Source organism: Mixophyes fleayi, chromosome 8 (assembly GCF_038048845.1).
Source record: "Mixophyes fleayi isolate aMixFle1 chromosome 8, aMixFle1.hap1, whole genome shotgun sequence".
In the NCBI taxonomy this organism is placed as follows: Eukaryota; Metazoa; Chordata; class Amphibia; order Anura; family Limnodynastidae; genus Mixophyes; species Mixophyes fleayi.
This window is the reverse complement of record NC_134409.1, coordinates 95,108,031-95,242,151: the sequence shown is the minus strand read 5'-3', so window position 1 is coordinate 95,242,151 and position 134,121 is coordinate 95,108,031. Positions and strand designations below refer to the sequence as shown.

Sequence of the window (134,121 nt, the reverse complement as noted above, 5' to 3'; positions counted from 1 at the left end):
CCTCCTCACTTGACCTCTCCCAGTGGATTGAATCATCTACTCATCAGGGTGGCCACACCCTTGATCTTGTTTTCTATAGACTATGCTCAGTTTCTTATTTTCTTAACACACCCTTCCCCCTCTCGGATCATCACATTATCAGCTACACAATCACCCCCACTGCTCTAACCTCTCTACTGTCTAACTCTACCAAGCCTCCTCATACCCGCAGAAATCTTAATTCTATTAATCTTCAACAATTTTCCACCTCTCTCCAACACCTTCTCTCCCCTATCTATAGATTCTTATCCCCTGAGATGGCAGCACCTCATTTTCACCAAACCTTAGCAACGGCCCTTGATCAAGTGGCTCCAGCGACACTACATACTACACGTCGAATTCAATGTCAACCATGGCACACTAAAGCGACACAAAATCTTCAAAAATTTTCCCGTAACCAGAACACCACTGGCGTAAATCTCGCATCTCTAATGACTTCTTCACATATACTTCTGTCTACCGCTCTTATCGAAATGCTCTGGACACTGCAAAACAAACGTACTTCCAATCTCTTATCTATGCTCAGACTTCTAACCCCAAAAGCCTTTTCAATACATTTAAATCTATTCTCAATCCTCCCACCCCAAACCCTCCATCTACTATCAGTGCCCAGGATCTTGCTTCCTACTTCAAGGACAAGATTGATAAGATCAGAGTAGAAATGGTATCCTCTTCCTCGACAAGCAATCAGCTCTATTCCTTCCCACTACCCTCTGACACCCTCTCTTCATTTGACCCCACAAATGAAGAGAAAATTTCTACTCGCTTCTTATCTTCCTACTCTACCTCCTGTCCTCTTGATCCTATTCCCTCACAAATTGGTAGATCCCTGTCTCCTGTGCTCATTTCACCTCTAACTAACATCTGTAAGCTTTCACTCTCTACTGGCATCATTCAATCACTATACAAGCACGCAGTGATTACTCCTATTCTAAAATAACAAGATTCCGACCCAAACTCTCTCTCAAATTACTGTCCCATCTCTCAGCTCCCGTGCCCCTCCAAGCTTCTAGAGAGACTTGCCTACACTCGCCTCACACACGTTCTTTCCGCAAACAACCTGTTGGATCCTCTTCAGTCTGGCTTTCATTATCAATACTCCACAGAGACTGCGTTGACTAAGGTTGTCAATGATCTGGTCACTGCTAAAACTAAACGCCATTACTCTCTCCTAATTTTCCTGGATCTCTCGGCTGCATTTGACACCGTTCACCACTCTCTTGTCATACAAACGCTGCAATCCCTAGGTCTTCAAGACACTGTTCTATCCTGGTTCTCATCCTACCTTTCTAATCGCTCTTTCACTGTTAATTTCTCTGGGGCCACCTCTGCTCCGCTTCCTTTATCAGTTGGAGTACCGCAAGGCTCAGTGCTAGGTTCTCTGCTGTTCTCTATCAATTCCGCTTCCCTTGGAAATCTAATAAGTTGCTTTGGATTTCAGTATCATCTCTATGCGGATGATACCCAAATTTATCTATCCTCTCCTGATATCTCGACATCTGTGTTGTCCCGTGTAACTGACTGTCTTCCTGCCATATCATCCTGGATGTCCTCTCGCCAACTCAAACTTAATCTTCTAAAAGAGTTAATAATATTCCCACCAACAAGAGCATACCTGATATTTCTATCTCTGTTGATAACATGACCATATATCCCACCCCACAAGCTTGCTGCCTAGGTGTAATCCTTGACTCACACCTATCCTTTGTTCCCCACATTGACTCTATATCTAAATCATGTTATATACATTTAAAAAACATTTCCAGAATTCGCACACACGCAAGACACTGCAAAAACCTTAACTCATGCACTTATCATCTCCCGCATTGACTATTGCAATTCCCTCCTTACTGGTCTTCCCCAAAACAGACTCAAACCCCTACAATCTATTTTGCACGCTGCGGCAAGACTGATTTTCCTTGCAAATCGTTATTCTTCTGTTGAATCACTCTGTATGTCTCTACACTGGCTGCCTGTTTTCTACCGAATCCAATATAAAATACTTTTACTAACCTATAAGGCCATCAACAAAGCTGCACCAACATACATCTCCTCTCTTGTCTCAAAATATCTCCCAACTAGGCAACTCCGTTCTGCACAAGATCTGTGTCTCTCATCCACTCTCATTACATCCTCCCATTCCTGGTTACAGGACTTTTTTCGGGCTGCACCGACTCTATGGAATTCTCTCCCTCGCACAATAAGACTCTCCTCTGGTCTACAAACTTTCAAGCATTCTCTGAAAACCTACCTCTTCAGACAAGCTTATAATATTCCTCAACCACCCTCTTAACCTCACTACCTTACCCTATTACCACCCGTTACACAATTTCAAACAAGACAACTACCCCCTGACCAACATTGTTGTGTGACAGGATCATTGAGCCTATGAGTCACTCTTACCTTTGCAGCCTGGCTGGGCCGAAATGCAAAATGTAGACTTAGCCTTAGCCTCATGTGTCAAACTCCCATTGTCCCATAGATAGTAGGCCTTCTCACCTCTTTGTCTGTTTTACCCAGTTTTTTTATTAGTTAACTATGTTTGTCCCAAACTGTAAAGTGCTACGGAATATGTTGGCGCTATATAAATAAATGATGATGATGATGATGATGGATGGATTCTTCTCCTGAGCACTTCTCCAGTGAAGCTACAGAGGCAAATCAGAGAGGACCCAATACAAGCTGCAAGAGGTGACTTTCAGTCAATGACACTTTACTTTTATCAGTGCATCTAGCAGAGGCATGTTGAGGGTTTTTTAACATTTTGTTTTGTGGAACTACAGGTCGCAGCAAGCCATGGGTGCCAAGCCATGTTGACACTTGTGGTTCAAGTGCCAGCATGACCTGGCTACCATGGGTATATTGGTGCTTGTAGTTATACAAGCCCAGACTGTTTAGGGCAGCCACCTTTACCCTGGCTTCTTACAAGTTCCCGCCCAAAAGGGTGGAATCGAGCATTTCAGCCACAGTTTCAAAGGCGGGCTATCCCCATGACCGATGACTGCAGTACCCTTTTCTGCCAACCCTACCTGGAACCGCAACCATCCCCCATTATCACCTCGCTATAACCTTGCCAATGCACCAAATATCGCCTCAATAACCATATCTAACCCCTGATCCAATTATTGCACTAAGCTTTTTTGCACAAATGTGACTTGTTAAATCGAATCCTTACATGCCTGATCACACAGCCAATTACCTCTTTTACAATTTTTTATTGCACCTTCCAATGCATTTATTAAACTGTCTCACTTAATTCCTCCTCTACCCAAACATCTAGTACATTTTCCCTCCAGGGTGGTTGTGTCTTCTGCACTTGGGCTGCTAGCTTTCCAATTAACGAAGGAATCCCACTAACAAAACTTTAGAGGAGACTTCCTGTACATACTATAAAGCTCCAAATGTAAAACTCATAACCTTTGCACACACATTTCCATAATTGTCAATTAAAAAAAGCTTGTCTATCATTGTTAAGTGGCAAGTTTAGAGGTGATCCAGATGAAGGTAAAAACCATAGTTGGTTTAAATTGCCAATCTAGACCTTTCTAGGAGGATCAACGGTGGCAGGCAGTTTGCACCCTGGATCAACTCTTGGGGGAAGTGCAAAAATGATTTAGCCAACCTTACCCAATATAATGCAACCCATAAAACTACAGCAAATATTCCTCCACCAATCCATCTATGCCAGCCTGATAATCTGCCAGACATGAGAAGGACATTTTAACCAACTACGCACATTTCAGGTGCTGCTTTCTTAAATTATTTCTGATTAAATCTTGACAATGCATCAGCACTTCTGTTCTCTGTGCCCAGTACATGTTTAGCTTTAAACTGCATGTTAAGGTTTGGGCTTTTCAGAAACAAATGCCTAATTAGCCAGCTGAAGCACATTGCTTGTTTATCGGCTGCCCCACTCCCAAAACACAATTTCCTGTTCCTTAACTTTTCACTAAATTCTTTGTAAACCCTTCCTTTACCCACCTAGCAAATAAGCACCAAAATTCTTTGGCCATGTTGCATCAGTAAGCGACTATAATTCCCAACGAAATGCTGGTGGAATTTGCCAAATCCTTGTAGCAATAAACTGTTTCACAAAATTACTCCATCTCTTTATGTGCTCTTTATCTCTTTACACAATCTTATATAATTATGTAGCCTCTTCGCTCCAGCCATAGCACTTTCTAATTTTGCTACAAAAAAATCTGCTCACTGGGATCAATGGTTGCAACTGTTTCAAAGTTACATTGTATACCTCCCCCCACTTATTGAGCTCCTCCTCAAGCCTCTTCGCTCTTTCCTCTGGTAACCTACATAACATCTCCTTTGTATCCACTTTAATCTATAGATATGACAATTTTGTAGTTGGCCCTTTTGTTTATTTCCTTGGCCACAGAGCCGTAACTAGACATTTTAGAGCCCTGGGCGAAACAGAACACTGGTGTCCCCCCTTTCCCACAATGTACCTTTATGGGAGTAGATGCTGCCTCTCAGCGGTTAAGTATCACCGGTGTCTTCTGTCTGCTGGTGTCTTATGCTCCGTTGCTGCTTAGAGGGATCCTGGAATATTGGGGTCCTGTTTGGAAAAGGAATTGTTATTACTCACCTCCTGGAAAGTTGAGCAGTGAGTGAAGAATCTAGGTCTCCCTCCCCACAACCAGACAGACTTTAAACCAGTAGCTTTTTTTTGTTTAAAAACAAGCCTCCTTCCGCCCAATCAGCGCCAGAATTTAATTAATGGCATTTACAGTTAATGTCTATTTCCCTCCATAGAGCCACAACATCAAATTAACAACACCCACGTTTCATAAATAAGCCTCTCCAGTCCCGACATTAAATTAATAACATTCCCATTTAATAAACAGACATACCCCACGCATCAGCCCATACATTAAATTAGTAGCATTCCCATCTAATTAATAGACATACTTCACCCCTCACCAGCTCCCACCATTAAATTAATAACATCCCCATTTAATAAACCAAATTATTCCTCACCATACCCAACATTAAATCAAAATCCTCCATACTTAACAAACAGACTGTCACCAGCCCCGAAATAAAATTATTAACATTTCCCCCACCAGCCCCGAAATTAAATTATGGCTTACAAATTTCCCCATATTCAATAGTAATTATTATTATATAATTAATATTTTACTGATATTTTTACATTACTTATGTTATCATACTATGCATCATATATTTATGTTTATATTTATGTACACCGCAGGACTAGTGTAACGAGCCGCGGCGGTACTCACAGCTGCCGCAGCTCGCTTCTGGCTCCCCCTGGCGTCCCGGCCGTCACCTTGACGACCGGGACATCACGCTTCTTCAGTAGCGCTGCGTCCCGGCAGTGTTAGAAGCCGGGCGCAGGCGTGTAGTAGACAGCCGGTGGGCTGATTGTATGAGGGGGATTTATCTACTAAACATTACCCTGCAACTGTGAGTAGTTCAGGGACAAGCCCTGATTGGTTCTACTCTGTAACAGCAATTACTCTGCAGCTGTGTATGCTAGTGCTGATTGGTCTATGCCTGTATTTAAGGCAATGAGGTCTGCCTCATTGCCGGTTATAGCTTCTGCTACCCAGTCTGCTGACCTGCTTTGTTCCTGTTCCTGTCTATTGAACTTCTACTGATTCTCCGTGTATGACCCTTGGTTTGGATTTGGACTTTGCTTGTGAATCTCGTGACCCTGACCTCTGGCTTGAATACCGACCTCCCTGTCTGCTCGTGACCCTTGACCCCAGCTTGTATACTGGTACTGTTGTCTGCTGCCGGCCCCTGACCTCTGCTTGGATTCCACTCCGCTTGCCTGGGTTCTCCCCAGTCGGTACACACTTCACGACCCTCTGTCAGTCCGCAGCCCAGTCTGTCCCCACCATCAGGGGCTCCAGTGAACACCTGACGGGCAGAGTAGACTCCGGGTTGTGTTGTGCCGGCTGGAGGGGTTCCTAACATTATAACCGGCTATAAACAGACGTTCCGGCGCAAGCCCTAGCGGGCCATGTGGAATCCCTGTACCAAATGATCCAGGGATTGTCTGAGCGATTGTCCACTCAAGAAGAAGCTGCAAAGTCCTCACAACCCACTCAGAGTTCCACCTGCGAACCTAAGATGAATTTGCTGGATCGCTTCACCAGGAATAGATCCCTGTTCCGGAATTTCAGGGAGAGCTGCAAGCTTTATTTCCGGTTGAGACCCCGCTCCTCCGGTTCAGAGCAACAAAGAGTCGGGATTATTATTTCCCTCCTACATGGTGAACCCGAGTCCTGGGCTTTTTCTTTGCCACAGACCAGTCCTGCCATGCAGTCCGTAGACGCTTTCTTTGAGGCATTAGGTCTACTATATGATGACCCGGATCGAATGGCCTCTGCAGAAGCTCATCTACGGGCCTTGAAACAAGGCCGGCGGTCGGCAGAGGAATATTGCGCTGAATTCCGTAGATGGTCACCTGATAGTGAATGGAATGACCCTGCCTTACGTAGCCAGTTCCGTCTCGGCCTGTCGGAACAGATTAAAGATTCTCTGGTGCAATACCCCTCTCCTACCTCTCTGGAGGATTTGATGCACCTCTCCATTAAAGTCGACAGGAGATTTAAAGAGCGGAAAACCGAAAAGGAGGCATCTTCACCTCCATCCGCCTTCATTCCTGTTTCCACGGATGGTGAGGAACCCATGCAATTAGGAGCGTATCTTCTCTCCCCTGAGGAAAGAGACAGGAGACGATCACAGGGCTTATGTCTCTATTGCGGCACAAAAGGCCACTTCTCCCGTTCCTGCCCAAATAAGCCGGAAAAAGAGCATGCCTAGGGAACGAGGGGAAAGTTCACCTAGGTCTGCAGATTGTCTCCCCGAAAAATGCTGTATTGATCCCTGCACAGCTCACGTTCAGTGCTCGTTCTGTGGACCTGTCGGCCTTCATTGACAGTGGAGCTGCAGGTAACTTCATTGACTTCGAGTTTGCCCGCTCTGCTGGAATTCCACGGGTTAAACTCAAATCTGCCATCACGGTATGTGGTTTAGATGGCACTCCATTGCCAGGCGGTAAGATTACCTAGGAGACCCCGCCACTACAATTGAACATCGGAGCTCTCCACTCGGAATCCATAGTCTTCCGCCTTATCGAATGCCCATCAGTTCCTTTGATTATGGGCCACCCTTGGCTATTCCGCCATAACCCTGTCATAGATTGGGTAAAAGGAGAGATTGTCCAGTGGAGCCCTTATTGTACTCAGTCTTGCTTGACACTACCCCTGCGTGTGATTCAGCCTGTTCCGGAGCAGCTTCCTTCACACTATCATGACTTCTGGGATGTTTTCTCCAAAAAGGCTGCTGACACTCTACCACCGCACCGGGATTTTGACTGTGCCATTGACCTCATTCCGGGTTCAAAATTACCTAAGGGACGCTTGTACTCTCTCTCCGGTCCAGAGACCCAATCCATGCAAGAATATATTGACGAAAACTTGGAGAAAGGCTTCATCAGGCCATCCAAGTCCCCAGTAGGAGCAGGGTGCTTCTTTGTATTCAAGAAGGACGGGGGACTCAGACCCTGTATCGATTACCGAGGGCTGAATCTTATTACGGTTAAAAATACCTATCCCCTTCCTCTTATATCCGTACTTTTTGACCAATTAAGAGGGGCAACTATCTTCACAAAAATCGATCTTCGTGGTGTCTATAACCTCATACGTATTAGAGCTGGTGATGAGTGGAAGACGGCATTCAACACGCTCTCGGGCCACTACGAATATCTGATCATTCCATTTGGCCTTAGTAATGCCCCTGCAGTATTCCAAGATTTGATTAATGAGGTGTTACGTGAGTTTCTGGGACACTTCGTTGTTGTTTACTTGGACGACATCCTCATATATTCTGAATCGTTATCTGTACATCAGGGTCACGTCAGACAAGTCCAACAGAAATTGCGAGAACACCATCTCTACGCTAAACTCGAGAAATGCGAGTTCGAGGTCCAGAAGGTATCCTTCCTAGGTTATATCATCTCCTCAGAAGGTTTCTCCATGGACCCAACCAAGGTCCAAGCAATCCTGGACTGGGTACAGCCGAATAACCTCAAGGCGGTTTCTGAGATTCCTGGGATTTGCCAATTATTACAGGAGATTTATTGGCGGCTTTGCTGATATCGTGGCTCCTATCGTTACCTTGAACCGCAAGGGAAGCGACCCAGCTAATTGGTCTCCACAAACAATAATGGCATTTGAAACCCTGAAGAAAGCCTTCGTGTCTGCTCAGGTCCTTAGACATCCGAATCCTAAAGTACCATTTATCCTTGAAGTTGATGCCTCTGACGTCGGTGCCGGGGCCATCTTGTCACAAAAAGATCCCCATACTCACCGTCTACATCCATGTGCCTATTTTTCCCGTCAGTTCTCTTCAGCGGAAACCATCTATGATGTTGGAAATCGAGAACTGTTAGCAATTAAATGGGCCTTTGAGGAATGGCGACTTTGGTTGGAAGGCGCTGCACATCAGGTCTCCGTTATAACGGATCATAAAAATCTACAGTATATACAGTCGGCCAAACGACTGAACCCTCGACAGGCCCGTTGGTCACTGTTCTACACCCGTTTTAACTTTATAATCACCTATCGTCCAGGTTCTAAAAATGTTCGAGCAGACGCCCTGTCCAGAAGTTTCCTGGCACATCATACTCCGGTCTCTAGCCCAGAGCCTATTGTTCCCATGTCCGTGATTGATGCTGGGTTAACCCAAGACCTAAGTTGCATTCTACAAAGATTTCAGAAATTGGCTCCTGATAATACTCCAGTAGGATGCTTGTTTGTCCCAGTACATCTTAGGAAGGCAGTCCTTGCGGAAGCACACAATAATCAGACCGCTGGACATCCTGGAGTCTTCAAAACGTTGGAAATTCTTTCACGTACGGTATGGTGGCCATCTTTATCTGCTGACGTCAAGGATCACGTCCGGTCTTGTGAAGTTTGTGCCAGAAACAAAATTCCTAGGACTCGTCCGGTAGGCCAGTTGGTTCCTTTGGCCATTCCTGCAAAACCATGGACGCATTTGTCCATGGACTTTATAGTGGATCTGCCTATCTCTACAGGACACAATACCATCTGGGTCGTGGTAGACCGGTTTAGTAAGATGTCTCATTTCATTCCATTAACCAGACTCCCTTCTGCTCGAGATTTGGCCATCTTATTTATTCAGCACATTTTCCGGCTCCATGGACTTCCTACTGACATCGTTTCTAATCGGGGGTCTCAGTTCATAGCCCTGTTTTGGAGATCCTTCTGTACCCTTCTTGGAATCAAGGTCAGTTTGTCATCCGCATATCACCCTCAATCAAATGGGCAAACTGAGAGGGTTAACCAGTCCTTGGAGAAGTTTTTACGTTGCTACACATCAGAGTTCCATGACAACTGGTCCTCCTTGTTACCCTGGGCGGAATTTGGCTACAATAATTCCTGTCACTCATCCACCAAAACCTCTTCGTTTTTTTGCAATTATGGTTTCCACCCCAGGTCCAACTCTTTATATTCACTCAAGTCCGTTGGTACCCAGAAGATCCGCTCCACTGCCAGGGATCTCAGAATTGTCTGGAAGAAGGTCCAATCATCATTAAGACTAGCCTAATTTGTGGCAAAAAAAAATTCGGACCGACATCGTACCATCTGCTCCCTCAAGGTGGGCCAGAGAGTTTGGTTGTCTGCAAAAAATATCAGGCTTAGACAGCCTTGTAAGAAGTTGGGCCCTAAGTTCATCGGGCCATTTTCTATCGTTAAGCAGGTTAATTTTGTTGCCTTTAGGCTAAAAATTCCGAGCTCCTTAAGAATCCCCAACACATTTCATTGTTCGTTGTTGAAACCAGTACTGTATCCTAGCCAAACCCAGTCGTCAAGTGTGCTTAGGGCGGATTTAAGCAAACCACGAAGATACGTGGTTCAGAAAATCCTGGATTCTAAAAAGGTGCAAGGGCAAGTGCACTTCCTAGTGCAGTGGAGGAATCGTGGGTTAGAAGAACGGTCTTGGATTCCTCGGAGACAACTTCATGCTCCTAAACAGCTGAAGGAGTTCTTCAAGAAATTTCCAAGAAAACCTGGATGTCGGGGTGCCTTGACCCCTCCTCAAGGAAGGGGTACTGTCACGAGCCACGGGGGTACTCACAGCCGCCGCTCGCTTCTGGCTCCCCCTGGCGTCCCGGCCGTCACCTTGACGACCGGGACGTCATTTCCTCCTCCTGCCCGGCCGTCGCCAAGGCAACGGCCAGACTCTTCTTCAGTAGCACTGCGTCCCGGCAGTGTTAGAAGCTGGGCGCAGGCGTGTAGTAGACAGCCGGTGGGCTGATTGTATGAGGGGGATTTATCTACTAAACATTACCCTGCAACTGTGAGTAGTTCAGGGACAAGCCCTGATTGGTTCTACTCTGTAACAGCAATTACTCTGCAGCTGTGTATGCTAGTGCTGATTGGTCTATGCCTGTATTTAAGGCAATGAGGTCTGCTGCCTCATTGCCAGTTATAGCTTCTGCTACCCAGTCTGCTGACCTGCTTTGTTCCTGTTCCTGTCTATTGAACTTCTACTGATTCTCCGTGTATGACCCTTGGCTTGGATTTGGACTTTGCTTGTGAATCTCGTGACCCTGACCTCTGGCTTGAATACCGACATCCCTGTCTGCTCGTGACCCTTGACCCCAGCTTGTATACTGGTACTATTGTCTGCTGCTGGCCCCTGACCTCTGCTTGGATTCCACTCCGCTTGCCTGGGTTCTCCCCAGCCGGTACACACTTCACAACCCTCTGTCAGTCTGCAGCCCAGTCTGTCCCCACCATCAGGGGCTCCAGTGAACACCTGACTGGCAGAGTAGACTCCGGGTTGTGTTGTCCCTGCTGGAGGGGTTCCTAACAACTAGATTGCCACTTCATTGGGGATTAAGGTCCCCACTAGGCCTTGCTCCCTGGGCGGTCACCCTGCCCGCACTGCCCTCATTACGGCTTTGCTTGGCCACTGGTACTATAATATTTTGAAATGCCGACACTGAAAACAATAACTCCTGACACTTCAAAGTCCCTCAGGTCCCACCACAAAGAAATCGTCCCAAAAGTGTGGCACTGTACCAACCTGACCCTGTCTCAATACACAGATGTAAAAATACAATGAATATCTCAAAGAAAGTACCTGAAAAATAACAACCCATAGGCAAACATATATCCACAAAATAACTATTGTCCAATGCAAAACCTATTAACCTAAATCTCTTTGGATACTTTGTCAGAAATCTGAATGCTGATTCAATATCTATCTTAGCCATCAATGTTAACATATATCTTCTAACCGTCACATTCTCATCTAACCCAAATTGTATCCCTTTTCCAGAGCAGCTTGCTTCTACTGCCATTGCTTAATACCTTGAAGCCCAGATCTTGGTATGAGTGTGTCAGGTGCTTCAGAAATTAGGTTTTAGCTGTATGACACACATATTGCCTGTAGAACTGTAGAACAGTTAACAGAGAGCTATAATAACAAAGTGAAAATAAATTAATTAGAGCATTAGAGAATTAGAGAATTTTGGGTGGCTAGAAGAATGGGATATGTACCTCAGGCTCGGTTTAAGCTAAGGAGTTTAATAATCTCCCAAGGGCTGATTATTGTAGGGGTAAATCTCCTTAATCTTATCATGTTACCTATGTCAAAATAGGTGCAGTTTATAAGTGATGAAGTATTGCTGCTAGTGGTATGTGTATAAAACTGATGATAATAATAATAATAATAATAATAATAATAATAATAATAATAATAATAAAACTAGAGAGATGAGCTGTTCACATTTGGATAAATCCGTCAATTCCGAATTTTCGGGTTCCGAGTTGGTTTTTTGCACCAAATTTAGATCCGAAATTGAGACGAAATGTAATTTCCGATAAAATTCCAGATCTCATGAGTTTGGATCAATATCTTTTATATATAGCCCTCCCCCTGTTCTCATTTGCCATTTTAGAAGTGATAGCATGTGGGTAGGAGGTTTGCTGCAATTCTGTCCTCAGAAAATCGCTTGTAAGTGGTTGGACAGGGTGAAAGAGGCAATAGCTGTGATTTTATTGCAGAAATCTTAAGAGTTTATTTAGAGATAAGTCTGCTGGAATAGTGTGATTGTCAGTTGAGTGTGAGAGAGTGAAGAGTAGACAAGCAGTGGACAAAACAACATGGTGTTTGTTGATTCAGGGCAGGGCCGCCGAGAGGGCGGAGGTGGGTACTAATTACCCGGGTCCAGGCATGCCGGGGGGCCCTCACTGCTGACGGGTTTTTTTTGGTTTTTTTAACTACATTTTTTTTCTTTTGTGTTTTTCTTTTTTTGCGGAGAGTGGGGGGCCTTAGTTGGTGGGGGGAGCAGGGTAGTTTAAAACAAACAAAAACAAGACATATGCTCACGTGATGGCGGTGCTGGCATCCCTCCTCCTTCCACTCTGCTCTGTTCACACTAAATGTCAGGCGTGACGTCATCAAGTCACGCCCGACATTCAGTGAGGAGCGGCCAAAGAGGACTCAGCAAGAAGAGAGAAGATAGAAGACAGAAGAAAAGAAAAGATGAAAAAAGAAAATAAAAAAGTAAGTAAAGAAACGGAGGCAAGAGGAGGAAAAAGGGGGGAGAAAGGAGCAGTGTGATTGAAAAAGGGAGGTGAGAAAGGCACAGTGTGATTGAAAAGGGGCGGGGGGATGCACAGTGTGATTGATAAAGGATGTGGGGAGAAAGGCACAGTGTGATTGAAAAAGGGGGGGGAGGCACAGTGTGATTGAAAAAGGGGGGAGGCACAGTGTGATTACAAGAGGGGGGAGAAAGGCACAGTGTGGTTGAAAAAGGGGGGAGGAAGAAAGACACGGTGTGATTGAAAAAGGGGGGGAGAAAGGTACAGTGTGATTGAAAAAGGGGGGGATAAAGGTACAGTGTGATTGAAAAAGGGGGGGAGAAAGGCACAGTGTGATTCAAAAAGGGGGGGCAGCAGCATGGCACAGTGTGATTAAAAAAGGGGGGGAGCAGCATGGCACAGTGTGATGAAGGGGGCCAGGTGAGGGGGGTAAAAGCAACATGGAGGGCACAGTGTGATCACAAGGGGACACAATGTGGTTGTGATGAAGGGGCACAGTGTGATCATCATCACCATGCAGTGCCTCCTTATGAAGGGGCACAGTAATGTGTGTGTGATGGCACAGGGACTTTGTAGCAATGTAGTGTGTGTGAGGTAGGTGGTGGCTAATTAATGGTTGCTATTTTGTTTGTGGGGGGGTGGTGGGGCAATATAATAGTGGGGACAATTAAATTAAGATGGGGTGGCTTGGGCGCTATTGAATGTGGGGGTGAGTTTAAGGAGAATGAGGTCTCTTTATTAAATGTGACTATGAATTATTTAATGGCAGTAATGGTTGCGGGAAATAGGTATATTTATGAAATGTAAATACTATTAATTGATTGCTGGGCCTGTTTGCAGGGAGGCAAATAGGTTAATTTATTAAATGGGAAAACTATTATTTTAATGTTTGGGCTGGAGGAAGGCCTAATTATTACTCGTGGGTGCTATTGATTTAACGCTTGTAATTTTCTAAATGTACCCCTTTTTTTTACAAAATAGAGCCCCCAACATTCCAGGATCCAGACAAGCCACAACTAAAGAAAGCAGCAGCCACATGTGGTGACAAGAAAGTCAGGAGTGCACAACAATGCAGGTTTTTTTCTGTAGGAGGGTGCCCTAGCGTTTTTTACCTGCTAGCCAAGCCCCAAAGATGCATAGCCACGCCCCCAATCGTATGAACACACACATAGATAGTTTTGCGCCGCCGCTACCATGCTCAATTATAAGTGGGGACCCATGACGTTGTTGTACCGCTACCCTGAATTCCTCTTGGCAGCCGTGTTTCTGGGCAGCACCCTAAAAAAACAATTAAATATTTTGGTTTTAAAATCCAAAGTGTTTCAAGCTGAAACCATTGTGTGAGGGGCAGTATCAGTGACATATTTAGTACCAAGTGGACAAAAAACAATGTGTTCTTTGACTCTGAGCAGCACACCCCCAAAAAAATATTTCTTGCTTTTAAAATCCCAAGTGTCTCAGGCTGAACGTAATTGTGTAAGGAGCTGTATCAGTGACATATTTAGTAAGTGGCAAAAACACCGTGTTTTTTGACTGAGCAGCACACCCACAAAAAAATATATATTTTTTTTTCTTTTAAAGAATCAATTGTCTAAATTGTAATTGTATTACGGTAGTGTCAGAAGAATTGTAAGGTAAAATGTCCTCATTTCCCTATCTCATTGGGCATTCACATGGTGTGCTGGCAGCTACCAGTAGCTTCATCTTTAGGTAACTTTACTCCTCTTGTCAGCCATAGGTCAGTCTACAGTTCAGGAGCATTCCAGTACCAGTACTAGCAGTAGTAGTACTTTTTCGACCTCTACTAGTTAAATAGGTCATGCAAGAATAAAGTGTAAGAAAGCCCAAAATTCAAACACTGTTTGTCAATCTCAAAGAAAACAGCAGCTCTTAATATAAGGATTAGGGGAAACGTTTGTGATGAAAGTGGTGATTTGCAAAGAAAAAATTAAAATTGCTAACACTACATATACCACCAGTGGTGGCAAGACAAGGCTTGGACCATAAAGAAAATATATAGGGTTGTGCTCAACTCTTTATAAGCAAGCGCAGCTGCACTAAAAAGGAATTCTTTCTTATATGTCATACATTAATGTTAAAGTGGGCTCTCGATTGCCTACAGAGAAATGAGGTTAGCATAAGGAGATATCGAATTGGTGGAAACCAGCAATTAAAACCATTTAATAAGATTAACAATTACTAAAACAGCACATAATGTGTGTATCAAACTACATAACATTCAAACAAGAAAATTATTGACCAATTGGTAAGATAAATAAGGTGCTGGTGCTAAGAGCTGCAGCGGCTGCGGGAACCGCCGCAATTCACTTCTGCCTCCTCCTGGTGTCCTAGCCATCTCCACGACAACCGGGACGTCAAATCCTGAATTTGGCCTGGGCAACAGCCAGATGCCGAGTTAACAGCTATCGCGTCCCGGCAATATAGAACAGCCGGGTGCGTGCACTACAGCCTGTGGTCTGATTAAGCAGCCAGAGATTAATTAGGTGCAGCCTGAGGATCTTTATAGGGAAAAGCCCTGATTAGCCAGTACATGTACTTAAGGCAGGGAGGGTTTAGCCTCCCTGCCGGTTATAGCATTCCAGTCTTGCACTGTTGCTGACCTGCTGTTTGAATTTCTGTATACCTGATCTACCGTTGTGACCCTCTGCCTGTACCTTGGACCTTGCCTGTTTGCCTGTGACCCTGATCTTTTGGCTTGTACTCTGGACCTCGCTATCTACCTGTGACCCCAACCTTTTGGCTTGTAATCTGGACCTCGCTATCTGCCTGTGACCCTGACCTTTTGGCTTGTATTCTGCTTCAAACCTCTGCCCTCGGCCTGCCTCTGACCTCTGACCTGATTTTCACCTGTGCTGCGGCCATCTTTGATGAGCTTTTACTACTCTGAGCCTAAGACGTGGGGGCATCTGAGTACCTGTGAGCATATAAATCTCTACAGAAAAGAAGGCTGCTAAAGGTGAAGATCTCTACCCTACCTGTTCTAAAAGCTCATCTAGGTGGTCGTAGGCCATAACATTATATCCGGCCAGTGAAAACTCCGGAAGAAATCACTTCCATGGATTAAACCGGGACAAACCTATCTCCAGCTCAGGTGCTGGCTGGCCAAATCCAAACCTTGTCCTAAATGGTCCAAAGTCTTTCTCACTGCTTATCTGCACAAGATGAAGCCGCCAGAAACTCACAGGTCCCTCCGGCAGCTACCGTGGAGCCCAAATTGAATTTACTAGACCGATTCTCTGGGGACAGAAACTTGTTCCATAATTTTAAAACAGAGCTGTAAACTTTTCGTCTACGACCCCGCTCCTCCGGCTCTGAGCAGCAAAAAGTGGGTATTGTGATATCGCTCCTTCAGGGTGACCCTCAGTCCTGGGCCTTCAGCTTACCTTCTGACAGTCCTTCATTTAGATCAGTGGATTCTTTGTTCAATGCCTTAGGTCTCCTTTATGATGACCCGGATCGGGTGGCTTCTGCTGAGGCTCACCTCACGCTCTGCTGAAGAATACTCTGCTGAATTCCGGTGGTGGTCCACTGACAGCGAGTGGAACGATCCAGCATTATGCAGCCAGTTCCGTTTAGGGTTGTCGGAACAAATTAAGGATTCCCTGGTACAATATCCTTCATCTACCTCCCTGGAGGGACTTATGCAGCTCGCTATTAAGAATGATAGATGCTTCAAAGAAAGAAGTGCTGACAAGGAAGCACCTACTATTACAAGTACATTCCTTTCTGTGTCTCCTCCTACTATGGAAGCTGCAGAGCCTATGCAGCTAGGGGCTTATCGTCTCTCCGAGAAAAGAGCTCGGAGACGCACCTTAGGTCTTTGTTTATATTGTGGAACCAAATGTCACCTTCTTCGTTCCTGTCCCAACAAGTCGGGCGAAGAACAGGCCTAGAGAATGTGGCAGAGATTCATCTAGATATAAAACAGAGATGGAAATTCTGCGCTCCCAAGGGAATCAATCAATAAACACTATTCCAAATAGTGTGCAACTGCAGGTAATAGGTAAAAACCGCAAATTCTTTGAGAAGACAAAGTCTAAAATCAACAGTGATCTCCTGTTGTAAAAGTCAGCCGACTATTCAAATGTGATTGTGTACATGAGAGAGTGGAATCCACCTCGTTGGTGGTGATGCAAAGTGTAGCTGTTGTGGAATATAGTGCAGGAAATAAATCCTCTGTTCCACAGAACGTCTTTATTGAGGTGAATAAGTAAAGACAAAGGAAAATATCCAAACACAAATAATAGACACGGAGACCTTGCAAGGTCCCGTGCAATGAGAACAGAATATGGTGACAGAGGCTAATGCTCATACATGTCAGTGGAATAAACAGCAGGTCCGTAAACCGGTCTAGTAGACCACAAAGATAACTGTGAGCTGATCCCCAAATAAACGGAGGTTACAGTTCAACAAAAAATGATGTATGTAGTAGGTCCGTGGACCGGACTAAACAGACAGATGGTCTGCTTTAACTGGTGATCCAGATATAAAAGCTAAGCGATAGTAGATGAGGGCAGTGCACTTACCCTTCGCGCTCAGCGCGGTTGAGGATGCATCCTCCGGTGTCCGGGTCCTTAGCTATTCCTCCTGGTACAAGCCGCCCACGAAGGAGAACCCCGGAAGTGTGAGAATGAAATGCTGGGTGGGTGGCGCATGCGCGCTCGGTGGTGGTTACGGAGCCCCGCAAAATTGGAGTGAAGAGTGAGATGCTTTGTAGCAATGTAACAGATATCGATATCCGCGAGTGCAAACCTACTCCTTCCACCCCGGTAGGGGCTTCTTCAGGGAAGGTTGTCAGCACTTGAATGAGTGCTAGGGTAAAAGAGAACCCAGATATAGTCCTCCAATTAGCAAAGCTGCTCCGTGATAGGTTGTGGAATTGATTGACAGGTTATAGTCACACCCAGGGGTTTATGCTGCATCCTGAGTGGACAGACAAGTAAAGGAGACACAGTCATAGTGGTTAATGAAAAATATGCAGGATACACGTAGAGAGGAAAATTAAATGGATTATAGAAATGTGTTAAGATCAAAATCAATATTAAGACCACTCGGTGCTAGTGTCTTAAGATTGTAGATAAATTTGGCTTCTTCCTTTGAGATCTTCTTTATATAATCCCCTCCTCTCCAAGGTTTCTCTACTTTGTGTATGCCTACAAATTTGAGAAGGGTATGGTCATGGTGGTGATACTTCGAAAAATGTTCAGGGACACTGTGTGTTTGGAGTTCGTTTTTGATATTTCTTAGGTGCTCTGCGATCCTTGTGGAAAGCTTCCTGATCGTTCTTCCAACGTATTGCTTTCCACAAGGACATTCTAAAAGGTATACTACTCCTATTGTGTCACATGTCATTTTTTCTCTTATGGTGAACTCTTCTTCAGTACTGCTGGAGATGTAGGAAGTGATAGGTTTCGTACTTATGAATTTACTGTTTTTGCAAGCTGTACATCTGTTGCAATAATAAAAGCCTTTACTCGTCTCATTGAGCCAAGTGCCTCCTTCCTTCTTTTCTGGAGCTAAAGTGCTAGTTACAAGTTTGTTTTTCAAATTGTCCGATCTTCTGTACACAAACTGTGGTTTGGGAGGTAGAATATGTTTAAGGTCTTTGTCTCCCAAAAGGATATTCCAATGCCTCTTATAAATTTGTTCAACCTTCTTTGCATCTTTGCTAAACTTGGTGATGAAGGGAAGAGTAGGTCTGTTCCTCGAGTTCTGGTTATCTGGTAATGTATTTTTACCCAGAAGATCATCTCTGTCTGTATTCCTAATCTGAGTATAAGCAGACTCAATGACTTCAGGTGTGTAGTCTTTTTCTAAAAATCTTTCTCTAAGAGTAAGGGCCTGTTCATCATATTGTGCCAAGTTAGTACAATTACGTCTGAGCCTGGTGTATTGACCTTTGGGGATATTCCTTAGCCAGTTGGGATGGTGGCTACTCGATGTCTGAATGTAGGAGTTGCAATCTACTTTTTCAAAAAAATTCTTCGTAGCGATCTGGCCATTTTCTATATAGATTTCTAGGTCAAGAAACTCCACCTTAGTCTCGCTGGTATGGTGAGTGAAAGATATATTCAATTGGTTGTTGTTGATATATTGAAGGAATGCTTCCAATGAAGAATGGTCGCCTTTCCAGATGCAGAAAACATCATCTATATACCTAAGCCAAAGGTGGATGTTGTCACGGAAGGGATTGTTGTTGAAGATGTTAGATTCCTCCCAGTGGGCTACAAACAGGTTTGCGTAACTTGGTGCAAATTTTGCGCCCATAGGAGTCCCACGAACCTGTCTGTAGTATTGCCCACTGGTCCAGAAATAGTTGTGATGGAGTACAAACGAAATGCTATCTAACAGGAAATCTACCTGATCTTGAGGGAGGCCTGAAAGTTTCTCTAAGAAAAACCTTGTATGTTCACAGCCCGCCTGATGGTCAATAATAGTGTAGAGAGAAACTATATCACATGTAAGGAGGAGAAAATATTTATTCCATTGAGTATGTTTAAGGACCTCTAGTAAGTGTCCTGTATCTCTCAAGTAGCTCTGTTGCTGAGTGACTAGTGGTTGCAGATAAAAGTCTATGTAACTCAACAAGTTGGTAGTGAGGGATCCGATCCCGGACACAATGGGTCGACCAGGCGGGTTGTTGAGAGTTTTGTGGATTTTGGGCATCTGGTATATGACTGGAATTCTGGGATGTCTTGTAGAGAGAAATTGGTATTCGTTTCTGTTTATGATGCCTTTAAGGGCAGCTCCATTGAGGAGTGTCTCCAATTCTTTTAGGTATAGGGAGGTGGGGTCCCTTGGTAGAAGTACATATGTAGACTGATCTTTGAGTTGTCTATCAAGCTCTGAAAGGTAGTTTTATCGAGAATAGTTATCCCTCCTCCCTTATCAGCAGGTTTGATGACGATATTTGGGTTTTCTCTTAGTTGTTTGATGGCTAGTGCTTCTGATTTTGTGAGGTTAGAGCTAGCTTTATCCTTATGGATTTGTAAATCTTCTAGATCTTTCTCCACTAGTTTTTCGAAGGCATTGATAAGTGGTCCTTTCATATACCTTGGGTAGAAGGTGGATGGATTTTTTTTAAACTGAGTATGTTTAAATCCATTGGTGTCAGAGTCAGAAACATGGGTGGTATAGATTGCGATGGATCTGCAAAAAACTTTTTAATGGTGAGCTGCCTTATGTATTTATGAACATCTATAAAGGTGTCAAACTTATCTAGTCCCTTCTTGGGGGCAAATTTGAGACCTTTTTCAAGAATTTTATTTTGTGGGGTAGAGAGTTTGACTTTGCTCAGATTGAAGATGCCCTTATGTGTTGGATCTATATTTATTTCTTTATTATTTTCGGCCTTGCTCCTTCTCTTAATGCCACCTCGCTTTCTTCTGGGTCTAGAGATTCTCTTCTTCTCTTTAGACATCCTGAGGGCGGATTGCTGAAGAGTGGGTTCGAGGTGGGGGGTGTTAGATGTTTGACCAGGTCTAAAAAAATGTCTATGTTTTGTTCTGTTTCTAAAGAAATGGGAGATGGGGGAGTCTGAGCCCTATTATTTGTAAGATGGATGTCGTCTAGTTTTCTCACGTTTGGTATTATTGAGGTCTGAGTTGGCTCTTGAAGAGCCTTCTTTGAAGCCTTTTTTAACTGCTTCTGTGTATCTGGATCTATTCTGTTTAAGATTGGATTTGTTGTGCCCAAAGTTACGGGGGTCTGGGGGTTTATAGACCCTATTTCTGCCCTCTGTTTGGGGTATATGCTTAATCAATGGAGATTTTCCTGGGTGTTTGGGGGTCCTGCGGTGGTATGCTGATTGGTGATAATTCCTAGATGAGCTAGAATATCTTCTGGGTTTAGGAGTAGTGGATATGTAAAAACTATTGTCTTGGTGGGAGGGTATGTATTTAGATGGGGGCCGTCGATGGATGGTAGACTCTTGGGGCATATGGGAATTGGAATCGTAGTCTCTTACATCTCTAAGAAATTTCTTTTCTTTAGTTTTGATAATGGTTTCTTCTATTTGATGTAGTTTGTCCTTAGTGAGTGTTTCTAGATTCAGATAGTCTTCTAAGTGTCTAATAGGTTTGAATAGTTCCTCTATAAGGACAATCTCTTCCTCAATATTTTTCAGAGATTGTGCTCTATCTTCAACAATTAATTTCATTAATGAAAGAGAGCAATCCTCAAGTATATTGTTCCATTTGGACATAAATACTTTGTTCTCTATATTGATGGTTGGTAGCTTAGATATGCGTAGGCCTCTGGGGACGATATTATTCTCTATGTATTTTATGAGAGCGGTGGATTCCCACCATTGTTTAGTTTCTAGTATGAGTAATTTTTCATAACGCAAAAAGTTATCACAAAACGTGTTTGTGCTAACACACGGTTCTAGAATTCTCTCTTTTCTAGAAAAAATATCCCCTAACCTTTGTGTTCTATTTTCTCTTTGTGCCTGTAGCATATTAATAGTGTAAGAGGGAAATGCAGCAAGAAAATCCTGGGACTTAAATAGACAGATAAAAAAAAAGAGATTTTCGGGCCTGACACCAGATGGATAAAAAGTCCTTCCGCAGGTCATTAAGTGCTGGAACTTGGTGGGAGGGCTGAAAACTACGGAATGAGAGAAGCTGAAGTGAATTCGTGAAAGGAGTTGTTGTGAACAAATTCCGCCCAAGGTAGGAGGTCAACCCAAATTGTCCTGGATGGTAGGCGGAGGAGAATTTCAGACGAATACCCAGAAGATGGCAACATTTAGAGATGAACCGAACACCAGGATCCGAAACAATTTCAGCGTTACAACCATGTAGACCAAACACCTCCATCATAAAGTGTTGAGCCAAGCGTGCCGAGGAAGGTAAACCCATGAAGGGAACGAAATGTGCCATTTTGGAGAAACAATCCACTATCACCCAGATTGTATTAAATTTCTTGGCCATGGGTAAGTCTGTGACAAAGTCCATGCTAATATGGGTCCATATTTTGACAGGCAGAGGGAGAGGTTGAAGCAAACCCGACGGAGCTTGGCGAGGAGATTTGTGTTGAGCACAAATTGCACAGGCTGCCACGAAATCCTTAATCTCAGACCAGTAATTTGGCCATCAATAGTGTAGGGAAACCAGTTCGGAGGTCTTACGAGAACCAAGATGTCCAGCAAAGCGTGAAGCATGGAACCAATGCAAGAGTTTCTTTCGTAGATGAGGAGAAACAAACGTCTTCCCCTGAGGAGTGGAGGTAGAGGAAAGGGTGACTAAGTTGAGGCATTTAGGATCCAGGATAGGATGTTCCAGGAAATTCTCCTAATCCAGAGGTTCCAGTTTAGGCCCGAGACAACACGTCCGCCTTCTTATTTTTGAGACCAGGCTTGAACGTAACCCAAGGTCAAATCGAGTGAAGAAGAGTAACCAGCGGGCTTGAAGGGGATTGAAGCACTGGGTAGTCTGAAGGTAGAGTAGGTTCTTATGAACATTGAAGATTGTAATGGGATAGCAGGCCCCTTCCATGAGGTAGCGCCACTCACTTAAAGCCAACTTCATAGCAAGCAATTCCTTGTCTCCTATAGCGTAATTTCCCGTAATCTGCTGGAAGAAACTTGTGGGAAAAGAACACACATGGATGGAACTTGCCTTGATTTGTTTTCTGGGAAATAACTGCTCCCACTCCAGCGGAGGAGGCATCCACCTCTAGAAAGAAAGGAAGGGACACATCAGGTTGCCTAAGAATGGGAGCAGAAGAGAATGCTCTTTTCAGAAATTAAAAAGCCTCCAAAGCCCTTGACGACGAAGATTTAGGGTCTGTCCCTTTTCGGATGAGGGCTACTAATGGTGCCATGATAGAAGAGTATCCAGAAATGAATTGTCTGTAATAATTGGCGAAGTCCAAAAACCGCTGGAAGGACTTAAGAGTTTTTGGCTGGGGCCAGTCCAGAATAGTTCGAACCTTCTCAGGGTCGATTTATAGACCAGATCCTGACACAATATAACCGAGGAAGGATAATTCGGAGACTTCAAAGGAGCATTTTTCCAGCTTGCAGAATAGATGGTTAGCGCTCAGTCTGGAGAGAACCTCGGCTACATGTAGGCGATGAGACTGAAGATCCATGGAAAAGATTAGAATGTTGCCCTAATATACTACTACATAGGAATACAAAAGATTGTGGAAGATTCATTGAGGAAACCCTGGAAAACAGCAGGGGCGTTACACAAGCCGAACGGCATGACTAGGTATTCATAGTGACCGTCTCAAGTATTAAAAGCCCTTTTCAACTCGTCCCCGGGCTAAATTCTAGTAAGATTCTATGCCCCACGAAAGGTCTAGGTTAGTGAAGATCTTGGCACCTCTGATACGATCTAAGAGCTCGGTGATCAATGGAATAGGATAACGTTTTTTTATGGTGATGGCGTTTAACCCACGGTAGCCAATGCAAGGGCGAAGCGTTCCGTTCTTCTTCTTTACGAAGAAAAATGGAGGAGAGGAGGAGGGCCTAATGAAGCCACGTTGCAAATTCTCTTTAATGTAGACTGTGGTGGCCTCCGTCTCGGGTAGAGAAAGCGGGTAAACCCGACCTCGTGGAGGAATTTTCCCGGGTAGTAGGTCGATGGGAGAATCCCAGGGGTGATGAGGAGGTAGATGCTCGGAGGAGGGTTTAAAGAACAGTCAGAAAATGAACAGTACTGGGACAGCAAGACGAGTGAAGAGGATGCCAAGGAGGTTTGGGCAGTCCCGAGCAGCTTGACCGGTGTCAGGCACCTACCGGAGCAGGCAGGACCTCAGGTGAGAATTCGGGATGAAGGCCAATCCAGGTGCGGAGAGTGTAAATGGAGCCATGGTAATCCAAGGATAAGGGGACTAGTGGGTAAAGGAAGGATGAGGAACGAGATTTTTTCCCAATGCAGAGCCTCTGTCTGCAGAGAGAATAGTTTTGCATACCTTTGAATAAGATCATTAGAGAGACGGGATCCATCAATGTCGGTAATGACCACCGGTTTCTGCAAAAGGCAAAGCAAATTAAGCTACCATAGTTTGTGAAGTTCTCGGCTGCTCCTGATAAAGCATAGGAATGAGTAGATCCAGAAGACCAATGTAGGGTGACAGGGAACAAACAGGTTGGACCCAATGAGGGGGTTGGAGAGGAAGTAGAAGCCCCTAGTCTGACCTCTCCTGAGCAGGCTAAGGTCTGTTGTTTCCCGAACGCATGGAACAGGAACTCAGGAGATGCCACGATCCCCACAGTAAAGGCACAATTTGTTTTTCATTCTTCTCTCCCTCTCTTCAGGAGTCAAGCGGGAACAACCCAGCTGCATGGGCTCATCAGTGGATCCAGGCTGTTGAAAGCGAGGGGTTAGATTGAATGAGGAGCGCCTAGGGGGTTCCTTCTCAGACGATCTCTCCCGAAAGCAAAGGTCCACCCTGTTACAGAGGGAGATCAGAGCGTCCAAAGTAAAGTTCTTGAGAGTAGAGGGCGTCTTTGATTTTATCAGAAAGTCCCTGCCAAAAGGCAGCAACGAGGGCCTCGTCGTTCCATTGGAGTTCGGAGGAAAGGGTCCATAACTCGATGAAGTACTGCGCACCGAGCGTGAACCCTGACAAGATACTAGAAGCTGCAGAGGTCACTCGCCCAGGTTTGCCAAAAATCCTCCGGAACGCTGAAGTAAAAGCTGAAACATTATTAAGGTGATCGTTGTTGCGCTCCGAGAGAGGGGAGGCCCAAGCTAATGCTTGCCCAGATAGAAAGGAGACCATGTAGGCCACCTTAGATCTGGAGGTGGGAAAATTCTGTGGCAGCAGCTCAAGTTGGATGGAGCATTGGTTTAGGAAACCCCGGCAAGACTTTGGGTCTCTATCAAATTTAGAGGGGATAGGCAGACGCAAAGTGGAGGAGACAGCAGGAGGAACCTCTGGAGCTTGAGCTTGAGGCTGGACTGCCGGGGGTGGGGGAGTCACCTGTAGTGCATCTAAATGATTAGCCAGCGTCTGCAAACATTGGAGCAGTTGAATTTGGACAGCATCTTGACGCTCTAGTCTGCCAACGAGATGCTGAAGTAAATCCTTGGCTGATGGTTCTCTGTCAGGATTCGACATGTCACAATACCAACGAGAAGTTGGGATCCTTACAGTTCAGGTGGGATTGGTGTGACCTCACCTAGGGGCGCGGAGTCTAACAGAATGGAAGCTATTCACCAGGGATCCCCGCAAGGGAATTTGGACTTAGCGGCTTCCACTCTGGAGGTCGTGGCCCCCTTGAGAAGTTCCCAGAGAACTTGAGAGAGAGAGAGACCGAAGGAATTCCCGGTAGTCACCCACGGAGGGATATGTGTGGCTGGGCACCGTGGAGGTCTGCGGAGTACCACTGAGGAGTGGAGAGATGGAAGATCTGCGGAATACCACTGCTGGAGTGGGGTGCTGCGATGGTCTGCAGAGTACCACTCAGGAGTGGAGAGCTGGAAGATCTATGGAATTACCACTGCTGGAGTAGAGTGCTGCGATGGTCTGCGGAGTACCACTGAGGAATGGAGGGCTGGAAGATCTATGGAATTACCACTGCTAGAGTGGAGTGCTGCGATGGTCTGCGGAGCACCACTGAGGAATGGAGGGCTGGAAGATCTGCGGAACTGCCGCTGCTGGAGTACAGTCAGCGGTAGTGAGCTAAAACAGAGCATATGGAGCGGAGGCCCAGCGGAACCCGGAAAGGTAGGAATACCCAAGGATACGACAGGAGTAACCCAGGAACTGCTTCCAGTTCAAAGACTTGAATCTGACTGAAAGAATCAGCCCTGAGTCAAAAGGCTAGATATAGGGCTGTCAATTATTCAATGACAGGGGAGGCAAGGAGAGAAAAAGGCTGGCGATTCTGCACATCCAAAGAACCGCCGACAGGGAGAGAATCAGCCGGTGGGATCAAGACAGGTGACTGCGCCTGGGCAGCCGCCGCGGGAGGCCAGATCAAGTGCCGGCGGGACCGGAGGAGATAGGCAGTAGGTGAGTGCGCCGGCTCCCAGGCAGACACTGCGGGAGACCGGCGGTTGACAGGCTGTCAGTGTTTTTAAAATTCTCCAGTCACATTCTACTGTGTCATACCTCACCCAGAAATAGGAGATGTTGCAGTGTCCTTGTCACTCTCCAGTCACATTGTTCTTGTCACTCTCCAGTCTTCAGTAACATTGTTCTTGTCACTCTCCAGTCACATTGTTCTTGTCACTCTACAGTAACATTGTTCTTGTCACTCTCCAGTCTCAGTGCCATTGGTAACACAGAAACAGGGGTAGCAGTGTTCTTGTCATTCTCCAGTCTTCAGTCACATTTTTCTTGTCACTCTCCAATCTCAGTCATGATGATACTAAACCCTCTACGTCATGTGCTAAAGCTAATGTTCAAGTGCATAGTAGTTTTAAGTTTGGGAAACAAAAATGTAAAAAAAAAAAAGCTTGTACCTATTTAAAGAAAAAACATCTCTCTAATAAAGGTAAAAGTTTACTGTAGAAAAACATAAAATTGCCAACATGCCATTCTACCCAAAACATTAACAAGCATACCATCATCAGATAGCTCCCTTTTCTCAGACAGATCCCAGCACCTGCAATCTACACTGGCATCATCCTCACCCTCATCAGTGTGCACATCATCCTTACACAATACTAATTTATCCCCGCTGGAATCCACCATTACAGAAGTCTCTGTACTTTGATGTAATTGCAGGTAATGACCTTCCCTGTGGAATTTGGTGCTCATTTTACGACAGAGCTGTCACGATTTTTGGGCAATTCTTTTACACCAGACCAAATGTCAAAATGTTGTGCTGACTCATCTGCATCACCACTGGGAGTCTTGGGAAAGCTAACTTTTTTCCTAGCAGCAGTTGCCAAAGAAACTGAGGGAGGATGAGTCGTCGTGTCATGTACCACTTGAGCTGTCAGCTTGCTGACCCCGGAGCTCATTGCATCTTTTGAGATCTGGGTCAGCTGGGACGAAAGAGAAGACACAGCTCTTAAACCTAGGATCATGCAGTTGCCAAAATTTGATCTGATTTCAAGATGTTCATAACTCTCGGATCCTGACAAAGTGAATAAAGTACTTGATCTACAAGTCCTACATAGTTAGCGGAATTGCTTAGCTTTATCTCCACCTTCAATTTATCTAGCTGCTTTTCCAAAAGTCTAATTAGAGGAATCACTTGACTCAAGCTAACAGAGTCTGAACTCACTTCACGGATGACCACTTAGAGTGGTTTCAGCACCTTGCACAACATGGAAAGTTTTCTCCACTGCGCTGGACTAAAGTACATTCCCCCTCAAATTTAATTCTTCCTGCAGCAGCTGCAATCTCATACATGCTGTTGCAGAATACCAAACATAACCCAATTTTTTTCTGGACACAGACAGCATCTCCTGCATGTCACTGTCATTTTTTAAAAAGCTCGGTACCACCAAGTTGATTGTGTGAGCAAAACAGGGAATGTGATGGAATTTTCCCCTCTGTAATGCTCTCACAATATTGGTGGTGTTATCACAAATGACATATCCTCAGGAGATTCCAAATGTTGCAATGACATCCCTTAGTTTTTCAAACAGGTTGTCAGCGGGATGCCTCTTAGTACAACAGGAAGAGGGGGATATTTGTGTAGCTGGCGACGGTGCTAATGAGGATGTTGATGAGGATGATGTTGCTTGTGTATGTCCTGCACCAGTGGAAGCAGTTCTTGCCAGTAATAAGAAAAAGGCCATTGACATGCCTAGACATAAGACCAAAAAATCCACCACTTGGGTGTGCAATTATTTTTACCCAATCCTGACAACAGTTGTCTAGCCATTTGTAACTTTTGTAAAGCCACACCGACAACACCTTCCTCATCAATATTCTCACTAGTGATCAGAGTTAGTCCTGCATCCAAGTTGCTAAGGCTAGATGACTTCTCCCCTATCCAGGATTACTCTGAAGAATTCTTGAGCATTAGTCCTGCTGCTGCTGAGGGTGGATGTTCAACCCTCATAAGCAGTAGACCAAGAAGAAGACTACTAGTAATTTACAATAATTGACTGCTAAACAATCCTTGCAAGAGGAAGCAAGTAGGAAAGCTGTCACCCAGTTGCAAATCGGATCACAGACGTCATGACGACTATGCTAGTATTAGATTTGCGTCCAATATCCACAATTAATGAAGCTGGTTTTAGACAGTTAATTAAAGTATGCATGTCCTTTTTAGGATTCATTATAATGGTGGGTGGGTGGGAGGTTCCCAAGGACAATTCCATCTTGCATCACTTTTCCTTTCAGCTACCGCTGTGTGTCAATGTTACCTACATGTGCTATAAGTGCTGAAGTTTGTTTTGAATAATCCTTTCAAATGCTTCTCTCGTACGTGTGACCACATATTTTGTTTTTCATTGGGTTCTCCATCTCCAACTGTGTTATAGGAGTGCTCTGAGTGACTGCGATCTCCTCGTCTTCATCTTCCAAATCTTTGTCTGCAGGGGCCGGTGACACACCCATTTGTTTTCTCAGGTCTCTTAGCTGTTCTTTAAACTGGACATATTTGTCACCCTGCCTCAGGGCCCCCCTCTGTATTATTCTTCTGAATCGCAGTGTATTTCTCGTGTACAAGCTCCCTTAAATCTGGGATCTCATCCGGTGGGTCACGTTTTAATTTAAGTATGGTCTCCTCAACTGCATCTATATATTGGTTTAAATCTGTTCAATGCAGCGTATTCCAAGATGGCGGATTTCATTCTGCCCACATGTTCTGTGTCACAGACTGTCTGAAGCAGATGTAATGCCACTCCAGTTATAATATCCATTCCTGTGTCTATATAAGTTTGGCAGTTCTTCAGGGATGAGAGGGAGGTATCCAGAGAGGAGATTAAAGATGCAACATGAGCCGACATGGTTAAATAATGTAGAGTTCATTGACAGCACTGTTGTCTTAAGGCAGCTAAGCTATTGGTAGCTTGTTTTGTGGGGGCCCAAAAAAGTGGCACTCCTTGTTGCTGGAGTGCTTGCTTTGGTAAAATGTACATGTCCTTTTCAACATCTTACATAAGGGTGAGTGGAAGGGCCCAAGGACAATTCCATATTGCACCACTTTTCTTTTGTGCCACTACTGTGTGGCAATGTTTCCTAGATGTGCAATGAACTGCCGTATGTTTGATTTGTTACTCTGTCGCTTAACATTCAGCCAGGTCGCTGCAATCTTTGTCCGAAAGTAGATGAAAATAATATTGTGACCTGTGAGGTGATCAAAATCGACTGGAAATTATTAATGAGGTTAATAATAATGTAAGAACAAAAAAGAACAAAATTATGTGATTTTAGCATATTTTAGCTATTTATCTAAAAAATACAGATCCAAAACCAAAACACGAACTTAATTCAGATCCAAAATCGAAACACGGGGGTCAGTGAACATCTCTATTCCAAATATGTCTCACACAAGACACCGCAAAAACCTTAATTCATGCACTTATCATCTCCCGCATCGACTATTGCAATTCGCTCCTTACTGGTCTTCCAAAAGTCAGACTTGAACCCCTACAATCTATTATGCACGCAGCGGCTAGATTGATTTTCCTTGCAAAACGTTCTTCCTCTACTGAGCCACTCTGTCAGTCTCTACATTGGTTGCCTGTATTTCAACGAATCCAATATAAAATTCTTCTACTAACATACAAGGCCGTCAACAAAATTACCGACATACATTTTCTCACTTGTCTCAAAATATCTCGCTACTCGACACCTCCGTTCTGCACAAGATCTGCGTCTCTCTTCCACTCTCATCACATCCTCCCACTCTCGGTTACAGGACTTTTTCGGGCTGCACCCACTTTGTGGAATTCCCTCCCTCGCACAGTAAGACTTTCCTCTAGTCTCCAAACCTTAAAGCGTTCTCTGAAAACCCACCTCTTCAGACAAGCTTATGATATTCCTCAACCACCATCTTAACATCCCCTATTACCACCCTTTACACAGCTAACACAAGACAACAACCCTCTGGCCAACATTGGTACACACACAGCCCACTCAGTACTTTTACCTTTGCGTTCTAGCTGGTCCAGTGTGCAATATGATGTAGCACATATCCTTGTGTTTCAAACTCCCATTGTCCCATAGATTGTAAGCTTGTGAGCAGGGTTCTCTTACCTCTCTGTCTGTATTACCCAGTATTGTTTTATTAATGTTTGTTCCCAATTGTAAAGCGCTACGGAATTTGCTGGCGCTATATAAATGATGAGGATGACGTTACTAGAAGATACCCCATCACCAGAAATTGTTATGTGTCTTATCCTTATTCAAAATTCCAGTTTTAATCGCTTGTCACAACCTCAAAGGTACCATATGTATGTTCCCTTTCCTGTTCTGAGAAATTCAATTACTGGCAGATTATAGATGGCATAACTCGATGTACTTCGATATGATTATCATCATCACCATTTATTTATATAGCGCCACTGATTCCGCAGCGCTGTACAGAGAACTCATTCACATCAGTCCCTGCCGAGAGAGAGAGAGAGAGAGAGAGAGAGAGAGAGAGAGAGAGAGATCAATTTTGATAGCGGCCAATTAACCTACCAGTATGTTTTTTGGAGTGTGGGAGGAAACCGGAGCACCTGGAGGAAACCCACGCAAACACAGGGAGAACATACAAACTCCACACAGATAAGGCTATGGTAGGGAATTGAACTCATGACCCCAGCACTGTGAGGCAGAAGTGATAACCACTTAGCCACCATAAGAAGAAAAAGGAAGAATATCGTGATTGTGTATTATCTCACACAACCACATTTATTAAACATTCATAAAAATGCAATAAAAAAATCGAATCTTCACAAAATCTTTATCGCTGTCTGTTTTCATTTCCTAACCCATGTTGGACCAGGCTAAACACAATTGCAATTTGTATAAAGGAAACCCTTTAGTGTTAATGTAATGTTAAATCAGTGATCCTTTAAGAAATAACGTTTTCTGAATAAGAGGATAGACCATGAAAAAGAAGTAAGAAGCTGGCCGAATAAGAAGCTAACTGATCGTTAGCTACGTTTAGTACTCTCGAATCATGAACACCAATAATTATTTTCCAGTTATGTAATGTTACTCCCTTTTTAATTAAACCCACTTCCGAAAACATATTCGACTTTTCATGCATTCTCCAATGCCAATAGCATCATCACTGTAAAAACCTGCGTAGTAATTTACAGAAACAAATTCCCACTAATCACACCATATATGACGTAACTTCCGTACTACGTGAGACTACAGTTCCCAGAATCCTTTGTTGTACTATGTCACATCTAATATGGCGCCGTCCAAAGAAGAATCCACGTTTGCAGCCCCTGTTGGATATACGGGTATTTATTTATTTTTTAGATAAATTATGATAGTTTCATGTTTCATATCTGTTTGTTATGCCCTTTCATTTGTGCAGATTTGTGAGTTAGATCGCAATTTACCTTACACACGCTTTCTTACATCTTTATTTCTGCAACCACATCAGTGCAAGAGAGGTACATTCGCCTCATCTCTCCTAACAGACATCGTGTTTTGATTATTGTACGTTAATCTTGTTAGCAAAATTGAATTTATGGAACAGTGGTACAGAGTAGGCATATTGAACTATGTGCAAGTATGGTTTTCATACCGGGTTATGTTGATTGTATTCAGGCCATCTGGTACATGTAAATTGAATAATACCTCATTAGAATGGAAAAAATAGTTTCATAATGCATTAGTTTAAAACTTTGTGTCAGATACCAGTTTTAATAGTTTGTGCCAAAATGTGGAGTCTACCCACTTGCCATTAAGTTATCTTGAGTACTGGTAGTACTCTTTGACATGGAGAATGAGTTCCTCTAGTGTAGTCTCCACTATTCCCCCAGCCTCTTCCACCCAATGGGCTGTGCTGGTGTAGGTCTTGGGGAAGGGGAATGATTTGGTCAGCAAGGGGATAATGGGGGCTAATCCTAAATGGCATAGTAAGCCAAATTTGGATATGGGGCAGGAGATATTCAGTTAGCATAGTTCGCTTGTCTTTGATAACCGACTGACGTCTATTTAAGAAATATCGAGATCTCAAAGGATGGCATTGCTGTTGGCTCATAAGCTTGCCTCTCCAAACCTTTCCAAAATTACCTTGCATTGTTAAGATTGTAGCGTATTGGTACTATGAACCACATATTTAATTTTTTTCCAAGGAAAAACTTGAAGGCTCCAACTGCAGAACAATACTTTGAGTAGTGTCATTAACTACACAAATTCTTCTCTTCCGTTTAGCCATCCCAGTAAAATTCTCAGAAGAGCAGAAGGTACATCACTGCTTGTATGCAAAAGAGTACAAAGGTAGAGGGGAACTGGATAAAACACATCCACAGAATCGTACATTATTTGTAATAAACATTCCAGAGTACTTGACAGAGGTGAGAATTCGGAGCTGAGTAGAATCTGATTTGTGAAAGATTGCCTTTATATGATATACTGAAACTTGAATTTTAATTTAAACTGTTGTGAATAACACCTATACTGGTGATACACCATACAATGAAATCTGGGTAAATATAAACAGATATTTGATTGCTTGATTTGGTGCAGTAAAATCCGTTTTCCATCCTGCTCCTATGAAAAAGCATTGCGAAACGTGCGTCAAAGGACGTGTGGTTGAATCCGTGCTATGATCCTCTATGTTCTCAAACAATAATATGTTTAACCTGAGGGACAAATTTTTGTATGCATATAATATATAGAATGACAGGTGGTCGCTCATAAACACAGGTGCAATGAATAAGCCTATAAACTTGCTATTGTGCAGGCTGATCCTAGATCATAATGCAAAACAGTTAAATTTTTTTAAATACAATGGTCCCTTAGGAGTACAATATCACCAGCAGATTAGCAGAGCACTCAATATTAGGAAAACTGCAAATTTACATAATTATTTTATCAATGGAGATTACAAAACCCAAAAAGTTACAAAGTGGCACTTAATAAATAAATGTTATCCAATATGATTGCAACAATGGAAACAATAAGACTCGCTGTTAACTATATAATTAAAAGCTATTAAACTGTGGGAGATGAGGAATAAACAGTTATATTGGTTTAAGATATTCCATATAGAAATTAATGAAACGGACTAAGGAATGTTAAAATATTTTATTATTGTGTTGTAGACAATTATCAATATTGAGAAAAGACATCTATGTAAAACAATGTAATCTAAAATAAAGCTACAAGACTTTCAAACATTTGACAATTCCTGCAAACAATTATTAACATTGAGAAAACAAATCTATATTAAATAATACAATCTCAATTAAAGCTATCAGCCACTTATACTACTGTGCTGCTAAAAAATGTTTATACATAAAATACCAGATATTTATATCAAATAAATACATTAAAAACATATCCAGCTGCCTGATATATTTAAAAATCATAGATGTTGATAAACTCTAGAACTCCATTTTGTCTTGTGAATTAATTTGATATTTAAACAGCGAGGGGGATAAGTTATACACCCCAATATGTATCAGCATTTAGCCACATTACTGTAGGCGACCAGTTGCCAATGAACACAGGAACAATATAAAGATCAGATTATTATTATTATTTAAATCAATTTAAACAATTGATAGGGCTCTGTCAATAGTGGAACATAGAGGACCATAATATTGGGGGATAACAAAATCAGGGGGAGAAAAGAGATTAATTCTATTGCCCCAATTTCCTAATTCACATATTTTATCCTATATTTCGCAACACCAGTATTACCATACAAAATATATTTTCATTTTAAAAATATTTGTAATAAAATAAAATTTTTAATATATCTAAATCAATGACACAAGATTGAGAGTGAGCCTTCATGCTGGTAATAGTGCCTCCAATATTAGAACTCTCTTTTCTCTTTATTCATTTAGAATATATGGATATTATTCTAGGAAAGTAACCTTCACAATAATATAAGAAGGGGGTTATATACAGTGATTAGAAATCCATAGACTTTACTAGTGTGGATATCCTTGTTAACATATATAAGAAAAAAATCTGTCTTCCACCTTCTCTATTTTAGAAAGGTTTATCTAGAATCTTCAGTCACAGTGGCCATGTGGAATTGCTTGACAATCCAGGATCATCGGAAAAAGATAATAGAGTGGGGTCAAAATACTTTCACCTGAAAGCGCCAAAGGTGAGGCTAATAAAATATTTGTTTTGAAACGACAAAATATGTAAGAGATGAATTGGAATATGTAATAGAATAAGAAAACTTGGATTTAGTGAGCCATTTTCTTGCATTCTGCAGGTCTGTCTGAATTTGCGAGCAGTTTGATTGGAGTACATTAATTTAGATTTGCACTGTAATACTGAAAAACGGTCAGTAATAGCACTAATGAGATCTTGGATGCTGGGCTCTGGTAAGCCTGTATTAGTAAAAAAGCTGTAACACAGATGTATTGGATCAAACTTCTACTTCAGTTTTTTTCTTCTTCCTTATAAAATAAAATCTTATAACTAGTGCTTAATATTGTAACATTAACCATTGTTGCCCGTAAATGTTTCTACAAAGAAACAAACAATTGCACCAAAGACACTTTCTGTAGTACCTAGTATAATGTGTTTCCACCCACCTTCACATATTAAAAATAAAATAAATTCTATATACCTTCTGATGATATTCTACATAATTTTAATATTATAAATATATGTAAAGGGATTGTGTATCCAATATCATAATGGTATAAGGTTTTAAAAATGTAATTCTATTAAGAATTAGTTTCGAATAACTCTAGAGAACCCAGTGAATATAGTTTGTATTACAATTAATTCTAAGTGACACTACATTGTTAGATTTAATTTGAAGAAATAAGATAATTTAATAAATTGATAAGGCAACAACAAGTGGTATTTTAAAGGTTTTGTCTCTGCTCACACAGAGCACTAATCACTTCTCTCAACACTCACACAATTCTCTTATATTTTGCTTGCAAACTTTATGAATGCTTCAGAATATAGGATATGGAATGTTTTAAATGAAGAATAATAAATTTTAATAAATTTAGTCTGTAAAAGAGTGCACAATCAAATCTGTCTCTCTTCTCTCTCCTTGTTTTATCGGGTGTGTAAAAGTGCAAGTTAGAATAGCTGCTAAATTTCTGTGGAGGTCCTTTACAAAATGACCACTCTTTAGTGCAAAACAGCAAAGAAAATAGCCATATTTGCAGAGGAGTTGAGTCAAGGTGTTGTCCTAGGCAACCATTTTGCTCTTCCATGTTGCAGTTTAAAAGAAAAGTGCTTTTCCGGGTGCACTTCCAACAATGTAGTAAAATGTTTAGGAGGAAAAACAGAAGTGTTTATTGAGTTGTTACTTAAAGGTGCTATAGGATAACTGCTTGAAATGCACTTAAATTGCTGTTTATTAGAAAAAGATCTGTGGTATTGGCCATTAAAGAGGTCGTACCTTGATCTGAAGTTTAGTTTTGCACAGTGCGTCTGCTAGGTCAGGGGTAGGCAACCTGCGGCTCCCCAGGTGTTGTGAAACTACAAATCCCAGCATGCCTTGCCACCTATCTGCTGGTTATCTACTGGCAAAGCATGCTGGGACTTGTAGTTTCACAACACCTGGAGAGCCGCAGGTTGCCTACCCCTGTGCTAGGTATATCCTGAAAGTGGAGAGTAAGCATCTTGAGGTGTACTGCGCAGACCATCGAGGCGCAGAGTTGCAAAACAAAGGTATATGCGGTTTGCTTTATAAATGACTTCCTGTGCTCTGGGGTTTCTTTTTTTTTTCATGCACTATGCACGTGCTTGTTTTATTGTCATTGTAATAGTGTCGCAAATTTAGCTCCCAAACAACATTTTTGACATTTTGTACATTTATTAATCACTGCAGTGTACTGTGAATGCATAGTAGCCTTTTAATGTGCTGAAACTAATTGCAGCATTCAAATTTCAGAACTCTATAATGTGACCACATTATTGAAATTAATGTGTGCTATTTTAATGCTCTTTTCGGAAGTTAATAAATATCTGAAAAGCACATTAAAAACTCTTGGATCTGAAACAGATTTGCTGATGAGGAATGTTGACCAGATATCCAGACAGAACAAGATAATGTTAGTATTGAACTAGAAACAGAAGTGCCCCATAAAATACATGTTTGTTTGAAATTATTAATATAATAATATTTGACACCAGTTTTTAGTTAAATTTTTTTGTCATTTTAAACGCTCTAAAAATTATACATCAAGCAATATTTTATTTACTGTACCTTTATTTTATTTTTATTTTTTTACAGGGCTTTAAAGCGGCTTACATAGTGTTTAAAAATGCATCTGGGTTTAGAGCATTTCAGTCCATGAAAATCCAGACACCGTTGGTCATTTCGGGAAAAGATCATTTCGTAAAAACTGGAATACATAGTGAGTTCAATTGGTCATTACCATTCACTTCCTTGGTGTCAAAATTACAATGTTGTTTTTCTTTCTGTTGAAGTAGTTTGATGTTAACTGGCTGTCGCTGAAGCATAAAAATGCAAAAACAAACAGAAAAATGATTCTACTGACCCATTATTAGGACATCCTGGCAGCTCTAAACAGAATGAATCCGAACAAATGTAACACATCTTACATGTATAGTAGAATAAGGAGGCTCACTAGAATAACTGAGAACCTACTCCTCCATCCCTAACAAGCTGCAGTAAATTGTCATTTAAGACATATAAACCACAAAACTGCTGAAGATACCATCAGATGGCATGCAGCTCAAGCCTGTTCTCTGAGTGGTATCCACACCTCAGGACAGGGTATCTGAACATTTGTCTTATGGCATACCCCCTACTTTCTTCAAGAAAGAAAAAGAAAATACTTTTAGGTGTGTAGAGCGATAGATATAGAAATAGATATAGCTATATAATGTACTAATAGAGCAATCTTATTTTATTTAAATGTAACAGTCTTTATTATCACTTGAATCTGTCTGAAGTGCCCCATGATGCACATGTACCATATAAGTTGATGAGCCCTGGCTTATGGAAGCATTAATAATAAAGTATTTAAGTATCATCTGATGAATTACTCTCTAGGTACATGGAATTAGTGTATATATTTTAGGAGATGGTTGCTTTAGTGGTAATACAGAAAAAATGACAAACTTATTTGATTCAATATGTCATGAAGATATATTTTACCCTGTAATTGTTTTTTCTCAGAGTGGATAGAGGCCTATAAGGGGTCTCTCATTGATGTTGCTGATCTACAAGCTGAAATTGATCAATATATGCAGGACTATGATAAGAGAGTGACAGAGGTAGGTCACTGGTTTTGGTAAATATTTTTCTGCAGAGTAGCAAAAACTGTTTTGTATTATATAATAAACTCCTAAAATGAGATTAAACTTTAGTAACCATTAATATTTAAGTCTTCAGTACACATTTCCCATGTAGAACTACTGAAGTTGTGGAAAATGCATATAAATGTTTTATATATGTAGTCAGAAAAAGAGAAACTTTCGATCATAGATAGGTAAGGGAATATAACATATCACATATCAATGGCAATGTACCCATATTATTGCAATATATATTGGATAGCAATTATGGTTATCCTTATACACATTGTTATATTGGGAATTTGCTTAAGTAGATGTTATATATGGGTAATAACAATTCTATGGTATTGATTACTATCCTAATAATATTGTGTTTATGGCTACAGTTATCTTATAATATTACATTGTATAATACCTTTTGTAAGAAGAGTGTGTTTTGTCACAAGTGGGAATTAGTAGTCGATTATTCCAGAACATTATACACCTGAGGACTATAGAATAACTAAATTTCTTGAGTTTAATAATTGACATAATATCTGTATATTTATTATGAATGGCAATTCTGTCTGATACCTTAAGTAGTTGTAACAATTACTGAAAAAACAATCTAAACTGAATAATATGTAAATTAAACAATGATCAGCTCAATATTTAATTCCAAGGGGGTCTAACATATTAAGGTAATTTTGTAGCAATCTGTATAGTGATAACCAAATAATAGAAGGGCGGTATTACATGTAAACTTTTTCTTTACCCAATGAGAATGGGGTCTTCTGATTACTATTGGTAGGAACGGATGTCAATCACACCTCTTAGCCAAACTATGCTTTAACTAGCTTGTGAACTCTACAATTTGGGTTTAATCCTTGGAAAAGCACCATCATCAAAATGCATAATTCGCCTCTATGTTCTGATGGTTCTAACATCTGTTTAACATTTATCAGAGATGCCAGGTGCCTATATTTAAAACCTGTGCAGCAGGATCCTGTGGTTTTGGGAACACCAGATTCAGATAAGAGGGTCATGTGAGATGTTTGCATACCAAGTGTGTGGTTTAATCATCAAACAAGATAATTAGAGATGAGGATATATTTTGCCACAGTAAATAAGAATGCAATGATCCTTATTTTCAGATACAGGGATAACCAGAAATTTATTTAAACTATACTGGAGATTAAACTGGTTATAAAACCATGATATGAATGGGATTAGTATGTTCAACTGATGTCTGATGATGATCACTGTAAGTATACAGACAATACAAAGTAAGGACTGAAGCATATTGACTGTGGTTATGAGTAGTGAATAACTTGTTATATAAACTGCATTAGTGGAATAAATATCTGAAATATAGGCAGGTTACACCACAAATGTGATGCCAGTATTGTGTCCAGAAGTATATCGTTATAGAAGTTTATTGGAGGGTGTAAATAATTAAGATCACATTTCTCATAAAGATATAATGATGCATTGATATAAGCAATTTTGAGAACACATGTGAATATATTAATATGATAAATTATCCAAAATATTGTTAGCAGAAGTAGTAATCTAGTTTTAGGTCAGTAAATTGAAATAAATATAATTAGAAGCAAAAGAAGTTTTGTTTTTTTTTCAGAATTTTCACTTGCACAATCACTTATTATTTTTAAAAATTTGTCATATATGAAGAGGGTGACCTGATTAATACATATCAATAAAATTAATGTTTCATCAATCACAGCCCAAAAGTGCCCCCTATAGTAACAGGTTGTTTTCTTTTGAGGACTACATAGCTATGTTGTATTCCTAGGTGCACCACCTACATTAATCCCTGTGTAACATGCATCTATTTGATCATAAAAGCCAAATCCAAACGGTTAGAGAAATGGTTATCATTTTCAAATAAAAAATAAAATAATTACCAATATATTTGTAACATATTCAACTGTCATCACAGATGCACAGTATCAAAATGGAAAGTATAAACCTAAGATAAGTGAAGGGCATATTGCTTTAACACACATGTCCCTTTACACGAATAGGATTGGCTTCAATAATGTGAAGCTTCTTAGGCGTTAGACAGCAAGGAAGTGGTACAATCTTGACATACATTTTGTAAAGCAGGAAAGACACGTTTGTATTGTAGCACACCTTGGCAATGCCATAGTGCTTTTGGGGTGTTCGGTACACCATGTTATTACAATTTACTTTTCCTCATAAAAATAATTATGTTCAATATTATTAAAAGGTACAATGTTAAGTATAGGGTACAAAGAGTCAGCAAGCACTGTTCACTTTTCTCTCCCGCATAGAAATCAGAAAAAGCCAAGGAAGAAGAAGGGGTGCCAGATAAGGATGGCTGGGTAACGGTGACTAGGAAAGGACGACGTCCAGGCTTAGCACGAACAGAAATGGTGAATCTTCGCGTGGCAGAGAAAGAAAAGAAGAAGAGGGCCCAGAAAGAACTATTAAACTTCTATGCCTGGCAACATCGTAACAGCAAAAAAGAACGTAAGTTTTTATCAGAGATTCTGTCCTGGTAAAAATCCTTCCTGAATGGGATATATTTTTTTTTTTAACCATTTGAGAAGATGCTTCTTTTGATAGCCATGATGTGAAGGAACTCTTTACAGGAGGGGTAGATTCAATTAGCGAACAACGCAATCTGCACACGATTACTGTTACTACAGTAATCGCGGTGCATTATTAGTTACTATGGTAATTTCTCCACTGGTTTTTACTTGCAGCTCTGTGAGCAAATATCCAGAGAAATTGCTGTAGTAATGGTAATAATGCACGGCCGCGTTGTTCTAAAGAATGCGGCTAATTGAATCTACCCCTTGGAGTGCTTCGTAAAGTTGCCCACAAGAAAGGCCATTAAATTAATTTAAGACAGTGGGGCATATTCAATTAGCTTTCGGATTCGCGGTAACGCGCCGGAACAGCCGCGAAACGTAATATACGGTACCGCAATAACGTGGATTTTCGTTCGCAGCCCATAGGGTTGCGAACGAAAATCCGTGTTAATGCGGTACCGTAATACCCGCAAGAACGCGCACTGAATCCGAAAGCTAATTGAATATGCCCCTGTATGTCCAAATGTGTTGTAGCTCAGAGTAACCAATTAACCATGTTTTTAATAGAAAAAAATGCAATGCTGTATGTGTGTACATAACACCATGTTATTAATTCCCAATGTGTAACTTCTTTCTCTCTATATAATTTGACAACAAACAGTCTCACTTAAACACTTCCCAGGTGCAGTTAAGGCATAGAATGTGAAATAGAGTAAACGCTTTCACAGATTTCTATTCTGTGGGTAATTTTTGTAATGAAGAATTTAATATTTTTGTTACAAATAGCCCTTTCCTTTTCTAAGGGCGTAGCGTCTCGCCACCACTGTTTGTTTAAAAAGGTGAGCAGAAATAGACCTCGGTGAATTTTTTTACCAAAAAAATAGCAAACGCCACTGCTCTTTATCCTTTTTACACGCATGTCCCAACAGAAATATTTAAATAAAAAAAAAAAAAAGGTACTATAAGTATCAGACTATTGTCGATTATACACACAGATTTGGTATATACACATTACTCAGTGGTAGGCCCAACCTACGGCCTAAATTCATCAAAACTGGTCATCCAGTGGGAGAGCTTGCATTTTGGAGTAGGGGAAGAAGGGAGGCATAGTTCTTATCTGTACCCAACTTAGGGAGGTGTCTGATTGGTAGGTCGATGTGTCTTAGAATAAGTCTGTGCTCAGAACATGGTAGGTTTTTTAACTTTTAGGTATTAATCAATTACCAAAGTATATTACTAAAGCAAGAGGTTAAGTTGCATGTATTTTATATTTTTCTTTTGATTTTTACCTTGATTGTCCAAGAAATAACACTGTTTATGTGCATTATGTATCCTTTGTCTGAATGAATACACTTGCTTTGTGTGAAATCGCACACTTCATGCTGCAGAAATCAAAGTTGAAATGGAAATTTTCCACCAAGAAAACATTTGTGTTTGTAAAGTTTTGATGTTAAGGCCTTTTTACCATCTGCATCAGATGAGTACTTCAGAATAAAAGTTCATCATAGCTGTGCACATGAGAAACAAACATATTGCCAGGGTATAGATTTATAAAATTGATGGAAAAAGGGGAAGATAGTTCTATTTACATTGATTATTATTAGTAGTAGTAACAAATACCATTTCTAGAAGAAGAAATTAGATGCAGTAAATGGCTAGTTTCCCAATTTGCTGAATGTTCTGATCTTTTTGCAGACCTTGCTGAGCTACGTAAAAAGTTTGAGGAGGACAAGCAGAAAATTGCACTGATGCGCGCTCAAAGGAAGTTCCGCCCTTACTGAACAATGTGCTTGTTAAATTTGGACACTGAATGCAACTTGTCATCGATACTATACAGCTGATGGCAACACTGATCTCTCTGCAACTTGGCCATGATCCGAACTATACCACGTTGACTTTTGCTCCTCGTGATGTTAAACTTTTCATAAACATTCTGATGTTTAAAGCAATTTTTTACACATCTACAAAGTAAACTTAGGTGGTAATTAAAACATGTTTCTAAATCTGTTTGTTTAACATATGGCTTTTTATTATTATTGTGACTAGGGGTTTTTTAACCTTTGTGTCTAGTACTTTGTCTCTGAATTGGCTTCAATTTTCATTAATAATGTACTTTAATTTTTTAACTTATATCAACACATTAAGTATAATATTGCTAAAATACAATGAGGTGACTTAATATGTGTGCCTGGTACACAACATGTTTTGGTTCATGGTTTAAAAATTATTCTGTCTTTCACAAGCTGGGACCACTGCCTAGCAACTGAATATGGCCTCGATCAATACAGATATTCCAGTAAAGACATTTTTTCCCCCCATAAAATAGACAGTGTTTAATACCATGACATGACGTTAATGCAGATACTTAATCATTGGCAATTTGGAGGCTGTAATGCTTCTTACAAAATAATCAGTGACTGTATATTACGTACTCAGTATAAGAAATATAAACAGCCTACATATTTTCAAGAGTCTTAGGTGTCTTTCACAGATTAATCCAACTATAACACTCCCCCCCCCCCCCACACTACGTATACAAAACATCACTTTAGAACTGCAGATCAGTCATTGTAGACTTAGATGGAGCTGTACATTCACCGGTTATAGTTGTGAGTGAATAAATGGTCTGTCAGACAGATAGTCACTGATGATCTGGGCAATCTTTTCTGGCTCATTCAAGTGAACAAAGTGATTTCCATCCACAACAGTTGATTGAAAGCGCTAGGAAGAAATACATAAAGAAGCAAAGTAAAAGTACTGCTACAACTAATATTTCCTTTTACAGGCACAGTGTTAGTGAAAAAACAAAGGCTTTATAGGAATTGTACTAGAGGAGATTTTACTGTTGCAATGACTAAGAACATAAAGCTGGAAAATCAAATATGGTTATATTTGTCATGTTAAACATAGACATTTTGTATTAAAAAATAACAATTTATTCTATAACAAATACTGACATCTATTAGGAAACTTAATAGTAGTAACAGTCTCAATATCAAATGGTCACAATCTTGATATAAAGAATAACCTGTATAGTGTGTGGACTTACCTCCTTTAAGCTTTCTTTGAATCCATGCAATAAAGCTTGTCCCATATCTGTGTAAACTCCTCGCATTAAATCGGCTGCTACTCCTTCATTAGCCCTGTAATAGGAGAATGTTTAGGATCACATGGCCAGGTGTTACTGGTTACCATAAGCATTCTTACGCATGCCACTAAGATTACACTGTGCAGATTATCAGAGAGTTGGTATTTATCTGATACAACTTGCTTGAATTCTTCTGATAATTTGTTTCTTGCCCAAATCATGTGCTACAACTTCTGCTCCTCAAGAGTATGAACTACACCACAAATAAGTTCGTAAATTTTACAAAGGATAGTACCATCATGTTACGCCTTTTCTGCTATGAGAACAATGTTTTTGAATGTTAGATACATATTTATAACATGGAATTTTCCTTATAGCAAATGGACTTGTCAATGAAACAATTATGTGCTATATTTGCCCTATACCTTTCAAACTCCCTAAAGGTCTGTCTGTTGCACGTGTAAATTTGTATAGTTTTCTACCCAAAATAGATGAACTAAAAGGCATGGTGCTTTCTACATTAGCTCAAACTGATCATTTTAAAAATAGTGTTGTATCTATAGCCTTTCCTCTGTAGTCTACAGTAATGGGCAAAAATTTTGAGAATGACACAAATATTGTTTTTTACAAAGTCTGCTGCTTCAGTTTATATGATGACAATTTGCGTATACTCCAGAATGTCATGTCATGAAGAGTGATCAGATGAATTGCAATTAATTTCAAAGTCCCTCTTTGCCATGACAATGAACTTTATACCAAAAACAACATTTCCACTGCATTTCAGCCCTGCAATTACATCAGGTCACTGATTCTCTCTTTAAGACAGGTGAGAGTGTTGACGAGGATAAGGCTGGAGATCACTCTGTCATGCTGATTGAGTCAGAGTAACAGACTGGAAGCTTTAAAAGGAGGGCGGTGCTTGAAATCATTGTTCTTCCGCTGTTAGCCATGGTTATCTGCAAGAAAACACATGCGGTCATCATTGCTTTGCACGAAAAGGGCTTCACACTCAAGGATATTGCAGCTAGTAAGATTGCAGGCCAGCCTCAAAATTCTTTACCTCAGTGTGCTTGCAGATGCACTCATACCAGATTGCTGCCATTCCTGAGCAAGCTCTGCACTGGTGGTGCCCTGATCCCGCAGCTTAAATCAACTTTAGGAGACGGTCTTGGCGCTTGCTGGATGTTCTTGGGCGCTCTGAAGCCTTCTTCACAACTATTGAACTTCTCCTTGAAGTTCTTGATGATCTGATAAATGGTTGATTTAGGTGCAATCTTACTAGCAGCAATATCCTTGCCTGTGAAGCCCTTTTTGTGCAAAGCAATGATGACCGCATGTGTTTTCTTGCAGATAACCATGGCTAACAGCGGAAGAACAATGATTTCAAGCACCGCCCTCCTTTTAAAGCTTCCAGTCTGTTACTCTGACTCAATCAGCATGACAGAGTGATCTCCAGCCTTATCCTCGTCAACACTCTCACCTGTCTTAAAGAGAGAATCAGTGACCTGATGTAATTGCAGGGCTGAAATGCAGTGGAAATGTTGTTTTTGGTATAAAGTTCATTGTCATGGCAAAGAGGGACTTTGAAATTATTTGCAATTCATCTGATCACTCTTCGTGACATTCTGGAGTATATACAAATTGTCATCATATAAACTAAAGCAGCAGACTTTGTGAAAAATAATATTTGTGTCATTCTCAAAACTTTTGGCCATGATGGTACATTTGAACACACTGACTCACCTTTTCTAACCCAAACATTATTGACCCACTTCCAAAAACCAAAAAAATCTAATATGACATACTTTCTCAAATGGCCTTAAATATAGCAAATTTAAATTAAACTAATTTTCCACTGAACTGAGATCAATAAATCTTAATTCCACTGCTAGCTGGATAGATCTATAATTTCCGGTATATTCCCAGAGCTTTCTAGTGATCATGAAATTAAACTTTTAAAAAGTATGTTAAAATATTTTACATTAGAATAGTCAAAACCTTTAGCCTTTAACACTGATGACCGCCTTAATTTATTTCATTCGTGGACAACAAACTGCAACATTTTCACTTGTGTCTATCAGTACAAAATAACTTTTCTATAAAATGCTGGTTCTAAATGAGTAATGAAACTGATAAAAATGCATAGCAAGAAGTAGTCACACTCCTCACAACTGAAAACCAAGTTTCTGACAGTCTCCAGTGGGATAATGTACACAATCTTTCTGGATCTTTAAATGTCATGGATGGCACTGATAATTTCTGTATCTGGGCTTAGTAGGAACTCAACTTCCCCAGTAAGAAACTCATTTTTACTATCAGCTAGAGGTGCTCAGGCTCGGTTCCTTGAAAACCGAACAAACCCGAACTTAAGGGATCCGAGTACCAAGTCGGCTCGGTACTTTCGCGCTTTTTCGGATTCCAAAATGTCATCGGATCTCGGGAGTTTAGGAATCTATAAATACTGCCCTCCACGGCGATCTAGTGCCATTTGAGAAAGGAATACAGAAGGGGTAGGATAAGAGTGTAGAGCAGTTGGGCAGGCAAACTTACAGAATTGAAAAAGGAGGGTTGTAGCAGTGTTAAAAAAAAAAAAAGCTCCAATGCAAATTGTCATTGCTGAAATACAAATCTACAAGTCCTTGCAGGCTTTTTGTTTTCTGAATTTGCACCAAAAAGGTGTAGGGCAGTGTTTCTCAATTTCAATTGTCAGGACCCACTAACAGTGCAATATTGCCAGGTGACCAGTGAAATAATTATACCACCTGCTACACTGTCAGTCAGTAATGAATACACCTGTGCTCCAGCAAGGAGATATGGAAAACATGTACTGCTAGGGGGTCCCAAGGACTGCAGTTGAGAAACACTGGTGTAGGGTTTTATCCAAAAGGATTCGCAGCAGTACACAGAAGAGCAAGCAGCTGCTGCCACCAGTCCTGATGATAGTAATCCCTGTACGTCATCTGGTAAAGTCTATTTAAAAGTACATAGTCTTTTTAAGTCAGGGAAAAAAAAACAAAATCACCTTTTACCGTGGTGAAGAAAAAAAGAGCTGGAATCCATGAAAAGCTATCTGCTGAAAAAAATAAATTGCCAACATGCCATTCTACACACGCTGAAAGAATGAGGCCTTCGCCTTTCTCTATGAGTGCGATATCTAAAATTGTTACTGAGGCATCTTCTTGTAAGGTCACTCGTGACCAAGCAAGACCAAGTAATTAAACTCCAAACGTGGTGCACAAACACTGTTACGTGCAAAAGCGAAGCTGGAAGAAAACAGTAAGGCATTAGAGGATGGTCAGATTCAGAAATGACACCAATCCTTGAGGAGAGTCCATGCACTAGTGCTATGTGTAATCATGACCATTCTGATAGTGTACACATAAAGAAGGCCCCTTTCAGCATTTCTGCTGATGTGTGCTGTAAACAGCCCGAGTGTAGCACCAATTGAGGATGCCACTTTGGAATTGGAACAGGATGAGGGGGATATTTGTGTAGCCAACGAGGGCGCTATGAGGATATTGATGAGGATGATGTTGTTTGTGTAAGTCTTGCACAGGTGGAAGCAGTTCTGGCACGTGATAAGAAGAAGGCCATCACATTCCCTGTTTTGCTCACACAATAAACTTGGTGGTGCAGAGCTTTTTAAAAAATGACATGGACGTGCAGGAGATGCTGTCTGTGGCCGGTAAAATATCTGGACATTTCCGGAATTTGGCAACAGCATGTAGGAGATTGCAGCAGCTGCAAGAGCAATTTAATTCACCTTGCCACCAACTGAAGCAAGAGGTGGTGACAAGGTGGAATTCCACCCTGTATATGCTTCTGCTTATGGAGGAACTGCGAAAAGCCATCCACGCTTACTCCACAAGCCATGACATTGGGAAAGGGAAAGGAGGGGGATGTATTTTAGTCAAGCGCAGTGGAGAATACTTTCCGTGTTGTGCAAGGTGCTGAAACCATTTGAACTAGTCACCTGTGAAGTGAGTTCAGACACTGCTAGATTGAGTCAAGTGATTCCCTTAATTAGACTTTTGGGAAAGCAGCTTGAGAAACTGAGGGGGGAGATTAAACAAAGCAATTCTGCTAAGTATGTCGGACTTGTAGATCAAGTACTTTATTCGCTTCATCAGGATCCAAGAGTTATCAAAATCTTAAAATCGGATCACTACATTTTGGCGACTGTGCTTGATCCTCGGTTTAAGACCTATGTGTTCTCTTCGTTTCCAACTGACCCAGATCTGAAGAGATGCAAGGAGCTCCTGGTGTGCACGATGACAGCTAAAGTGTTATGTGACAGGACGGTGTCTCCTCCTTCAGTTTCTCAACTGCTGCTAGGAAAAAACTTAGCTTTCCTAAGAGACCCCTTAGGTGGCTTAAAGCCATTGTTACCTTGTTTTGTGGGGGCCCAAACAAACCAAGCACTTCAGCCACAAGGAGTGGCACTTTTGTGGCTGAAGTGCTTGGTTTGTTAAACTGTGCATGTCCTTTTTAAGATCCAACATAAGGATGGGTGGGAGGTTCCAAGGACAATTCCATCTTGCACCACTTTTCTTTTCTGCCACTGCTGTGTGCCAATGTGTCCTAGATATGGTAGGAACTGCCATGTGTTTGAGTCATTGCTCTGTCGCTTACCATATAGCCGGATCGCTGCAGTATTTGTCCAAAAGTGTATGAAAATAATATTGTGACCTGTGAGGTGGTCAAAATTGACTGCAAATGACTTGAAATTAGTGTTAAAGGTTAGACTTAGAGGTTAATAATAATAATGTAGGATCAAAAAAAGTGCAAAATTATGTGATTGTAGCATATTTTTATCAGTGTCCTCTCTAATCTCTACTCTCCTTAGTGCACTGTCCCTTGTGTTAAGAGGTTTCCCTTTCACCTCGGTCTCCTATAAAAAAACGCTCTCTCACTTTTTTTTTTTTTTTTATAAACAGTTTTTATTGAGGTATACAATATCACATATACAATTGAATGCATTATGAAATAAATACATATTTTCACATTTTTCAAACAATTCAATAAGTCATTAACATGCCCTATCTCCCTTCTCAAATAATCCATCTTGTCTAGGACTTAACCATTAGAAGGTGGAGATAAGTCAATCGGAGGGTCCGCTGAGACCATTCTTAACCCGTACCACTCGGTATTGTGGAAGCTATTCCAAAGTTGTGTACATATGATACGGGGTAAGAGAGTTATAAAGCTCTCCCATGCGTCAAAGAACTGCTTTACTCTAACCTCTTTCTGCAAAGACGTCTCTATCCAATCCATTCGGAATATGTGATAGAGATTTTCTTTAAAAAGGGAAAACGCTCTCTCACCTTTTAACTGACATTCTACTTCATTCTAGTGCATGTAATTCCAGAGCCCAAGCTAGCTGTGCCAGCACCTCTGCTTCATTAAGACGTGTTACCTCATGTAGCAGGGTGTCGCAGATGGTGAATAAGCCTACTTAGTACAAGGGCCAAGATGGTGGTGAGGCCTGGTTGGTGGAGATGACCACATGGGTGATCTCAGGCTTAGTTGGTGCAGAGTACTGGATGGTGTAGCATGCTAGTTGGTGGATTTCTAGATGATGCAGGGCCAGATGGTTTGGATATCTTGTGTAAGCCAGATTTGGGGTCTGTATGTGGTCCAGGTGCCACGGGAGGCAGGAGGGTGAGTAGTTGAGGAGAGAGCACTGGCAGATGAAGAGCAGACAGATGAAGATAGGACCTCCGTGACCCGGTGATTTGGGTGTCTGAGACCTCAGAATGATCAGGTGATCATGGAGGTTACACAAAAACGGGGCAATATGTTAAGAGATTGAGATAAAATAATATTTAAAACCATACAATCTCTAGATTTAGACTCCAAGCTGTTATAATAATGGAGAGATGGGATTTGGTAAAATTATTTTGTTGTCATGAAACCGAAAGTGGCATATCGCTGTTGTCACGGAATAGGAATGAGGCTTGGGGTTATTAGGTAACCGTGACAACAGCGATATGCCACTTTCGGTTTCATGTAAAAAAAAAATATTTAACCAAATTCGATCTCTTATTTTATCTCAATTTAATATGTGGAACAATTCATCACCTTTGATTTTATTGATATTATATCATATGGTAATCATTCATGTAACTATTAATCATGTATCTAGCATAGTGTGATAACATATTGTGATAATTCTTGCATAATTTACATACATTATGGTTTGGTTCATCCATGACTGGAACCGAAAGAGAGGAAAGATTACGGAAGATGAGGCATGGCACGCAGGTGATGAGGAAATGAAAACAAGACTTGACACATGTATAGTGAAACCAGGAAATAATCACAAAATTTAGCAATACGTTCTTCTTCTGGTTTTACATTACAGGGTATAAGCCTATAAAACATCTCTTTACCCCACTATTTTAACAGTTTATTCCAAATCTACTAATTGCATATTAGACAATTTGATTCAGATATGGGATCTTAATAATCTATATTTTACATCACAAATATAACTGCTATAGTATTAAATATGATTGCCTGCTAATAGAATATAGCTGTTTATAGCTAATGTTGATCTAAGAAAAATTTAGAATGTATTTTGAAACGTTTTTAATTTTGTATGAATTGGGTTTTCCGATTGGTGGAAGTCAGTTTAAATATGGCCCCCACACAAAACAATCTATTCTCCTTGAAAAAGACCCATTAATCGGTCGAAAGGCGTTAGTGAAAAAGATTGATCAGAAAAGCATTTCCAGAAGAGCTTTTCTACTACCTAGTAACAGCTGCAATAAAAGCTGACTGGCAGGAAATGAATATATCATTCCGGGACATTATCTACATCTATTATATTCAGGATATGCTCAGAGAGCTTTTACTTCTGGTAGGAGTACCCTTGTTTAAGAATTTTATGTATTTTTATTGGATGTTTTTACATTGAATATTATTAAATGTGTATATTGAGACAATATTATACTAGTCATCTCCCGTTTTCTCACTTTTTGGGTATCCCTATGGAGAATATCCCCTGAAGCGAAGAAATAAGGATCAAAGAAACATTTGAGGGCTTTTAATCTTTTTCATTCCGGTAGGAATCCAATTAAAAAAGAGCAGTAGTGTGGTGATGTGGTGCATGTCATCCCATTGATGTGATTTCATCACAATTTGGAGAAATTGGCGCTATTTTCAAGCACTGGTTTGGTATGGGCATATTACAAAAATACCCTTATTGGAAGAATATACAAATTTCAGATTTTCTACTAATAATATTAATGTTCATTACCATATAATCTATTTGTTTTGTATGATATACTACACTATATTTTTTAATTTTGTGTTTTTCCTATATATGGTGTGGTTGGTCGATAAGTTCTGAGCAAGAATTGCAAGACCTTATATTCAGCATCTTTATGAGATAAAATAAGTATATATTTTATGTTTGTCATCTTTTCTACATAAGGTTATGCTTTGGGTTGCAACATAGTGCCAGAATTCTTAGAAACTCCCCTTTTTTCATTTGACCTTGTATTAGATTTGTGTACATTAATTCCTAAGTTATTCGGCTGCATTGGTTGTTTGTGGAGCGCTGATAGTGGTTATTTTCACAGTTTATATTTGGAAATACACTATATGGAGAAAAGTATTTGACCACACTTGTTAATTATTGAATTGAGGTGTTTCAATCAGACCCGTTGCAGAGGTGTATATAATCAAGCACCTAGCCATGCAGTCTCAAATTGCAAACATTTGTGATACAAAATTGGTCGTTCTGAAGAGCTCAGTGACTTCAAGCATAGTACTGTGATAGGATACCACCTTTGCAATAAGATGTTTTGTGAAATTTTATCCCTGTTGGATAGTTCACAGTCAACTGTAAAAGTGATATTATTAGAAAGGGGAGTGTTTTTGGAACAACAGCAACTCAGCCACGACGCGGAAGACCATGTAAAATTACAGAGTGGGGTCAACGACTGCTAAGGTGCATGAAAGTCCCCAACGCTCTGCTGATTCCATAACTGAAAATTTCAGAACTTCCACTGGCCTTAATCTAAGCACAAAAACTGTGTGGTGGGAGCTTAATGGAATGGGTTTCCATAGCTGAGCAGCTGCATGCAAGCCTCACATCACAAAGACCAATGCCAAGCGTCGAATGGAGTGGCGTAAAGCACACAGACACTGGACTGTGGAGCAGTGGAAACATGTTCTGTGGAGTAATGAATCATGCTTCTCTGGCAGTCAGAATGGCTAGTGTGGGTTTGGCAGATGCAGGGAGAACGTTGCCTTTCTGATTGCATTATACCAACTGAGAAGTTTGGTGGAGTGGAAATAATGGTATGGGGCTGTTTTTCAGGATTTGGGCTAGGCCCCTTATCTCCAGTGAAGGACAATCCTATTGCTTCAACATACCCAGTCATTTTGGACAATGCTATGCTTCCAACTTTGTGGCAACAGTTTGGGGAAGGCCCTTTTCATATTCCAACATGACTGTGCCCCAGTGCATAAAGCAAAGACTACAAAGACATGATTTGATGAGTTCGATGTGGAAGAACTTGACTGGCCCACACAGAGCCCTGACCTCAACCACATCAACTACCTTTGGGATGAATGGGAACGGAGATTGCAAACCAGGCCTTCTCGTCCAACATCAGTGCATGACCTCATAAATGCTCTACAGCAGGGGTGTCCAACCTTTTAGCTTCCCTGGGCCACATTGGAAGACGACGAGTTGGTTTGGGCCGCACATAAGATACACTAACAATAACGATAGCTGATCATCCAAAAAACCATAGAAAACATAGTTAACATATACACATATATATATATATATATATATATATGTGTGTATGTGAGAAAAAAAGTGATATATATATATATCACTTTTTTTCCAAATCCCCCTATACTTACCTTTCAATCGCCCTGTTCAAAAAATCCTCTCTAGTTATTATACTATAATCACTTTTTGTATTGTTTTGATGCGATATCGTTAAAGTGCATTTAAGCCAGGCATTGTATATCAGGGTGCCCTGACCAGGCCTGCGGTACCTGACATATACATCACTGTGACCCCAAATTGTGACCTGTTTTGCTAATTACACCACTATGTTAGTTAAGGGATAACAACTTATAATGGGCCAAAGAGAATAATATATAATGCCCCATTAGTATTACAAGTAGAAGTATGTAGCAGGGAGATAAGGTCCATGATGCTCCAGGACCAGGTGACTTTTATTCACTAGTCAGCGTCCCTTGAAATAATAAAAAAAATCCCCCTTAACTTACCTTTTAATTGGCTTGTTCTTCTGTCCTCTTCTCTTCTTTTCTTCAATTCTGTGCTGCTGATTGTTCTTCTCGCGTGGGTGACTCCTCTTTGCTGCGCTCCGCAATGTATGTTGGGTGTGATGACATCACGCCCGACATTCACTGCGAGCACCGCAACGGAGGAGGAGACAAGGGAGGGAGCAGGAGTACCAGCTGACGTGACCGCGTGACCGCAAGGTAAGTATTTTCTTTTCTTTTTTTTGCAGGATTTTTTTTTTCCATTAACAGTGCTGCCCCCTTGCCACAACCAAAACTCCTTCTGGGCCACATTTACAGGCGTGCTGGGCTGCATGCGGCCCGCAGGCCGCGGGTTGGACAACCCTGCTCTACAGGATGAATGGGCACAAATTCCCACAGAAACACTCCAACATCTTTTGGAAAGCCTTCCAAGAAGAGTAGAAGCTGTTATTGCTGCAAAAGGGGGACCAACTTAAAGTATATGTATTTGAATACAATGTCATTACAGTCCTTGTTGGTGTAATGGTCAAGCATCCAAATACTTTTGTCCATATAGTGCATGTACAATTAAGACCTGCTTTTGTTACTATTTTAGAAGCAGGTTTTGATTTGAGCTTCCTGGAAGATGAGTGAATTGCCTCTACCACTTTTTACTAGTTATACAGCAAATGATCTACCTTGTTTTTTATTACTGTTTGAGGAGGCACCCATGGGTGGTCTATAACAGCCTGGGTCTCCCAGCCTGGGATATACTACCTATTGGATATATTACCTGTCTGGAGGCCGGGTGGTACTACTTGGTAAGTTTTGCTCTTAATTTGAAATTTGTATATGTAAGCCAATGTTTGTATGGTCATTGGTTAAAAATTGGATCATCCTATTGTAACAGGAAGCTTGTGAGTGGTGAATATTGTGGAAATAGGTCTTAACAGCCAAACTTTCACAAATATTCTTGTAGGTGTAACAAGAACATTACATTTACTGGGAAAACTTGTGCATGTATGTACTGTTTTCACATTATATCCCTGCTCTTAACTATATTAGCCATAACAACACCTGCAAGCTGAAATAAGGTAAAGTTCTATCCAATGTGCTGAAGAGAACAAATTCCATTGTAAAACCATGCAAACAATCCAGACTATCCTTTCTTCCCTTATTCACTTATACTTGATTTAACAAAACACATTAAAAACAGTTCCACTTTAAATGTGTCAGAATATGAAAATCAACAGCACAGTACCCCCCAATAATGAACATGACACTCACATTATAACATGGACTTCACCCTGAATGGCCTTCATGATCTGCAAACACTGCTCAATGGATAGAGGTGCTGAATTGTTCTGAGGAGATATAAAAATTTAAATGTAAGAATTTTGCTTTATATAGGAGACATGTTTTACCTCACATATCTTCCTGCATCATTTTTACCATCACTGTGCATCACTACTCTGTGCTGTTGGAAGATCCTGCTTTCACTGCCTCTAAGTCAGTGTTTTCCAACTTTCCTCCATTCCCCTCCTATATCATGACACTTTCCCTGTTACATGACCACCCCCCACTCCCTTACTCCTAGACAAGTGGACATTACCTAAAATCATCCATTCTGCTATCTATGAGCATGAGATGATCTGATTAGCTATCCCTTCTTAATTCTAGACTGGGGACTCCCAGAGGAGCAGGAGATGAAGGTTAATAAAAATGTACTTTGATCCTGGTCAAACACACCTTACAAAACTCTAAACACTGCAATTCTTTACATAAAACAGTTGTCAAAAATGTGTATTGTAGATAACATCTTTCTGACATGTACATATCCACACATTTCCTTTTATCAGATTCCTAAATATTTTTTACATTCCCGAAATCAGCTAATATTTATACTTACATTTTACTTTCACAAGCCTATCTTCCCCAACACCAAATCCCTCTGATTTTGATAGATTACATATTCTAGGCACATTTTACAGACTTATGACTTTTTCTTCATTTCAGACCATCTACCAGCTACGAACCCCCCAAATAAGAAACTCCTAGTTAGAGAAGACTTGGAACTCTTGTCATCTCTGCATAGGCAGTAGACCACACAACCAACTAAAGTGCAGACAATCTGAACCATTGAAAGCAGTTTTGGCATAGTTTGAAAGATTGAAGGCTGGGAAAGAACATAAAAAAGACTGATATCATACAGGCACTCAAAACAATTCTCAAGCTATAAATACAATCACTTCCAAATGCAGCCTAACAGATTCTAAATGTAAACATACACCAGTTTACCAACAATAATACAAAATAAAATATATATAAAAACTTTAAAAGGCGCAAATGTAATCTCATAAAGGGATACTTAAATTTAGTATATAGATGTCTTCAAGATGTAAATGCGTCTCTGATAAGGCAGGTCACTCTGTGGTCGCAGTCACATAAAAAAGAAAAATAAATAATAGTATAATACTGTAGGGAATATGAACCTCTACACAATATTAAATAATGAATAGTTCATTCAATGTTCATAGGAGAAATGTACAATAATCCAGAATCTTGTGGAATACAAGCCTTTGAATCCAAATCTTTCCCGTTTCATCCACTTGCTGCAGTGTGTTACAATATCGAATTATGGTCTCCAGTAGATAGATAGATATGTTTTGACCATACAAGACTATACAAAATTTGTATAGTCTAAACATGTTGGAGCAAGAGAGATAAAGATTAGACTTTGTATGAGACTACACCCTTCCATTTTTTCCATCTTGGATGTGAGGAGGTTCCAGTTGCTTGGACTGATCCCAGGGCCCATGTGATTATATCTTTGCATACTGCTGAACATCCATACTACCTCTGGTAGGAGTGTATATACTATTACTTGTCTGCTGTATATTATTTATTGTTGAATGTGAGTATTCTCACATATGTTTTATATTGTTGAATTTTTTAATATATTAAACGGTATTATACTAGATACCTTTTTTTTTTTTTTAATATATATACCTACTGGAGACCATAATTCGATATTGTGACACACTGAAACAGGTGGATGAAATGGGAAAGATTTGATTCAAAGGCTTATATTCCACTGTCTTGTGAGTACCCTAACATTGGGGGACAAGATTCTGGATTATTGTACATTTCTCCTATGAACATTGAATTAACTATTCATTATTTAATATTGTGCAGAGGTTCATATTCCCTACAGTATTATACTATTATTTATTTTTCTTTTTTATGTGACTGCGACCACAATGAGTGACCGGCCTTATCAGAGACGCATTTACATCTTGAAGACATCTATATACTAAATTTAAGTATCCCTTTCTGAGATTACATTTGCGCCTTTAAAGGTTTTATATATATTTTATTTTGTATTAATGAGGTAATATTACCTATCAATGGTTAGGACCAGCTGCTGTCTGTATAGTGGTGACCACTCGCCTCCAAATTTCTAAAATGAAACAAAAAGTACGGTGACAGTGCTAAATGGACCTAAAACTAATGTATATAAATCCCAATAAATAAAAATATATATCTAAAATATGATGTAAAAAATACTCAAAATATTCAGGTAACATACACTTAGTTTTGTTACACACTGTTACTAATTAACTGGTATATTGGAATGGAACTTGTGAATATATTTTAAGGAGATTAAGGACCATGGATCTTTGACATTACCTCCTCTTAAGAATAGTTAAAGAAAACTTGGAATGATTCTGGTACTTTTAAGTTCCTAAGGACTGTTTTTTTTTTATTTTTACTGATATTTTTACTAGTTATTTTCTCTATCATATATTCACGTGTATAGGACTTCAGATGTTCCTAAGTAAATTTCACAGACACAGTATCAAATAGCCTGATGATATTATGTCTATACTCTGAAGGTCTCTTGCTTACTTTGAACAAATTGCTGGAAAATTGGTAACTGTGTAGTGTTAGTACACATTGTAGGATTTATGAATGTTATAATAAAATCAAAGATTTTGCAATTAAGCCATCTCTTGGTTGCTTTTTACATGATATTATGCCATTAACAAATGGACTGGGCTTCTAAAGAAAATATTTTTGAATATTGTGAGCATTTTTACATATTATTTTAGACATTTTCATTTATTGGAATTTAAATACAGAGGTTTTAGGTTCATTTAGTGCTGTCATGGTACTTTTGTTTCATTTTACAAGGTTGGTGGAGAGTCTGGTAGGATAAGGCAAGGAGTTCCATAGGAGGAGCAGCATGGACATGATGGGGTTTATCTTGTGACTAGGTCAGAGATATTTGGAGGGTAAGCATTGAGCAGTTACTTGTAAGTGAGGTTGAGCAGTTTAAACTTAACTCTTAAGACATTGGGGAGCCAGTGAAGGACCAGCGGATGAGGAGCAGCAGGAGAGGAAAAAAAGTTTAGTCGCAGCATGGATTGAAGAAGGGGAGGAATGGTGTGGAAGAATGTGGAGTAGGTTACTGTAGTCAAAGCAGGACACTTTTTGAGTGAGATAGGGGCATATCTTGGTAATGTTGTGGAAGTGGCTGGACTGCATAAGTAGGCTAAAGCGAAGGGCAGAGCTAATGATGACACAGAGGGAGCATATGTTGGGAACAGGGGAGAGTTATATTGTTGACTGTGAGGCAGATGCAAGAAGGGGTGGTGACATTAGCAAGGGGAAAAATTATAAGCTCTGATTTGGACATGTTAACAACTTTGAGGAGTCATCCAGATGGGGAGACAGTTGGACACGTTGGATGGAATGAGGATGAGAAGTGTGCATGCGTGTTAGGGGGGGGGGGGGGGGGGTAGTGTGTCGTCTGCATTAAGGTTGTAGTGGAGACCAGAGAAGTGGATGAGTTCACAGAGAGAGTGATGCACATAGAAAAGAGTAGAGGCCTAAGAACAGAGCCTTGGTTAACACATATAGAGATAGTAGGAAAGCGAGAATCGTATGTAGAGACACTAAAGGAGTGCCCAAGAGGTAGGAGATGAACCAGGAGAGGGCAGTGTCAAAAAGGCCGAAAGGAGAGAAAAGTGTAAAAGAGAAGAGAGTGATCAACAGTGTTGAAAGCAGCAGAGAGGTCAAGGAGTATGATGAGGGAAAATGGCCTTTTGACCTAGTTAGGGAATAGGTCATGGGTCACTTTGGTGAGCGAGGTTTTTTGTCCAGTGAAAAGAGTTGAAACCTGACTGAAAGGGGTCAATGGGTTTTTAAGAATCTTGGAGGCAAAGGGGAGCAGAGATATTGGATGAAAGTTGGAGAGAGATTAAGGGTCAAGAAAGGGATTATAGAGAATGGGGGAGATGAGGAAATGTTTGAAAGTGGAGGGGAAAATACTGATGGAGGGGGAGAATAATAAGAGAGACGAGCAAGCAAGCTGCAGAGTTTGGAGGAGCTTGGAGGGAGCTGGGTCAAGGGACAGGTTGTGAGATAAGCAGAAGAGAGTTACAGGAGGGAAGGAACTGAGAGTGTGAGAGGGTTGATGGAGGAGGTGGATCAGGCAGGAGTAGACATCATATTGGATACTCTCAATTTTGTCTTTAAAGTTGAGTGTCAAAGACTTAGGTGGTGAGTAAGGAGGGGACAGGAGGTGAGGGAGGACATAGAAGCAAACTGATTGCAGCAAGGAGGTGACAGGTGGTTTCTGAACACGGTGAAGGATTTTTAGGTTTGTTTGGGGTGAGTGAGGGCGATGTAGTAAGTCAGCATTGGAGCGGGATTTCCTCCATTTGTGTTCTGCAGAGCAGGAACATGTTTGAAGGTAGGGAATCTATGGAGAGTGCCAAGTTTGGGGTTTGGTGTGATGGAGACAAAGGTTGGTAGTTTGTTGCAGCATCAAGTGCATTAGAGAGTGTGGTGTTGAGGAGAGAGATGGCAGCATTGGGGCAGGACTGAGAGAAAATGAGGGCGAGGGGGGTTTCTGTAAAGGTCAAGAAGAGGATAATGTCAAGACCATCAAGAAGTCATGTTTGGGAGGTGACATAGGGTAAGGAGAGGATGTGAGGAGTATAGACACTGTTAGGGGTGTAAATGGGGATGCTGAAATTTTAGAGAATAAGTGCGGGGTGGTCAACAGTGAGAAAGTGAGAAACTCAGGTAGCAAATTTGTCGAGGAATAGTGAGGGCGGGACCAAGGGGACGGTACATAACATCAACAAGGTGAAGAGGAAAGAATAACCAAATGAAGTGACCTTGTAAATGAAGAGAAAGGAGAAAAATGGTTCAAGGGGGCTGATGTTTTAGGCACAACCAGGAGACAGGAGTGGTTGAAGGTGCAAGGAGGGTGTGTGGTTTTGCAGTAAAGTGAGTGGGCAGTATAGAGGTGGGGGGAATTAAAGTAAGAATAGTGCAGAACCAGGTTTGGGGCTGATGTTACCAACAGCCATGAAGGAGAAGAGGTAGAGGCAAGAATGCTCTGGGAGTAGGGCACAGACCTATGAGAAGTGGGGGTAGGTTAGGTAGATATATTAGATCTTTTACAAATTAACATGTATTTTAGAATTTGGTATTTTAAATAGAGCAATTAACCTCACAATTCCCAGAAATGCAAACTGTGTCTATAACTGGAGGAAACACTCCATCAATAAAATAATGAAAGAGATTGAGCACATGAGGTTGTGTTTCTTCTATGTCAATTTACATTTCTGTCATAACGTAACTAACACTCCAGATTGTTGCTAAAATGTATATTTTAACATTTAGTACAAGTCTTACCACAGTAACCCTTATGTCACGGATGAAAATCACACCTATGGCAGTAAAAAAAAATAAAAAAAATGAACTGACTTAATTTTCAGCAAAACAATAAACATGCTTCAGAAATTATAATATGTATTAGTATGTTCAATGAGCAAATATGGCCACAATTTATAAAGTTACTGATTGACATATTAAAATAAAAAACATGTTTACCTAATAAGAATTGTACAATTCTCATTACGGTTATCCTGGAATCAAAACTAACCCATATTCATCATGTTTATTCCATGAAATTCGTAATCACTACATATACAGTATATGTTCTATGTACACACATTTATTTAATAAGGAATATATTTGATATAATTATTATTATTTTGAATCCGTGCCACAATTATGGTGTTTATTGTTTCAGTATGGTAAAGCACTTACTACTAATGTATTTTAAGAAATTACTTCTTGATTTTGGAGAGATTACCATACAAACTCACGGATGCCTTCAGATTCCACGTTTCCTGTTATTTTAGAACAGCAATTAGGAAATCGGCTGCTAAATACCCCAATTCATTTGACATACATCAACAGGGCCGGACAAAAAAAAAAAAAAAAAAAAAAAAGAGATTACTTTGGCCCGGTCCCTACAGTCAGACTATGTGGCTGGCCCCTCCCCTGGGACCAGCCACCTTCTCCCGTTCGCTGCGGATCCTTGATCCGTCACCTCTCCCTCCTACTCCTAGTGTGCCTCACTACTATAGTCACATGGGACGCTCACCACATAACTGGTGCTGTCCCATATTTGAAGAAGAGAGGAAGAAACGTTGCGCGCGCATGGAACCAGGTAAGTAAGGAGGGGTGCGGTAGTGTGTGTTTGTGTCAGCATATGAATGTAGTGTGTGTGTGTGTGTGTGAGGGGTCAGCAAATAAATGTAGTGTGTGTGTGCATAGCATATGACTGTAGTGTGTGTGTGTGTGTGTTGGCTAATAAATGAATGTAGTGTGGGAGGGAAGGGGGGGTCTTAATATAATGTGGGAGGTAGGCTATTAATTTAATTGTCGAGTGCAGGTAGGGGAGAATTATTCAGTGTTATTTTATTTGTGGGGTGATGATGGGGCAATTTAATTTAATAGTGGGGCCTATGAATTTATAATGGGGTAATCGGTCCTTTAATTTAATTCTGGGGTGGTTTGTGAGCCATGTATTAATTGTGGGCTGGTTGTGGAAAATGAGGTATATTTATTAAATGTGATTATGTATTATTTAATGCCTGTGATTGTTGTGGGAAATTGTAATATTTGTTAAATGATAATGCTATATAGATTATTGCTGGAGCTGTTTGGAGGGAGGGGTTTATATATTAAACCTTTTTGCTATCTAATGTCATGGTTGGTTGGAGGGAGAGAGATCTATTTAGCAAATGTTGTGGCTGGAAGGGGGCCTAATTATAAAACGTGGGTGCTATTGATTTAACACTGGGACTGGTTGGAGTTTTCTACATTTCATGTACCCATGTTTTCCCAAATAAGGTCTCCAATATTCCAGGATCCAGACAGCCAGCAAATGAGCTAAAGTAACCAGCAGCCACAAGTGGTGACTGTGACAAGAACAGGTAGGAGAATCTGGGGAGACAATCCTGAATTTGGGTGACTGTTTTGCTTAGGACAATTGGGAAGTATGTCCCGCTTCACCGTGTACTGCTCGTGAAGGCAGAACTGTGTGCACCTAACAGTAGTGCACCCAGTCATTTCTATAAAATGATAACTATGCTACATCATAGGGGGTTACCCTGTCTAAAGTGCCCAGGCCCCCCAGAGCCGTAATCCAGCTCTGGACCAGGGCATAAAAAAAGAGGATTTTTATACTTACGTTAAATCTCTTTCTCAGAGTCCAAGTGGGACGCTTGGAGTTGGCACTTAAGTAGTTATGAACTAAACTTGCTGCTGACTCCTCCCTTCTGCAACCCCACTGACCTCAGTAATACTAAAGTCCTAAGAAAACGGGCACAACAATACAACTAAGAGAACAACAACAAAAGGGAGGGAACTGTCACGATTGGCTTACAGGAAATTGATCCCTAGGCTCTGCTGAACATGGCTAAGCCCACCCACAGGCACAACAGACAGGTGGTTTTCACCAGTAACCCCCGCAAGGAGGTATGGTCTTAGTTGCACCAAGTCGGCAGATCGCGGTCCCGTGAGTGAGTGTACAGCAGAACGATGTGGGGGAGCCAGATGAAGTGGATGGAGACGATGGAGTCCACAGATGAGTGGTATAAATACAGGCACAACAATAATATAGGCTGATGATCAGCAGCCAATGAGTCACTAGGAGAATAGGTGCTCTGTGGTATACAACAAGAGGACAGAGGCTGTCACTATGAAATACTCTGGAGATGGCAATGGAAGTACTGGAGCAGCAATAGTTCAACACAGCCAGAGGCTGAGAGCAGACTGGAGTAGCGGAGGTAACCCATGGTAACAGCTGATGAGTCACAGATGTAGTAGTGGCTCTGAGTGGTAGTGATGAGAGAACTGAAGCTGTCGCGATGATGTACACAGGAGATGGTAAGAGAGGTACTGGAACAGTGATGATTTAGCACAGACCACGAATTGAGAGCAGACCGAAACACAGGTAAACCACAAGGAGAACAGGAACCAGAATCACAGGCTGCAGGAAGTGAGCTTGAAGAATAGGCATCAGACAGATGAATCCAAGAGGTTTAAATAGTGCTCCAGAAGTGCTTAGCCAATGAAAAAAAGAGGGAGGAGGTCCTGAAGTGCAATAGGCTTGCAGCTGCACAGATTTGAATATAGCTGAATGAATGAACTGGAGAATGTCTGATACTGGGACATGGCAGTTTCCAGATGAATGGACTGCAGGTAATGAGACAGGTACTTTCTGAGGGACCAGAGCGTTACAGTACCCCCCCCCTTTAAAAGTGGCCACTGGACGCTTAGACGAAGTCTTCCGTGGAAACTGAGCAAGGAATCTTCGGAGCAAAATGTCAGAAGCGTTGACCCAAGAGCGTTCTTCTGGACCAAAGCCCTTCCAATCCACCAGATACTTGGTGGTTCTTCTGGAGATCTTGGAATCCAGGATCTGTGTGATCTCAAACTCCTGTTGCTGAGAAAATCTGGGTACTGTGGAGGTGGATACTGGAACGGAGAACCTGTTGATAATGAGCGGTTTGAGAAGAGAAATATGGAAGGCGTTGGAAATATGAAGGGAAGCGGGCAGCTGAAGCTTGTAGGACACTGGGTTGATGAACCGAATTATTTTATAGGGTCCAATGAAGCGAGGAGCAAACTTCATGGAGGGAACCTTGAGGCGAATATTCAGAGTTGATAGCCAGACCTTGTCTCCCACCTTGAGTGCTGGAACCGCTCGGTGCCTCTTGTCCGCAAATGTCTTATAACGAGAGGAAGACTTTTTAAGATTTGCAACCACTTTAGTCCATATGGTGGAAAAGTCACGAATAGTATCCTCAACAGCCGGAACATGGGTGGGTGGGAGAGGAGAAAATTTGGGAAACAGAGGATGAAGACCAGTAACCGTAAAGAATAGTGAAAAAGCAGAAGACTCATGGAAGAGATTGTTATGTGCAAACTCGGCCCATGGCAGGAGGTCAACCCAATTGTCCTGGGAGGCAGAAGAGAATAACCTGATGAATGTCTCCAGATCCTGATTCACCCTTTCAGTTTGGCCATTGGATTGTGAGTGATAGGCTGAGGAAAAGCTGAGTTGTATACCGAGGGATTTACAGAGAGCACGCCAGAACTTAGAGGTGAATTGAACCCCTCTGTCAGATACAATTTCCATGGGACAACCGTGCAGATGAAAGAATTCTTTTATGAAGTGTTGAGCGAGGACTGATGAAGACGGCAGACCTGTGAGAGGAACAAAGTGGGCCATCTTATAGAAGCAGTTCACAATGACCCAGATGGTATTGCATCCTTTACTGTGTGGAAGGTCAGTAACGAAGTCCATACTGATATGAGTCCAGGGCTTGGTGGGTATGGACAAGGATTGTAATGGACCCATAGGACTCGCACGAGGACTTTTGTGTTGGGCACATACGTTACAAGCAGCTACAAAATCTTTGACGTCTGATCGAATAGTAGGCCACCAATAGGAGCATGATATGAACTCATAAGTCTTGAGAAACCCCTTGTGTCCGGAGAATTTAGAGGCATGACACCAGCAGAGTAATTTTTCCCGAATAGAAGCGGGGACAAATGTTTTCCCAGGAGGAGGACAATTGGTCGTAGCGAGTCCTACCAAACATTTAAGATCCAAGATGGGATGACTGAGAGGTAAAACAGAGTTCAGGTTAGAGTTGAAGGCCCTGGAAAGTGCATCTGCTCTCTTATTAAGATGACCTAGCTTGAAGGTCACACAGAGGTTAAAACGAGAGAAAAACAGTGACCAACGGGCCTGGCGAGGGTTAAGGCACTGAGCGGACTGTAGGTATAACAAATTTTTATGGTCAGTAAATATGGTAACCACATGCTGAGCCCGCTCCAAAAGATAACGCCACTCTGACAGAGCCAACTTCATGGCCAACAGCTCCCTGTCTCCAATCGTGTAATTCCGTTATGCGGGTAGAAACTTGCGAGAGAAAAAAGCAAAAGGAAGAAGTTTGTTAGGAGGATACTTCTGGGCGAGCACTCCTCCTACTCCAGTAGCAGAGGCGTCCACTTCTAGAAAAAATGGTTGCGAGAGATTGGGTTGTCTGAGGATGGGTGCAGAAGAGTAAGCCCGTTTCAGAAAGGTGAATGCCTCCAAGGCTTCCTCCATCCAATCCTTGGTATTGGCCCCTTTTTCGTGAGGGCTGTGATGGGGGCAACAATGGTAGAATACCCCTCAATAAATTGTCTGTAGTTTGAGAACCCTAAGAAGCAGTGCACCGCTTTGAGGGTGGCGGGACGTGGCCAATCCAAGATTGCTCAAACTTTCTCAGGGTCCATCTGTAGCCCAGAATCGGAGATGATATACCCTAGAAATGGCATGGAGGAAGCTTCAAAAGAGCACTTCTCTAACTTACAATACAGTTGATTCTTCCGGGCCTAGAGAGAACCTCAATGACATGTTGGTGATGTGAATGAACATCCTGGGAGAAGATGAGGATGTCATCCACGTAGACGACCAAAGATGAATAGAGCAGATCTCTGAAGATCTCATTAATGAAACTTTGGAAGAGAACCGGAGCATTACAAAGTCCGAAGGGCATAACTAAGTACTCGTAATGACCGTCACGGGTATTAAATGCTGTCTTACATTAGTGTCCGGAGCGTATGCGGATCAGGTTGTAGGCCCCTCGTAGGTCTAGTTTAGAGAAAAATTTGGCCCCCTTGATGTGGTCAAACAACTTGGTGATGAGAGGTATAGGATACCGATTTTTTACCGTGACCGCATTGAGACCTCAGTAATCAATACAGGGGTGAAGAGACCTGTCCTTTTTTTTGACAATAAAGAAGCCCACTCCGGCTGGAGAGACAGGCGGCCTGATGAAGCCCCTCTGTAGATTTTCTTTGACATATACTAACATGGCCGAGGTTTCAGGATGGGAAAGTGGAAAGACTTCTTCTGGGAGGACCATTCACCGGGAGCAATTCTATCGGACAATCCCAAGGGCGGTGGGGGGGCAAAAGCTCAGCTTGGACCTTATCAAATACATCCGCAAAGTCTTGATACTGAGGAGGTAATCCTGCGAGAAACGTTTTGGTAGCGGAAGATAGAATCTTAACTGGCTTGACTTGAGCTAGGCAGTTGGACCGACAATGAGATCCCCAGGCCAGAATTTCAGAGGTATTCCAATCCAAGCTAGGAGAATGTATACGAAGGCAGGGCAGACCTAAGATAATGGGAGTGGTAGAGTGCAGCAAAACAAAGAATGAGATTGTTTCGGAATGCAGAACCCCAATACGGAGAGTAAGTGGTTTAGTTTGGTTGCGAACCATACTTCCCGGGAGCTGAGACCCATTAATGGCAGTGATGGTAACAGGTGCCTCTAAGGGTAACACAGGAATAGAACACTGAGATACTAGAGACCAGGAAATAAAATTCCCAGCAGCACCCGAATCCACTAGTGCTTGAGAAAATTCTTCAGAGGAACCCCATAATACAGAAACTGTGAGAAAACAGGTGGAGGATGGGAAGGATTTACATGTCCCCAGTCTGACCTCCCCGGAGCAGACTAGGGCCTGGCATTTCCCGACCCTTTTTGGACAGGAATTCAGAAAGTGGCCCGGCTCACCACAATAAATACATAACTTGTTAAGACGTCTCCTATCCCTCTCTTTGGATGTTAAGCGGGTCCTCCCAATCTGCATAGGCTCTTCAGGAGTAGGAGAGGTTGAGTGGGAACGAAGAGCGGATTTGAAGGATGAGCAGTTAGGATGTTCTTTCTCCGCTGACCTTTCGCTGAAGCAAAGGTCCACTTTATTACAAAGAGAGATTATCTTATCCAGAGTGGTAAGAAGTTCTTGGGGTGCCAGTACGTCCTTAAATTTTGTCCGATAGCCCTTGCCAGAATGCTGCTACCAAGGCGTCATTATTCCAGGACAGTTCTGAGGAAAGGGTACGAAATTCAATGACATACTGGGCGACTGTGTTAGCACTTTGTTGAAGCCTGAGAATGTTGGCAGAGGCTGAAGAAACTCGTCCGGGCTCGGCAAAGATCCGCAGGAAAGTAGCTAAGAAGACTAAGTTGTTGCTGAGTAAAGGATCCTCTCGCTCCCATAGGGGAGAGATCCATGCCAAGGCCTGGCCGGACAACAAGGAGATAATGCAAGCTATTTTAGACCTATCGGAAGGAAAATTTTGGGGCTGTAGTTCAAACTGTATGGAGCATTGGTTAATGAAACCACGACAGAGTTTGGGGTCCCCATCAAATTTTGCCAGTGTATGTAGTCTCAGAGAAGAGGACGGACTCTGTGGAGTAGAGCGCTGGAATTAAAGAGAGACAGCAACAGATGGGTGAGCAGCCTGTAGAATGTCCAGGCGACCGGTCAGAGTCTGGAAACATTGTAACAGTTGCCGTTGGATGCTATCCTGTTGCTCAATGAGTGAAACTAGATGCTGTAGCAAGTCTCTTGCTGAAGGCTCCACCGGGGGATCAGACATTTGGCCTGTTCTTATTGTCACAGTTGGCTTACAGGAAATTGATCCCTAAGTTCTGCTGAACATGGCTAAGCCCACCCACAGGCACAGAGTCTAACAGACAGGTGGTTTTCACCAGGAACCCCCGCAAGGAGGTATGGTCTTAGCTGCACCAAGTCTGCAGGCCGCGGTCCCGTGAGTGAGTGTACAGCAAAACGATGTGGGGAGCCAGGTGAAGTGGATGGAGACGATGGAGTCCACAGATGAGTGGTATAAATACAGGCACAACAATAATAAGGCTGATGGTCAGCAGCCAATGAGTCACTAGGAGAATAGGTGCTCTGTGGTATACAAGAAGACAGAGGCTGTCACTATGAAGTACTCTGGAGATGTAATGGAAGTACTGGAGCTGCAATAGTTCAACACAGCCAGAGGCTGAAGGCTGACTGGAGTGGTGGAGGTAACTGGTAGTAACAGCTGATGAGTCCCAGATGAAATAGCAGCTCTGAACAGCAGTTATGAGAGAACTGGAGCTGTCACAATAGAGTACACTGGAGATGGTAATAGAGGTACTGGAGCAGCGATAGTTCAACACGACTGCAGGCTGAGAGCAAACTGGAGTTATGGAGGTAACTCGAAGTAACAGCTGATGAGTCACACATGTAGTAGCGGCTCTGAGTAGTAGCGATGTGAGAACTGAAGCTGTCACAATGAAGTACACTGGAGATGGTAAGAGAGGTACTGGAGCAGCGATGGTTTAGCACAGACCACGAACTGAGAGCAGACTGGAACACAGGCAAACCACAAGGAGAACAGGAACCAGAACCACAGGCTGCAGGAAGTGAGCTTGAAGAACAGGCATCAGACAGGTGAATCCAGGAGGTTTAAATAGTGCTCCAGAAGTGCTTAGCCAATGAAAAAGAGGGAGGAGGTCCTGAAGTGCAATAGGCTTGCACCTGCACAGATCTGAATATAGCTGAATGAATGAACTGGAGAATGTCTGATGCTGGAACATAGCAGTTTCCAGATGAATGGACTGCAGGTAACGAGACAGGTACAGATAGTACAGTGGGACCGGAGCATTACAGGAACGCAGTGTCCCCCAGATGGACTCGAAGAAAGATTTAATGTAAGTATAAAAATCCTCTTTTCTCCATCATCCATTCTGGGGGACACTGCTACCATGGGGACCTTCTAAAGTAGCCCCTTAAGGGTGGGAATAATCTGGTCTACTAGCTCATAAAACATTTCTGCCAAAATTGGCATCCGAGGACGCAAAATTGTTAAACTTGAAAATTGAGTAAAAGTATGGAAAGAGGACCAGTTAGCTTCCCTACACAGTTCATTCGCAGAAGCTCCATGATGAGCAGCCCAGGACGCCCCCACCGCATGTGTAGAGTGTACCGTGAGAACTCTAGGCACAGGACGATTCATACTCATATAGGCACGTCTAATTACAGATTTAATCCAGCGAGCAATAGTTTGTTTGGTAGCTGTACATCCTCTTTTAGAAGAATTGTAAAGCATGAATCAGTTGTTCGAGAAGAAGGAGAAGGAGAAGGGTCCCAAAGAGGGTCCCGAAGAGGACACTTGTTTATGAAAAGCCAAAACCACAATGTCTTGGTTTACATGGAAACTTGAAACCACTTTTGGCAAAAAAAAGGAACGGTCCTGAGGACCGTTCTGTCCTCATGAAAAACTAAGTAAAGAACTCTACAGGACAAGGCACCTAATTCAGATACTCTTCTAGCAGAAGCAATAGCCAAAAGGAAGACAACTTTCCATGTCACAAATCTGATGTCCGCCAATTGTAGAGGCTCGAATGGAGGACGCTGAAGGAATTCAAGGACTAGATTTAAATCCCACGGGGCCAATGGAGGAACATGGGAGCCTGAATATGCAGTACCCCCTGAAGAAAAGTACGAACATCAGGTAATGTCACACTTCTGGTATCACAAACTGAACCCAATAGCCAGGTAGTTCTGAAATAAGCAGGATTTATTTTGATATATAAATTAATTATCAAGAGTCCAACAAGAAACGTCCAAAGTATCAACAAGATAAAGATCTTGTAGAGGTATCCAGGAATTGTATTCCAAATCACCGGGAGGCAAGGTTCTGTGGAAGCATCTGGTTCAGACACAAACACAATACTCGAGCAAAGGCTGCATAACAGGCCCAAACAGGAAATGACATCCAAGATGGAATCTTCCTGAGACAGTTCTGGCCATCTTGGATAAGGGCTATTGTAAGGGCAAGTTCATAACAGAGATCCAAGATGGAAACTTCATGAGCAATCACGGCCATCTTGAATGAGGGCAATTCTAAGGGCAAGAACATAACAGGTAAAGAGAGAATTTAACCTAAGACCCATTTTTAGCCCATCCTGGAGAAAAGCTTGAAACAGAGCCAGGCTGAAAAATGCACCGTCGCAACACTTCTTTTCAAACCATTAACATACATAAATTTTACACACCCTATGATAGATCTTAGCTGACACCGGTTTGCAAGCTTTCATTAGTGTATCCACTACTCTAGATGAGAAACCTCTGGACCTCCAGAGACTGGCCTCAATAGTCACGCCATTAAAGCCAACCGAGTTAAGTCCGGATAATGAAAAGGTCCTTAAACCAAACCCACCTTGGCCAATTTGGTGCCACTAGAATCACTGGATGACATCCCTTCTTTACTCTTCATAGCACTCGAGGAATCATTGGGATAGGTGGAAAAAAAGATATCATAGCCTGAAAGCCTACTCCATTGACATCACATACACTGCTGCCGCCGTACCTGATGATTGTACCTGGATGCCATCAAATCCAGATCTGGAAGGGAATCGCAAGACTTTCTGGAAAGGTGAATTCTTTGAGACTCCAGATGCTGGAAAGACCCCGACCACTGATTCAAAAGATGGACTGGAAGGCACGTGAATGGAATCGACTGTAGGGAAGAGTTTCCAATGCAGACACCCTCAATCCTAGAACCCGCATGCCTAACTTCATTGAAGGGCGTGGATGGTCCAGAAGTAGGCGTACAGAGTACTGAATTGAGCAAATCTTTAGCTCCAGAAGGAAGACACTCTGACAGGTCATGTCCATCAAAAGTCCCAAAAACACCATCATTTGTGAGGGTTGCAGAAAAGACTTTGGATAATTGATTATCCAGCTGTTCCGTTCCAGAAAACGCAGGGAGAGAACCAGATAGAGCACATCCGAGGGAGCTTTGATGAGCAAATCGTCCAGGTATTGAATTACATTTACTCCCTGGCCACGCAAACCTGTCGCCATCACGGCCAAAATCTTCGCGAATACTCTGGGAGTAATGGAAAGACCGAAGGAAAGAGCCCGAAAATGAAAATTAGAATTTCCTAAGGTGAAACGAAGGAGAGATTGAGGTCCTTCCCAAATAGGAACATGTAGGTATGCATCCCGAATGTCTATGGATGCTAGAAATTGCAAGGGTTCCAAACCCATTGATTACTGAGCAAATTGACTCCATACAAAATTTGGTTACCTGAGGGTGAATATTGAGATTTTTGAGGTTCAGGATTGGCCGAAATGGTCAGTCTGGCTTGGACACTAAAAACAGGTTTAAGTAAAACCCTTTTACCTTCTGTTCTTCTGGAACTTTGCAAATAACTCCAGCGGAAAGAAGAGAAGCAACTAATTGAAGCATCGCCTTTCTCTTGATCCAATCGCTAGGTAAATGAGTTTGGAAAAAAATGTGGAGGAGTAGGACCAATAATATCTAAGAAATAACCTCTGGATATTATTCCCATTATCCAAACATCCTTGGTGGAGGTCATCCCTTGATCCATGAACAATTGAAGGCGACCCCCCCACAGCCGCAGCCGCTAGGAGAGGGGGAATCCTTTCATGTGGAACACTTGTCTGAGGTTTTGGAAGATGGAAGCCTCTTAGAATAGGAGCCTCTCCCTTTCTGAGATTGTCCCCTGACAGCAAGTGGCTTATCCTAATGGAGGATTGTCCCCTTGAGACTGAGTTACCACGAAGGACTGTCGAAAGAAACCAAAACAAGAAATCCTGCGTTTGGAAGAGTTCACAGGTAGAAAAGAGCTTTTACCTCGGGTAGTCTGACTGATCATATTATCCAATTCAGGACCGAAAAGAACCGCCCCTGAAAAAGGTAAAGCCTCTAAAGACCTTTTAGACTCCAGGTCAGCATTCCATGAACAAAGCCAAAGCGTTCTCCTAGCTGCGACTGCAGAAGCAGACAACGAGGAAGAAATGGAAGTTGTATTTTGGGCTGCCTCATAGAGATAACCAGAAGCTTTTTTAAAGGTGGAGAGCCAAGGGAAGTAATTCCGATTCCTGTAAACCAGAAGCTAATTGGTCAGCCCAAGACTCCATAGCTCTCGCCACCCACGCGGATGCAAACAAAGGTCTAAAGGAAGTGCCAGCTGCCAGGAAAATGTTTCTTAGGAACCCTTCTAACCTGCGATCTGTAGGATCCTGAAGGACCGCTGCGCCAGGAACCTGCAGAGTAGTATGACGGGCTAACTTTGTATCCACTTTGGAAAGCTGTTCCCAACAAGATACCTTTTGTTCTTGTAGAGGATAAAGCAAAGAATACCTACGAGGAACAGTATATTTTTTATCCGGTTGTTTCCAAGCTGATTCAGCAATTTCTGTAAGCTCCGCTGAAGATGGAAAACAGATAGTTTTAGGTCTATTTCATTTAAATAACCCCTGGACAGGAAGTGCCTCTTCCATTCTGTCAAGGGTCTGACGAACCGCTAACACTAAATCCTGAATCCCCTGTTTCCTGGAATTATCTTCCCAGTCACCTAAATGTACAGAATTTGAATCTTCCCCTGCTTCGCCTTCCTCACCAGACGAACCCTCTGATTCAGACAGCAAAAAGGATGAGAAAGATGAGCACGTTTTGCCCTAGGGTCCAAACGTGAGGAAGAATATAAGAAACTGTTCAAACGGTCCCAACGCTTCCCCAAAGCGGATGACCAAGCGGGTTCAGGTTGAGAAATCCGAGATGGAGAGGGCCGAGATTGAGATAAATCGCAGCCTGAACCATCCACGGCATTAACCACGTCTCCAGAAGTAGCCGAAGCAAAACCAGTATTTACACTTATTGAGTTAGACTATGCTGGTCTATTGATAATTTGGGTGAGCAAAGAAACAGACTGTGCCAGAGAGGAAACCCACATAGGCTCCTCCACTACAGCGGAAGGACCACCCCGGGGCTGCACGCCCTGGTCTTCCGCTTCACACAAAGAGCTCCCTGGTCCAACTGCCCCACTGGCAGTTCAGTGGAACATTTACAGCAGGCAAAATATTTAACACGGACACTCTTTCCCTTATCAGACATTGTAACACATAATCCTTTCAAAAGGAGATTTTTTTTTAAATAATAATAATAATAATAACTCCTATTTTTTTCTTTTTTTAGAATAGAAAAAAACAGAGTACAAGATAGTCCAGTAAACTGTGTCATTCTTTTGCCCATTACAGAGAAAATAATGTCAATTTAGAAAACTTTCACTGGATCACCCAGCCCCAAATCTTAAATTAGATGGGGGGGGGGGGGAGTGTGGGACTTGAATACAGTTCCAACTATAGAGACTTCAATAATCAGCCACAATAGAGAAGAAGTTGTAGTTAGATAAATAAACGCATATAATGTGTATATATATATATATATATATATATATATATATATATATATATATATATATATATAAATATATATATATATATATATATAAATAAAAGATACATATATATATATATATATATATATATATATATATATATATATATATATATATATATAAATATATAAAAGATACATATATCCCCTGAGGGGTACTTAGCGATAAACTATGAAGAAGAATCTGGAGGATCCCGTGGGGAGAAGCCAGCAGCAACAACAGTGTGCCTCTAAACGACTCGTCCTATCATGAAGGAGAGGGCGCAAACATTTCCCGCTCTGGAATGTCTCACTGACAACCGGCAGTCTTAAATTACTCCCCACTGTCTTCTATGGCTTCACACAACCGTCGGAGCCTCCGTGAGCCTTTTTATACAGTTATTCTGAGCTCCGCTTTTTTTATTGCTCATTCGGGATGTATCTCCCGCACGCAACACTGTTCAGGCTCAGAGATATCCAAGTTCCCCCTCCGCCTCAGCGGGGGACTTTGTATCTTCCAAAATGTCTGGTCCCCGGAAGGAGTGCGGCACTCTCTGCCTGTGGCAGTGTCGGACCCGTCGGGACTTAATAGTGACAGTCGCTTAGCACTGTCACTATTCACGATCACCGAAATGTATTTTTTTTTTTTTAAAGAACAAAAGGAACACTGCTCCATTTCGAAACCTATGAGGAAAAAAATGTTAAAAACTTTCATCCCCACCTACACTAATAATGAATAAGCAAAATAATAAAATCTATTACTAAGCAGTAAGTACTGCTTAGCAGTACTAAACACAGCCCAACTCCTTGGGCACTTAAACATAACTGGGGTCAGTGGGGTTGCAGAGTGGAGGAGTCAACAGCAAGTTTAGTTCTTAACTATTTAAGTGCCAACTCCAACTGCTCTCAGACAACCCCATGGTAGCAGTGTCCCCCAGAATGGATGATGGAGAAATATATATATGGATTAAGCAACACTAATATAGCCTCTTTTTATATAGATAACTATATATTGTACCAAAAACCACCCTTTAAGGATGGGCCACTACTTATGGACCAATGCTGTGTGCTTGCCCCCCGGGCTAAAGTCTGCCAGCCCTCCCCTGTACATCAAGGCCAAAAAGTAAACCACAGAAAACACCCTCTTGAGAAAGTGTTAACACTAACAGTGGGCTGCACATGTAACATGTATCTTTAAGTACTTAACACGATCATTGTGTGTACTCACCACCAGGCACAGACTTGGTCCCACGTTGCAAGAGTATTTTAGCAGTCTCAGTATTCAATGAAGGATTGCCATCCAATAACCTGAATAAAACAGAATGTCAAGTTGCAAGGTTAAGGGTAATTATAATGGTGATTTATGATGATTCTGAACACAGATTTATTTATTTTTAGCCAGATCAAGGGTGGTGTCCAAAGGAAGTGAATAAACACTGCATTTTTCACCCATTATGAAGATGTGAATCTCTCCTAGTAATAAATTGTAGTAAAAGGAGAATGCTCTTTCCATCACATTTGTAAGCTTTTTTGTTCAAGACATTACATGCGTGTCAGAGCAGAAGGGCTCAATGTCCCCTTAACTACAGTGAGCTGTAATTTTCAACTATCTAGATAGAGGGTATTTAAAACAAGAAAAATGCAGCATTCAGTTGCTTTTGTCAGGTACGATCTAAAAACACAACAAATAGTCCAATAGCCCAAATAGTGAAATATAGTATTCAGTAGAGAGTTAACACTGCAAAAACACTGAAGCACTTATTTGGCTTAGAAATTGGTCACGCAATGGACAATGTACACAGGACTGTCAAAGGGTGGTATTACACATGTGTTTCTGAATGCTGCATTTTTCCCACTTAGCAATGTTTTCAGAGATAAAGATGTAAAACACTTTTGTGGCAGGGGACTTATCGTTTCCAAAGACTACAATGTACTAGTACTTGGGCTGCAGATATCTTCAATGTTCTGAGTGAAAAGATGCAGCATTCAGAATGCATTGTCTGACATCATCCTAACTTTAGCTGCACATTAGCGACGTGACCTTGATCATGATGTTCACAGCTGTTTAGAATAGCAATCCTGAAAAATATTGAGCATACACAATATTCTGGAGTTAGTGGCTTTTCCTGCCATTTGTCCGAACAGCAGAAGCATGCGAGCACCAGGATCAATGCACCATATTCCGAAAAATTTGTTCTCGTCATGTGACAAAGTGTGTGCTTTGTCACCAGGTCCATGAATGCCATCCAGTTTGTCATCTCTCAGGTGCTCGGCTTGGCATATAGTAAATTAGGTTGACAGATTGTTGAGAGGGGCTAGGGCGGACTCGGCATGCATGTTACATATTGATACCAATAACAAGTTATAGGTAGATCAGTTTCTCAAAACCAATTTCAGGGAATAAGACTGTAAACTTAAAGCAAGTACTTCCAATGTAGTATTTTCTGAGTGTAGTATATTCCTCAGTGGCAGAAAGGCAGCGAGCTTAGAGAGGTATATATGTGGCACAAAAGTTGGAACAGAAAGGAGGGTTTGGAATTTTTAGAGAATTTGGTTAATTTCTCTCTCTGCTAAAGGCTCTTCAGTAGGGATGGGTTACATCTTAAGCGAAGATAAAAACAGTATGTAATACAGTGCAGACAACAGGTACAGCATTACCACAAGGCTGCCTCAGATGGTTGCCTAGGGTGTCACCGTATAGGAGGACTGAAAAAGAGGAAAAGAAAATGCCAGGGAAGCCCAAGCCAAGGTGGACAGAAGTAGTGTTTGGCATGGGGGGGGGGGGGGGTAAACACAATGTTTGAGGGGTGGTGTGAGCTCAGACAAGATAATTGGGGGGTAGGAGGTGTTAGAACTGGTGAAAAGCAGGTGCTTCAATTTAAAAAAAGTGGTAGTAGAAATATATAATGTATAGTGTCAAATACTAGGAGCCTTCCAAACAAAATAGGTGAATAGAGGAAACAGATAATTATACAGTTGTAACAGAGACATGGTGGGATTAAAGTCATGACATGACAAAATATTTGAAAGAATACAGTTGCTTAGGGAGGATAGGAATAGTAAATGAAAGGGGAAGAGAGTTGTGTATATGTAAAAACCTGTTTAAGACCTACCCAGTGGGGAGATGTATGTGAAAATTATGACAATATTCAGTTATTAGTAAACTACTGATATGCACAAATACAAATGTAATAAACTTCAATTACTACTAAAAATTTAAATGGCAGCAAAAATAAATGTAGCCCACATTACACATATTTTAAATATCCAGATATAAATTGGGCACATCAAACCTATTTTTCAAAATATATTTTGCCAAAAACATTAACTACGTTTCTGATAGAAAGAACAACTAGAGGAGGAGCACGGATAGACTAGGTACTATCAAAAAACAGATTTTACATCTAATGTACAGGCAATGTACAGGCAAAGGAAATTAGTAAATGACATCATGGTAAAAAAATGGCTTGCATTTAAATAAACCATTTTGTAAGGGTGTTCCAAGAACAATGAGTTTTAAGGAGAGGACGTTTAAAATCAGCTCAGAAAAGGATTGAAGCTTATAGACTGAAAAAGTATACTCTTAAATAAAAGCATGGAGACCAAGTATTTAAATACAGATAAATACTACTGCAAGTGCATAATGTATAACAAAAATTTCTACTAATACAAGGCAACCAATGTGGTTAAATATACTACATGGACAAAAATATGTTGATACCCGAACTTCACATCCATATGTTTGTGGAACATCTCATTCCAAACCATGAGCATTAATATGGAGTTGGTACCCCTTCGCTGCTGTAAAAGCCCCACTCTTCTGGAAAAGCTTTCCACTAGATTTTGGGACATGGCTGTGGGAATTTGCATCCATTCAGCAATAAGAGCATTAGTGAGTTCAGGCACTCCTTTTGGGCGATACCTGACTTGCAGTCGGGATTCTAATTCAACCCAAAGGAGTTTGAGGTCACAGCTCTGTGCAGGCCAATCATGTTCTTCACACAAAACTTGGGAAACCATTTTTTGATGGACCTCTATTTATACATTTTTGGGCTTAGAGGGGGATTTTTTTCCCCTCCTGTGAGGCCAAATTATAATTATTCGCACTAAAAGTCTTTTTTCCTCCTCAAATCAGAAATAAGTTGATAAACAAGATCCACGTTTTGCTCCAAACACATACATTTAAAACAAAACAATAAAGGCTTTAAAACAGGGTTTGAAAAATGTATATGGGGTAGGAAGGATGGGAGTGGAGGTGTCATGGCAGTAATTACGCATTGGGTTTTGATCAGGTTTGATTGGGGATTTCCCATTTCATACAAATCTGGAAAAAGTTTTTTGTACCTTGGCAAACACAGAGGACCGGATACATTAAGGAAAGTAAAGCAAATAAAAGGAGTAAATTTGTACCTTGGCATAACCATGTTGCATTGGAGGGGGAGCTAAGTTTAAAAAGATTATGGTTAGAGCGTCTGGTCAGAGATTTTGAACATTTTGCTCGATTTGTGTAGGCAATTTGCATCAGCCATTTGAGTTCATCGCCCATTTGTTCTGAAATTATTAAATTTAATTTTTTTATTGCCTTGAGCAACTGTAGGATGCCCGGGTCCAGGGATTGCTAATGCTTACTTTTAAGGTCTTGGAGTTGCTTAGCCATATCCATCATTCCAAGTAACCTCGCCTTCTTAGCCCTGGAAGTCATTTCTTTTAAATGGCCTCTAATCACTGCCCAAATGTGCTATTTGCGGTAAGCAGTTCTTTATTTTTGAGTATGGTCTCAGGGTTGTGGAAGAGTGCTTCATTAAGTCTCGATGATGAGGGCTGCAAGGTCAGGTCAGAGAGATCTACTGTGATGGAGGCGTGATCAGATTGGGTGTACTCTAGAGGTGAGAACTTTGAAGGTCAGATCACGAGTAGGATCATATCAATGGACGTGGGAATAGAATGTATGTGGTATAGGTGACGCAGTCTTAGGAGATCAGCGAGAGCTTAAGCATTATGGGTATTAGATTTCTCTGGGGAGCAGACCATAGGGGAAGATCTATCCAGGGTTGGGTTGAAGACTGAGTTAATGTGCCCTACCAAAATAAATTATCCTCTTCTAAATCAATGAAATCTTATATCCCACATTGCAAAAGAATCTGTGTTGGTCTTGGTTAGAGGCATAGACCTACACTAGGATACACAGAAGTTTGCCCACTTAGATTAGGTAAATTCCTTCCTTTCTTATACCTCTGGGCCTCTAAAACTTCAAAAGTGATATTGCTAGACTGAGTTCATTTTTTAAACCATTTTTTATTTTCAATGGTCAATCAAGAAAACACAGAAAGCAAAACGGTAATACCGTGTAACATATATAGTGAAACCAAAACAGTTATTGTGATGTATCGAATACGAAGAAAACATTAGAGAAAAAATTAGTTAATTTTTATGTCCTATTTATCAGAGTATAGGAAAGTGAGGAATACTGCAAAACAGCTTTTGGTTCTTCAAAAGGCAGGAAGGTAAGACTGAAAGTAGATGTATGATGTGTTTTAATATTCAAACCAACACACTTAGCTGCTAGAACAGGTTACAGCAGTGAGTCTGAGGCCTTGGTTTAGTATCCCTTGTAAGGTTTGATTAAGGGGTGGTTGTGAGATTAGAGAGGTCCTCAGTTGCATTGAGCTGGGCTTGTACTATGAAATATAGTTAATTACTGCCATGTTCCGAGTCCTAGGTGCAGATATTTAATTTTACAGGTGAGAAGGAGGTGCTGGTTGTAGAAGAGACAGGGTTTCTTGATGTGTAAGGGGAGCCAACAGATATCAGATGGTCAGTAGCGAGTGCCAAAGTCCCATTCAGTGGAGGGGAGATGGTACTTCTCCAGTTATATGAGCAATGGTTTTGGCTCCTGGACTGCACAGGCAGTGGAGGTTGTTCCTTGCATCTGGGGTTGGGATTGCTGCAGGAATTTAAACTGGTGATTGTAGATTACAAGGTGGTCCTGGATCATTGCCGACTTGATGTAGAGGAAGGGAGGTGGGTCCACCAATTCAAATTTGACTTTTAGTGTCCGTGGGTTGCAGACGGGTCTAGTTGAAAATGTGTAGGAATAGTGGGCTTAGAATGAGGTTCACTGTGTTTAGGGTACAGCCGGGGCAGGTTTGAACAATGTGGGGACAGGGAAACCCCAATATTCTATCATTTTGGGTCTCGGCTCCGGGAGCTACAAAAAAAAGGAGTTTGTGCAATATGCCTACTAGGCCACTCCCCGTAGGATCTACTGTATGTAGTGTCTGGAACACTACAAATGTATCATAAGAGGCCAATTTAGAGGATGTATTGGCATCAAAAGAGAAGGCATAAAATATGTGACACATATCAATGTGTATTTTTAGGAGCACACATCTGGAGATATTGCTGTTGGAAAATCACTATCAATTTTGCCAAGCGTACATCAGGAGCAATTATAGACAACTCAAAGCAGCACTGTATTGGCTAGTAGTTACTAGTCATATGCAATAGGGCTCCATAAGGAGCAGTATATGGCACCTATATGTTTTTTTCTTCTTAAGGATAAAAAGCCTGAAGAGAATGCCCGCCAAGGACTTAGGTGTGTAATAAATTGGTAAGAGAGGGTGTCTGGTAGTTTCAAAAAAGGATTTGATTCAGTGTGTGCTTCTTTATTTAGACAGTCTTTTTCCTACAACGCTGTAAGTTCTACAAGCACCAGCATGCTTTGGCAGCCATGGATATGCTAGCACTCATCGTTCTAAAAGCACTTCATGGCTGCTAATTCTAGATGGAATCAGTCGTGCCCCAGAAAATGCTGAAGCCTATTTATTACCCCAATACTCACTCGGACCGGGTGTTGGGAAGACCTCTACTGCTTTTAGCATGTGGATTTTTTTTCCTAGAAGAGGTGCACATATTTTTTTGGGGGCCCAAGTTTTCTAGAGAATTCAGATACATGCTGAACAGATTGGGGCTGTGTGATATTATAACAGGGGGACCCCACAGTGCAGGTGTCCTGTTACTGTATTAACAGCCCAACCAGTCATATCCTAGAGCTGGAAGGGGCTTTTTGGGAGAACCCACAAGGTTTATCCCAACAAAACTGTCGCTACTAGCCCAGTGCAGGGAAGGCACATAGTTTAAAACACTGCAAATGTCCATGATGATCAGCAGCAGCACAGACCTCTGCTCCAGGGGTAGAGTACCCACAACATATGTCTACTGCCAGACATATCTCTGTGGCTGTGACCACCTCCAAATAGAGAACAATTAAGTGAATAAAACTTTGCTGTGTTTGTGAACACTCCTTCCTTCCCTTTTTAGCCCCTCCAGACACAAAGAAGCACAAGTTAGGAATATGCAGTGTAATATGGATACAAGGATACACATTTTTTGTACTCATGCCCAGAATAGAAAAAGCATATTTAATGCTTACAGACAGTTCTTGCATCCTACTCAAAATTACCCTCTAAATGTTCATTAAAAACCTCATCTGAATGAGCACTACAGGATACCACTTAAATACATATTAAATATTTATTAAACAGATATCAGAATAAAAATAAATGAACAAATTGAAATCATATATTTATACTGTAAATTGATAATTATAATTATATCAGTAAAGTGTAAAAACTGCACAGACCTCTGCAAGGCTCCTTCTTCTGTATAAACCTTTGATCCTTTTACCCCCTCTAACCGAGAATAGTGAACCATTGCCTTTTTCAGGTTGCTTATTAGTAAGTCCTGTCAAGAAGATTTATGATATTTATACAAGTGTAGAAACACACTCTGGACACTGTCTGAAAACACCAGAAAAGCCATGTAATTGAGTATTCTATTCAATAAAATGAATATCAACTTGAAGTTAAACTATACTTTCCAGCATCAAAATGTTGACCAACAGATAGATGTGCCAATAGAATCCATTTCATAAACTGATTTCAAGTAATTTTAGGAAAATAAACAGTAACAAGATTTTTAGGACAATTTGACTCAATTATGTGTAATTGTTGTTGTTAGTGGGTTTTCATGCATACCCAATAGCAAAACAGCATAAAATGTAATGAATTTGATAAAAGGAATGGGATTACATATTACTGTGTACTATAAAATACTACTACTACTACTAATAATAATAAAAAAATATATATAATAGAAATTGGTTTAGTATTGGTTAACATCATCCTTCATTACTATGATTATAACTGGTTTCTTTGTAACAGATTGGGTCTCAGCCTGAACTTTTTATGGAACACATTTGAACCTTCCAGTTGCACATTGGTAGAGATGAGCATATTTAGATGCATTTTGCGCAATGCAATAAAATTTGTTTCAAACACACAGTGCAACATGGAGGAAAAACAGCCCTGATGTCCCCATTTTTTTTTTTTAAATAAGGCTCTAGCTGAGTATTGTTTTAGGATAAAGATAAAAAGTGTAATTTAATGATTTTGATGTGATGTTTACACTGTTGTACAGTTCACCTCTTCAAATTTTTCCACCTTCTTGCAAACCCAGGCACACTTCTAGTTTGCAGACAAGTCCCCTGAGAGAGTAGAGTAGGAATGCAACTAGAAGTGTTCTGGGCAGACCATCTAGACTAGTGGTGGGCAACAGGAGGCCATATGCAGCGATGGGCTGGGCCGGACAAAAAAAACATTATTTTGGGCCGCCAGGTCCTACCTCCTATAGTTTGTACTTGGTGGCTAGCCCCTCCCCCGGAACCAGCCACCTTCTTCAACTGGCTGCGGATCCTAACGATCCGTCACCCCTCCCTGCCATGTATGCGCGCGGCGTGCCTCTGTTTGTGTCACATACTGTTAGGTGCACACAGTTCTGCCTTCACGAGCAGTACACAGTGAAGCGGGACATACCACGTGACAGGTTCCGCCCCATGTGTGAAGAAACTTGACAGCGCGCAGAGTGCGGATTGAGCCAGGTAAGTGCCGGGGCGGGGGGGGGGGGGGCAGTATATTAATATAATGTCTGCGTCAGTATGCTAAATTAATGTCTGTGTGAGAGGGGGCCAGTATAAGAATGTATTGTGTGAGGGAAGGGCTGTTAGCTACTGAGAATTCTTCTAAGTGAGATTCTTACAAGTGTATTAACTAGTACAGTTAGAGATATACAAGAGATGAAGAGGAGAACAGGAGGGAGCTTTTTATCTGAAAGTACTGCTACATGAGGACAACATTCAACAATCTGCTTGAGCTCTGATATCCTTCACCACCTGGATTGTTAACTGCCTGGACTCTTCCTGTTGAACAGTTTCTCACACGTATTCAGGCCTGCTGCAGTATTAGGACTTGGTGATTCCTCTTATGCTGCTTGGATTGCCACTTTTAAACCACACTGTTGCTCCACTTAGCTTGAACTTTGAACTGGCTCCCTCTTATCCTGTGGACTTGTATAACCAGCTCAGTGCACCTTGTATAATAACTTATGTTATACTATTGCCTTCCAATCATGCCTGATGTCACTGTCTCATCGAATTGTTTTTATTAAACACACCCATCTGGTATCTCTGCTGTCCTTACTGCTTCCTAATCCCTGACTCATACTTTACATCTCTTCTTTCTCTTTTCTCTCCTTCTACCTTTGTACTCTTTCATTTTACTCACCTCTTGTACTCTCACCATTTCCTCAATCTACTTGTTAGTCCTTACCATTCTTTATTTCTGAATTCTTTCAACTGTCTATTCCACACCTTCTCTAGCTTTATCATGATTTACTCCTCTCTCACTTCTGTCTTCTCCCTCTATCCCCCTGCTTCCCAAGGCCAACCTTTCCTTATTCTTCCTCCTCCTCACTCTCCCCCTCTCACTTCCCATCCCACCCCCCCTCCCTATTTCACTCCTCTCTTCTCTTCTGTGCCTCTGGGCCCCTGATCCAACACCTCTTCCATCTTTTCCTCTCTCCTCCCTTTCCCCACTCACACCCTTTCCCTCTTGTCCTCTTCGCTGCTCTTCTCTCAGCGTCAGTCTGCTCCTACTTACCACCTCCCTCTCTTTCCCCCCAGGTAATCTACTCCCTCACGTCACTCCTACCCTCTGCCTCTCCCATTCATAAACCCCCTTATCTGCCCCTTCTCCACTCCTCCCCTACTTCTTGCTCCCCTGCCCCTCGTCTCCTGTCTGCTGACAAATCCCCTCTTATTTCTGCTTCGCTTCCAATTCCAACCCTCTCTTCCTGTCATTGCACTCGCTCCATATCATACTCACCCTTGTAGACGAGCAACCCCAACAATCTCATCCACATCTCTCCTCTTCCCTCTCTTCCACTATCCTGTGGTCTCTGGAATGCCAGATCAGTCTGTAACAAATTGACCTCTATCCATGATCTCTATCTCTAGATCCTCCAACCTGCTTCCATCACTGAAACCTGGCTATCCCCTGAGGACACTACCTTTCCAGCTGTTATATCTTTCGGGGGCTTGTCCTTCTCCCACACATCCAGACCTGGGGAACGGCAAGGTGGTGGCGTCGGCACACTTCTCTCCTCCTGCTGTTCTTTTCAGGTTCTTCCCCCTGAACCCTCCCTCTCTTTTTCCTCCTTTAAGGTTCACTCTATCCACCTATTCCACCCAGTCCACCTCCGTGTTGCAATTATATACCGTCCTCCTGGTCCTGTCTCCAAATTTCTCGATCACTTTGCCAGCTGGCTCCCTCACTTTCTCTCCTCTGACCTTCCCTCCCTCATCTTGGGGGACTTTAATATCCCTATAGACAATCCCTCTGACCCTGCTGCCTCCAAACTTCTCTCCCTCACCTTCTCCCTTGGTCTCTCTCAATGGACCTCCTCTCCCTCACACCGCTGTGGCCACTCCCTTGATCTGGTTTTTTCACACCTCAGTACTATCTCTGACCTCATTAATTCTTCTTTTCCTCTCTTGGACCACCATCTCCTCTCTTTTAGCATCTCTCCACCCCTCTCATCGTCCCTGTCCCCCAAGGTTACTCTCACCAGGCGTAATTTTGACACAGTTGATCCTACCAGTTTGTCCTCCTTCCCCCATCACCACTTTCTTGCCCCGATAAGGCAGTCTCCTTTTACAATCGCACTCTTACCGGTGCACTTGACTCTGTCGCCCCGGCTGTCACCGTCAAGCTTGCCTTCAAGCTTCCTCGGTCCCCACCGCAACCGTGGCACACTAAACTTACCCGCTATCTTCAAAAATGCTCCAGCAGTGCAGAACGGCTCTGGAGAAAGTCACGCACTCATGTTGACTTCCTACACTTAAGTTCATACTTGCCTCTTACAGTTCGGCCCTATCGCTCTCTAAACAATCTTTCTTTAAAGCTCTCATTTCTTCCCAATACTCCAACCACCGTCAGCTTTTTGCCAACCTCAACTCCCTCCTCTCCCCTTCTCCCACTCCCCCCCATGCTCTCTGCTGCCGACTTTGCTACCCACTTCACCTCCAAAATTGAGTCTATACATCATGACATCTCCAGCAGTCCCTTCTTAGTTCCACCTTCGGAGTATATCTAAGATACGTCCCTTTCTCACCACGGAAGCCAAGAAAATCCTTGTTCACTCGCTTGTTATCTCTCGCCTTGACTACTTTTCTCTGGCCTACCCGATTCTCGCTTGACCCTCTTAAGTCTATCCTCAATGCTGCTGCCCACCTCATTTTTCTCTTCCGCCGCTGTCTCTGCAGTCTCCCTCTAAAAGTCACTACATCAGCTCCCCATACCCTACAGAATTAAATTTAAACTCCTCACCTTTAAAGCTCTTAATCAATCTTCCCCTCCCTATATCTCCAATCTCATCTCTACCTACACTCCTACCTGCCCCCTTCGCTCTGCCTGTGACCGCTGCCTCACTACTTCACTGATCACCCCATCTCACTCTCGTCTTCAGGACTTTGCCCGGGCTGCTCCCCTGCTGTGGAACGATCTTCCACGTTCCATCAGGTTAGCATCTACTCTCAAAGGCTTCAAGCGTGCCCTTAAGACTCATTTCTTTATTCAAGTCTATCAGTCTTCCTCCTACTTCCTTGTCCTGGCTCTTTCCCCCAGTTAGTACCACCCTATTTGGGTCTCCCCCTTCCCTTTAGGATGTAAGCTCTCATGAGCAGGGCCCTGTTTCCTTGTGTGCTTCTTCTACTATTCCATCACCCTCTGTACCTCTTGGCCTGCTTCGCCAGCCCTGTTTTCTTAAGCTTCAGCCTTCTTCTCGCTGATTTCTACCATCCCTTTCACCATCTGTCCCAGAAATAATCTAATTTGCTTTACCCTGTCACCTGTGTTTGTATATATTTTTGTATCATGTTGTGTCTTGCTTCTGTTTTCTTTATATGTAATGTACGGCGCAGTGGACCCTTTGTGGCGCCTTATAAGTCAAAGATAATAATAATAATAATAATAATAATAATAATAATAATAAATAATAATATTATTATTATTATTAATAATATATGAGTGTAGTGTGTGTTTAAGGGAGGGGGGGGTCTTAATATAATGTGGGAGGTAGCCTATTAATTTAATCAAGGACTGCAGGTGGGGGCTTATTATTGGGTGCTATTTTATTTGTGGGGTAATGGTGGGGCAACTTAATTTAATAGTGGGTCCTATGAATTTAAGATGGAGTAAATAGACCTTTAATTTAATGCTGGGGTGGTGAGCTTGGGGAGAATGAGGCCTATTTATTAAATGTGATTATGAATTATTTAATGCCTGGAATTGTTGTGGGAAACGGTTATATTTATTAAACGTAAATGCTATTTAAATTATTGCTGGGGCTGTTTGAAGGGAGGGAAATAGGTTTATTTATTAAATGTGTTTGCTATCTAATATCAGGGTTGACTGAAGGGAAAGATCTATTTAGCAAATGTGAATATTATTATTTTAATGTTTTGGCTGAAGGGAGGCCTAATTATAAAACGTGGGTGCTATTGTTTTAACACTGGGACTGGCTGGAGTTTTCTAAATTTTATGTACCCATTTTTTTCCATATAGGGACTCCAATATTCCAGGACCCAGACAACCAGCAAATGAGCTAAAGTAACCAGCAGCCACATGTGGTGACTGTGACAAGAACAGGTAGGAGAGAGCAGGACAGTCTGCCAACTGTCCTGAATCTGGGGAGACAATCCTGAATTTGGGTGACTGTTTTGCTTAGGACAATTGGGAAGTATGTCCCGCTTCACTGTGTACTGCTCGTGAAGGCAGAACTGTGTGCACCTAACAGTAGTGCACAATGTATTGCCTGTGTATTTGTCTAAAATGATAACCATGCTACATCATAGGGGGTTACTTTGTCTAAAGTACCCAGGCCCCCTAGAGCCTTAATCCAGCTCTGGGCCTGGGCATAAAAACATATATATGGATTAAGCCAGTGGTTTCCAAACTTTTGTAGTTCGCGGCACCCTTAGAGTCTCCATAATTTTTTCAAGGCACCCCTCCAAAATAAATTACTGAGCAGTCCTGTTTTAGAAGTAGTTGTGTCAAAAAAATGTAATAAGTATTTAGGTCAGGACAGAAATACTTATTTAGTTGTATGCAAAAATGCCCCCTCTGCATCCAGACATGCTGCCCCCTCTGCCCTCTCTCACGCTGTCCCCTCTCACACTGCCCCTTGTCACGCTGTCCCGCTCTCTCTGCCCCCTGTCACGCTGTCCCCCTCCTCTGCCCTCTCTCACGCTGTCTCCCTCCTCTGCCCTCTCTCACGCTGTCCCCCCTTCTCTGTCACGCTGTCCCCCTCCTCTGCCCTCTCTTACGCTGTCCCCCTCCTCTGCCCTCTCTCACGCTGTCCCCCTCCTCTGCCCTCTCTCACGCTCCCTCTCATTCTGCCCTGCGCCAGCCATAAAAAAAAACAAAACCACAAACTTACCAATCCGTGCGGTGCCGGGACACAGCATCCTCCTCTCTCACGCAGCTTGTCAGTGACAAGCTGCTGCGTGAGAGAGGAGGATACTGGGCCCCGGCGCCACGTGGATTGGTAAGTTTTTGTGTTGTTTGTTTTTTCTATGACTGCCCCACGGCACTTTGGGAACCGCTGCATTAAGCAACACTAAAATAGCCTCTTTTTATATAAATATATATTGTACCAAAAACCACCCTTTAAGGATGGGCCACTAGTTATGGGCCAGTGCGGTGTGCTTGCCCCCCCGGCTAAAGTCTGCCAGCCTTCCCCTGGCCCTATGTGTATAATTTCAGCCTTTAAGAATGTATTAATTTGTAAAAAAACTAAATAAACAAATTAGGTTAAATATTAATTCAGTTTAAATATACAGTTTATTGTGGCCAGACCACATTATCACAGTGGCTATATTTTTACAGTATGGAACAATGCCACAGCTGAAATAACTTCAAAAACTTTTTAAAATTCAAATACTACTCGAATAGTATAATATCTACATCATGCAGCAAAAAACAAAAACTATAAAACATATAAAAAAAGTTTCAAAATGTGCTATTTTTACAGTACAGTATTTATATATACCATGGTTGGATGGTTAGTAATACTGGTAGTCTTCTAATTTTATCTATATTCATTATGGAATCAAAATGTTCAAAAATCACTGCATGGCAGCCTTTTAAATGTCACTGAAATGCAGGTATTCTGTTAGGAATGTGATTACACCAATAAAAATTTGAGGTAAATTATACTACTCTAGGAGGTAAATGTATCAAGGTCCAATTGTTTCAGTGATTTAAAATCGCTGCAAATCGCTGATACAGTATTTGAGACTACCATCTCTGGAAGACCTGGCATATATTATATGGAATTTATATGGACATGGTTTACAAGCATTTTTGGATTAAAAGCTACTGACAAAAGAAGAACACTTCATATTGGTGAGTATATGAGGTTTTATTATTTTTCATAAATAGATGTGGTATTAAATAGAGTGTTTTGTTATTGGGGTTTTATTAAAATGTGTTTTTTTTACGAGGGAGTTGCAGATTTTTAAACTTTTTTTTGTGGAACTACAGGTCGCAGCAAAGCATTGGTGTCAGGCCATGTTGGCACTTGTGATTCTACAAGTGCCAGCATGACCTGGCTGCCATGGGTATGCTGGTGCGTGTAGTTCTACAAGCATCAGAATGCCCAGACTGTTTAAGGCAGCCCAATCTGGGACATGTAGTTCCACAACAAAAATGGCATCTGGTTTTTGTTTTTTTACACTTTAATCACCATTACCATACACCCACTGCCCAGGGGTGTAGGAAGAGCCCTAGTGCTTTCAGCAGCGCTGAACAGCCTGGGGTTGGTTTGTTATTATGGCAGAGGGACCCCTGCCACGTGTCCCCCTGCTATAGTGCCAACCACCCCGACTGGTTTGCCTACTTCTGGTTATATTAAAATCAGGGGGATCCCACGCAAATTTTTCCTTGATTTTCGCACAACCAGCAGTAGGCTGGCAGCACTAGGGTTAATAGTGCTTAGAGGGGAAACCCCACGCATTTTTTTTTTTAAAACAGTCATCTATTTTTAAACTTTTGACAGCTGCCGGGACCTTTGGCTGTATAGCCCTGCACTGATGTGTTTTGCAATCTTGCATGTAGAAAGCAGCGTGTTGTATCTTTTGATTTTTATTTGAAACTCGGTGGGGTTTGCAAAATCGCACCTTCATACATTTGGATATTTGTATAACTAGAGTGGGGAAAAAAATATATATATATATTCGAGACAGTGATTTGCTACAAGTTTGAAACCACCGATTTTTACAATAACTCATCTCTAGCGATTTTTCACAAAATCTCAGGTTAATACATCAGCGAGTTTAATCTCGTCCGAGAAAATTATGGGATTTTCAAAATCGCAGCTGGATACATTTACCCCTAGGACATGTGAAAATAAATGTGTAATTTCTTACCGAATGAACAGGAAAGAATCCGTAAGAATCCAGAAGTACTAGGTGCTTGACTGACTCAGGAAATGCAGCAGTAAACTACAAAATAGTCAGGTATGTTTAAGCACAAAAACACAAAAAGAGTCATATTAATTAAACTGTCATCACATATAAGTTCACATGTAGCTAAAACCGTATGTATAACGTGTCCATTAAATTACATCATTTTCTAAGTTCATGAGATTTAGTCATTGCCTTTAAATCACTGCCTTGCTGTACACTACAATATAAAATGTACATATGAGTCAATATACCACTTGTTTTATTAAGGTCACAGAAACATGACAAAGAGAACCATCATCCTCTAAAGACCTTCTCTTGACCAGAGTTTGAATGACAATGTCCTGATTAAAATGGAACCTGGACACCACTTTAGGTCGGAAGAAAGGTTTATTCCAACGGTTCAACCCCAAGGAGTCACTGGAGGAATGTAGGGAGGTTGTACATGGAGTACACCCTGCAGTAACGTCTCCACAAGCAGAGGTTAAGGCAGGCCTTAATTAAGTTGCCACAACCATGAAACGGGACGTACAAATGTCCTTGACCTTACGATCTGCAGCAACCTTAAGCATGGCTGCATTGGGAATGGGGATGATAGTTGTCTTAGACAACTGCACAACAGATGCATCCACCGTAGGAGGCACTAGCCATTAACGAATATACTCAGAGGGCAGGGCTGCAGCCTATAGGACACCTAGAACTTCCGATCTGGCGAGGTCCAATCCTCATCCAACAATCATACAGCTTGGAAGAAGAAGGAAATTAAAGAGTGTTTTTCGATCTCCACATAAACAGAGAAGGCTCCACAGTCTCAAGGACTGCCATCTCTGAAACACCTGGTGTATAGCCTGTATCAGCACCTCCATCCCCTGATGGAAGAGTACTCCACATCCGACCCAACAAGAACTCTGCCCTTTTCCTGCGAAGAACAGACAAAATCTTAGTCATTGCCATATTGGGGCGCCACCACCTTCTTGCGCTTATGCAAGGAAGACCGTATAGTGGATTCAAACATCCGCTCTAAAGAAAAGACAACCTTGCACTGAAGTCGCTAGACATCTGACACAAGCTGGTTCCTCTGTGACCACTACCACAGGACCCATACAACCTCAGTCTGAAGAGACCGGGGGGGGGGCTGGGGAAGACTGCCTCCCAATTGGGGAAGGACTAGCTGAGCAGTCTGTCATAGAGTTGGCTAGTAACCTAGCCTGGGCATGCCAATTCAGAACCAGAGCCCCCAAGCGCACAAGGCACCTGTTCTTTAAATTGGCAAGCTGAGCACAAAGTATCTACACCTGTCTGTCCAGAAGGCAAGTTGACTGGCAGTCTCAGTCAAAGAAGACTCTGGGGTTTAGTTTAGTGGTCGACTGAGGCAAAGTACCCGATGTCCCCCAGTGAATGCTGGAGAAACATATTATCATCATTTAAATTTCATGTGCTTGATTCATCTTCAGACTTAAATCCATTTGTGTGTTATCTTGCATGAAATAGTTCTGCACATGCTCAGAAATTAACCTAATGCTAGTGAATGCCATTGCATACAATTCATGTCTGAATGCAAAACATACTTATGACTGCTTACAAATTGAAGAGCGGAACGGGTAAGGGGAGAGGCAGGTGTACTTAAACAATGTACAGTAAGGACGTGCCAATTCAGATGCCGCCAATTCAAGTCCTGGGTTTTTCTTAAGTACTTGTTTTTTAGCAGTATCATTTGCACCAGCTACAGGGCAGTAAGTGCTAATAGTGATGACTGACACTGCATTTTTTATTAATGTTTAGAAGAGTTGTTCATTTGTTTTATGAAAATTTGCATGCGTTCTAATGTGCAAGAAATGTTTAGCTAGAGTGTACTTATACCCTGATTCAAATGGAAAAGTATATGGAGATTCGCTTACAGTTGAATATGGTCGGAAATACGCTCAAATTCCATGCTCATTTTTTAAACGCAAGTTGTATGCAAGTTGCATCTGATGATGAATCAGACCCCATGTGTACAGGAGAAAGAACACTGATAAACTACAACAAAAAAGAACACACACAAAATAATATAAAGAACATTATATAAACCCTTTGTAAACTGCAGGACTATTAGAAGTCATATCTTCAGAAACTCAGATTGAAGGTTAGTCTTACAAAACACAATTGTTCCTAATGCTGAAGAAATGTCATCATTGAGTACTAATAATATATTCACAGATCTTATACAAATGCTACTTACTACTTACAACATATGGGATAAAGTGATCATTAACCGAAATTTCATACATGTGAGAGATTACTGAAGCATTTAAATGATCGGGATCTTTCAGGTAGGGGTTCAAGAATTCAGCAGTTTGTTCTAATAAAATCCAGGGTACTAATGGGTTTTCCACCTTCATATTACTTTATTGGCTTGTGTGAGGACACCGGGGTTAGAACCAAAGCTCACTAGATACCCTGTCCTCTAGGTTCACAGGTCACACAGGTAAGGAGACAGGAAAGAAATAATAATCCCTTTTATTAAACAAAGTGTACACACTTAGTAAAATACAACAGTGCTCCCCAAGGAGAAACTTGTTCCCCCACCAAATATATCAAGTGTCAGAAAATCACCAGTGCAAGTAAAAGCTCCCCAACAAAGTCCCCAGCAGGTTACCTCCAAGCACAGAGTCCTAGCAGGCCCAAACTCCTGGTAATAAAATCCACAGCTGACAATCCAAGTGGGCCACGGTTTCTGATCCTTAAGGTGGGTCTGTGTATCTTGCTGATCCCAGCGCTCGGCCAACTCTCCACCAGCTTGGTGGGACCCTGGGTATAGTCTCCCTACCGATGTAGGCTCACCAATTCCCCAGAATCTGCGAGTGTCTCCCGATGGAGTGGTAACAGAATCAGTCCTAGAGGTACACTGTCCGGTCTCTGTCAAGAAGCTCCTGCCTCAAGCATTCCTTTAAATCCCTGCGAGAATACGGTTACTCTCCAACAGTCCAAGTCCTCTCTGTCTCAAGATTCTCCAACAACCACCCCCCTCCCCCGGACAGCTCCCTTTTGTCCCTTCCACAACCCCCCACTCATTGTCCTCTTGTGATTGGTGGTGTGAAGAGTTTGGGTGGTAACAGGGATGGAAATAGTAAATGACATCAGTGGTCTCCCCCCTGCGGTGATGGTGCCATTCGGACTGTGTTGCAGACTTGCTAGAACAATAGTAAGCAAACAGGGAGAGACCCCCTCCCGGTTTTAGATAAGGTCCTGACCCTCCTCTTTTTAACCCGTTCCACTACTTTTTGATGTCACAGGGTCCACAGCTGATTCCCACTTCCTGTGAGCTGCCTCTCCCCTCCCTCTCTGGACACCACAGCAATAACAGATCTGGCCACCGGGCGGTATTTAATAACAGAGTGGGCCATGGTTGTTCAGTTGGCCCACTGAGGACAGACCGGGTTGGCACGATATTCTCAATATAAGGCCCGGGTCTGTCACATACCTCCCCCTTATTAAATCAAGGGGACAGTTGGAGTCTGGTGGTCGGGCTCCAGATGTTCTCCTTGGCACGGTGGGTTCCTTAATGAAGGGTTCTCCTCCTCTCTTCTGGAGAGTCCGTCCGCATTTGAGTGGTCTTTCCCCTTTTTGTGCGAGATAGTAAAGTTATAACCTTGTAATGCTAAACTACACCATAATAACCTCCCATTTTCCACAGCAGATCTTTGTAACCAGTAAAGGGGGTTGTGGTCTGCAATTACTGTGAACTCTTGCCCATAAATGTAGGGTTGTAATTTCTTTAAGGCCCACACTATGGCCAGGCCTTCTTTTTCAATTGTGGCATAGGCTATCTCTCTATCCACCAGCTTTCGGGATAAATAAACCACTGGGTACTCATGCCCATCCTCACCCACTTGGCTGAGCACAGCACCGAGTCCACACCCTGAAGCATCTGTCTGTACCAGAAATCGTTTCTTGAAGTCTGGGGCTGCTAACACTGGGGACTGGGTCATTGCTGCCTTCAGAGCGTCAAAGGCTCCCTCGCACTCTGGGGTCCATTCTATATGTCTGGAGTATTTTTTCTTTGTCAAGTCAGTAAGGGGCCTGGCAACAGTGCTATATTGAGGCACGAATTTTCTGTAGTACCCTGCGATCCCGAGGAACGCTCGTACCTGCTTTTGGTTGGTGGGTCGGGGCCACTGAACAATGGCTTCTACTTTTGCCGGTTCAGGTCGTATGATTCCCCCACCAACACGGTGCCCCAAGTATTGCACTTCTGCCATGCCCATGAAGCATTTGTCTAGTGGAAGGGTCAACCCTGCCTGCCTGATTCTTCTCAGGACCTCTGACACTTGCACTAAGTGATCCTCCCACGTCAGGCTGAAGATGGCAATGTCATCTAAGTAAGCCTGGGCAAATTCCTGACACCCCCCCCCCCCCCCCCCAACAGGTCATCAATCATCCGTTGGAATGTGGCTGGAGCATTTTTCATCCCAAAGGGCATTGTCGTACATTCAAACAATGCCAGTGGGGTTATAAAGGCTGACCGCTCCTGAGCCTCGGGGGTGAGGGGAATTTGCCAATAGCCCTTACTCAGATCCAAAGTGGACACAAACTTGGCTTCCCCTAGCCTGTCTAGTAGCTCATCTATTCGGCCCATGAGATAAGCATCAGTGGTGGTGACCTCATTTAGTTTACGATAGTCCACACAGAAGAGGGTGGTCCCATCCTTCTTCGGGACCAATACCACCCCTGCAGCCCATGGACTATTTGACTTCTTAATTACTCCTAAGGCCAGCATTTCCTCTATCTCCTTCTGTACTTGGGCCAGTACTGCGGGGGTCATGCGGTATGCTACCTGCCTTATGGGCTTCTCCTTCCCCGTGTCTACATGGTGGGTGGCTAGGTGGGTACGCCCGGGCCTACAGGTAAATTGGGCTTGCTCCTTCTCCAGCACCTCCCTCATTTCCTGCCTCTGTCCCTCTCCTAGCTGCATCCCCACTGTCACTGTCTCCACCCCTTTTTCCTCACTCACCTCCCCTATCATCTCCAGTAGGGTAGGGGGTCTACCTCTGTGGGACCCATGGGGGGACAACACACCACCATTGCTGCCATCTGCCGTTCCACATAACCTTTTAGTCGATTGATGTGGAAGGTTTTCAGCCAGGTTTCCTCATCATCCAGTTGACCGGCCCTACCTGCCTCACCACTTTGTATGGGCCATTCCAGGTGGCTTGAAGTTTATTCCGTCTCATTGGGACTACCACCATCACCTTCTGTCCTGTGTTCAGCTTCCTATCCTGAGCGTGGGCATCGTACCACTCTTTCTGTCTTGCCTGGGCTCCTTTTAAATGGCCTTGCGCCAGCTGCGCTACTCTCTTCATCCTCTCCCTCATCTTCTCTACATATTTAAGGATAGGCTGCTCATTGGCCTGGAATGTTCCTTCCCAGCTCTCTCTAACCAGGTCTAGGGGGCCTTGTACCCTCCGGCCATACAAAAGTTCGAAAGGAGAGTATCCGGTGGACTCCTGGGGCACTTCCCTGTATGCAAACAGGAGCTGCTGCAGGGCCCTGTCCCAGTCTCTCCCTTCAGACTGTACATATGCCTTCAGGAGGTGTTTCAGCGTTCCATTGAAACGCTCACATAACCCATTGGTCTGGGGATGGTACGGAGTGGTTCGCAGGGGCTTAATGCCCCACTTTTCCCATAGGGTCTGGACTAGGTCCCCTTGGAATTGGGTCCCCTGGTCAGTAACCACTTCCCTGGGATATCCTACCCGGCTGAAAATGTCCACCAGAGCCTGGGCCACATGCTCTGCGTCTATGGACGACAGGGCTACTGCCTCTGGGTATCTGGTGGCAAAGTCCACCAGGGTGAGGATGAATCTTTTTCCAGTGTAACTGGGGATGGCTAATGGACAATTATAGGCAGGGATTGTAGTGGGACTTTCTTAGGGGCTCTCCCTATTCTCTGGCCGGTGTCACAGGAGGCTTTGTACCGTTTCACATCCTGGGTGACTTGAGGCCAGAAAAAAGTCTGCAACACCCGGGCCAACGTTTTTCTGGTCCCAAAGTGCCCAGCTGCTGGAATGTCATGGGCCAGCGCTAATAAATGGGTCCGGTAAGCCCAGGGTACTACCAACTGCTTCACTTCTGTCCATGGGTCTTGATCTAGGGTGGGGGTGACTACCCTATATAACAGCCCTTTGTCCACACTACTTTACTGCCTGCCACTTCCCCTCCCCCAGCGTCTGCTGCACTCCTCAGTTTGGCTAGGGATGGGTCAGTCTGTTGTGCCTTCCTAAATTCCCTTCTGTCCTCCTCACCCAAATCAATTTCTGGTACAACATCAGATCTTTTAGGGTTACTCACCAACGGTGCTGCCTCTGGCTCCTTGGTTCTGGTTGCCGGGGTTAGTCTTGGTGGTCTCCTTGGCGTTGCGGCTTCTTGTGCAGCTGTGGCTTGCACTCGGCTCTGGCTGCGGGTCACAGCTTGCACAAAGTGAGTGACCAATCCCTGGCCCAAATCATTCCCCAAAATCACTTTTGCTGGTAGTCCATCCAGGATGCCCACCTCCACCATTCCAAATCCCGCCCCCCAATCCAAATGTACCCGGGCCACCTGAATATCTACAAGATGGCCCCCCACCGTTGAAATCCGGACCTGCTGTCCCTCCATAACTTGGGATCTTTTAATTATATCAGGCTCCACCAGGGTCAGGGATGCTCCTGAGTCTCTCAACCCCTGGACCTTGCAGTTCCCCACCCACACGTCCTGTAGATGACCCTGCATATTCCTAGGGCTCTGCCTCCCCTCCCCCAAAATCAGGTTCACCACATACACCCCGTCCCTTGCCTCTGGCACATCAGGACAGGGTGGCTCGGCCTCAATGCCGATTTCAAAATCTCCTGGGGCATACTGTACAGCGGCCACTGGTGCAGCTCTGGCTCCTGGGATCGGACCTCTGGTATGGGGACAATCTCTCTGGAAGTGCCCCACCTGGTTGCACCGATAGCACCTCTTTGGATTCAGGTCCCAGGGTCCCAGGGTCTGGATCGGGCTGGTTCATCTCTTGGATTCCGGGCAGAGTTCTCTCTAATAAAGGGGGCTCCAGGTGTCGCTAGACTTGCTGGAATTGGTCGGCTCCCCCTCCCTGCAGCTGCTTGACTAGGCATACTAGGGGCTCTCCACCTGGGCCGACTCACCACATACTCATCAGCTAGTCCTGCTGCCTTCTCCAGGGTCTCAGGTTTTCTGTCCGCCAGCCATTCCCGGATCTCTGGGGCCATTTTTAGAGTCAGCTGCTCCAGCATAATGAGCTCTTTAATTTGCTTAGCGGAGCGGGCCCCTTTCCCTTCCAACCATTTCTCGCAGGCCCTCTGTAGCTGGCTGGCAAATTCCTGGTGCGACTGTGACCCTCCTTTATTCAAAGTCCTGAACTTGTATCTGTAGGTCTCTGCAATTAACTGGAATTTTACTATCAGCGCCTTTTTTACCGTACCATAATCCCCACATTCTTGAGGGCTTAGAGCCTGGTAAGCTTCCAGCGCTCTCCCAGTCAGGCTGGGTCCCAGATATTTGGACCACTCTTCCTCCTCAATCCCATGGACTCCCATCAAGTTTTCAAAAACCTGGAGATGGGAATCAATGTCTGCATCTGCCTCTTTAAAAATTGGGACTCCACTATATCCCAGCTGAGGTCTCAACTGGGCCGCTCCCCGACCTTCTTCTCTCTGAATCTGGGGTACCTCAATTGCTACCCCCAACATTGCTTGGAGTACGGCTGCCCTTTCATGCAGGGTTGCCCTTTCCCCCAGTGCTGTCAGCCAATCTTGCAGCACTGCTGGAGTGCCAGACGGTGGTCTGGGTTGTGTCCCACTGGGGCGTCTCTGTGGCTGGTCTTTGGCCTCCTCCTCCTCCACCTCTGACTCTTCCATCTCCTCAGGGTGAGCCTTTTCCCATTCCATTAGTTTGGCCACCAGAACTTCACACACGTCTGTGTCATCAAAGTCCACCCCTTTGGTTCTGCAGAACCCCTGCAAATGTTGTTTCCTTGTTTTCATATAGAATCTCTCTGTGGCTTTTAAACTGATCTGCTCTGCTTCTGTGGCCATTCCTGCTGACTTCCCAGCTAGGTTCTTTTTTTACCAACACTGGTGCTGACAGACTGTTGCCTTGTGTCCTTACAGAGCCTGACCGTATCTGGATACGAGTCCCTGCGCTCTACCCAAACGTTGGGACTGTGTGACCCCACTGCTTGCCACCAAAATTGTGAGGACACCGGGGTTAGAACCAAAGCTCACTAGATACCCTGTCCTCTAGGTTCACAGGTCACACAGGTAAGGAGACAGGAAATAAATAATAATCCCTTTTATTAAACAAAGTGTACACAATTAGTAAAATACAACAGTGCTCCCCAAGGAGAAACTTGTTCCCCCACCAAATATATCAAGTGTCAGAAAATCACCAGTGCAAGTAAAAGCTCCCCAACAAAGTCCCCAGCAGGTTACCTCCAAGCACAGAGTCCTAGCAGGCCCAAACTCCTGGTAATAAAATCCACAGCTGACAATCCAAGTGGGCCACGGTTTCTGATCCTTAAGGTGGGTCTGTGTATCTTGCTGATCCCAGCGCTCGGCCAACTCTCCACCAGCTTGGTGGGACCCTGGGTATAGTCTCCCTACCGATGTAGGCTCACCAATTCCCCAGAATCTGCGAGTGTCTCCCGATGGAGTGGTAACAGAATCAGTCCTAGAGGTACACTGTCCGGTCTCTGTCAAGAAGCTCCTGCCTCAAGCATTCCTTTAAGGCCCTGCGAGAATACGGTTACTCTCCAACAGTCCAAGTCCTCTCTGTCTCAAGATTCTCCAACAACCACCCCCCTCCCCCAGACAGCTCCCTTTTGTCCCTTCCACAACCCCCCACTCATTGTCCTCTTGTGATTGGTGGTGTGAAGAGTTTGGGTGGTAACAGGGATGAAAAATAGTGCATGACATCAGTGGTCTCCCCCCTGCGGTGTTGGTGCCATTCGGACTGTGTTGCAGACTTGCTAGAACAATAGTTAGCAAACAGGGAGAGACCCCCTCCTGATTTTAGATAAGGTCCTGACCCTCCTCTTTTTAACCCGTTCCACTACTTTTTGATGTCACAGGGTCCACAGCCGATTCACACATCCTGTGAGCTGCCTCTCCCCTCCCTCTCTGGACACCACAGCAATAACAGATCTGGCCACCGAGCGGCATTTAATAACAGAGTGGGCCATGGTTGTTCAGTTGGCCCACTGAGGACAGACCGGGTTGGCACGATATTCTCAATATAAGGCCCGGGTCTGTCACAGCTTGCATATGACATCCTGCAACATTTCATAAATACAGAACACTCCTTTTTTGGTAAATTCTTTGTATCTTCAGGCAGAGTTCTTAACTCTACTTCATAGTCAGATTATAGCCCTCCAACTGCAGGACAGTACAAGCCAAAGAGAATGTGAATGAATCAAATTTAAAAAAGTCCACCTGATTGGATGACCATGACATCTATGCAGGAAGAAGGCACTCTGACTTATTTATTTGAATAGAGCTGTGTACTTTACTGCAGCAGCTGGTCAACTGAAGTCCAGGGGTGCCAAGGGAGGGATACAAATTCTACTGCTGATAGAGAGGTAATTAATGAGCAAGTGACTAGACAAGCATATTTACTTTGTAAGCTGTTTTGTTATACTATAGCAATAATAACACTTTCTATTTACATTTCAGGAAATTATTAGCCAACTTGAGACTAGATTTACTGATCTTGCTTTGGAGTACAATATGCAATTGCTTATTCACTGGTTATTACGTTGCATAAAATTTTTTAAGAGGGGACTTACCAGTCCAGCAACTACACCTCCTAAAGATAAAAAAAACATAATATTTTTTAATAAAAAACAAAAAAAACTAGTAGTAAAATTTCCCCAGCACACTGCAATACAGTTATGCAAAATATAACTTTGTGGGTAGAGAGTGAGAGTCTTTGTATTAATGTTAAAAACTTGACATTTTAATAGTCAATGGTTGCACATCTTGCCTCAGTAACTCATAATAGCAACACAAGGTACAAATCAACATATAAAATTCATGTGGATCCACAATCTAAATGTTAAAATTATATAGCCAACTGTCTGATCCCTTGCTAGGTTTATGAATGTTTCTAAAATGGTGCAGTTCCTTCGCGTTGTATTCCAACACTGAAAGGAATACTACAACGCGAAGGAACTGCACCATTTTAGAAACATTCATGAACTAAACTTTTAATCCTGTGGACTCCAAACATGGCGAGACTAAAAGGCATTCTTACAATGCAGAGGATCCAATACCTAAGAGAGGAGAGGAATAGATGTGTGAGCAGCAACGATCCCAAGTGACCGTAATTAGAGCGCTGCACAGCTTGGACTAAATACGGCAAGGATCAATATAACATAAGACCGGAGCAGAGATAACCTCTTTATAAAGCTTTCCCTCCGTTATCTTCTCTGTACATCAATTAAGGTAACAGCAATTCAGACCTGTGAATAAAGCTCTTGTGAGTGTTTGACAAAAGTCTTTCCATTTCTATGGAGTTATTGTTACCCATAACAATTTATTTGTGTGGAAAAGACAGAAATGTTTAATCTAGCTAATTAATGCCAGGTACCTGTTAAGGGACCGGACAGTTGGCTATATAATTTTAAATTTTAACTTTTAGATTGTGGATCCACATGAATTTTATATGTTGATTTATAACTAATATATCTGCCTTGTTATTGCTATTATGAGTTACTGAGGCAAGATGTGCAACTATTGATATAGAACATTTAATTGTTTGTAATTTAACAATTAAAATGTTTTAAAATGTCAAGTTTTTAACATTAATACAAAGACTCCGACTCTCTAACCACAAAGTTATATTTTGCATAACTGTATTGCAGTACGCTAGGAATTATTTGTTTTTGGTTTATGTACTAGAAAGGTAGGGAGTGCCTCCGATTTCGCAGCAGCACTACAGGTAGGACCCAATTCAGGAGACAGCACATTAATAGCATTTTTCTTGTGTTACTAGTAAAATTTTGTTAAACAATGAAAAATTATGAATCTCTTACCCATGCTGTGTGCTACAATCGAGAATTTTCTCCATCCTAAAGCTGAGTAAAAAAAATAAATAAAACAAAATGAGACTATGTTTGCTACATCAGTAGAGAAATCTTGAAACTGGGTGCTAAAGGCTATAAATATGTATACTACATGGCCAAAAGTATGAGGACAACTGAACATCTCATCCACATGTGCTTGCTGAACACCTCATTCCAAATTAATGGGCCATTGCTATTAATATGGAATTGGTTCACCCTTTGCCACTATAACAGCATCCACTCTTCTGGGAAGGCTTTCCACCAAACTCGGGAAATACATTTTTGATGGACCTCGCTTGATGCATGGGGCCATTGTCATGCTGAAACAACAAAGAGCCTTCCCCAAACTGGGAAAAACTCAGATCTCTAGAATGTCACATAGAATGCTATAGTATTGCGATTAACCTGAGCCTATCAGCTCCAGTAAGGCAAAACCATAAAAAAACAGTACCAGAAAATTATTCCTTCTCCAAACTTTACAGTTGGCAGTGCGAATTTGGGTAGGCAGTGTTCTCCTGCCATCCGCCAAATCCAGTCAAAAGGCAGTGTGTTTTACAATACTCCAGATGAAGTTTGGTATTGCGCATGGTGATCTGAGGTTTGTGTGCGGTTGCTCGGCCATGGAAACCTAATCCTTGGAGCCTCAAACAGTGAAGATTGGTGGAGGTTACTTACAAATTTGGGTCTATTTTTCAGCAAATGGACTTGGGGATTTGGTCAGGATTAATGGTGTCATCAATGCTGACAAATACAGGCAAGTACTTATCCATCATGCAATATCATCAGGGAGGCGTCCGATTAGCTCCAAATTTATTCTGCAGCAGGACAACGACTCCAAACATACAACCAATGTCATTAAGAATTATGTCATTAAGAGCTATCATCAGTGTAAAGGAGCCCTGAAAGTTTGCTCTCCATGCAATGACATCAAGTAATTTCCCACCATTAGGAGAATTACCCAGGCAACCATTCTAATAAGGGTCATGTCCAAATTACTAATTTATTTATATATATATAGCATTAAAAAGAACCCCCCCCCCAAAAAAAACCGGCAAAATAAATACCTTGGGTACTAAATAACGAGTTCCCAAACCCCGACAGCAATTAGCCCTACATGAGAACAGCGATGGAGGGCATACCGATAGTGGTTTTCCCCAACAGCTTGCAAAAGCGACTTCACATAAACGCGGCTCATGAAGAGTCTGTCCGGGCAAAATTATGCAAGTATATAGAGCGATACTGTCATTATTTTATTTTATTTATTTAAGGAGGCGCCGGGTGTAGCGCCAGTACAATGAAGAATGCATTGAAAAAAAAAACATTGTACTGGCGCTACACCCGGCGTCTCCTTAAATGTACAGCGTAAGAGCAATAGTGTATAATTTTTATATATATTTATATATACACACACACATATATAGATATATATACGCATTATTTAAACATACTAATGTTAACAGATAATCTTCTTCCTCCTGATGAAGTCATCTTTGTGAGATGAGCATGTTTTTCTTCCGCATCTGGTACACTTTAGCAATTGTGGTGGGGTTGGTGTACCACAATTTCTAAACAGTATTACACTATCTCTGGGTGCTTCTATTTTTCTTACCACAAGCCACGGAGCCCATCAAGCTAAAGTTTAGAAGCCTTGGACCTCAATATGGATGTGCCTTACTATCTCACATATTTGGTACACATAACTAATATCACCTTATATTTGGATCTACATCCTAAATACTACACTATTAGATGTTCCGTTTCTTCTTCTTCTTCATAGATATTTTATCCAGATTTACCACCCGGCTTATTGGAGGTTAGCAGCTGACTACACACCAGGAAGCGTTACGCTATATTGGTCTCTTCGTCCTGAAAAGGTTACATGGGGCCAGATTTACTAAGCTGCGGGTTTGAAAAAGTGGGGATGTTGCCTATAGAAAGCTAGAATCTGATTGGTTGCTATAGGCAACATCCCCACTTTTTCAAACCCGCAGCTTAGTAAATCTAGCCCATGGTGTCAAATCTCAAATTAGATTGTTTCTTGTACTGATCCGATTATTTATTCAGCATTACCCTGCATTTATGTTGTTTCTCCCCAAATAAATCATCCTCCAGGTAGATGATGCCTATATCCCTATAGTCTTCTCCATGTTCAGCATCAAGAGCTCTGAAGATAATTCCTATACCTGATCCCAGTGTATGCCCATGTGAAATCTTGTCCTTTTTAACTCCTCAAAAACTGGTCTGGGGGTTGTACTGGGCTATTGTGCTTAGGGATACATGCCATGCATTAGGCTTCCACATAATAATCCGGAAATTCTTTATCACAAACACGATTATCTCATTTCATAGTTTTTGTTTATTCTACAGGCACTGTAAGAGTACAGAGAAGGAAATAATATAAGGAAATAGATCAACTACAACTTAAGCTAGCTTCAACACCCGTTAATAAAGGCTTACCCTTGCGGGTGTCCTTTGGCTTTTTGGAGGCAGGTTCTGGCTCCATTTTGCAGGCTGTGTCCCACACTTAGAGATGGAACAACGTGTATCCTCCTCCTTGAGCACTTACTCGAATATAATGTCAGCCGCTTAGGTCACGATTGAGGACATGCCACGGAACACTTTCAAATCCAAATGCCGCCTTACCTCAGTAGTTGAGAACAGTCCCAAGGGAACTAATCCCTGAGTATGCAACACCAGGGCCTTCTGGATCCTCTCCGGAACAGGTAAGCCCAAAACAGACATAATAAAATTTAAAAAAAATTCTAGCTACACTGCCACTGCCTTGTTCAGCTTTTGAAGACACAAGAAAGAAAGAGACAAGGAAGAAAAGGAAAAGAAATATAATATGCTTTCCGGGGGCATCAAATTTTTCCCTATCTCTACTCAGCTATTTAAGAATTAACCATTTGATTGGCTGCCATGGAGGAAATAAAATTTTATCTTTAGTAAACAAAAAGGGTGGTTATTCCATAACATGTACACAGGGGAAACATAGCACATAGCCCCTACAGATGCAAGCACAATTTTTTTATATATTAAATGTAAATGGATATTCGCTATGATAAATGAGCAAACAGTGATGAAAGCCTGCCAATATGTATCTATCATTTGGAGTCTGCGTTCAACTTCACGTATAAATGCATGTACACAATGTAGATTGTGTGAAAAGACAGTTTTGTTCCATTTAGTCTGTTTGTAAAATGAAGTTGTTGGGTTAGAGAAGGTATAACAATGAGGGATGAAGCTGAAGTTGATGAACAGGCAAAATAACAAGACTCTTTGAAGCTCCAACAAGGTAACAGAAATCCAAACTCTGCTAGTGCAAAGCTTGGTAGAATTGAGGGCTTTATTAAGTTTGTGTCATAAACGAGTATGAGATGGAAGCTATCTGCCGGTATAAGCACAACTGTAGGCATGGAGTCTAACATATCCTTGGTGTTTACCATGGACCCCTACAAGTAGGTATAGGCATGGCTGCAAGAGACACACAGGTTGCAGTTCTCCAAGACAGTCACCGGTGAAATAGAGGTGAACAGCAAGGAGTCAGACAGTCCAAAGTCAAAACCAGCCAGGAAATGAGATACCAAGTCGTGAGACAGGAAAATGGCGAGGGAAGCAAAAACAATAACATAGTAGCCAAATCAGGATCAAGAGAGAGGTCAATGAGCAAGCCTAATCAGAACCAGGAAACACGGACAGAATGAGCAGGCAATGCTGAGGAGCAGGAAATCTAGAGTAAGGGGTGAGCCCAATACGCTGGCACACTAATGTTGCCAGAGACTGGTTTAAATAGAGGCAGGTAGATCCTGATAGATGCCCCCTTGGCGGTCAGGGATGTCACTGACCGCAGACATCTGTTAGGAAGGGCATGACGCAACTAGCACGCATGTGCGTTCACAGAAGAGCTGGCCGAAAGGATCTGCGTCCCATTACTAAGCAACGGGACATCTTCAGCCGGAAGAGACAGGCGGCCATCCGCAGGCAGCAAGGGATATTTTAGTTCTAACTGTCTTGACCTTTAGCAAAAGTGCAGAGTGTACAATAAATGGTATATAAGAGTGTTGCATTATACAGTAATCTTTTGTTCTATAAAGGTGATTATGCTGCAGTTGTCATTGAAAACGGTGCACTATTACCTGTCACCCATTGCCAGCATTGCGGTAAATCCTCACAATCGTTTTGCAAGAAGTGAAAAACAAAGATTGCATTTTGTGATGTATGTGTGTCACCTTTGATGACATTTTTCTTATAATTGCTATTTGCTCCTATCCTTGCATTTTGTCTTATTGAATACACTTTTTTTTATATAGATCTCATTGTTGTACTATTTTTTATTCTTTTTCTAGTGATTATTACCATTTTGTGTTAAATATAAAACAGATTTATATTATTAAAATCAATTACAACTGGTATGTGTATGTCACTGAAGAAGAGGGGTTCCCCATTGCTTGCTCCAACTTCACCTCACAGACCTTAGCACCTGCACTTAGAGTGTCCCCAATTGACACAGCCAACCCCTGGTTGTATGTGAATAGCGTGATCCCCCAGTTGAGAAGGCCTAGGTCCTCATATATTTATAGTGAATTGATGACAATATAATGATGTGTTCTTATGCCGCTATGTACCCTTTCCCTCCACCCCTTTTTCAGTCTGTCCTTCAATTACCCTCCCTGTTTTGCTTTCTGTATCCCTAATATTTTTGAAAACTAATAAAAAATACTAATGGTGGAAAAAAAAAAAAAAAATCATTTACAAAAACTCAAGTCTTGTGATTTGAATACTAAAATACATTATTTTGTGCGACACATAAGAATAAATTTATCATGCTGCAAGTTTCCAACGGGTATGAAAAGTGGAGATGTTGCTTATAGCAACCAATCAGATTCTGGCCATCATTTGTTTAGTACATTCTAAAGTGAAAGCTAGAATCGGATTGATTGCTGAGGGCAACACCTCCACTTTTCAAACCCACCAGAAACTCGCAGCTTGATATATTTACCCCATAGTGTAGTATGGCACAACCTTGTTCAGAACACAAAAATACCTAGTTACAACTCTGTTTGGTAGGAGACTGACAGAATTGTTAAACCGCGCTCCATAAAGAAAACAACTAGACCCACTCCTGATATCGAGTCCTGCTGCACTTTTCCAGGTACCACCCTTGGATATTTCAAAATGTGTCAGTTAGTAATGAATACACCTGCGCTCCAGCAAAGAGATATGGAAAACATGCACTTTTAGGGGTCTATGAGGACTGGAATTGGGAATGAACGTTCTGGAGTCTTGGTATTACTCGTTTATTGTTCTGTATTGTTATACCCTGTATGGTCTACTACAGGGTTGTCCAACCCGTGGCCTGCGGGCCACATGCGGCCCAGCATGCCTATAAATGTGGCCCAGCAGGAGTTTTGGTTGTGGCAAGGGGGCAGCGCTGTTAATGAAAAAAAAAATCCTGCAAAAAAATAAAAAGATAAGAAAATACTTCCCTTGTGGTCACGCGGTCCCTCCCTGGTCTCCTCCTCCGTGTGGCGCTCGCAGTGAATGTCGGGCGTGACGTCATCACGTCAGACATCCATTGCAGAGTACAGCACATAGGAGTCACCCGCGCGAACTATCAGCAGCAGTGATACGGAAAAAACAAGAGAAGAGGATCAGAGAACAAGCCGATTAAAGGGTAAGTTAACGGTGTTTTTTTCATTTTTATTATTTCAAGGGACGCTGACCAGTGCATAAACTCACCTGGTCCTGGAGAATCACAGACCTTATCTTCCTGTCTTAATGACTGCTGTATTGAAGCCCTTCATAAAATGTTGTAACAATATCACATGATGTTTGACAGCAGCCATTAGCATGTCATTAAAGCACTGAGCAACAACATCAGCTATCATTAGTGCTAGTGTATTTTATGTGCGGCCCAAAACAACTTGTCGCCTTCCAATGTGGCCCAGGGAAGCTAAAAGGTTGGATAACCCTTGTTCTACTGTATGCATGGTCTACTGTTTGTATTGTGTACAGCGCTATGGAAATCTTGTGGCACCATATAAAAGGATAACAATAATAATAATAATAATAATAAACATACACAATTATTTCCCAAACCTCTAAAGACCCTGGTTCTAAAACTATATCCCGTGCAACTTACTTGTCACAACTCTATGTATGTCTGTTACATAGTCCAAATGTTGATACCTAATCCCTTGAGGTAGGTGAGAGGATTGTCCATGCCCCGAGAAATCCAGAGCTACATAGTGATTTTCTGTAAAAGAACCAATTGAATAATTCATGGTAAGGTTTACAACTGAAATTCTTGATCTAATTGTTGGGTAATGTGTAGTATACAATTTTCTGTTTTATACTAAAACAGGTACAATGGTTGTTGTTTTTTTATTATTATTTATATTTAAATCAACTTCAAGTTCATCAACACATACAAATAAACTAAAATATGTATAGTTATTGAATATTATTTTATACAAATGTGCTCCTCATCAATCAATATTTTCTATCCAAGGTATCAAAACACACAGAATATATAACATATACAACATATGTCACGTCTACCCTGATATTTTATTTATCAGCACTCTGACGTGGCCCTCCTATCTCATAACCACTCATAAATCAATAAGAGAATAGTTATTTAACTCTGGTTTTATAAATCTGATTTTTAATCTCCAGGAGAAGGGAGATAATATAACTCTCCCATATATTAAATAGCTTTTTGACCCTCTATCCTATTAAATACATATGCCAACTTATCCTTGAATACCATTAAGAAAGGAGATTGATGTTGTATCCAAAACTGCAGGATACATTTTATTGCAACTGCAGAGATAATCAGGAGTAATTTTTTACTCCCTTTAGTACATTTAAGAGATTTATCCATAATCCCCAGTATCTCCCATTCAGGAGATAATATTGCTATATGCTATATGTATCGTAAATCCAGACACTAATCCAAATCCAAAAGATATTGTAAACATTATTGCGGATTAGAGATATATACAGTCAAGTCCATAAATATTGGGACATTGACACAATTCTGATATTTTGGGCTCTATACACCACCACAATGGATTTGAATGAAACTAACAAGATGTGCTTTAACTGCAGATTTTAATTTGAGGGCATTTACATCCAAATCAGGTGGACGGTGTATGAATTACAACGGTTTCTATATGTACCTCCCACTTTTTAAGGGGCCAAAAGTAATGGGACAATCGACTCAAAAGCCATTTCATGGACATGTGTGGGCTATTCCCTCGTTATTTCATCATCAATTAAGCAGGTAAAAGGTCTGGAGTTGATTCTAGGTGTGACATTTGCATTTGGAATCTGTTGCTGAGATCCAAAGAGTTGTCACTATCAGTGAAGTAAGCCATCATTAGGCTGAAAAATCAAAACAAACCCATCAGAGAGAGATAGCAAAAACATTAGGGGGTAAATGTATTAAGCTCCGGGTTCTTCAATACCCGCGAGTTCGGCGTTTACATTTAAAACGGCGGTGCCTTGTAAAGGGAAACTTTAAACCCTGCGAGGCGGTGTCCAAAACTGTATAAAATAGCACTGATTTGTACTGAAATGTATCATTCTTAATTCTTCTGACCTCTTGATCACTGGTACCATAAACCAGTGTGAAAGCAAATAAGCATCACTTGCTTGACAACTTCTTCCACACTGAAATTCCTGTGACCTACAGATTAGACCCAACTCTAATCCGTTCCTGGCTGTACTGAGGTTTGGACCTAGCTTTCCGGTACCACCACTCTGCCTGTTACAAAAAACAGCTCTGGCCAATGTGATAGGCCAGAGGGGATCCATCCACAGCAACCATGATCCATAATAAGAGGTCAGGGATACCAGCAAGGGGGTACCCTAGCAGCAACAGTTACCCAGAAGGAATCCAGTGGTGGCAGCATTTGTAAGACCCATCTATGACATTGGTAAAAGCTTCCTCTATTAAGCGAAGTTCCTTCTACCGTAGTTTCTTTGACTTTCATTGTACCAAGTCATTTTTTAGATTTTGATATTTCCAGAATACAACTGTTGGCATTGCCTGTATTATCCCTTCCAACTTATCCTCTTTTACTATGATGGGTCAGTGCCATTTAACAATTTACTTCAACTGGATTGCCTGATCACTAAATCTTGTAAAAAAACCTCACTTTGTGTAATTCTTTTGTGTTATCCTTCTTCTCATAACATCTCAACAATTCCTGCCTGTCCTGTCTGTCTAACGTCTGTATTTTCTCAAATTGTGAGTTTACAGTTTTGGGATTGTAGATTCGTTCAAGAAATTGTTCCCGTATTTTCCTGTCTGTATTGCGTAATCCGAGTCTTAAGAGCAATTTCTCTGTACGCTTAGAAATTGGCCACTCGGAATGCTATGAAGCCAATTGCTATGGTGGTTGCTTGTAGCTAGTATGTGGTTACTGCAATCTACCTTTTTTAAAAAAGGTTCTCGTTTCAAGTCTCCCATTCTCCACAAAGATCTCTAGATGTAAATATTCTGCTTTTTTACTGTTAATGTTTGCAGTAAACTGTAGGTTCAATTGATTTGTGTTTATATATTCTAGGCTTCCAGTTCTTCTTTCCTGACCATATACATATTACATAATGTGCGTATATATATATATATATATATATATACACATACACACATACATACATACAAGTTAACCCGTGCATGATACTCATGCATTCTAGTCAAATCAAGCTACTTAAGGTGTTAAAAAGGTCTCCTCAGGGGAAGAGCGTTACTTCCCGACGCAAGCGCCCTTTTTTAACGTGGTTTTGTCCACATGTCACCACCTCATCATTTTTCTCCATCACCTCATCCTTCATCTTCATCGCCACATCCTTCATCAAGCTACTTAAGGTGTTAAAAACTCCCCACTGTCACCCCCGGCAACCACCAACCACTCCCAACTGTCACTTCTCCTTCAAGAAATACATAGGTCAGTGTATAACTCTGCCCAGCAGGTGGCGCTGCAGCTTGGGGTTTGTTTTTTTTCCCCACACACGCCACTAGGCATTTATATAGTAGATTATATATATATATATATATATATATATATATATATATATATATATATATATATATATACACACACACATACACATACACACACACACACACACACACACACACACACAAATACATACACACAAAGTTCCCTTCCTGCCATTCAGTATCTTTGAGCATATTGAGAACTTATGTTGTATCTTTGAGATAGCTCTTCTGCTTAGTCACTAGCAGTTATAACAATTTAATCAATACATTCCTATAAATTAGCAGCCACTGACCCAAATTCTGATACAAATCAGTCTGCCAAGTGGATTGGTCAGATTTTTATGAATTTTAGGCAGAAAATAAAAGACTGCAAGTCTTGGGGGTAAATGTATCAATATGCGGGTTCTTCAACACCCGCGTGTTCAGCCTCTTCCGCGATTAAATTTCAAGCGGCGCTGCATTGTAAAGGGTTAACTTCCCTTTACAATGCAGCGCCGCTTGAAATTTAATCGCGGAAGAGGCTGAACACGCGGGTGTTGAAGAACTCGCATATTGATACATTTACACCTTGGTGTTTTAATGTCCTGATATTCATGTTCACTTTTGTTCGGAATACTAGATTCTACACTTTGATCTAGAATCTCTTTAGAGTTCCTTTTTCTATTTTCCTGTAGGGTCTGGTCTGTCTTCAGGATTTCATATGTCTCCTGATCACTTAGAAGTCTAAAGGCTTCTTTAATGTAATGTGGTTTGCCCATTAAGAGTGTCCCTCCCCATTTGTCAGCTGGTTTCACCACCAACTCGTCATCCTCCCTTAGTTGGCGTAAACCTTCTCGTTCTAATTTATTCAGATTTAACTTTCTCTTTTTGTGTAGATTTATGAAACTGCTTAGCAATATCTTTGCAGAGATGCTTCTCTCTCCTGTGGGTTCATCTATAATTGATGTAATAAATGATCTTGTTTCTTGCTGTCTAGCTGTATGCGCTAACAGTTTACCTGCTTGCTGCCCCCTCTATAAAATGTATTGTCATCATATGCTATTTTGTTATTTACATGGTTTAGCAGATAAGCCTCAAGCACATCTTTCTTTTTTTGTTTAGAAGTCTCCAAAGTTGAGAGCTTTGGATTATTTTTAAAAAATCATAACCAACACTCATTAATGAGTGTAAGCCCTGATATTGTTACTTGCATACCTTATTTTTTGCTGCTGAATATGTGATAATATGGCCCCGCAAAACAACTTTTGCAGTCTGCCAAAAAGCTCTCTCTATGCGGTTGATCATCATTAGCATATTTAGCCCATATTTTCCCCAAAAATAATTTAAAGTTTTAATTTTGTGCAAAATAAGAAGGGAAACGCCATTACAAATCCTAATGTAATCAATACGAGAAAGTGTGTGGTGCACTTTAGATTGATATGTAAAAGACCTCGCAGTGGCATTTATTATTCAACATGGATTTACCAAATTTTCACCATTAATTACACATGTCTGCAACCAAAAAGCTTTTTTCATAATTTTATCTGATTCTTATGTTTTCTGATACGCTGAATTCGAAAATGACCACCATTTTTTCCTGGGACGTCAGGTTTTTTCACAATTGAAATGTGCCTTGGTCAAACAGGTACCTGGAAATCGCTAAATTTCAAATTCATCATACTTGGGGGAAAAAAAAACTGAACATGGAAAAACAAATTTATTTTCACTGCCAGTACTCCCAAAAACATGAAAATACATGTTTATTGGTCCTGATGGTGATCACTGCATTGTTGAGTGTGCTTGCTAGGGCCTGCCCAGACATGTTCTTTCATGCATTAACTTGTTCTCTGATTCCTCCACAATCTTGTATTTCTTTTCAGTTGTCATCCTGCTATTGTCTGTGTGGTTCAAAATTAGTGCAATGCCTCCAAGAAAGTGTGTAAATTCGCCTGACAGTTTCTGTTTCATATGTGGAGAGTTCATGGTGAAAAAGCAGCAGTTGAATATTACGGATTTTGTTAGGAAAGTTTAATTCATTTATTTCAAATTAAAACTTGGTGACCAAGATAAAGTTTGGGCTCCTCATAAAGTTTGTAAGCGGTGTGTCGAAGATCTTCGTAATTGGTCAAAAGGCAAGATAAAAGCTTTTCAATTTAGAATTCCTATGACGTGGCGCGAGCAAAAGAATCATAGTGATGATTGTTATTTCTGTTCCTGTGATGTGAAGGGGTACAATTCAAAGTGGAAGTGCACCATCACGTAATCCAATCTTCCTTCTGCTATTCGTCCCATTCCCCATGGTCCAGACGTCCCTGTGCCCGACCCTCCTACAAACCTGAATGAAGTCAATTGGCCAATCGAGAATGCAACTGTACCTCAGCCTGAAGATGGATCAAGTTCTTCAGATGTTGAAGTTGACGAACCAAAACTTTTCTCGCAAGAGGAACGCAATGATTTGGTGAGAGACCTAGATCTACCTAAGAAATCTACTGAATTACTTGGTTCTAGACTTAAAAGCAAAAATTTGTTGATGGAAGCTACATCTTTTGCATAGTACAGACATCGGGAAAAAGACTGTCTTACTTTTTTCATGAGGGCAATTTGGTGTTTTCCTCTGATTTAGAGGGGTTGATGACTCAGTTCCACATTCAATATGATTCTTCTGAATGGAAGCTTTTCAATGACTCCAAAAGAAGCTGATTCCAAAAGAAGCTTAAAAGCAGTTTTACTTCACAATGGTGGCCGTTATGCATCCATTCCTGTTGCTCATTCGGTGTACTTGAAGGAGACTTATGAGAACTTGGAGTTGGTACTCAAGAAAGTGGGTTATCAAAACCAAAACTGGTTGGTATGTGGGGATTTAAAAGATTTAAACTGAAAGAGGGGGTTTTTGTTGGCCTGGATATTAAAAAACTCATATCCGACAAAGACTTCATCAGTTTAATGACTTCAACTCAAAAAGAAGCTTGGGTTGCCTTTACTGTGGTCATAAAAAACTTTTTGGGAAGCCAAAAGGACCCAAATTACAAGGAAATGGTGGAAACAATGTTGAATGCATTTTACAAGCTTGGTTGCTCCATGAGCTTAAAAGTCCATTTTCTCAACTCACACCTTGACTATTTTTCTGAAAATTTGGGAGCAGTGAGTGAAGAGCAGGGAGAACGTTTCCATCAAGATAGAAAAAAGACATGGAAAGAAGGTATCAAGGTAAATGGAGTATTACGATGATGGCTGACTACAGCTGGATGTTGTACAGGGATCTTCCGGAAGCCACCTACAAGAGGAAAAGCTCAAAAAGAAGTTTAGAGTTTAAAAAAAAAGACGATTTCACAAGCAATCTGCTGGAGTGTGGTGTTAATTTTGTTGTCACCTGTGCAAATGAATTAATATTTTTCATGTAAATAAAATATATTTGCATTAAGAGATTTTTTTAAACGATGACCACCCGTTTGTTTGAAAACCTGACGTCCCAGGACAAAATGGCTGTCATTTTTGGATTCAGCGCACCAAAAAACGTAAGAATCAGTCAACGAAACCAAAACAGCTGTCCAAAATTTTTTTGGGGCAGACCTGTTATATATCCACCAAAACATATTTCCCCTCAACATCTTGGATAACCTCACCTTTTACATATTGTAGCCGTTTTCCCCAAGAGGATGGCAACTACTCTCTTTTTACTCGTAAATGAAATCGATATCCATTCCTCAATCCAACTGCTTTTAAGAGAAGGGTTTTGTGAAAGTTTTCCAATGTGTCTCCTGTAGGAGACCCACATCTGTGTGAAAAGTTTTTAGATGTGTAAGTATTCTACATCTTTTATTTGGGGTATTAACAGGTATGACAGAATCCTTATACGAGAGGCTGTTGACCTTAATGTAGTTTTATGAGATACAGTAATGGCTGTCATTACTTCTCATTTACAAATCTGACCATAAAGTCTTTCCATTTTATAATGAGAAGGAAATTCGCCCCAGCTCTACGAATTCCCTAGTAACACAACAGGGCCACGTCGGAGCCCGACACTCAAATGAAAGCACATTCCTATATTTAATTCAACAACAACATTTAAACTTTTCATATCCTGTGCATATTTAATAATTATCAATGAGTTCCACCATTTTCAACCTTTTCTCCAACTGATATACTTGAATGCTACGGTTTCTAAACAATGAAAAAAAAAAAATAAATACATTCATAAGTAGAACTACATTCATAGTATATATTTTAAAACAATACATCTTGTTTTAATGGTTTGTATGGTACTTTCTGTAACAAATGTGGATGTTTTCTAGCCAGGACAGAATCTTGAAAGAAAATAAGTTTATCATCAAACTGTCACAGCGAAATCTTGAAATATAAGGATCTTAACGTCTCTCACAATTATAGATTTAGATTTCCTATATGCAGCAAGAATATTCTCTTTAACTTGTAAATTAAGGAATTTTGCTATACCATGTGTAGGGCAATTAACATTTTTCGGAGGGATATTTTCTGGTCCTAATCAATGAGAAATATTTAAAGCATGTATAAGGTCTTAACTAAGATACTCCAACAAATCAGGGTCTTTCACTTCTTCCGGAATATCAATAAAGCGCAAATTATTCAGTCGATAACGGTTTTCTAAATAGTCTACTTTTTCAGTTAATGATATAATAGAGTTTTGTTGCATCTCAATTGTATTTTGCATAGGCAATATTTTATCATCTGTATTACTGATCCTCTGTTCGGTCTCAAAGATAGCTTGGTATTGGATTCTAGATGTTCAATCAAGGTATTAATAGATATTTGAAGCATTATAAAGTTTTTGATCTAATAAAGTAGTTATTATGTGTCTTACTTCTGTGGCCATTTCTGCTACAGAAATACCAAAATCAGATTCAGATTGTATACTACTTGATGTGTAAAATATAGCTGAAGTATGGCCGGGGGAAAAGAGAAACATTGTAATGTGATACTGGTGTTTGCAGTTGTTCAGATTTACTTGTTTTGCTTGAAGAAGGTATGTTAAAATATTTTTCCATACCCTATATATTTCTTAATCAATACCTGATATTTTAAAGTTACATTTGTCTATTTATCAATTTGCAGATAAGGGCTATCAGGAAAAAAAGAGTTTTTCAAGATTAGCGAGCCTATATAACATTTATACGCGATATTGTATAGCAGTTTCTACCCATGAAAAACTAAAAAATATAAAATATATATATATATATATATATATATATATATATATATATATATATATATATATATATATATATATATATATATACATATACACACATATATACACATACACACACACACACATATATATACATACACACACACACACACGCGCGCACACACAGGTGTGGACAAAATGCTGCAAAGTAAGAATGCTTGCAAACAGCAGAGGTGTACAATAATGAGTGTCTGTAGCAACAGTGAAGCATGGTGGGACTGCATTTCAGCAGATAGAGTTGGGGATTTGCTCAGGATCAATGGTGTCCTTAATGCTGAGATATACAGGCAAGTACTTATTCCAGTGTGTTTCTCAGCTGTAAAAAATAAAGTGCTATGGGTTCTTGGGGTTATGAATAGAGAGAGGGCAGGCTCAATTCATCAGGCCCCTTCCAGGTCTTCTGGGCCTCCAGTCTAAGAGTAGGTTGATTTGCATCTGCACCTGTGTCTGTTTATTTTAACCAGAGACTTCCCTTTACCTCTAATTGAAAGAATTTTGTGGTTCTATTTCTGGGACAGTCTGCACACAAGAACTTTCCAGTCATAGACATGTCTATGACTAAACAATGCAAATACAAAATGTATTATCGGATTTGATTGCTTTACATCAGGGGCGGATCTAAAAAACTACTGTACCCGGGGCGATTTAGGGGTGGCGATTTAGGCCCTGCCCCTTTCTAACAGTTTAGGCTGCCGACGGCTGCACAGTATGTGCAGGTCCGTCCAGCCGTGACAGGCAGGAACAGTGTACTGCCCGGCTGCTCTCATTGTGTTTTAAACACAATCAGAGCAGCCGGGCAGCACACTGTCCCTGCCTGTCACGGCTGGACGGACCTGCACATACTGTGCAGCCGTCGGCAGCAAGTGTCTGCTAGGGGGGGGGGGGGGGGCGATCGTCCCCCCCTGGATCCGCCACTGCTTTACATAAACTTTTAGTATAATAAAAAAAAGTCTTGCAAGACTTCATTGCCCGATTGGTTCCTTGCACTATCAGGGCTTCAAAATGCGTCTTACTCTCCATTTCTATTTCCACAATCTCCGCTGTTTTCTGAGAAATTTACCCCAGTGAGAATTTGAATTGAATACACCACTCAACAATCTAGACTTGTACATCCCCAGTGATAAAAGGATTAACTGAGAAGCACATACAAATAAGGGACTGATGTAAAATCATTACAAAATTTTCTGTGAAGTGCTGTGCAATATGTTGGAGCTACAGAAACAAAATGTTAATCCTTAGTAGTGGCTTACAAGTTATGAACTTACCTTGTGGAAGCAAAGGAATGAGTCTGTCGAATGTGTTGGCATTATCTAACCAACCGTGCAGGCAGAGAACAGGACGGCCTTCAGATGGACCCCAGGCTTTGGCTGCTAAGTGTCCCCAGGGAACTTTGAACTGCAATTCTGATTTATGGCATAATAATAAAAAATTATATAATATATATAACATTTAACATAAAATTGGAACATCAATTCTGACAGCAAGAAGTATTGAAACTATTTACCAACATTTATGTAAAATAGAGTATTTTCCTACAAAATGCTGCCAGCAGGAATGTTTTATATGTAGTTAATTTTAATTGCATTTCAATAGCATCTGAATCATAGATACATGTTGAAGTAATGAGGACTGCTGACGCTAGGTCGCAGCTTAAAGGTTTTGATCAAAATAAGAACTAATATTGCATATTTTTATTGTGCTAGATATATATTGATGGTGAGACCAAACACATACATATTTCATATTATAAGGGTGTTTCTGTATGGAGTGTGACCCACATACACCATTTTGCAGGCTTGCACTTTATCACAGCAATGTGCTTGCTGCAAAAAGTAAAAACATTGCTCACTGCTCCAAACAACTGTCTACAATCAGTTTTCAATGTATCCGATTACAGCTTTCAGTTTTTTCTATAAGGATACTTGCTAAATATAATTTAATATCTTAACTAGGCTACTAATGTCTGGGCGATTTTCGTCCAATCATGACCAAACCAATGTTTATGTTTTATGCTATGTTTTAGTTCATCCAAGCAAATGTTGGAGTGGGCAGACAAAAACAAATTTTTAAAAAGATAGAGTGATAGTGCCTTTTCGGTTTTTGGGTACAGGGTTAAATATATTTAATTTGCAGAAGCGTCAATTGCATGGATGTCAAACTGATTCAATGCCACAGAAATCGTGTGACAATTTTGATGGCTTGCAAAGAGACATGGGAGGTTATTTTATTAACTTTTAGACGATCAAATTTGGACTGAGGGAGCCTGATCTATAACTCACTGAAGCTCTGCAAGAATAGATATCTTGTATTAGTGGCCTAATGTTAGTTAACTGGTACAGTGGATATAAACAAGTCTATATACCCTCATTGAAACTGCAGGTGTTTGAGAAGTATATCCTAAAATCAAGCTAAATTAGACTTTTTCCCCACACCTTTAATGAGGAGACATTGTAACCAACAAAAACGTCAAGTAACTGCAATTTTAATAAGGGTGGGTGGACTTTTTAATATCCACTGTACCATTTAGAACAGATCACAATTATCAGCGATTTATTACTGCATTGGGGAGATTTTCATAGCAACACTACTGCATTTGGATACAATCCGGTTTCTTATTGGGTTAGATAAGCATTGCTATTTAACAACGGATTATGTCTCTGTGATACGAATCAAACTGGACACTCACTGACTAGCACTAGAAACATAGGGTCGAATATAAAAAGGTGACTAATGCTTCATTTAAGCCTGCATGTCACGTTACCAAGGAGGGACAACTGGATCCTGGTAGTTCAGCCGGGAAGTGGCCATTTTATGTTATTGCTGCATGCAGCCACAAAATCTCTATGAAAAGGTTTAACAATAGGGCATAATATTTTCTCTAATGTAGCCGTTAGACTTTAAGGCCCAAAATGTTTCTGAGGGAAATTGTCCGACATGTTCCTACATATGCTCTTACCCAGATAACTTTTATTGTTCTGGATGTAACCAATATTGGTCAGCTACTCATTCTCTCCATGGGCAAAGTTAGCCTTCACCACAAACAGATATGCGACAATACCTCAAAAATCCCCCCCACCGACAATTCATCCACTTTTTCTGACTCTTCGCCCACACATTTACAGATGGAGAAAAAGAGCGCCCCTCAATCTAATTGTGAGGCCATTTCATTAGAGAAGACTAGAATTAGCAAGATTATCCAAAACATCAAGTCCCAGTCAACCAAACAGGATATTCTGGCCTTAGAGCGGAAATTACAATAAACTGTTTCATCAGCTGTATCTAAAATGCATGCAGACCTGTCTTGGCTGATTGTATCACTAGCATCCAGGAATCCATCTTGTGCCAAGCCACTGAATTGTAAGATCTGCGGGCTAGAGTATATGACATTAACAATGGGGGCAGGCGCAATAATTTCTGAATTAAAAGGATCCCGGAAGATATCCCTCCGCAAGACATCGTGGAAGTCTTCATAAAAATTTTAATGAAGAGCTTGAACAGGATCCCAATGCCCAAATAATATTTGACAGGGCCCAGAGAGAGTAAAGTCTTAAAGGCCCCGAGTGACCCAGAGACATTATATGCAGACGGCATTATCATTCCCAAAAGGATGCGTTTCTTCGTAAGGTGGGGAAGCTAGATGGGATTGATTTTGATGGGCATAAAATTCAGGTGTACCAGGACCTCCTGGCACATCTTGCAACAACAGACAAGCATAAAGCCTTTCACAGATTAGCTGAGGAGTCACAACGTCAAATATCATTGGGACTTCCTACTCAGCTTACAAGCATCCCGCAATAGGAAACAAGTACTTCTAAAAGATCCCTCAGACCTTGATCAGTTCTGTTTTAATTTAGACCTTCCGAAAGTCACACTACAGAAATAGCAAGATTGGTGTACTCTCTTTGTACCTCCCTCTCTTCCACAACAGGAGAGGTGGTGGAAAGGTGGCACAATCCACATAGAAGCCCCAAAGCCTCGAGACACGGCAACCCAAAGGATTTGACTTTGCACTAACTACTACCTCTGCTAATTTGGGACTTTATGTGAAATTCTGTGCTGTTGTTTTCAAAGTTTCCATGGCGGGAGATCGCTTAAGCCAAAGTCCATGTTTAGTATAGTTGATTTCTACTTCATTTGCCGTTTAGACTTTAGTGCTCGTAAAGTTACACTGAAACAGAGAGCAAGTATTGTTCTAGTTTAAGGTATCTTGTTAGTCTCTGGCTTATCCGCAATTCAGGCTCAGGTCAGGGCATTACAAACTTTTCTCAGAGGAGATCTCTTCTCTTATTGAGCTGGTCAGTGTTAAATTGTGAAGCTGGTACAATGTCATTGAGTGTAGCTCTCACTCTAGTCTAGGACCCTTAATTTGATCGGGAGCTGCTGATCCAGCTTTAATTAAAGATAAACATTTAGTAATGCAGCTCTGTAACTTACTAACCTTTGCAACTTACCGTACTACAAGGTAAGGCATTCCATTGTTACTGAAAGTATTTACGCAAAACATAGGTTAGTCTCGTTTTGCAATCTTGGTTACCTCCAGTACATCGTGCACACTGCACTAAAACATATTTTTACCCCCTTGTCATCACCTCTCCCTAAACTTTGGTCCTTGGGGACCATGGGTAATTCTGTTTGCTGTAGTAAAATATGCTGTCCATCAAGAATAGTTGTTCTGATGCCCCACCTAACACACATTAAAGATCTGCTTGATCGATGCAAAAAGGACTTAATTTTTCTAGAAAAAGAAAAAGAAAAAAAAAATTGATCTCAAGTATTGCATGCCTCTCACACAAATAACTCAGTCTTTATTCAAGAGACTCACTTTAAACTTGGATTCATCCCTATGTTGCGAAGTATAAATTACCCACATGTTTTCTATTGTAATAACCCAAACAGGAAATCTAAGGGAGTTGCCTTTCTGCTCTCTAAGCGCTTGACAATTACAGATGTATCACATAACTCTTTTGGGGGATGGGGGCTCTTGGTGAAATGTACAATTTATCACTGTCGACGTTCTTTTATTAACTTTTATGCTCCCAACTAAATTTAAGCAGTGTTTCTTGCTGAGAATTTGGAGATGTTGGAGTCTCGTTTGAAAGGTGTTGTGGTCCTGGGTGGCAACCTCAATTGGACACTGGAACCAAGTCGCTATCTCTGGTGGCATACTGAGACATCCTTACATCGAAAGGTAAGACGCATCTTTCACAACTTCCAGTTGGCCGATCCGTGGCTCTTCCTACACCAAACCGATAGAGAATATAATGTTTTCTTTTATCCCTACTCTGCTTATTCTAGAAATAGATTCCTGCGCCATCCCTGCTTACCTACCTTATCACAGGGACAGACACCTTCTCTGTCTTGGGTCAGCGTGTCAGTTACATAGCAACGGGATGCGACTTCTGGCTCCCCGTTCGGCTGGTTTGTACATGCGCACCTGTTGCTAGGCAATGGTTATTATAGTTATTTTGTTCTATTGGTGGTCAGTCGTCTGATGATGTCATTGACCACCTGGGGCAATTGGATTGCCTATATAATGCAAAATCTGACAGTCAGTCTTTGCAAGAGTATTGAGTATCCTGTTGGCCCCTACTCCAGCATTACTAACTGTGCTGCATAAGTTCTACTAACTTCCCAGCTTGACTCTTGCCATTTCTGAACACTCTTTGGTATCCAATTCTGGTTCTGATGGATCACCTGGCTCTAACCCCGGCTTTCTGGACTACTTTCGCTTTACTGATTCTGGTTCTGATTGAATTCGCAGTTCTTTCACATTTTACAAGTAACTAATCCCGTGACCTCCAAGATACAGTTACCTTCTTCACTCAAGAGTCATAATGTATTCCACATTTTCCTGCTGAAACCTTTAGTTCTGAACACATATTTAAAGAACCTTCCTGTCAAGAACCAGTTAGGAAAGGAGTTTGAGGTCGAACTAATTCTGGATTCCCGAACATTCAAAAGAAATTGCAGCATCCAGTCAACTGGAAGGGCTAAGGTCCTGAAGAAGGGTCTTGGGCCAATGTAGAGGAGACGCATACCCCACGTCTTTTGGCCAAGTTCAAGAAAGACTTTCCTCTGAAAGGAGGTCTGGCTAAGGATAAATGTATCTGTAAGGGGTACTGTCAGGTGTGATCCCTGCTTTCTGGCTTCCAATTTGCACATGTGCATCAGTTGCTAGGCAACGGGATGCGCTTTCCCTTCTCCTATCGGGGGTCAGTCATCAGATGATGTCACTGACCACCTGGGGAAATTGGATTGCCAATATAAGGTAGAATCTGGCAGTCAGTCGTTGCAAGAGTATTGAATCTCCTATTGGTTCCTGCTCCAGCATTACTAATTATGCTGAATAAGTTCTACAGAATTCCCGGCTTCACTCTTGCTATTCCTGACCCCTTTTTGGTATCTGATTCTGATGGATCACATGGTTTTGGCCCCGGCATCCTGGACTATCATTTCTCTTTACGGATTCTGATTGGATTCCCGGTTATGACTTTGGCTACCTTGACTACTCTTGCTGACTTCAGCTGCCTCGCCAGCGACTGAAATTGAGGGCCGCGACCTACATTTCTCACACAACAAAGCCCAAAACTCCTTGCAGGGGTCCCTGGTGAACACCTGGGGCGTGTTAGACTCTGCTCCTCTTTGCTCAGTAGTGCAAACTACTGGCAAGTATTCATCCATCAATTCCTAGTGGGCCCCTGACAGACTATTTATCAGTCATAGACATCTGCACTTAAGGTATGCCAGGATAGGTCATGTGTCTTGGTTATACCACGCTCCCATTTATCTCTCATCATCTTTTAGCACCGGTCCTTCAAGAAAATGAAGGTGGAGACTGAAAAACTTATTTCTCCAAGACCCATAATGCAAATCCTAACTGGAGTCCAGGAATGACTAGTATATTGTCCATAATGACCAAGAAACCCATAAATGCTTCCTTAGGGTTAAGCTTGTCCAATTAGGCAGTTTATTAAAAAATATAAGCACTTAAAGAGCAACAACTGCTAAAATGTAAAGATTCGGAAACTACAAACTCACCAAGGCGGAACTAATGGAAGAGAGACTTGTCCTTAATAAGATCTAATATGTTAGGACAAAGATAGTCTGGAGACAGTGCAAACATAAATACTATCAATGGGGAAACAAACCAAGTTGTCTCACCGAGCCAGGGGATTATGTACAATGGTAAAGACTGATTTCAATAATGCAATATGCCTTCCATTCCATACTAATCTTTAAAATATCGCTGACCTTCTACATCTGTAGATATTACGCAAAAAAAAAAAAAAGAATAGCCCACTATTTTTGTAAGTGCAATTTTCCCAAAATCTTGGAAGAAGTCAGAGACACTTTGAACAAATCATTTACTTTGTCCGAACTAGAAGAAGCAATCTCATCCTCCTCTTCAGTTAAAGCCCGGGCCCAAGCGGTTTCACCATAACTTATTACAAATCCTTTAGGACAAAGCTAAAACTCCTTAGGGCTTTTAATGACGTGTCAGCTGAGGCAGGTTTCTCACACTAGTCACTCAATTGGGTCCTACCTGCTTACACATACTCTGTTCTTTGTATAAGAACCACACAACCAAAATTAAAATCAATGGCTCCCTTTCACACCATGAATGGAACCAGGCAGGGTTGCCCACTATCCCCTTTGGTTTTCATCCTCTGTATGGAGGCCCCAGCCAACTCAATATGGATGAACCTGGATTTCACAGGTGTCCAGGTAGGGGTCGAAACAGATCACAAATTGGCCCTATTTGCAGATGACCTGTTGGCTATTATTACTAAGCCTGTGTCAGGAACATGGTGCTATCTGCTCATTTTGGCGCAACTCTGTCTGGAGGTACAAAGTCTAACGCATCTCTGGTTTTCACCAGGGACCCCCAAAAGCCGGCAAAGGAGTTTGGATTTAGCTGGGAGAGATGTGCAGGTCGCGGTTCTCCTGTAGGGCACTCAGTGAGATAGATAGAAATAATCGGAAGCTGAGGTCAAGCTGTGTGGACAGCGCAGTACACAAGGAAGATCCAAATGACTAGTCAGACAAGTCGAAGTCAAATACTAGAAGAGTATTATTACAGAGCCCAAGGAAGAATCGAAAGGAAGTGTCAGGGAGAGCCAAATCCGGAATTGTGGAGTCAGACGGAAAGTCTGGAACTACATGAAAGCCTGGAGCTAGGGGACCTAATTCTTGCACCCTACTGGTGCCAGAGCCTTCTTTAAATAGTTTGTGAGGAGAAGTGATTGCCAACAATGCTGACATCAGCAGCCACAGCCGTTGCAGAGTAGTGTCCCCCTGGCCAAGCAATGGGACACGTATCTACAGGGGGAGCCGTCGGGCAGCCGGGACTGATGTGTAGTTGCTTGGCAACCAGATGCAACTTCCTGTGACATAGAAGGTGTCGATCCCTATGCGGATGGAAGAGCACAGGGACGGCACCTGACAGCCTGCAATTTCCCTTTCAAAATTATGGTTAGAATTCTAAATATTTAGCAATTTATACAACTTCAAAATATATTATTCTAAATCAGTGGCTCTGAATCTCTCAATTCCACTGGTCACATTGAATGGCACGGAGCATGACATTTACTTCATCTGGCACTCCACTCATATCAAATATTTTGGTTTACTCAACGCCAAAGCCTCCTCAAGACTTGTTCAAGGCAAATTTTGTGCCTTTAATCTCTAAATGGAGCTCAGAGCTCGACCTGTTGCATTCTGTGACTTCTCCTGACTAGGGAGGATAAATATCATCAAGATGAACATTTTACCCATAGTATTGTACCTCCCATCAGACACTTCCTATCAGCATTCCATCCAAATACTTTACAGATCTGCAGTCGCTGATCTGTGACCATGTCTGGGCTGGGATACCTCCTTGGATCTCACAAGATCTCCTCGTTAGAAGGCAGTTATAAGTAGGGCTTCAGCTTCTTTTCTTCTCCAAATAACACCAGGTGGTAATGCCCACCAGAGTACTAGAATGGACCACTTTTGTCTGGCACGCCGACGCTGAAGCTGCTTCAGCAAAGCAGCCAATGATGGCCGAAACTGAGCTTCTGCGCATGCATTGGGGACAATTATGAGGTATGATGTGAACTGGGGCACTACTGTGCGGCATAACGTTATTTTGCTGGTCCCTTACTGTTAATATGATATTAGCCTCATAAAATGATATATATATATATATATATATATATATATATATATATATATATATATAGCCGAGAGGGAAGGGGGCGGCTACAAATTGCCCGGGCCTGCTTGGTGGCCCGAGTCCCCACTGGAGACCTATCTTTGAAAATACATTTTTTATTTTAAAAGTACTTTTTTTTATTTTTTTTTATTGAGTGCAGGGGGGATCGGTAATAGCTAAATCCCCTTCAGCTCAGGTATCTTCAGACGCCAGGTCATGTGACTGCAGTGGTCACATGGTACTCGGCGAGCTGCTGGATATCTTCCCATGCTGTGCAGTAGAGAATAAGGTAAGAAGGTGTGCTGGAGAGGGGGCATGTGTGACTAAAGGTGCTGGGCAGAGGGGGGGCAAGTGTGATTAAAGCATGTGGGCAGAGGGGACATATGTGAGCAAAGCTGCTGAGCAAGGGGGTATGTGTGAGTAATGCATTTTTCTGTAAGAGGGTGGCCTGGTGCTTTTCACCTGCTAGACAAGCCCCCAATGATGCACTGCCACGCCCCCAATTGTACGACCACTTGCTCTGCGGCGGCACAACATTTTTTTTTTCCATGCTTGACTATAAAGGGGGACACATGAAGTTGCTATACTGGGGCCATGAATTGCTCTAGGCAGCCCTGTATGTATGTATGTATGTATGTATGTATGTGTATATATCAGTGGCGCACGCAGGGGGGGGTTTCTGAGTCTCTAAACCCCCCCCCCTGTGCTAACTAAGTGGCCACTGTCCTATACAGCAGCCGTGGCGCTGTCAAAGAAGCGTCCGCGGCGGTGCTGTGTATATAATATATATATATATATATATCTCTATCTCTATATCACACCCAACTGGCACACCTGGGCTTCACTAGATTTTAGGTGGCACTCCGATAGAAAAAGGTTGCCAACCCCTGACCTATAGTCACCTATCACCATGCAATCTGCATATTTTGATATTACTAGGTATTGTGTATACTTAAAAAAGAAAACTTTATTACATTAAGGAATCAATTAATAAATGCATTACTGTATGTAAATTTGCTTTAAAATCTCCCTCCAAACAAAATAACATGCTAGTTTCATTTTATACAGGGAACCAAAGTATTATCTGCCTATTCCCTAAGTTTATAAGGTAACTGATCTGTTGTATTTGCTTTCAGAAGGGGGAATGAAATGACCACTAAGGTGGCCACACGTGGATATTTTGTCAACCACTTTGGCTGATTTAGACAAAACAGGGTCCACAATTGCTGTGTGTGTGGTGCAATTTTTTTTCGTAACCTCCCCACTCCGTTCAGCTTTGCGCCTACTAGCTAATAATATTTTTCATTATGGCAGGGGGACCCCATGGTCGTGGCTGGTTGAAGATTTGAGGGCAAAGGCACACTGCTCATTTATTTATTATGCCAGTCCTGTGAAATGAGAGCTTTTCTCATTCATTCAATGGCATTTCTACAAGAAGTGCACATGCAGGAAACATGATTGAAATGTTACTAATGAACAGATCTGTCTTAGTCATGAACAACAACAATCCATGCAGATATATAAATACCATGGTTCACATTATTACACACAGCAGAAATATTAACATAGAGAAATACCTTTTAGCAGAGCAGACATGTCTTTGCAGTATGAGCTGTAGGATGAAACAGCAGAAAGTGTAAGGAGTTAATCTTTAATCACATTGTACTTGACTGACTCTTGATCTGGACTATAACCTACACAAATCTCTGTCCCAATCAAAGTGTAGAAATTGGACACCATGCAGTCTGCATATTTTCATATTACTAGTCAGTGTGTATTCTTAAAAAAAAGTATATTTATAATTACATTAAGGAATAAATTAATAAATGTATTAATGTATGTAAATTTATTTTAATATCTCCATCCAAACAAAATAACATGCTAGTTTCATTTTATGCATAAAACCACACTTATCTGCCAACTCCCCAAGTATACATGGTAATTGATCTTTTGTATTTGTTTTCAAAGGAGGGGATGAAGTGACCTTTAAAGTGGACACACGCAAAAATTGTTTTTACAACCAATTTGGTCGATTTAGATAAAACTGGTCCAAAATTCTGGTGTGTGTGGTGCTCCACTAACCACCATAGATGCCCAACAATTATTGATATTCATCTGAACTATTCATGGCTGACAATGTGATAATGCGGTTGGCCAGTGGCTATTATCAATAGCAGTGATGGAATCCACATGTTGAACATAACCAGGGGGCGTTGCTTGGAAGCCAAAATGGCCAGTTGTTTCTTCAGTTAGTTCCGTATCTATCTTCCTAGGAGTCATTTTACACAATCTTTACAAAGATCCTTGAAGCCTTGGCTCAACGGGTTTGAACCCTAGACTACTTAGACACCACTGAACCAAATATATTTACTCAAGACCCTAAATTAAGTCCTTGATTCCTAGGGCCTGCTCTTATCTCAGAGCCCTATTTAACACCACTGACACTCTCGCATTACCAGCTGCCAGTTTCATACACTACTGGAAGTGTCATCATAAATGGCGCAGCATCAGTGGGATCCTGGACATATGAAGAGGTATATTATAAATTAATTTCTCCTAATCACTAAGCGAAACACGCTAATCCTCACCATCCATACAAATATCACCTACAATCGCATCTCATTACATGACCCTATTGAAAATATAGCTCACTCCCATTACCATAAAACCACTACAGCAAATAGTCTTTTCTCATCTGCTTAAACTGGCATTTTGGTGAGTGCAAGACTGCATATATGTATATCCTTATTTATATTCATCTGCAGCCATTTCGCCAATGGTGATTCTTTACATTACACTGCACTACATCATTTCAAATCTCTACATCTATTCTGCCTTTAACATCATAATTATAATTACACTGCTGTACCATTTAATTACCAGTAAAAAAAACTTTTAATACTGGTTAAAAAAATTTATATGGGACATTATGTTTTTACTGCCCTTTCTCATCTCCCATTTGTTATCTACATATATCAAAAATACCACCTGGTAGATATTTGCAATATTACAACTGAAAAATGTATTCATATTGGTGTGAAAACATCTATAATGTAATTTTTGATGGTTAACACTCTCTCCGTCTGGAACTAGATGGGATTTACCTGATTTGTTTGAAACACTAACTTATCTCCTCTTTCACCTATAATGGATAAATTTGTTATTGCTTCTACATCTGGCAAACCACAAAATAATGAAAATGAAAGAAAAAAAATGGTAGACGCGTTATTGTCCCATCCATCAGGGTGTATAATAAAGACCTGTGTGATGCTCCAATGTCTACAGACGCCAACTCTCACACCCCTTCCCAATCCGTATTCGGGCAGTTAGTGACACATCCTACTCCTCTATCATATGAAGCTGTTGTATGAGCAATCAAAGAAACAATGGAACCATTAATGCAACAACAAGGGAACAAATTCACTGCGACAATACAAGAACTTAAAGACCAGATTTCACAAACTACTTAACAAGTCCAGACAAATGAACTCCAAATTGCAGAAAATTTGCATCAAATTTAATGACAAAATACTCCTACTGCCGCTATAGTTAAAACCCAGAAACAAATGTTAAACAAACTAGACGACTTGGAAAAGAGATTCAAGAGAAATAACCTCCTCCTAGTAGGCCTACCCGAAACGGTTAAAGGACCAGCCTTGTTATCCTTTCTTTCTAAAGATCTACCTCGAATTCTAGGAGTCACCAAAGAAACAATTCATATTGAACGAGCACACAGATTGGGTTCACAGAGGGAAAATTTGAAAGACCGTCCCTGAACAATCATCTTTAAATGCCTCAAATATATGCATGAAACCCTCTGGACTGCATCTAAAAACCTAGGCTCTATACCTACCTGGAAACAAGCTTTGGAGGCTTGGCAAAAAGATATCCCAAACGTAACTGTCTCAGACACCTTAATTCGTTGATTTACTTAATTCCACTTGGAAATCTCTGACTAAAACTTTTCAGGAGGTCCATTTAAAAACGATTCACAGGGCTTACATTACTCAAGCCAGACACCGCTTCATTGTTAGGGAGAAGACGGGGCTATGCCCAAAATGTAAAACGCAAATACTGGATTGGTCCCATAATTATTGGGAATGCAGGAAAATAAAAAAAGTTTTGGAATAAAGTTACAGATTTCATTAATCATAGTTTCAAAAAACACATGACTGCATCTAGAGAACCAGTCCTCCTCACTAATTTCGATACCTGGAAGAATGCTTTACCCTCCTTTGAGTTGCTTCCTACCCTAACAATAATGGTCACTGTAGCCAAACAGCTGATCCTAAGACAATGGACATCCCCGGTTCCTCCAACCTTGGATGAACTTCAGACAGCAATATTAGATATTATTTATTCAGACAGGAAAGCTACATTCCCCGATATTGAAAAGGGAAGGATATGGTTCAATAAAAAGTGGGAATTGTACATTGAATCATTAAAAGCCCATGTTCAACAAAATATTAAGTGTTTGAATTTACTACGTGGTAGTAAGTAGGCAGTTGAGCTACCGATTGTTGACCACTGGTGATTTCTGATCATTGGTAAACATGCTTGTTTTCCCTGTTGTAGAGGTCCTCCACTCCCCCCCCCCCCCGCCATATATGTATTTGTCCTTTAACTGGGGGTCTCACCCTCATTGACATAAACTGATGTTACCCTGGCATAAACAACTACCATTCCTTCACTATCCCCTGTTAATATCCCCTATTACCCCATTGGATTTTTTATTTTTTTCTCGTTTATGGATGCTCACGAATCCTATACATTCCATTATAATATTGTTATTGTTCATCGTTATGCACATAGGATACCTGTTTTGACCAATATATCTAACCAATTTTTATTCTGATAAATTAAGCTGATTTTATCATTTATATTGTGATGCCTTAATTTATGGAATTGTTTATATGTTGAATGTCCTTATTGTTGTTGTTTTCTCTTCTTTAAAATCAATAAACAGAATTTAAAAACAAACAAACTAAAAACCGCTGAATTTCTCCAATTTGGACACCAATATCTACGGCCAGATTGGATACAGATCCTTCCAAAGATCTAGCTTATCAGTCAGAGCCAAACAGGATGTGGCCAATTTTCTTGTGTTCCAAACTGAATGTAAGATCATACAAGAGTATTGTTGCAAAGCCCACTTAAAATAATAATAAAAAAAAAAAAAAAAAAAAAACCACACCAGGGAAACAGTGCAGCATAGCCCACAACTCCGTTTTGTGCTGTAAAAATCAAATAAGCGCTAAAAGGCTGCACATAAAAATGATACCCATCTGCTGAGTCGAATGCATATCAAGATGCATCCAGCTCTGCACCAACTGCATCTGTGCCAGGTGTACTTACACTCAGCCGGGTTCAGGAGACGGCTGGCAGACTTTAGCCTGGGGGGCAAGCACACAACATTGGCCCATAAGTATCGGCCCATTCTTACAGTATATATTTATCTATATAAAAAGAGACTATTTTAGTGTTGTTTAATCCATATATATATTTTTATGCCCAGAGCTGGATTAAGGCTCTGGGGGGGCATAGGCACTTTAGACAGGGTAACCCCCTATGATATAGCATGGTTATCATTTTAGACAAATACACAGGCAATACTGTGTGCACTACTGTTAGGTGCACACAGTTCTGCCTTCATGAGCAGTACACGGTGAAGTAGGACATACCTCCCAACTGTCCTAAGCAAAACAGTCAACCAAATTCGGTACTGTCCCACCAGATTCAGGACAGCTGCCAGACTGTCCTGCTCTCTCCTACCTGTTCTTGTCACTGTCACCACTTGTGGCTCCTGTTCTCTTTAAATCAGTTACTGCTTGTCTGGATCCTGAATGTTGGGGGCCCTATTTGGGAAAATATGGGTACATGAAACTTAGAAAAACTCCAACCAGCCCCGACATTAAATAAATAAAGCACACACTTTTTATTATTAGGCCTCCCTCTAGCCCCAAAATTAAAATAATAGTATTCACATATGAAAAATAGATATTTTCCCTCCAATTAGGCTGACATTAAATTAATAGCATATACATTTATTAAACAAACCTATTTTCCTCCCTCCAAACAGCCCCAGCAATAAATTGAATAGCATTTATGTTTAATAAATATAACCATTTCCCACAACCATCCCGGGCATTAAATTTTTAATATTCACATTTAATAAATAGACCGAATTTTCCCCAAACACCCCCCATGTTCAATTAATAGCTCCCAAACCACCCCAGTGTTAGATTAAAGGTCCAATGACCCCATCTTAAATTCATAGCCCCCCTATTAAATGAAATTACCCCACCATCACCCCACAAATAAAATAGCACCCAATAATTATCCCCTACCTGAACTCCATTATCAAATTAATAAACTACCTCCCACATTATATTAAGACCCCACTTCTTTCACACATATAGTAAATATACTGGCCCACACACACACACACACACACAATATGCTGGTCCCCTCATAAAACAACTGCCCCCCCCCCACAGACAATATGCTGACCCAGTCACACACACAATATACCACCCCACAATTACCTGGTTCCATCTGCGCCGTGCGCTGTGTAATATTCACACATGGGACGGCACCAGTCACGTGGTGCGCATCCCATGTGACAGCAAGGCAGGCGGCCACACATAGTGGAAGGGAGGGGGGACGGACCGCGGCAAATGGAAGAAGGTGGCTGGTCCCGGTGGAGGGGCCAGCCACCAATAGAGACTAGGGAGGGATTGGCCCAAAATAGACTTTTTTGGTCCAGTCCAGGGGGCATATGCCCCCCTGCCCCAGCCCGTCCCTGAAAAGGTTATAAGTATAAGGAAAAGTTTTTAACATTTGTTTTGACAGCATTTGCTATTAGGTATTATTTAAATAATAAAAACCTTCTATTATACAGCAGTTATATTTCTTCTTGTGTAGGTAGCAAAAAGTGAATTCTTTAATACGCCTACAGAATCATATAATATATGCACAAGCAATAAATAAAGCACCTATCACCTTCAGAGGTTAATCTGCAATCAGCTAATCAGAAGCAGCTAGCTAGTTCTGGCAAACCATCATCATCACCAACATGTATTTGCACCAGCTCACAGGCACCTGCACGGGGCTGGTACAAGTTTGTTCTGCGCCCCAGGGCAAAGCTTTACCCTACCACCCCTCCTCTCCCCATTTCCCGCTTCCTAGCCTCTCACACACTTGACACTTGTCAAATAAAAATAATAACTCTAACCTACTCCTGACTAACTAGTAAGGCTGCAGTTCAGATGCACCAATATCCAGATGTCCTGATGTCAGCTGCAGAATGCTGTCCAGGTTTCACGGCTACCCAGGAGCAAACACAGGATATCTAGAGAGGAGGCTCCAATGTTAGATTTCAGAACAAAAAACAAAAAAAATCATTCACCTGTTATACACTGACATGTCCCCTGCTGCCTACCAACTTTTTCTGTCCACTAGCAATTTCCAAAAATGCCACCCCTTGCCCACCAGATTTTGTCACACATGCTACCCGCATAACACCAGCTTTATTCACATGCCCCCCTGCCCACCGGTTTGTCTCCTACATACAACCATGCCCTAGGAGTCCTAACCAGCTTTTTTTCGCACACATATCCCTCTTGCCCACAAGCTTTTAATAAATAAACAGCTTAATGCTTAAGCAACCATTTTTTTTAGTATTTGCCCACTACTTGACTCACTTCTTTTGCTGTCTATTAGTATAATTAATTTTACATCTACACAATACATTAACACATGCAAATAAATAGAGAATCTAAATAGATAATCTAGACCTTTCTCTATTTATTTGCATGTGTTAATGTATTCTGTAGAAGTATGTGCAAAACATCCTTCTACCACAATGCTCTCCCCATAGGGTAGAATGGCTAACACCATCAGGGTCAAGCTCTGAAAAGCTAGGCTTTTTTGAGCTTGTTAAATTGCCCCAGACCGCAGTCCCCATTGTAAATTATGGGGACTGCAGTTTAATTAGAAACGTAGCCTCTATGATGCCTCCTGTATCAGGCTTTTGTTAGGTATCTAGGTTACGTAAAAATAGTTAAACTCTGTGGAAAAAGCCATTTTTGCATGGTTTATGGCTTAATAAATAGGGCCCAATAGGCTGTAATTGTGTGGATTTTTGAGTGTAACCCTCCCCCCTCCTATTTTATTCAGCCACAGCTTCCCAATATTTCCAGTCTTTCCCCCCTCGTTGTCTCTAGCACCCTGTTCCAAAAACCCCCAAAAAAAACCAAAACACACGAGAGCAGCTCTGTTTCGGCAGCGCTGTCCTATCACCGTGGCTGTTGTATAGGACAGTGCCACTATGGTGGGCACCTAGTTAGCAGAGGGGGGGTTTCTGGAGATCCAGAACCCCCCCCCCTGTGTGCGCCACTGCATTTTCTGTAGCCTTCTCTCTCCACCTCCCCCCCAATTTCTGTAACCTTCTCTGTCCCACCCCTCATTTTCTGTAGCCTTCTCTCTCCCCCCCTCCCCCTTGTTTTCTGTAGCCTGTACATACCATCTCTTCTTCTTTTCTCACTTCTCTGCATTTTGCTTCTTTAACTGCTCTTGGCTCCTCTCACTGACAGCGTTGTGACATCATAACACCGCCAGGAGCAAAGCACAAACTAAAATGCAGTGCTGCACTGCAGCAGCGTCGCAATGCAGAAAAAATGGTCTGCAGAATTGGTAATTAATTATTGATGTGTTTACTCAGCCACAGTGCCGCCACCCCACAGAGCTGTCCAATGGTGGTGCCGGCCCTGCACCTGCAAGTGATAAGGCCACTGACAGGCATATCTCACTCCATGCAGATCTTCTCCAGTTTGCAATTATGCAAACACGCCCTTACTGTGCTTGGTTGCAAACCCCTTCCCTCCCCCATGCTGCTTCTTCAAGCATAACCAGCATAAGTGTCTGCATACAATTGCAGACATAGAACTTTCTTTGTGGGCAGTACAAACTTGCATATTTTATACTATGCAAATAGATTTATGCCCAACATAGGATGATTCCCATTATTATATCCAAATATTTCAAGTATCCACATACATTTGAATCTAAAGTAGACAGCCAATAGTATTTTGCAATATATTATGCACTGTTCTACCTATTTAGAACACAAAATATTAGTTTTACTTTTAAAATATTGTAGATTGAAATATTGAACAATACAGAAAATAAAACTAAAAGCTTTACAAATAAACGGTCTTGTAATTATTGTAGGGGTGGGGGATAGGATGTGATTATTTCATCTGAAATGTACAAATTAGTTAAATTTGAATCTTCAAAAAGATAGAGGATCACTTATTTCCAAAAGTAGGCGATATGTGTGAACTCTGAATAACAAAGCTGCTGAAATACCACTGCACATTTTCTCACACACCCGGTTATGAACTTATTTGATATATTCTTATGCCAGTTATTTACTACAAAACCTCAAAGAGTATAGATCATTAGAAGGAGCAGTTTGACCTCTATTATTATCAAACGTACCGGCTTTACTCCTTCTCGAGAACGTGACGTAATCGGACTTAATACAGGAATCGATTCCAAGCCCATAAAGGAAGCCGAGAAGACACATAAAGTTACAATGAGTGGCGCTGAGTTATTCACCGCCTCTCCAGTAGGAACGAATGAAAATCCAAGCACGCCCATCGCGCTGATTGGCCCGTATTTACTTCATTTGCTATCAATCAATCTATCAAATATTGAGTTCAAGCTGTCAGGAGGTAATTTCGTCAAATAAGGTGAAGCTGTATGCACAGTGTACTTTATTAGCAGAGAGAGAGGATTGGAGGAGTTGTGTAATGGGCAAGAAATAGACGTCGATACGTACTAAAGCAATGGGAGCTCCATTTTTGCTAAAAGGAATGCCAATTCGCTATAATGATAGCAAATCTATCATTTTTGCATTCTTTAAAAATATAGCACCTGTAACTTATATTTCCACGCACTTATTACTAAAATACTTGGTCAAGTTTTTACACGTGGAATTACATGAAAATGACGGCTGTTTGCTATGGAATGATACATTTTTTTGTATGCCACCTGAGTGCAGAAATGCCAATAAAACTGCTCCTATTTCATGGAAAACCCCTCAATTTCTCCCAGTTCCTCTAATCCTAGACACTAAATTCTTTGCATATACGCTCCTCTGTACCCCATTACACAAGTGTTGTAATGTGGAATTACGGCAGATTATTACGGATTGAATGCTGTTTTATATGCCATGTGAATGCAGAATGTCAATAAAAAGTTGAATTTGTCTCATAAAAACACCCCTATTTTTCACAGATTCCCTAATCCCACACATTAAATCCTTTGTATATGTTCTCCCCCATACTTGTGTAAAGGGTTACTCTTGTAGGCCATATTGCAATTACAGTCAGTACTTTCTGCCCCTAGCTAATGGGTACTGGCACCCTATACCAGAAGACCCCCACTGAATACACGGGTGTTTAACACTGTCACATGTGGGCAGAGTCTAGTGCAGTGCAAATGAAATATAGGGTGCCAGGCCATCTCCGTTCAAAACAGGATAAAACTTTATTACAACTCCTCTTCTCCTCCAGCACAGAAAAGCATAACGGTTGCAGATAACTGTTGTATGACTACTTCAACTCCACCAGCTAACACTTGCAGCAATAAAATAACTGGTAACACTAAAACCATAGTTGCCAACCAGGAGAGGGGGCGTGACTGGAGGGCAGGAGGGGGCGGGAAGAGGCCAATTGCGTAATTTTGGCCCCGCCCGCCGTGAAAACGTAATTTGCGTCGCGGGGGCGGGGCCAAAATGCCGCGATTGGCCTCGTCCCTCCCGCCCTCCAAAATGGCGTGATTCACAGAGAATCGCGTCAAATGACGCGATTCTCGGTGAAATCCGGGATGCGGGAGAAATGCCATCTCGCCCGGGAGACTGACCCGAATTTCGGGAGTCTCCCGGACTTTCCGGGAGAGTTGGCAAGTATGACTAAAACTATAATGTTGGTGCTAGACACTGTATTGCCTTATATCACCTGTTGCCTTCTCGCTCCCTGCCCCGAGAAGGCGAGTTGTTGTTCTTTATATCTTCTAGGTCGGGCAAGACACTGATGACGCGCACACCACAGCTCCTGCTTTCGCCACCGATAAGTAGCTGTGACCAGAGCTGGATTAAGGCTTTGGGGGGCCCGGGGCACTTAAGACAGGGGGGCCCCTAAGATCTAAAATTAAGGCAGTGGTTCCCAAACTTTTACAGTTTGCGGCACCCTTAGAGTCATCCACACACTCTGTGCCCCTGCATCATCATCCACACACTCTGTGCCCCTGCATCGCCTCCACACACTCTGTGCCCCTGCATCGCCTCCACACAATGTGCCCCTGCATCACATCCACACAATCTGTGCCCCTGCATCACATCCACACAATCTGTGCCCCTGCATCGCATCCACACACTCTGTGCCCCTCTGCATCCACACACTGTGTGCCTCTGCATCGTCTCCACACACTCTGTGCCCCTGCATCGCCTCCACACAATGTGCCCCTGCATCACATCCACACAATCTGTGCCCCTGCATCACATCCACACAATCTGTGCCCCTGCATCGCATCCACACACTCTGTGCCCCTGCATCGCCTCCACACACTGTGCCCCTGCATCATCTCCACACTCTCTGTGCCCCTGCATCATCATACACACACTCTGTGCCCCTGCATCATCTCCACACTCTCTGTGCCCCTGCATCATCTCCACACACTCTGTGCCCCGGCATCATCTCCACACACTCTGTGCCCCTGCATCGCCTCCACACACTCTGTGCCCCTGCATCGCCTCCACACACTCTGTGCCCCTGCATCGCCTCCACACAATGTGCCCCTGCATCACATCCACACAATCTGTGCCCCTGCATCACATCCACACAATCTGTGCCCCTGCATCGCATCCACACACTCTGTGCCCCTGCATCGCCTCCACACACTGTGCCCCTGCATCGCATCCACACAATCTGTGCCCCTGCATCGCCTCCACACACTCTGCTCCTGCATCGCATCCACACACTCTGTGCCCCTGCATCGCCTCCACACACTGTGCCCCTGCATCGCATCCACACAATCTGTGCCCCTGCATCGCCTCCACACACTCTGCTCCTGCATCACATCCACACACTCTGTGCCCCTGCATCATCTCCACACTCTCTGTGCCCCTGCATCATCATACACACACTCTGTGTCACTGCATCATCTCCACACTCTCTTTGCCCCTGCATCATCATACACACACTCTGTGCCCCTGCATCATCATACACACTGTGCCCCTGCATCATCTCCACACACTCTGTGCCCCTGCATCATCATACACACACACTCTGTGCCCCTGCATCATCTCCACACTCTCTGTGCCCCTGCATTATCATACACACACTCTGTGCCCCTG

General features: G+C 41.7%; 2 protein-coding genes across 4 annotated transcripts; one reads left to right on the top strand and one right to left on the bottom strand.

Annotated features, from left to right (window-relative positions):
• Window positions 1–30,939: 30,939 nt before the first annotated feature.
• RRP7A (ribosomal RNA processing 7 homolog A) lies at window positions 30,940–41,550 on the top strand. Its single transcript, XM_075182899.1, has 7 exons — window positions 30,940–31,018; window positions 31,941–32,083; window positions 33,736–33,852; window positions 35,959–36,082; window positions 36,871–36,968; window positions 39,284–39,482; window positions 41,243–41,550. Exons 1-7 carry the CDS (start codon window positions 30,967–30,969, stop codon window positions 41,326–41,328), a joined length of 819 nt encoding a protein of 272 aa, XP_075039000.1. The 5' UTR covers window positions 30,940–30,966; the 3' UTR covers window positions 41,329–41,550.
• A 315-nt stretch (window positions 41,551–41,865) lies between these two features.
• On the bottom strand, window positions 41,866–131,303 carry SERHL2 (serine hydrolase like 2). 3 transcript variants are annotated; one of them, XM_075182896.1, is made up of 13 exons: window positions 131,202–131,303; window positions 123,278–123,312; window positions 113,770–113,907; window positions 104,431–104,544; window positions 98,259–98,300; window positions 97,011–97,030; window positions 87,155–87,229; window positions 78,974–79,074; window positions 72,560–72,639; window positions 58,581–58,615; window positions 53,157–53,233; window positions 42,597–42,690; window positions 41,866–42,268 (listed from the first exon to the last, which is right to left on the bottom strand). In XM_075182896.1, exons 2-13 carry the CDS (start codon window positions 123,294–123,296, stop codon window positions 42,149–42,151), a joined length of 915 nt encoding a protein of 304 aa, XP_075038997.1. In that variant the 5' UTR covers window positions 123,297–123,312; window positions 131,202–131,303; the 3' UTR covers window positions 41,866–42,148. The 3 variants fall into 3 exon arrangements, with proteins under 3 accessions (XP_075038997.1, XP_075038998.1, XP_075038999.1); XM_075182897.1 differs by lacking the exon at window positions 131,202–131,303 and adding an exon at window positions 130,225–130,363; XM_075182898.1 differs by lacking the exon at window positions 104,431–104,544.
• Between the last annotated feature and the right edge of the window lie 2,818 nt (window positions 131,304–134,121).

Coding starts and splice junctions, on each gene's coding strand:
- RRP7A (XM_075182899.1), top strand. CDS start 30,967: ATGGCGCCGTCCAAAGAAGAATCCACGTTTGCAGCCCCTGTTGGATAT. Junction 32,084..33,735: donor TTCCAGAGTACTTGACAGAG/GTGAGAATTCGG, acceptor TCTCTATTTTAG/AAAGGTTTATCTAGAATCTT. Junction 33,853..35,958: donor TTCACCTGAAAGCGCCAAAG/GTGAGGCTAATA, acceptor ATTTTTTTACAG/GGCTTTAAAGCGGCTTACAT.
- SERHL2 (XM_075182896.1), bottom strand. Junction 53,234..58,580: donor GTGACATAAGGGTTACTGTG/GTAAGACTTGTA, acceptor ATATCTCCTCAG/AACAATTCAGCACCTCTATC. Junction 42,691..53,156: donor GGTGAAGTCCATGTTATAAT/GTGAGTGTCATG, acceptor CTCCTATTACAG/GGCTAATGAAGGAGTAGCAG.